This window comes from Tenrec ecaudatus, chromosome 4 (genome assembly GCF_050624435.1).
Source record: "Tenrec ecaudatus isolate mTenEca1 chromosome 4, mTenEca1.hap1, whole genome shotgun sequence".
NCBI lineage: Eukaryota > Metazoa > Chordata > Mammalia > Afrosoricida > Tenrecidae > Tenrec > Tenrec ecaudatus.
Window position 1 is genome coordinate 91752521 of NC_134533.1, and position 144179 is coordinate 91896699.

The 144179-nt window shown below is 45.1% G+C and overlaps 1 protein-coding gene and 2 pseudogenes across 1 annotated transcript; all 3 read left to right on the forward strand.

Annotated features, from left to right (window-relative positions):
- Nucleotides 1–16084: 16084 nt before the first annotated feature.
- LOC142445961 (protein yippee-like 5 pseudogene) lies at nucleotides 16085–17332 on the forward strand (annotated as a pseudogene).
- A 9696-nt stretch (nucleotides 17333–27028) lies between these two features.
- On the forward strand, nucleotides 27029–91162 carry PIWIL4 (piwi like RNA-mediated gene silencing 4). The gene is made up of 20 exons (XM_075548722.1): nucleotides 27029–27118; nucleotides 28297–28390; nucleotides 29160–29276; nucleotides 32958–33172; nucleotides 39164–39285; nucleotides 41536–41616; nucleotides 43456–43653; nucleotides 50392–50503; nucleotides 60063–60186; nucleotides 61378–61495; nucleotides 63506–63617; nucleotides 66675–66859; nucleotides 68889–68961; nucleotides 73129–73329; nucleotides 74380–74483; nucleotides 79812–79882; nucleotides 81269–81422; nucleotides 89149–89274; nucleotides 89972–90119; nucleotides 91046–91162. Exons 1-20 carry the CDS (start codon nucleotides 27029–27031, stop codon nucleotides 91160–91162), a joined length of 2562 nt encoding a protein of 853 aa, XP_075404837.1.
- LOC142446997 (26S proteasome non-ATPase regulatory subunit 13 pseudogene) lies at nucleotides 85737–86875 on the forward strand (annotated as a pseudogene).
- Nucleotides 91163–144179: the final 53017 nt, after the last annotated feature.

Here is a 144179-nt window from a genome sequence, read left to right on the forward strand (position 1 = left end):
GATTGTTCCAATGTTACATATTCGGCTGCTAACCACAAGGTCAACGATTTGAAAACATCAGTCGCTGCTCCATGGGAGAAAGATGAGACTTTCTACTCCCGGAAAGAGTTAGAGTCTTGGAAACCCACAAGGACAGTTCTAACCCGTCCTACAGGGTTACCATTGACTCAAAGGCACGAAGTTTGTTTTGTTTCGTCTTCTGCAAGGCTGATGGGTGGGTCTAAACTGGGAACCCTTAGGTTAGAAGCGGATCGCAAGCCATTTGTGCCACACAGGAAATTATAGGGTGGACATGGCATTGAGTCCATTTCCAGTTGTTTGTGGCTGTGTCTCTGGGACTTTCGTGTCACACATTCTTACCCAAAAAATCATACTTTGATGTATGCATGTTGAACTTAGTTTGACACAGTGATTAAAGTAATGAGGTGGGAAACGACCATGTTCCTAATGTTATGACCCGCACACACTGTGATCAACCATGGCAGGTGGGGCTTTTCTTGGTCAGGAAACAGCTTTTGTAAATTCGTTACTTAAGACTGATGACAGGGAACTGACGGTTTTCCCTCTCCAGAGGTGTGCCAGGTTCGATTCATGCACATCATCTCCTGACTCTTGCTTGCCTGTTTCCTTCACCCTAAGCTGAGGATTCATCTCCAAGGGCATAAGTAGTACCGGATTTATATGCAAATAACACATGCTTTTGTTTGCCAACGGTCTCTTCCCTCGGGAGGTACTGATATACATACTGCTGTGCTAGTGTTTTGTGGTTGTTGTTTTTTAAAACAGGTTGCTGTAGAAAAAAGAAGTTAATTGAGTGCTTACAAAAACACCTCTTTGGGAGAGGGAGTGGTTGGCCAACAAATGCAGAAGGGCGTGTTATTTGCATAAACGTATGGTACATGCTTTCTGCTCACTTTATCTTCTTTCACTCAGTGCCCTTCCTGCGCACTAAAGTTAAGTAGCACCTTTAAAAGCCGATTGCCGCTGGAAACACGCTGTCAGGGAGAGAGCCCAGGAGTTACACTTTCTTTTCAACAGCAGATGCCTGAATTATTTGGAAGTGGAAAATAAGGAAGGGGCTTCAAAATTTGGTGGAAAACTTGATGGAAGAGGTCATGGGATTTCCCCACAAACTTTTGGAAGGCCTTTGCATTCCTAACTTGCTCTCCCTCCATGCACACTGACAAGCCTGTCGAAGGAGGACTTTGGAGAGTGACAAAGGCCAGCCGGGGGACAGAAGCTGAGTGACCAGGAAAAGAGGGTTCAATAATACATGAGGACACACAAAAGCACATTCTGTGGTACAACAGGTGCTGAGCATCTATGGGGTCTGAAGGAGAGAAAGGGAAGACAGGGCAAAGGAGTAAGAAGATGAGAAAGTGAGGATCACAGAAACGGGAGGGGGACAATGGGGAAAGATAAGGGTTAAATGCCAACAAAAGACACGGGACAAAGGAGGAACATCTGCAGAGAGCACGGGAGACTGTAAAATCCTCCCATTCAGAGCCACTTTTCTGAAAGGGAACCTTTGTTTTGGCTTGAAATGCAGCATCTGTTAGCCAATGTGGAGAGAAATCAAGACATCTGTCAGGGAGAGTCAGGAACTGAACCAGGAAATAAACTAATGTGCCAGCGGAAAAATTAAACCGTCTCGCAGGCCCTTGAACTCTTATGAATGCATCTCATTCATCTGAGAAAAATCACACTCGTGACAGCATTTTAAAAACCACTCCAAGCTAGCATACTTCAACTCCACTCAATGTCCACTTTTAGAGATTTTAAATATACATAGCCGAGACCGTCAATTGGCTCTTCGAGCAGAGACCTGTTTTAATATATGTAGGTACATTTAGCTTCCCTTATTACCTTCCTGTGGCACTCTTTGAAAAACACTATTCACATAAGATTTGCTTTTAAAAAAAGTTTTTTCAAAGTGGATTTATTGGGGATGTTGCCCCACTTGACTCAGGATGCGACCAGGGCTGCTTCATGGAGCCTTGCTCTCCCCTTCAGACAGAGAGGGGACAGTGGAGCATCCCACACAGAGCTGCCTGCTGGATCCCACAGAGACAGCGGTGAGTGTATAAGATTCTGGGCACTTCCCAGCCGTGAAGTAGGAACTGGGGCTCTGCGCCACTCAATTGTTCTTGTATGTCCTCTCCCAGAAAGAGATGTTGGAAAAGGTGTGCTCTTAATGGGAACTTATCATCTCCAGAAAGGCTTAAATAAATCCGAAAGAATCGGTTGTTCTATGACTGATAATTTTGACATTTCTCAACTGCTTTTAAGGAAATAACAATCTCATCTAAGTAAACGAAAAAAGAATACTGTCTTAGGCATGCTGGTGCAGGGGTTTTGTGTGGCGTTGTTCACCACAAAGTCAGCTGGCTGGGAGCAAGATGAGGCGGTGTACCCCCGTGAAGAGTGCAGTCCGGGAAACCCGCAGGGACAGCGCTACTCTGACCTGTAAGGTTGCTAGGAATTGGAATTGACTCGATGGCACAAGGTTTTATTAGGTCATGGGTGCTGGGCATCTTACCTAATCTCCATTGTGGTTCAAAGGGAGGGGAGTTGGCTACTTAACAGCATTGAGTAAACACGTCTGGAATGACTCCTATTTCCAGGCACTGTGCTAGGACTTGAAGATTTAAAAGAAAAAGAGGCAAGGACTTTGTCTTGGGAGGAGAAACAGGCATATTGACAAATAATGCCAACACATGACAACTGTTTTCATGATACAAGTATGTTGTAGGATGGTGTACTAGATCATGAGCAGAATCTCAGTATTTAAAATAAAGTTTTTTAATAGGAGCCTCAGAGGAAGCAGGGGTTACATTTTAGGAAACTACAAATTTCCTTTACCACAGCTAAGCTTTTTAAAGTTCTTTCCAAAAAAACACTGGGCTTCAGCCTCTCATCTGGTCTACCTTATTTCTTCCACTAGTATTAAAGTTAAGATAAGCTATGACACACCCCCTTATTATTAAGGTCATTAATAGGCATCAGCCTCTGGATGACGAATCCCTATGGGGCTTTGCTCCCCTAGCAGTGAGGAACACTGCCCTACACCCTGTGATGTTTCTTGGTTGCACAATGCGAAGAGGACTTTTGAGAAATGTTACTTCCACTGACTGAAGCTTAAGTCTCAAATGCAATTAAGCAGCACAACCATTCTGGTGATGTAAAACCTCGAGATAGGAGCGAGACTGCCTTTTAGTTTATCTAGTCTCCTGTGGGGTAGGTGTACATATATATATGTGGCTTTATACATATATGTGGCTTTATATATGTGGCTTTACCAGAAGTAATATGTGTTACTTATTAAACTTCTACCATATCCTGATGGCTCCTTATAGCGAGTTATGCATTGGGGTGCTAACTTTGAGGTCAACAGTTAGAACCCACCAGCTTTCCCAGGGAGAAAGATGAGGCTTTCTGCTCCTGTAAATATGTACAAACCCACAGGGGCAGTTCTACCTGTGAGTCAGAATTGATTGTCTATCTATCTATCTATCTATCTATCTATCTATCTATCTATCTATCTATCTATCTATCTATCTATCTATTTATCTACTATCTATCTACTTACCTGGAGCATGGTAGTGCAGTGGTTATGTGTTGGGCTGCTAACTGGAAGATCAGCAGTTTGAAACCACCAGATGCTCCTTGGGAGAAAGATAGGGCTTTCTACTCCCATAAAGAGCTACAGTCTTAGAAACTCACGGGGGGGGGGGGGGGAGTTCTACCCTGTCCTTTAGGGGTGCTATGAGATGGCACTGAGCTTGGGTTGATTTTGGAATGAATAGAATATGGTAGATTACTTTCTGATACTAGGTAATAAAAAGCCAGGCTTTTCTTGAGTACTGTGATCAGTTAAAATATATACCTCTAAAGATTACTCCGGATAGGGGTCCAGTTTATACATGCACAGGTTTCTATTAAACAAAACACATTTAAACATGTCTCTGTGATCTGTGGGAGGCTGAAGACAAATTCTCTCATCAATACGTTTATCTTAGTCTTGTTAGGGTATCTTTCAAAAAAGAAGGGAGATATTTTATATGCCAAGGGAAAAATAATATTGAAACTAGGACTAGTACCATATTTTTTGTTGTTGTTGCTGCTGCTTTCTTTCTTTAAAAAAATCATTTTATTGGAGGTTCATACAACTCTCATCACAATCCATATATATATACATTGTGTCAAGCACATTTATACATTTGTGCTCAAAACATTTTCTTTCTACTTGAGTCCTTGTTATCAGCTCCTCATTTCCCCTCTCCCTCCCGACCCCTTCCCTCCCCAACCCTTGATAATTTATTATTGTGTCATGTCTTACACTCTCCAACATCTCCCTTCACCCACTTTTCTGTTGTCCGTCCCCCAGGGATGGGGTTATATGTAGATCATTGTGATCAGTTCCTCCTAGTATGGCTACTCTCATTATTGGTCCTGAGGGGTTTATCTATCCTGGATTCCATGTGTTTCTGGCTTTTATCTGTACCAGTGTACATCCTCTTGTCTAGCTGGATTTGTAAGGTAGAATTGGGCTCATGATAGTGAGGGGTGGGGGTGAAGGAAGCATTAAAGAACTAGAGGAAAGTTGTATGTCAATCACTGTTACACTGCCTTCTGACTAGCTTGTCTCTTTCTTGTGGCCCTTCTGTAAGGAGATGTCCAGTTGCTTACAGATGGGCTTTGGGTCGCTACTCTGCACTCCCCCTTATTCACAATGATGTGGTTTTGTTCTTTGATGCCTGATACCTGATCCCACTGACACCTCATGTTCACACAGGTTGGTGTGCTTCTTCCATGTGGGCTTTGTTACTTCTGAGTTGGTGGCCACTTGTTTATCTTCAAGCCTTTAAGACCCCAGATGCTATAGCTTTTGATAGCCGGGCACCATCAGTTTTCTTCACCACATTTGCTTATGCACTTGCTTTGTCTTCAGCGATCGTGCCAGGAAGGTGATCGTCATGGAATGCCAGTTTAATAGAACAAAGTGTTATTGCATTGAGTGAGTACTTGAGTAGAGGCCCAATGTCCATCTACTACCTTAATACTAAACCTAGAAATATATGCACAGAGATTTATTTCCCTGCTATCCTATATAAATATATTTATATATTTACATGCCTGTATTTAGACTTCTATAAATACCCCTTGCCTCCTAGCTCTTTCCTCTACTTCCTTTTACTTTCCTCTTGCCCCCCTATCATGCTCAGCCTTCATTTGGGGTTAAGCAATTCCTCACAGTTACATTGCCCTTGTTCAAGTCAGCACTCCTACACCCTTTTGGCCATGGATTTTGGATCACTTGTTGTTCCCTGTTCCTGGGTTTGCTAACACCCACTTCCTTTCCCCCGCTCCCCCTCTCCCACATCTCCGGAACTGTCGATCTGATTGTTTCTCCTCCAGATTGTTCATCCCAGAATCCTATTTTTAACAGAATTCAAGAGGACCCCTTCCCAATCATGGAAGCTTTGCCACAGGTTTCTGGGAATGTGGCCACACATAAAACAGCAGGTTTTCTTTCTTTCTTTTAACTGTTTTACTGGCATACCCTATAGTTCACTGATTTAAATTTAAAGAGTTGGGGTAACCATCACTGCAATTTTAGAACACATTCTTCGTTCTCAGACCAATTATTGTTAGCTCCCTGTTGCCTCCCAAACGTCCTTGCCATAACCTTAAGGAGTTATTAGTCTAGTTATTGTCTATGGATTCCCTAGCCCAGATTTCATATATAGAAAATCATACAATAAAACCCTAACAATGACAACAAATAAAACACAAAGCAACCTCAACTCAAAAGAAAGCAGAAGAAAATAGAAAGTAGAACAAATTAAAAATGGGTCAAAAGGGAAAACAAATCATAATATGTTAACTTTTACCCTAATTATATCTGCAGCAATGCACTCTATCTGAGGGCAAGACTATTCACATTTCTGGTCAATGGTGAGAGGGAATTCAATGGATGCTTAATCTGCATAAGGACTCTGCAGATGGATTTTGGGCTTTCACTGTCATCCACTGCCTTCTGCAAACCAGGTGCTCAGATTTTAAGCTCTGATACAATTCCCTCTGAGCTTGGATTTTATTATTTACAATCCTTAGATTATGCGAGCTGATGTCCTCCTCCCACGTGGATTTATCTGACACCTCACATAGATGGCTGCTTGTTTTGAGACAAGCCTCGAAGACCCTAGACACGATTCTTTCTGCTAGCCAGGCACCATCTGATTTCGTCACCACACTTTGCTATAGCACTCATATCCTCAGTGCAGTGAGCACTCATGAGGGCCAGCATTGGGCAGGGCTGGATTGTAAGAATAAATTGCTCTTAGATTAGTCCCCTTTGGAATAGGATTTGTGACTGAGTGTGAGCTCTAAATTCCATATGTGTATTTAAAGTTTACAGCTACCCCTGGTCTACTTTAGAGGCAGCGTTTTCAGCTTATTGAGAAATAATTCAAGTACCCTCCATGAAACATTTGGTGGTTCTATTAATAATACCATTGATCTAGCCTGTGGTTTAGATTTTAAAAGGACTATTAAGAAAAGGGAAAAATATGTATATATATATATATGAACATTTTTTAGACTAAAATTCATGGGTGTTAAATTATACAGGTTAAAAACATAAGTAATTGAACCAATAAAACAACAGTTTTAAATGAATCAAGCACTTTAAGCACTGGAAGATCTCAAGGATGAATTTAAGGCAGAAAGGTCCGTTTGGAATGTTATGGAGACTACTTTGGGGGACTCCAGAGGGTTAACCTGGGTAGATTTTTCTTGAAGGATGATCATGGGGGCTTCTTAGGGAGACGCTTTAAGAAAATGGAAAACTGTATGGGTGAGAAAATGGTTAGGAAAGCTGAGCCCAGGAAAACGTGGCCACCATGACACCACTGCCAATTCTTTTAGAATAATCAGGGCTGTCCTGTGGGACTTCACTGGGTAGCTTTACCACCCCCTCCCTACATTCCTGATCGGATCCCTTCAGATGAATCTTTGTTCCTTAAGTTGAAAACACATTTCAAAGAAAGATGATGTGAATCGGTCATTTTTGACTTGGTATAAAGTGTAAATTCCTAACTCTTTGGGGAAGAGAAGTGAACACACTGGAAGCATGTAGTCCTAGCTAGAGGGCACGTCGAGAAGCGTTTTGGTATAATAAAGGCTTACATGATTTTGTAGCAATACTTTTTTGACTTACTCTAGCAGATGAGACCAAATGACCACTAGTTACTCTAAAGTGTGGCTGGGGGGGGGGGGGGCGGGGGCGGGTGCACCACAGGAATGGAAATGCTGAGAATGTTGACAGAATGGAAGCAGGTGATTGAAGATTATGTGTAGAAATGGCTGAAAGGAAGCCCATTCTACTATATATCCTTTCACACCAAATCCAACATACATTTTAAAGTTGGGATTTCTTCTTTCTTTTCTCTAGTTTGCTAGTTTTGAGAGGAGCCTACCACTGATAGGGCTTGAGCTGCCCTGTGGCAGATACTAAGGGAAGTCTCCAGCAAACAACTGGTACGGAACAGAACCAGGGTTCAGCCCAACCGCTCTTGAGAAACTAAATCCTGCCAACCAAGTGAGTGAGCTTAGAAATGGCGGCACCTAAAGTGACCCTGCACATCAGACCCAGGCCTGGCCAACATCGTAACTGCACTTCATGGGCCCTTTGGAGACAAAAGCTTCCAGCTGAGCGATGTGTGACCCACAGAAACGATGTCATGGTAATTGTTGCTTGAAGTCCTATGGCTTGGGGTAATTTGTTGTGCAGCTCTAGAAAGCAAATGTAAGCATCACCTCTGGTTTAGAGGGAAGGAAACCGATCAACAGACTTAGGAGCTTGCCCACAGTCCTGGAGATAGTGACAGAGCTTGACCCCTATGTCCTTGTTCTTTCATGACAGTGTTCTGTATCTCAGTAAGACTGAGCTTTGCTGTAACTGTGATGTATGCCACCCATGACCTAGTTGATACATTTCACTTGTCCTTAGCTACTTACTATGAGTGATTTTCTTCACCACTCTGAATTTGGGTTGGTCATCTATACAATATTGGGGCATGAATCTCAATTTCTGGACACGTGAACGAAGGAAGGGCCAAGATTGAGCAAGGTTTAGACAAAGTGTGTTGACTCCAGGCTTTACCTTCCTACAGGTGGTTGCCAGCAGCTTTTATCATAGCTACAAGACCCCAGGGACCTTGCACAGGACTGTCATCACATGAAAAGCATGTGCTCTTGTGAGAAAAGTACAATCGTCTGCAAGTGGAGGTGACTTGGGGCCAGCTGGGTAGCCACCTGTGGATTCAGATGGTGTGTTAGGGTAGACTAGAGAAACAAATTCAGGGAGACTCATATGTATGAAAGAGAGAACTTTCTATCAAAGAGTAATTGTGTATTAATAAAACATCCCAGTCCAGTCCAGATCAAGTCCATAGTCCAATATTAGCCCATATATCTGATACCAGTCTATAAATTCCTCTTCAGACTCATGCAACACATGCAATGACACCGAATGCAGGAAGGTCACAGGTCTGTGGCTGGAAAGTCTCATGGATTCAATGGTGGTGGAAGCATCTCAGCACCCACATGGGTTTCCACATGACTCCTCCAGCTCCAGGGTTCTGGCTCCATCAGGGTAGCTCCATGTGGCTTATCAACAGGAATGTGTTGCAGAGAGAGGGAGTGTGTCTGGCCTCCAGTGAGCTATTTATCTCCGTTGTGCCTCCAAATGAGGTCATCAAGCTGTGACCTGACTGACAGGCTAGAGTCCATCCCTTTGCTAGTTGACAGATTATGTAAATTCCACAGAGGACCAGGCCATGTGGTTTGGAACAGGATCATAGCTACTTGCAAGGAGTATCGCAAATAGGTTTCAGTCCCCAGGAAGATGAGGTTGGCAAGAGTCATCAAGGATTCTGGGTTAGTCTCTAAGCAGTTCTGGGAAAATCTGCCTCGCAGACGCAAATGCTTGTGTGCAGTGAGCCGTCTGGTACCGGGGTTCCTCGTCATCTCACGAGCTCCCAGCATCTCTGCATTCTCAGTGATGAAGGGACTGGGACAGTGCTGGCTCCAGAGTGTGATGGAGCCAAGGCCATCTTAGATATACTTTAGAATTATGCTGCTATTATTAATAGGTTTTATTATGTAAGCTACAAGCAAACAGATAGCTGGGGGCTGCCATGCAATTTGAACAATTCAGGTGCCCGCTTACTGCAGCCAAGGTCCTGGATGTTGTCAATTCCCCCAATTAAGGATTCTTTGAAACTGTGCAGATTTCCCATTTTAGGGTTTGAGAAACAGTACTGTAGCTTTGATGTAAGGGGTAAGCCATCTGTGGTGTGTGCCCCATTGCCTATTTACACGACATCTGCTTTGGCTTAGACCAAATAGAGAGGGGAGGCGTGTGCATATGCGCAGTTGAGCTGGTCACTCGGGGCTTCTAAGTTTTTCTTTGTTTTTGGTTTTATAGTATCAAAAGTTGTTGTTTCTGGTTTTATAGAACCAGAAGTTTAGAGATCAGAATACGTTTGTCATATCCAGGAGATGTTGGCTTGGATTTAATCTGAGAGATTGAAAGAATTTTTTTTTAAAAAAGCATTGTCAAGGAATTTTGTAGCTACGAATAAGCTATAAATAAGCACTTTAATCTAAGCATTATTACTGTAGCATGGATTTAGGGTCTTCTTCTTGCAAGGGCTTCTAAACCTGGGACACTAGAATTCATAGTGTCATCCTGGAATTAGCTTCATATCTAAGACATCTTTGCTTTAGAATTCTTCTTCTATTATTGTAGAATAGGTTTATATTATGTAAACGACATAATAGGTTTATTATAATCATTTATAATATATAACATATATGATAGTTTATAACAATATAAGCTACATCTATGGTAATACAATATAAATGGCATTACTATATTATGTAGCATAAACATAATAGGTTCATATTATATAAACTACAGGCAAACAGATTAGAGGATGCCATACAATTTGAGAAATAGTCATAAAAATGATCAGAACTCAAAATGATGACACTGATTTTTTAATACTATTTTAATAAGAACAGGCTGCTAATTGGTTGGTTTTCTTCTCATGCTGTATTAGGTGCCTATTGGTATTTATTTATATGACTTGAATTTTATATTATGCCAAGTTATTAAATGGAAAAGATATTTGATGTATTAGTTCACGCTGACTAGAGAAACAAATCCAGAGACACTCATACGTGTGTAAGAGAGAACTATATATCAAAGAGTAATTGTACATTAAGAAAACATCCCATCCCAGTCCATATCAAGGCCATAATAAGTCTGATATTTGCCCATATGTCTGATACTAGTCCACAAATTCCTTTTTGACGCATGCAGCTATGCAACGGTGCTGAATGCAGGACACTCACAGGCTGGTGGTAGAAAGCCCTGTGGATCCAATGGCAGTGGATCCATTTCCAGGGCTCTGGCTGCCATCAGCGTAGCTCCATGTGGCTCTCCAACAGGAAGGTCAAGCAGAGAGGCGCTGTGTCCTGCCTCCAGGGAGGAAGAAATGAAGTTCCCAGAACCCACATGAGAAGCTCATGCCCACCAGGAGGCACCATCAGGCTGTGACCTGAATGACAGGCTAAACTCCACCCCTTCACTCTATTTATCAAGTTGACATGAAATTGTGTAACTATCACATTTGGAAAGAACCATTTTTAAAATGTCAAAAGTATATATTAAAGTACTTTAAGAAATAAAATAAAGTATTTTTATTTTTAAGTTGCTCCCTCGTGTGTAGTCAATGATTTATTTATATTTCTCTCACTCATCTCAACCTATCCCTGTCTCTAACCAATTATCTAAGTGACATGCGTTCCCCGCCTCCTCCCTTTTTAACTCCCACCCCCTTCTTCAGTGCCCTCAATGTAGAGAGGGCAGGAGAATAATTATTGTTCGGTTATTCGACGTTATACTTGAGATTAAATCTGCATCTATAGAACCACAATTGGATTGGACCAGTATATAGTAACACTGGCAGTCTCATTTTCCTGGTCACCTTGCTACTGCCATATAGTTGGTACAAGGCCAATCAATGCCAAATAAATGAGCCTCTTTAACCTGGTATCTATCCTGCTTCCTTAAACACATACAGCTACCAACCCAATAGAGGATCGAGATGAGTTGGAATCAACTTGATGACATTGGTTCAATTTGGAGTTTTTAGCTGTTGGAGTCACGGGCATGAACTTGGCGAAAGTTCATAGGGGTGATTGGATCTGGTAAATTAGAGAAACTGCATGTCATTCTAGACTACAGGGCAAGGGTGAACTGACATAGGAGGGGGGTGTTGTTGGAGGTCTGGAGGGCAAGAGATGATCCTGGAAACAAAGGCAGATTCTGATCAGGAAGAATCTTTTAATCCAGGCTCAGAGCTGGCTTTTAAAAGGTCAAGAGGAATTGAACTTCATGAACCAATGGAGACTTGAAGAATCCCCAAGATTATTGCCCTAAAATACCCCTTGAACTTGACCTGAAGCCACTCCCGGAGTCATCTTTCACCTAAATAGTAGACTAGCTTATAAAATAGACAAAATCACCTGCAAGTTATGTACGTGCTTTCTTAACCTCCCTGGCGGTCTAATTATGTCAGTAATTTTGTACCCAAAGTGGTACATTGTTTTGCATAAAATTTGTTGTTTTATATTGTAGGCCTGTAATTCTTAAGAAATTACTCATTTTATTCTATTCTAGTAGCCATTCCAGGTATGATAAACTTTAATACACAAAATCATAAATTATAATATAGTAAACATTAAAATAATATAATTTTAAATAATGTAATCAATGTATCGTTCAATTCTGCGAGTAATTCTAAGTCACTGTCGCTGTCATTTATCTGGTCTAAAACCCCTTTTGTGCTAAAGTGCCACTTTTTTGATGCCATGGACAAAAAATTTCCAGGCAAAAAAATTTCCAAATGACAGTAAAAGGGCAGGCAGGGCACTGGACACTGATCTAGGGACAAATCTGAGGTGATTTTCTTTGATACAATGTAATGGAGACTGATCTAGGGACCAATCTGAGGTGATTTGCTTTGATACAATGTAATCCTCACTGTTTTTTTTTTGTGTGTGTATGTCTCTTTTAGACTTGCAGTTTTGAATTTCCCGCCCAGTTCGGTCCTGATGCTGCGATGCTGCACGCGGAGAACTGAACAGAACATAAGGAGGAAGTCAGATCGCTCTGCGATCACAGGGGAGGTCACCGCTGGATCGGGTAGCAGGGAAACAATCACCTGGGCGAGACCAGATAGTCCCCCCTAACCCCAGAGCAGAGCGGTGCAGGGAAGCTCCACCAAGGGCCAAAGGACAAACACATTGGAAATCAGGAGAATGGCGACACATTGTGACAATTGCCCGTGACCTCGTGGAGCAGCCTGTACAAAAATTGTTAACTGGGAACCTAATTTGCTTTGTACATTTTTACCTAAAACACAATAAAATATTATTTAAAAATTAAAAGTCTGGGAAACCCTATAAGAACTCCACTTTCCTTGTCTGAAAGAAATAGCCTCCTCACTGCCCCCTCTTCAGACAACCATTCATTTGTTCTCCATGTTGCTGGGTTCTTAAAAGAAGTTTTCTTGATATAATATTCACATATCATATTCTAGAAAGAGTTGTATGTACATCATGACAATCAACGCTACTGTTCCCCCCTCCCACATCCACAGAGGGCTCCCCAATCTCCCCCCGCCACCTACAAATTCTTCATGAGCACAATGAACATTCTTCTCAGTGTTACCCACCATTTTCTTATAATTAGACCGTGTAGGTTTCCAAATAGGGCCGTGTGGTTCCAATTTAGCCTTACTTTAATGCAAGAGGTGCCTTGTTACAGTGCTTGCCCGCTAACCCACTGGTTGGGCTCCATGGGAAAATGACGTAGCAATCTACTGTCAAGTTGAGAGCCTAGTAGACCTGGGGCAGTTCCACTCTACCTTGGTCTGAATTGACTGGAAGGCAGTGGATTTGTTTTTGGTTTGTTTAGCATGGGAAATAGCGGGAAGCCTTTTTAATGATTTTTAAAGGTGAATGTGCAGCAAACGAAGGTGATGGAGATGGAGATGGAGAATTTGTTGTGGGAAGTGGTCAAGTTTGGTTTAGGGAGTCCTGGTATCGTAATGTGCTGCATCTAGGATCGCTAACCCCAAAGTTGCAGTTCAAATCCACTAGCTACTCTGCAAGGAAAGATGAGGCTTTTCCTGCTCTGGGAAAGATTGACAGCCCAGAAACCCACGAGGGGCAGTTTCACTCTATCCTTAGGGTCCCCACGAGTCAGAATTGACTCAATAACAGTGCGTTGTGGGGTTTTTTTTGGAGTGATGGGTTCAATCAAAATGATGGAAAATTGACATAACATTAAACGACTGGTAAAAGTTGTCAATAAACCTGATGTTCATAACCTGGGGCTCACTGTCCACGTTCTTGATCAGATATGTGTTTTGCAGATATTTTCTTTAGCAGGTGACTTGTTTGCATTCTCTTAGCAGTGTCGTTCACAGAGCAGAGTCTTAATTTTTATAAAATCCAAGTTATCAGTGATTTAGTTTACGGATTGTGTCTTTAGAACTATATCTAAAAATTTCTCTCCAAGCCCAAGGTCTTGGAGCTTTTTGCTAATCTTTTGGGGGGATTTTTGCGTCAATATTCAGGAAGGATACTGGTGTGTAGTTTGTGGCTTTTGTTTGGTTGGTCCCTGTTTTCTTTTTTGCAATGCCTGTGCCTGAGTCTGGTAAGGCTTACTCTGGTAGAAAGGTAGGAAGGCTTACTCTATTCTTTTCTGTAAGAGTTTGGGTAGGACCAGTATTCTTTCTTCCTTATATGTTTGACTTTGGTTTTAGTGAGAAATTCAATGTACTCGAGGGAGAGTTTGCTTACTTAAGTTATTCCTTAAATCTTGCAACTTAACCAGAAAAACAGTATTCTCCCAAGAAATAAAAAAGAAATGATGATTTTATTGTTGCGTTTAATGGAGAGACCAATTCCTCTTGGCTCTTTAAAGACCTGGCCGTACTACCATTGTCCTGGATGTACTAGAAAGAAAATGGTTCAGTACATTCTGAACCAAGAGACCGAAGTGGCTGATACACTAACAATTTGGCGTGTTGGCGTGGTGTCCTAATGAGAGTAGTGATTCCATGAGGGTAGGGGGAAGGTGAGGGGAGAAGGTGGAGAAAGATGTAACAATGACAGTGATTGACATACACCACCACCCCGCCCCCAGGGGATGAACAATGGAAACGTGGGTGAAGGGAAACAGTGGATGATGTAAAATCTGAAAATAAAATAATTTATAAATTATCAAGGGTTCATGAGGGCGAAGGGGGGGGCAAGGGAGGGGACAAAAGAGGAGCTGATACCAAGGGCCCAAGTAGAAAGCAAATGTTTTGAGAATGATGATGGCAACAAATGTACAAATGTGCTTGACACAATGGATGTATGTATGGATAAGAGTTGTATGTTGTGGTAAGAGTTGTATGAGCCCCCAATAAAATGATTTAAAAAAAACAACAAAGAGTAATAGTCCTGTAAATTATTGCTGACAAATGAGCTGGCTCATTTTCCAGATTAAAGAAGACCAAAGAGACATGATAACCAGATGCAATGCATTATGCTGATCTAATTCTTCTGAACCAGATTTTTAAATTTTTTGCTTTAAAAAACATTTGGGGGAAATTAGAAAATATAACTATGAATCAATTATAGAAAGTTAGCCTGGTGATGTAGTGGGTTACAATTAGGCTGTAAACAGCTAGGCCAGGGGTTTGAAACCACCAGCCACTGGGCAGCAGAAAGATGATGGCAATAAAGACGAATAGTCTTGGAAACCCACAGGGGGCAGTTTATTCTGTCTTACGGGGTCAAAATGAATCAGAATGGACTTGATGGTCATCATTTTTTGAAATCCATGTTAAACCTCCTGATTTTGATCATTGTATTATGTTATGTCAGAGCATGGAACATGCTTTTGTTCTTAAAGACATATTTACAAGAGAAGGGGTAGAACATGCACAGAATCCTTGCAAATGATTCAGAAAAAATATATACAGAAAAAATTTTTAATAAAGCAAATATGCTCAAATGCTTACTGGTAAAACTTGGTCACAGGTTTGCACAAGTTCTTTGTCCTATCTTTCAAGGGATGATGTGTTTTGAAGTAAAAAAATTTAATAAAAATAAATTAATTTGTTAAGTATGGTTGAAATAACTCCCAAAGATGAGAACACCATTAGTGCACTAATTAGACAGGTGTTTCAACCATCTACTCCCATACCTGGGGAATTAATTTGGTACAAGTAGGCACCATGGATACGGAACAAAACAAATTAGTGGATGTGAGCATGTCTGTGCTTGTAGGTTTCCCCAATAAAAGTAATTAAAATCAAGCAGCAGCCAGAGAGAAGAATAACTCAAAAAGTGACATGTAGGGTGAGTCTGGATAAGCTTGAAATTATTTTTCCTCATTGATAAAATTCATATAGCAATGCTTTGACCCATCAGAAAACCAAACCAAACTCACTGCTAACCAGTGCATTCTGACTCATGGTGAGCCTAGGGGACAGGATAAAATTGCCCAGGGAGTTTCTGAGATGGTAGCTCCTTATGGGAGTAGAAAACCCTGTCTTTCTTCTGAGGAGCGGTTGGTGGTTTTGAACTGCTGACTTTGCAGTTAGCAGCCAGATTTCTAACCATGATGCCACAAGGGCTCCTCATTTTGGCCTACAGTAGGTTTGAAATGTGTTTCGGTTGAGTAAAAAGTCTATTATCTTACTGAGTTATGCTAGCTTACTTTCCCCCCAAATAGAGCCTGAGATAAAGGTCTGTAGTTGGTAGTTTATTCTGGGAAGTGAATGGGAAGAACAGGAGAGAAAAACTGGGAAGAGAGAGAGAGAGAAGAATGGGCGTCAACCCAAGGATGATGAAACCAATAGTTACCGTGGCAGCTGGTATTTGATCCCATCAGGGATCCTCTGCAAAGCCATAAAGTGTCCCACACAAGTGTCTACTTGCCACAACAATGATTGGAGTTAAAAGGTGGGCTGAGAAAGAGAGGGCTATGACTACCATTCTGGAGGCTTGGTGATGGATGAGTGGTTTCACATTGGGCTGCAAATAGCAAGTCCCTCCGAGCCACCCCTTGGAAGAAAGATGCGTCTTTTCACTCAGTCAAGACTGACACGCTCAGAAACTCACAGGGCCAGTGCTACCTGGTCTTGCAGAGTTGCTATTAATGAAGTGGATTCAACTTGATGGCTGCAAGTTGTTGTAACTGACATTATTTCAAGCCAGTAGTGAGTTGATACAAATTAGAAAGTATGAAACATGGCTAAATTATATTGAGTGGAATTCATTTTTATAGAAGGTGTCAATCACACATTGTTATGCTAGTAATAGCTAAGTATTCCATTTTTATTACAAACAGACACTACACTACACTAAGCATCCTTTTATGGATTCATTTAATTCTCAGAACGTATCTTACTAGGTCTCAACCAGAGGCAACATCACACTCCCCTTTAGCAAAGCCGAGACATTTGGGGTTGGTATAACAAGAGGGAAAGCTACCGAGCAGAGGCCAGGGATCCAGCTACCCATGCTACAGTGCACAAGAAAGCCCCCCACAGCAGGAAATGACCTGTCCCCAAATCACTTTAGCAGGGAACAGCCCTGGTATATCTTTATCTCTCCCATTCTATAGAAATAGAGAGTAACTGGGAGTAATGAACTTCAGAAAGTTTTCTTGGGTCAAAAAGTTAAGTGGCAGGGGCTTCCTCCCAGCTGAGCGCTGAAACAAGAGAACAGTGGGTCTCGCAGCGTCTCCCGTCTCCCGTGGTTAGAGCATTCCCTACCCAAAAAGGCAGAATTTTTCTGGACCCTATCAGGGGCACCTGTGTCTTTTCCCTGTGCAGACTGCAATCTGATCTTAACTGCCCACTCACAACACATTTCCATTCGTTTCGCAGGTGCCTCTGGCTGAGTATTTCTTTCTAAAAGGAAAGTGAACCTGCAGTACAGTGAAGTTCAAGACAAGGTCATGTTCACTGACTGCCATAAGGTGTTGGACGTAAGCTGCAAAGCCTCAGTAGCAACCTCGCATGGATGTGTGCGTTGGCCACTGCAGACAGCCAGCATTATCGGAAAGGCCGTGTGATTGATCCTGGAGCGTGCTCTCGTTTGAGAGAGCGAGGGCTTTGAGGAGCATGTCCCATCTGAGAACTCTTGGAGAAGAGGTAGATGCCATCTTGTCCCAGCTCCCCGTCACTGAAAACAAAATCTCCTCACACACATCGTCCGTCACTTTAGCATCAGCGTCGGATTCACAAAATGTGGGACTCTAAGATGCAACCTTCCTTTTCCTCTTTAAAACATTTCCATCTAATACTAGTGTCTGGAAAGAATATGCATGCAGATGCTGTTGACTTGTTTTATTTCCCACTATGCTTACATCTCGAGGCAGACTAGTCTGACCTGGAGTTACACAGTAGGCTAAGTCAAAGGGGGCAAAAAAAGATTGACAAAGTGTGTTTTATGTAACTTTCGAAAGGAAAATAATGTCAGGTGCATGGTTTTGAAATTTTGGGGCTTCATTTTAAGTTAAACACCTCCTCAAAAAAAACACCTAAGTTATTTCATTTGATTTGCTAGCATCTGAGAAGAATCTGAGTCTGTGGCCAGTGCTGAAGGTCCAGTGTAGTGTGGCCTGTGCTGGCCACTGTGCCGTATCATAGTCTTGTTGGAGATGAACCAGCACCTAGAGCCCATTCTCCCTTCTCAGTCTTGACCCCAAGAAGTCACCATTCCTAGTTACCTGTCACCACGTAGCTGGTATTGACAGGACTGGAGAATGTTCCTGAAAGAGGGCGGAGCGGCTTATTCTTGTTTCCATGAAACTTAAGCAGTGAAAGGTGCTGGATGTGAAAAGAAAGAAGTGATAGATGTTTTTGGCCCTGGGTGGCCAGTTTAACGGTACTTTTTAGTAGAAGGGAGTATTGGGTGAGTAATTTAATTACTTATTTGTTGTTGCTGCCGCTGTGAGGGGCCACCGCTTCGGTTCCGCCAACCCATAGCAACCACACGCACAACGGCACGGACCCTGCCCAGGTTGCTCCAGTCTCACAATCGCCCCTGTTCTTGAACCCATGGTCGCAGCCATGGTGTTGAGCTCTTTCAATATTCCTTATTGAAGTAATTGTGCTTATTATTAATGTGTCTTTTCCTTTCTGTGTGCAATCTACTATGTATAAAATATGACTCCTTTTTTGTTTTTTAAATTTATCACCATATGGTCATCATCATTATTTTTAAAAATCATTTTATTGGGGTTCATACAACGCTTATCACAATCCATACATCCATCCGTTGTGGAAAGCACATTTGTACAATGACCATTTAAAAAATCATTTTCTTCAGAAAATATTACTCTTATAAGAAGGGGGAAATGAAGCAGCTGATCTAAAAATGCTGCTTTATGAAACAGGTAAGCCTCGCCCACCTCTGTTTTATACTGATTTTGACAAGCGTGTAGAACGTCATGCTTTTCATCAAAAGACTACTTCTCTTATTAGCACTAGAATGATCGTCCAGATCTCAGAAGTTTACTTATTGAAATTTAAACTGGACTCGGTCCTCTCAGGTAGAAAAGGCTCAAATTTACCTCAAGTGGCTATTTTAGTCCCAAAGGTATGACATTCTGAAGAGTGTAAATGTTTCTTTATCTAAGCTACTACAAATTCTGGTGTTTGCTTCGGGACGAATAAATGGCATCAAAATGGCCTAATTATTTAAATAAATGGATGTGTGAGTGCTAAAACAATTAAAGAGCTGTTACATGATACAGTTCGGACAAAACCCTAATCTTTGCAATTCTAAAGGCCACCTACACCTACAGCCATGCCAGACTGCTTTCTATTAACCGAAAAAGTATAAGCTCATTCTAGAAGTCCTTTGTGAAGAGCCCAATGGGGCTTTGTAATTGGCCCAATGGGCCTGTTATTATAGCAATCATATAAGAGAGCTGACAAATGCAAATATTGATTGGAAATAATCTACACCTGTTTGTACTGGGCGGAGTCAGTATCTGGGAAATTGAAAGCAGGTTCTCATCTGTCTCATCATGCTGGAATTCCATCACTTAGTAATGTAACACATGTGACAAGGACGACAGGATCAGGATGAGGTGAATTTGTAAAGTGTGGAGTTAGATGCTTTTTCTTATATTCAGAAACACAGCTCACCTTTTCAAAAATTCTTAGTTCACATTCTTCGTTTTCCACCTGCCCCTCTGTTTAATGTAGCAATTAACCACAACATCTAGACTCACTCATGTCCAAAGAAAGGCATTATTGCTCATTAGAACAGCTTCATTGAATCAAGTCTAAGACTGTCCATCTCTGCCTGGGGCTATCACTGCTTCTCATACTAGCCAGCCTTTTGCATGAATGGTTTTCCAAGAAAGTCTCAAAAGGGTGCTCTGGAAAGGACTAAGTGGAAGGCAGGGCATGGCAGATTGCACAAGATTTGGCAGATTCAGACATTTTCTTCTAGTGAGGTCTGTCTCAAAGTAAGACAGATAACCTGCTTGGGGGGAGAGGAAAAGGAAGCCGAGAGGCAAGGAGTCCACACAGTGTAGGCTTTCCAGATAGACATTCCTGGTTTGGAATCCCAGTTCTCTTAGGTTTACTAAGCTTCAATTTCCCCATTTATGGAAAAAGGAGAAAGATGAGGCTGTCAACAGGGTTGCTAATAAGTCAGAATTGACTCAATGGCAATGGGCTTAAAAGGGGGGCAATATTATGAGGTGTCAATGGGATCAGGTTAGGCATCAGAAGACCCAAAACAAACAGCCATTTAGTTGCAAATGAGGGGGGTGGGAGTAGAGCCCCAAAGTCCATCTGTAGATAAGTGGACATCCCCTCACAGAAAAGTTGCAAGGGAAGAGATGTGCCAGCCAACGTGCAGTGTACAACACACAACATCCCTTTCGTTCTTTAATGCTTCCTCCCTGCCAGTATCAAGACCACAGTTCTTTCTTACAAATTTGGCAAGACCAGAGCACGTACACTGGTACAGATAAGAGGTCTCAACACACAGAATCCAGGACAGATAAATCCCTCAGGACCAATATGGGAGTAGCAATACTCTCGTGAGCGTAGGGGGAATGTAGTGGAAGAAAGAGGGAACCAATCACAATGATCAACGTTCAACATCCCACCCCTCCAGGGGACAAACAACAGAACCGTGGTGGAAGAAGACAGCAGATGGTGTATAATGTGAAAATGAAAATAACTTACAAATTATCAAGGGTTCACAAGCTGGGAGGGGGGACGACAAAAAGAGGGGCTGATACCAAAGGCCCAAGTAGAAAGAAAATGTTTTGGAAAAGATGATGGCAACATATGTACAAATGTGCTGTTAGGATTGATGTATAGATTGTTATAAAAGCTGTAAGAGCCCCCAATAAAAATGATTTATTTAAAAATTTTTTTGATTTATTTAAATTTTTAAAAAGAATTAGAGGAATAATAAAAAATGGGGGTAATAATGCCTTCCTTGGAGTCTGGCCTACTGTATACGTTAGCAGCTATAATTATTAGGGCTGCAAAGTTAGCACGTAGGTTGAACTAGCCATTCATTGTTCAAGATCCTCATGGTGTCGTCATTCTCTGTTGTGCTGCATTTTGCTTTCCCCTTCGCTCGCTTGCGGTGCCACTCCTGCCCTCCCTCCTGCCCTCCCTCACTCTGTAGCCCGACCATAGAACGAAACAAATTACATATCCGTACACATGTGTCCGTACTGTTTTAAAATTGATGTGATTTTGGTCACAGCATAGATCTCCATCTGTTTCTTATTTTTTCTTTAACCCAGTGCCATGCGGTGTGCGATATATACACCATCTGCCGTCTCCCTCCAGCCATGTTTCCGTTGTTCGTCCCCTGGGGGGAGGAGCATGTTCTGTGGGGTCCTGGTTTACAATTGCCAGCACCAGCCTCATGACAGGCTGTATGAAACCAAAGTCTGGGGCAGGCCTATGTTTCAGTTTCAGATTCCTGGTCACTGAGGCAACTCTGTCAGATGAGGCATCCCCTGTTCCAGACTGACCAGTAGAGTGCAGCGCCTGAGCATAACCTACTCAGTGAAATTCAAGCAACAACCCACCGCCGATTGACCAGCCGAGGAGGTACGTGCCAAACTGCTCACCAACCACCACTGGACAACGCTGGTGCCAGAAGTTTTCTCCAATAAGTTTAAAGAACAGCAACACTGGACTGCCCCCTGGTCCCTAGCCCCATAAAAGCCCAGGGAACAAAGAACTCAGGGCTGATTCCCTTTTGGACACTGGGTCCCCGCTGCACTGGGCAGTGGAGGGAGGCAAGCCCTAGTTCCAGCTAGCAAATAAACTCCTTTTGCTGCGTTTGCATCTCAGCTGGTTGTAATTCTTCTGTGCGCCCAAGGTGAGCTCGCGTTCCCTTCCCAAATCTAACAGTTGTATGTCGATCATTGTGATTGGTTCCTCCTTTCTTCCACTTCCTGACTGTTGGTTCACTCTAGACATCTGCTATGTATCTATCTATTCTTCTGATGGACACACAGGCTCCTTCCAACTACCTGCCAGCACGCTGATATGTGTGTCTCTATGACCTTCTTGTGTCTTCAGGTAGATTCCTGTTTCTCTATAGGGTTTCTAAGGCTGTAATCTGTATGGAAGGAGCCTCAGTAGTGCAATGGTTAAGTGATAGCTCACTGGAAGGTCAGCAGTTCAAACCCACATCTAATGTTTCAAATAAGTTTTGACAATTAGGAATAATGAGGAGTTTTCTTAAAGCTATCGAGGCTAGAAACCAGATATTTATAGCCATTATCATCCAAAACGGAGCCATTCCACAGGTGGCTCCCTTAAAGCCAGAAAAGACAAGAATGCCAGGCCTTACAATACCTGTAATATTGTGCTACAAAATCTGACCAACACGACAAGATATGAAAACTAAAGACAAGAAAGGATGAGACAAATGGTCATGATTTAAAAATAGTCTCATCACATGCTTGTAAACACCGGGAGGTTTCACTCTATTGTACAAAAGGTTGGGACCGACTCACAGGCACCAACCAACAACACATAAGCTTAGCAAAACCTTAAAAACAATTGGAATCAAGGACTTTAACAAGCTTTTGGAATAATGTCAACTTACAGAAATCATTACCATGTGTCTACACCATTAACAAGCAAATAGGAAGTAGAGTGAAAGCAAGGTGTGCTTCAGAATAACAAGGAAAGCTGTACACGTCCCAGAAATTGACTTTGAAATGCACAGGACAGGACTGAATCAATTAAAAACTCAAGAGACCCCAAAACAAGCCTGAGTAAATGGAGATATCGAACTCTATAAAGACGATGGCTTCTTTCAAGTTAATTCATATGCAGGATACAGAACCGACTGAAATTTAAGTAGAATTTTAAAAAAAGAATTTAAGCTTATTTTAGGGATATAAGCGCATTTAAAAATTTTTGTGGAAGCAAGTTTGTGAGTGAATAAATAAGTCAATGGGGGAGGGGAGGATTAGAGAGGGAACACTCGTGTCATTAGGCTTAAAAAACAACTTCTAGACATCTTATTGCTGAAAGTCTGAAAACACCTACATCAAAATTGATGACTAATATTTGAAGCAAAAAACAGCCCCGAAGGGTCTGTTATCACATGATTGAAACTGTATGTAACAGCTGAATTATAAATACAATCTGAGCTACGAATGATAACATGTATACAAGAAAAACATTAGCAATAGTCAAACAGAAATATGTAAAACAATTTTGGTCCTTTTGGAAAAAACATATGTTAGCTTTTTTTTTTTTAGCATGGCTCCAGGCACATACACCCCCCCCCCCCCAAATAGAGGATGATGTATATGCTGACTGTAGAACTCTTAGTGGTTACTCTCCTCCTTCTCTAAATGTCACCAGACACAGTGGCAATAAGCTCCTCTTGACTTATGTCTCTATCACTCTCTTTATCCAGTTCCTCTATCATGGCCCCAAGTCCTTCATCACTCATGTTTAACAACATGAGTTGTTAACCTCAATTCTCAGGCAACACGTTATAAATTCTTCCAATTTATTTTACTTGAATTTATTTTACATTGTAAATTCTTCCAACTTATTTTACTTCCAATTTATTTATTTTACTTCCAATTTATTTTACTTATCATCATCTAGCACTTTACATGCCGTCAATCTTTTCAATGTAGTTCGCTTTCCAAAACCCAGTCTGTGACAACTTCATTACAATCTTCAAGGTGATTTCCCCCCCTATGGGGTCTCTTTCATAATCTTTTGCTGGGGGAGACCAGCCCCTAACACCTATCACAGATTGATAGGCCCAACTGTACAGTTATAATATATAAAGATTATAGTAAAGTCATAAAAGATAGGAGTTGATAGCACAGAGAGTAAAATAAAGGACTCGGACACATTTCATTGTAGCATGCTCACCTCAGCCCCTCTTGATGGGAGGAAGTGGGCAGGAGAGAGAGAGAGAGAGAGAGAGAGAGAGAGAGAGAGAGAGAGAGAGAGAGATTGATTTATTCCTAACCAAGGCTTATATATCTTTGGGGGTGTACAAGCCCTCTGATTACAGGTAAAGACCTACATCAGGAGAAGGGGTAATACCATAGGCAATACAGACATGGAAAGGGGACGATCTAGGGCTGTCCATGCTATAGAAAGAGGAGGGATTAAGGGTACACATGTGACAAGATGGGTGGATCCTAGATTCATGATGGCAGCCTGACCTTGATTGTCCTTGAGCTGGTGGTTTGATTTCTTCTGAGGCCTTCAGGGCAAGCAATCCACTGTCCTCACAGCAGGGACTGAGCCCCACCTACAGTGGACCGGGCAGTAGTCTGATTGCTCTAGATGGCTAATGCCTTCGGGGAGATAACTTGACAATCATTTACCATTAGTTGCAGCAGTGTCCCAGGTCCCACATATATTTAGGGGAGACAAGCTGGGGAAAAGCCTTTTTCTATCCCACAATCTTTAAGAAAAATTTTTTTAACATCAAACCCCAAGGCTCTCATTGTCACCTTTAATTTATGATAATCTATTGCTTTATCTTTGTATCATATACTTCAAAAACATTTTTTAAAAATCTGGTTTTTTTGGTTTCTGTTTCTGAAACAGTTCTCTTCTCTCCCCACATGCCTATCCCCCACACCCTGGTTTGTCTACTACTACTAATTTCTCAGAGTTAAACTAATTTTCTCTTTGAATGGAGCTATTCCGCTGTAGACTGAGCTTAATCCCTACCCCATCCTACTATATTTTACGAATACTACAAAGACATAATAATAAAGAATGTCAAAGTACAGGTGCTGGACTGACACAGAAAAATGGGATAGAAATGGCAGGTATAGAAACTAGATCTAGGAATATGTGGCAATTTGTCATTTGTTGAATGTGGCTCCAGAAACCATAAGAGAAAGTTTCGATAGTCTAAGAGACCAGGTTAAGGTAAAGCTAGATCCCCATTCCAAGCACCACATATAGATTAACTCCTGGAAGACTTCAGGTATTAAATCTGAATGATAAGTCCACAAAAAAAATGCCATATGTCTATTAATGTAAGAGAAAGAAAATGTTCTTTTAAAAACACCTGAAAAGGTTTGATAAGTAGTTTAAATTGTTGAGTCCAAAATCAATGATCTGAAATGCAACCCCACCAACTAATTGACAATTATATATATAAACACCCCCAAAATATAAACACTAAAATAGAATATGAGTGCATTTGGCTACATCAAAATCAAGGATTTTGGTTCAATAAAGTACTGTCTAGTCAAAATTTACAGGCACTAGACTGAGGGAATCTATTTGTAGTGTTAAAACAAAACAAAAATACATATAGAAGTCTTGTAAATAACCAAGGAAAATGTAGGAGGTGATAAAAGCATGTATTTCAGAGAATTGTAAGCCCCAAAAGTGTCACTTAAAAGAAAAGTTCATTTAACACTAGTAAGAAGATACCAATGAGAAAAGCAATAATGTGGGCTGATCCTGTACAGAATAAGATTGGCGAAAACTGTAAAATAGGATAATTTCAAATTTTTAGATGGTGTAAGGAAATGAGACTCCCAGCACACTGTCTGCTGTGTGAACTGCATAGTTCAGGCGGTGCCTAAGTGTTTACCCTCCGACCTAGAGACCCCATGCTTGGTAACATGTCCTAGATTAGTGGTATATGGCATCTTTATGAAATACATGTGTACATAGCATAAATGATATTGATCACATACATAAAGTGATCTAGGATGCTCAGAGTGGCAGGGTGCCATTCAATGCCTCTCTTCCCTGTCCATTTTACAGCCACATTTCAGAGGTAGAGGTACCCTGACAGAGTTTCTCTGAATTTAGCAATAACATACATGGAAAGAACCTAAGTAGGGTTCAATAATTGTTAATTTCATGTATCGAATTGCGCTCCTTAAAAATATGCATCAGTCTGACTGATTCTCTGTGGCTTGGCTGTTAGGCAATGATGGAATCATCTTTCAGGATATGACCCTCCCATCAGTTGCAACACCCTTTCTTGAGTCACAGTCCTGACCTCACGTGAGGGAGGGTCTCTGCATCTCCTTTTATCTTCCAAGAAATAAAAAGAGAGTCCATTGAGTAGAGACATGTGGATCCTATTATCACCAAGAAGAAGGAGAAAAACACATCCTCTGGAGCTCGGGGCTCTGTGCTGGAACATTGCGGATTAGTGTTTCCCACAGTGGGAGATTCTGCCCCCCTGGGAGCACTGGGACACCTGCGTGGCTGCAAAAGCAGATACCTACACCTGGTTCTGGCTATAGTACACATGCTTTTAATTGCCAAGAGGGCACTTCTTTCTTGTTTGAGAGAAATTTGAGAACCTGTATTCTAGAGACACAGGCATGCTGGGCCTGCAGATACCTCAGACAAGGATCTCCCCCACAGCACCCCCAGCACCAACAGAACGAGAAAGGGTTCTAGAGCTGCCTGCTCCACTGGGAGGCTAACTTTGGTCTCCTTGTTGGGTCCATTTCTTGTGGTATTTCTCTCATAGCTGCACTGGATGCTAGGACAGGAACTGCCCTCGGTTCTCTCTCCATTCAAGGCCACTTGTAATGCCCATTTTCCGCTTTCAGCAGGATTAAAATTTGTATGGGTTGGGAACTTGGCCCTCAGTGTGTTTTGCCCGGGTCCAACGTTTTAATTTTATCCTGCGTGCTTGTCTGCTCACAGCATACTATTTTAAAAAACAAAAATGCTCTTTGAAGGTGACATTGAAGACAGAAAAACAAGCCTTCTTCCCATCCTTTACGCAGGTCAATCTAGACCTCCCAGAGTCTCGTTTCACTGTTGCTCTCTATCTGGTCTCTCACTGCCAGGGGGTCGATGCCCACTCACTGCGACCCTACAGGGCAGGGTAGAACTGCCCCTGCGACTTCAGGAGACTGTTGTCTATTTCCCGCAGGGCAGCTGGTGGTTTTGAATCCCCCTGTGAGATTAGCGGCCCAAGGCCAAGGCGTAACCACACTGCGTGTCAGAAGCCCAGTTAACCTGTCTGATTCTGTCCCTGGGGCACACGGAAGAGATGGGGTGCCTTTCCCAGATGGCACTGGGAGAGTAGCTGGTTCTTGGCCTGCGTCTGAAACACTGCACTGGGTGGGGGTGGGATGAGTGGGGTGGGTAGGGGAGCACGCTAAGGGGGCTCCCGGTCCTGCTAGGCTTCCAGGGCCCCAGCGGGCATGCGCACCCCAGGATCGGGGCCCCGCAGCCAGCGCATTCCCACGCAGGGAACCCCGCGGCACGTCCGCCCCCGCGCAGACCGCGAGAGAGCCTGGGAGCCAGCACGTCTCCTCGGACCCTCGCCACGCCACGCTGCATTGGTGCCCTATTTGAGACTTCACCGCCCTTGAGGCCACTCGGAACACCTTGGGGACATGAGTGGACGGGCCCGCGTGAGAGCACGTGGCATCTGCGTCCGCAGCCAGCACGCCCTGGAAGTCGGTCGCCCCCAGGCCTTCCCAACGGTGTGTAGAAACGCTTAGGAGACTTCCTGGGCTTTGCCTACCCCGCCACCATCTGCCGTCCCCCACCCCTCTTCCCCCCTCCCCCCTCCCCTCCCGGGGACAGACCTGCCTCCTTTGCTTGCTTCTTCCACTGTCTGTGGTAGCGCGCCACCTTCTCTCTCAACATCGAACCTTTCCAAGATTTTTCAGTCTTTTCTCTGAAAGTTCATGTCTGAGTCAGATATGAACGCGGATTAACCAACGAAGAGGATACAATGCGGAAGGCAAATGTACCCTTGTCTGGTACGCTCTGAGTTTTACTGAGTTGGTTTTAAGTTGCCAGGTAAAAATGATGTACCGTCCAGAAGTACCGTTGCATAGCATGTGATTTAGCTATCCTCTAAAAACAGGTCATGTGAAGCACAGGCATGGTTTCTGTTCCACCCTGTTTCTGTAGCAGCCGTCGTGGTCGAGGCTGCAGGGTGGATGTGGGCAGCTGGTTTGCACCGACCTGTAAAACTGACCCAGTTTGAGGAATGTACGTGGGTACTTGCAACAGCCTCTGACCAGAAAGGAATCTAGTGGAGTCGCTGTTACACATTTCCTCAAAAAAGTAGTCTTCTCAGGACCTCATGCATCATATGGCAGGCCACAGTACAACAATACCTGGAACAAAGAGTAGTTAATGGGGGGGGGGGAGATAAGATGACTGGTTCTCCCAGGAGACCTAACTGAGCTCCCCTGGATTTCAGAAGGGTCATCGTGTGAACAGCTGGCCCAGATTCTCTGGCCTCTGCTTATGTTCTTGTTTCAGACTTTAATTTTTATTTTGTTTGCTGTTCAGCTATGGACATCCCTATGTCCACCGATCTCAAAGCTTGAAAGTTCATGCCCATTAGTACCATAAGCTAGCAGGGTGAACGACGCCGGCTCCTCGTCTTGACACCTTTGGGAACTAAGTCTTTGTCTGGTCGGAGCTGGTCCGAAAACCCTAAAGTATGAGTGAGGGAATGGCGATTGGCTCCCAGCCTTTTCTTCTAGAATTAGCAGTCTTGGTTGCTCCTCAAAGGGGTTTGCGCATGCTTGTTTCCTTTCCCTGGTTCATGGACATCTTCCGATGCGATACTGTTCTTACCTAGTGACTGAACGTCGGTCATCTAAACAACAAAAATATTTATTTGTGTTTTGCCCATTTGTAGTCTACATCGGCTGATCTTTCTGACAGTGACACACCCTCTAGCCGTGGCTCCGTGGGAACAAGTAGGGCTTCACGGAAAAGTAAGAGCGACCGTCGTGTTCCATCTGGTACTGTTCAACCTGGGCTGAGACTACCCCCTTCAGCTGCAGGTCCCTCGCTGAGTATCCCACCGTCCGTTCCTTGGACGGCCCTCCTCCCTTGCTGTTTCTTTTGGGACTCTCTAGCGCAAAGTCTCCTGCTGAGTGTCCTGACAGTGCTTGGCAGATGGGAATCTACAGACATTAAGAAGCCAATTTTCAGGTTCTTTCAGTTAACGCCCTTATGTGTTTCTGAGGTTGTACATCTTTATGAAAGTAGAAAGACTCATCTTTCTCTTGTGGAGTGGTTGGTGGTTTTGAACTGCTGACCTTGTGTTTAGCAGCCCAATACATAACCCGCTACACCAGCTACCAGGGCTTCTTAGGCTGTGGCTATGCTATAGAAATGCCAAATGCTATGCAGGATGTTGAGAAGGGACAGTTGCCCTCCATCACTGGGGGTGGAGCAGGTCACAGGGACCAAGAACTTTCTCTATAGCCAAGATGGGAATCAGATCAGTCCTGACTTCAGTTAAATAAGTCTAACTCGGGATCTGTGATTCTTAGCAAAATATTTCATGCTTCCTTCACATTTTTGATTGTTAGTGTGAACATATCTGTAAAGTCTTGTCTTTCAGTAATGTGTGCAAGTTTTAATGAAAACCATAAAAATCTTAGCTTTGCTTGCAGGTGTATTTGGATGTCATATTTGTCAGTCCTATCAGTAGAGTGAGAGATGAGATGTTACCGAGCTGTCTTGCTGTATTAGGTGAAGATGACAACACAGCTGCTGCTGCTGCTGGCTGTACCCTCCTGGGAAGAGATGGGAGACTCAGGCGGGACCTTGTGGACGCGAGTGTTTGTACCAGAGAGAAACTAACGCATGTGAGAGACTGCAAAACAGGTATCTAGCCTCTATGGTGCTTACTTTCTGAATGTGACCAGATCTGGCTTAAGAAATGTTGCGTTATAGATCTAAGATAAATCAGTACATGGCTCAATTAAGAGATACTTATTGAACATCTGCTACATCGAAGGCATTGGCTAGACACTTTGGCTTCTTTGGCTTTTATTGATTTATTTTAACAGTTTTGTTGACAAATAGGAGTGCTGGTGGCATAGTGACCAACCTTATGTTCCTAAAGGTTTGAAACCATCAGCTGCTTTGAGAGAGAGAGATGGAGCTTCCTACTCCTGTAAAGAGTTACAGTCTCTGAAACCCACAGGGGTAACTCTACCCAGTGCTATAGGGTCACTGTGAGTTGGAATCGACTCAATGTCTGAGTTTGGTTTTTGTTGTTGTTTTTTTTTTAGTTTGACTTTATTGACACATAATTTTCACACCACACAATTCAGTGGTTAAATGTTAGCACATTTTCTTTGTTTCTTTATTCAGTATTATTAGCTTCTCAGGTTTCTTTGGCTTTAAGATTATCTCTTATGAACACAAAAAGTAACATTTACCCCAAAGCCACATCTCACTTGCTGAAAGGACTTTGTCCTGATACCTGGTGTGAGGATTAAAAAGGTGCTTCACGTCTGTCTTTGTCCTTTTCTTGTATGGGGAATGTTAATAACTTCTCTCAGCTTCAGCTGCAGAAAGAAAGACGGGCCTAACTCAGGAATTCTTTACCAGGAGTTCAGACCTGTCCTGAAATGATGCACAGAATTGTGGGTACCCCGTTTTCTCTCCGGACAGTGGACAAGTTATTTTTATCGGATCCTCAGCAGAAAGCTTTGCGGTTCCCTCTCAAAAGTTAACCTCAGGGATGCAGATCAGTCTTTCCCAAGCTTTTTCTTTAAACCATGCAGCACAATACGAAATTGTTACAGAAATGGGCTCAAAAAGTCTGTGGAAAATGGAATTAAAAGATAACTTTTTGAAGCTCCCACTTATGATCATCTATTGTAATAGAATACCAATAGTTATTATTACTATTAGCATGCACACACATGCACCCACAACAAAAGCATTTAACTTTACTAACGGGAGTCATTCTGATCCAGTCTGTTAAATTCTAGTGTTTCATAAACAATGCTGGTTCCACTAACCTAACTTCCTAACCACCCCATGAACATGTCACAGCTGCAGTTTGAAAGCACTTCCATGGACGATCTCTCAGGGTCATGGCCTGCTCTGCTGTTGTGGGTGGTTCATTAGTGTGAACAAGTAGAGAAAATGTTCCTCAGGATGTGGACACGTAAAAGAAAACTTGGTTAATTAGCACAGCATTGTGATTCCTTCCACCTGCCAAGTCAAGTCTGCAGGGAACACCGAGGCCTACATGTTACATTTTCCCCTCACCACCCCAAGGGCTCGTGTTTCATTTCTTCCGTGAGGGGAACAAAATGGCACCCGGTTGAGACGATTCTTTCCTATAAGATCATTTCCTGAAGGATCCTCTACAGCAGTGGTCCCCAAGCTTCCTAATGCCGCGACCCTTTAATACAGTTCCTCATGTTGTGGCGATCCCCCCGGACTATACATTTTTCGTTGCTACTTCATCACTGTAATTTTGTTACTGTTATGAATCGGGCGACCCCTGTGAAAAGGGTCGTTCGATCTCCAGGTTGAGAATCACTGCTCTGCAGGGACAGGCAACAAGTCCCTTGCCTGTGTGCTCCGCAGTTCTTTGAAGACGTGAATAAAAGATGGAATTCCTGGAAGCACACATGCCTCCCAGAGGACACTCTGTCTGCACATCGGAACGTAGGCTAGTGCCTCCTCACTGCCGTCAGGACCACTGCCCGTGGACTCGATGCTGACCCGCGTTCTCCCTGTTGGACAGAGTGGACGCAACTACGTACTCTGCTGGGTGTCTTCTCGCCCCACCTCTCGTCCGTGGAGCAGCGGGCGCGTCCGAACTGTTGATCTTTCGGTTCACAGCCCACACAGAGGCAGGGCTCCTCCTGCTCTCCTCGGCCCTCCTCAAGCGCCGAAGGCCTCTTCTCCGCATAGGTAGTAGTCTAGCCACTGAGGTGAAGACTTCTTTTTCATCCAAAAGAGCTTTTCAGAAGTTTGCCAAACCTCTTTTCTTTCTTTATTGCGGTGGTGTGTGCGTGGTTGTCGTCGGTAGGTGCCACAGAGTCAGCCCCACAGAACGAGGCACGGCCCAGTCCGGTGCTGTCCAAACACCCGTCCTGGTGCCTGAGCCCTTTGGAGCAAGCGCACGCAGACACACACGAGGGGCTTCAAAAGCTTGTGGGAAAATGGGATCAACAAGGAGTGGAATTTTTTCCGGTGATCATCTTGAAGCCTCCTCATCTGGATGCACTACTGTCCCGTTGAGTACCCCGTCCCGCAGCCCGATGGGACCGAGCCGCAATGCTCCGCAGGGTCTCCTTGCAGAGAGCAGACCGTCTCATCTTCCTCCTTCCGAGTGGCTGACGGGCGCAAACTGTGGACCTTCCCGTTAGCAGCCCAACACTTAAGCCTCTGTGCCACCAGGGCTCCATCTGTGTATGAGGCGACTTCAGGAAGTTTGGGGGAAAATGGAAGTCAGAGAGAGTGGCGTTTTTTCCCATAGAAGATTTGAGATCGATAGGTATATCTATATCACACCACATTTGGCATTTTAATCCACTTTATATGCACAGGTCAGTGGCCCGAATTACATGTCCCACGATCTGCAACCATGACTGCTCGCTGCCCCCAGTCTTCCATCATTCTTCACAGAAACGCACCACGGTGCACTTGTTTTGCTTTGTTTAAGCTGCTTTTCGCTTTGTTCTTGAGGACGTGCACAGCAAACAGAAGCCAGTTCAGGACTGTCCTCCCGTAGAGTCCAGGACGCGGATGACACTCTTCAGACGGTGTGAAGTTCTCACCCTCCTTCTGCGTCCACATTGGCCCACCCCACTCACGTGGGCTCCCAGCTCCCTGATCTTCCCAGCTAATCTCTCCAGTTGCCCTTGTCAATTTGATCTCACGTGGGCAGTGCTTATGAGAACATCCTGCTAAAGGCAGACCTGCTTTATACTAAAGCTCAATTAAGGTTTCTTTTCAAAGGGGCTTCACAGGATATTTTTGCTTTAAGGTTTAAAGATTATCTCTGGGTGCTGGTCCAGAGGTTGCCCCAACCTCAGTGACTCCAAACTTGGGGCCATGGGGTCAATTCTGTAAAGATTTACAACCAATAACTCCTGAAGGCCTGAAGTCATAGGATGGCTAACTTTTGTTTATCTTTTGTACAATCAGGAGCTTGATACGGCATTCGCTGTAAGAACTAGACAGTTTCTTTCTAGCCACCTGAGCGTATTTCTCAAGTTGATTTGAATTGCCGAGAATCAGAGCTAGAAGGAACATTCGAGATGGAGTTCTGGGCCTGCTGGAGTTGGAAATATTTCTTCTCCCAGCGATAAGAACGCCTGTGTCTGCTCTGATTTCTTATGAGCCTGCTTTATACAAGACTCCCCTTCACGGTCCGCCCTACGTCTCCCTAAGTGTGAGGCATAAATGTATAGGATTGTTTCTATGTTGTGGAATAAGCATTCTGACTGTACTGGAACTACTGTTATCTTTCTTAATGATGCAATTAATAATAGTATGGTGTGATGAAAAATTATTTTTATTTATCTTTTTCAGGGTCTAGCGGAATACCTGTGAAACTGGTCACCAATCTCTTTACTATCGATTTGCCCCAGGACTGGCAGCTCTACCAGTACAATGTGACTTACACTCCAAATTTGGAATCTAGAAAACTGAGAACTGCCTTGCTTTACGGTCATCGTGAACTTTCCAACAAAGCAAAAGTATTCGATGGTGCCATCCTTTTTCTATCACAAAAGCTAGAAGAAGAGGTATCGTATAATTAAGTTTTCACTGTATTCCTGTCTACGCATGTGTGTGTGTGGGAAATATATGAGTTTCAAAAGAGATCGAGGAAAAATGGAATGGAAAGATCTTGGAGTTTTTCCACAAAATCTTTGAACCGCCTTGATGTATTGTGTCATGAATATGTGTTATTTATATATTTCACATGTCTAGATGCACATCTTTTATAAGGTTACCTATATATGGATGTGTGTGTATAGATTTATAAACACATACAGAGAGAATGTGTGTGTGTGCACTTGATAACCCTGGTTGTGTTTCACTACTAACTGAAGGGTCAGTGGTTTGAATCCCCCACCTCTCTCATGGAAGGAAGATGTGGTAGGAGGAAAGAAGACGGCTCTGTAAAGATTGTAGCCTTAGCAACCTCATGGGGCAGTTCCACCGTGTTTTATAAGGTCCCCGTGAGGCGGAATTGACTTGATGCCAATGGGTAGATGTGATATGTGTGCTCCGTCAAGTCAGCAAGCACTCCTGGGGACTTCTTGTACAACAGGACGAAACGGCCTAGTTCCATGCCCTTTGCATGCTTGCTGGCATGCCGGAGGCCAGTCAGACACTGTTCTGATCTCTAGGGGTTTCACTGGTTAATTTCAGAACTCGTTAGCCAGGTCTTCCTTCCTAATCTGTCTTCGTCTGAAAACTGCTGAAACCTGTCCACCATGATGAACCTGCTGATGATTTGAATACCAGGAGTATAGTTTCCAGTATCACAGCAGCACAAAAGCCACCATTGTGGGACAGGCTGACATACAAGTGGTGGACACACACACACACACACACACACGTGCTATGCACACACACATACGTAATGGATTCATGTGACAGAATGCATGTGACTCATTCTTTTCTTCTTTCCTATCCTCTTGCTGAGAGCTAGATGTCTTCCTAATTAAGACCTAGTCAATAATTTATCTTTTAATTTAGAAGCTCACTGTCTTGCATTTTAAAATAAGGCCCTTTATACAAACACTATGTTTTCGGTGACTTTTATTTAAGGCACAGTGTCCTAGTTTCCTAAAATAAACCAGACTTCAAGAAAGGCCATTTAGCCGGCAGCTTTAGAGCTTCAAACTGGCTTGCTTGACTCGCTCCTGCCGAGGGGCACCTCTGCTTCCAAACAACTTGACATCAGCCACTGATCCCCAGATTGCCACTTCTTTCATGGCTTGTTTCATCTTCATGTACTCTAGTTTAGGAAGTGCGAGTTACCGATATCATGCTTTAGAGTGTTTTTAAAATGGTGCAGCCATGAGAGTTAAGGCATTGTAAGTTAGATATTGCGTTGTTAACCCCAACTTGATGGTTCAAGCCCAGCAGTCACTCCATCGGAGCGAGCTGAGACTGTCCACACCTATAAAGATCTAGTCCCAGAAACCGCACATAGGGTCGCTGTAAACTAGGATTGACTCGATGGATGTGAATTGATGGTCCATTCGATTAGTGATTGAGTGTTTTATATTCATTTATTCATTTTTAATACTTTTAACATTTCTAAGCCTGAAATAGAGATGTGAGAGTTTACTATTTAGTTACTTGATTTGTCCTGAAGGAAACTGAAGACTACAAGGAGCAAAAGAATCAATTTCTATCAGAAAATGAGAACAGCGCATGGTATTAACACCTCGGCTTCCTTCTGTCCTTGGAAAGCTTAATCCTTCAGGACAGCAGTTTGAACAGGATGACACCATGGTCGCAAATGTGAACTTCTGCAGTCTAGGCCTATCTGTGCATTTCTATCTTCTAGGCCTAGCTTTGTGAAATTCTTCAGAAATATCTTTGTGAAATATGCTTCTGAGCATTCTCAGAGCCAGGTGTTGGGGCATTAGTTCTTTTAGTAGATCTGAGACTTACAGGCACTACTTGAGTTCATTCCATTTGGACATGGAACTTTAAAATCAAACCATCTGGTTCACTGTAACTGAATATATGGACCTGTACTTTTAGACACATTTTTATTCACCGTTAGTCTTTATTGATTCCTTAATATTTCATCACGTGACTCCCCCAACATTAATAACATGCCTCTCATCTTCAGTGACATAGGAGGGGGTGCCCCTCCCCCGTAAAATGAAATTGTGCTGGGCAGAGGAGAGCTTTCAGAGTACACATTTTTCCCACTAGGCGAGCATTGAGCAACTCACTCTGAGTTAGTGCACCCAGTGGCTCCTCCTGGGAAGGTTCTGGTCACAGTGAATTTTTTCATAAAATCAGTTTCACTCAAAATTTGCTTTTTGTGATGGCCGATTTAAGAGAACAGTGTGCACCTGTGAAATTTTGTTTCCTGCTTGGGAGAAATGTCACAGAAACGATTGTGATGTTGAACACAACTTACAGGACAGCACTCGAGTGTACAAGTGGTTTTCTCATATCAAAAAAGGTGAAATATTGATTGGTGACAAACCTCCTTCTGAACATCTGTCAACTTCAAGAACAGACAAAAATGCCCACGTGTAGTGCATTTGCAGTTCATTCCACCAGGTCAGACTATTGATCAAGCTTTCTATTTAGAGGTTTTGAAAAGATTGCATCATAATGTGTGACAAAAAGGCCTGGTTTGTGGCAGAAAGGGGACTGGGTGTTTTGCCTCCAAAACAATGCACCTGCTTACGCAGCCATCTCGGAGTGCCAATTTTTGGTAATAAAACAGCATGTTTTTCCTGCTCCATGCACCTTACTCACTTGATCTTGCTCCATGTGACTTCCTTTTGTTTCCGTGAATGCAGAGGGACATGAAAGGACAGTGATTTGATGACATAGAAGATATGAATAAAAAAAACCAAGGGAGGTGCTGTCAGCCATCCAAATAGATGAGTTTGAAAAATGCTTCCAAGAACGGAATCGCAGATTTGACAAATGTATGAGGTGGAATGGAGAGTACTTTGAAAGTGATAAAGTTGTTTTGTTAAGAAAATTTAAATTCATAACTTTGTGGGGGAAAGTCCCTCTTTTTGGACCCCTTCCTATTCCTGCTTCATAGTCTGTTCTTCATTGGGAAGCAGCGCTGAAACCCTGTGGGTGATCCTGCTGGTGTTTGAAATAGCAGTGACATCGCTTTCAGTGTCACAGTAGCACACAGGCCACCACAGCGTGACCAATTGACAGACATTTCAGAGGGCAACTACTCGGCCAACTAAGTGGAGGAGATCCATGTTTGTACCTCTTCCAAAGAAAGGTGGCCTAAGAGAGTGCAAAAATTACAGAACAAGATCACTGATATCACATGCCAGTAAGATTTGGCTGAAGTCATTCAACAACCGCTGTAGCAGTACATTTGCAGGGAGCTGCCAGAGGTTCTGGCCAGACTTAGAAAAGAATATGTAACAAGGGAGATATTATTGTTTAGGTCAAATGGATATTGGCTCAGATCAGGGGATACCAGAAAGTTGTTTACTTGTTTGATGGACTATGCAAGGGCCCTTGGCCATATGGATCATGACAAATGATGTATAGTCTTAAGAAGAATGGGAAGTCCAGAACGCTTTACTGTGCTAACGCGGAACCTGTACCCGGATCAAGAGGCGGTTGTGTGAACAGAAAAGGCACTACTGCATTGGTTAAAATCAGGACAGGTGTGTGCCAGCCTTGCATCCTCTCACCATGCTTACTCAGTTTGTATACTGCGCAAATAATCAGAGAAACCGGATTATATGAAGAAGACTATAGTATCAGGATTGGAGGAAGGCTTATTAACCACCTGCAGATATGCAAATGATACAACCATGCTTGCTGAAAGCGCGGAGGACTTGAAACACTTGCTGATGAAGATCAAGGATTGCAGCCTTCAATATGGATTGCAACTCAATGTAAAGAAAACCAAAATCCTCATAACTGGACCAATAGGTAACATCATGATAAGCAGAAAAGCTTGAAGTTGTTAAGGATTTCAACTCATTTGGATTTATAATCAATGCTCCGGGAAGCAGCAGTAAAAGATCAAATGATGTATTGCGTTAGGCAAATCTGCTGCACAAGACCTTTTTAACATGTTGAAAAATAAGGAGTTTCCTTAGAGGACTAAAACATGCCTGAACCAAGCCGTGGTATTTTCAGTTGCCCCATATGCATGTGAAAGCTGGAAGCTGAATAAGGAAGACTGAAGAAGAATCGCTGCCTTAGCGGTAGGATGCTGGCGAAGACTATTGAGAACCACGGACCGCCAAAAGGACAAGCACGTCTGTCTTGGAGAAAGCACAGCCAGAGTGCTCCTGAGAGGCCAGGGCGGTGAGACTGTGCCTCACATCCTTTGGACACATTGCGCAGTCTCTGGAAAGGACATCCTGATTGTTAAAATGGAGGGACAGGGAAAAGGAGGAAGCCCGCGACAAGATGGTCTGACACAGTGACTGCAGCAATGGGCTCAACTATAAGAACAATTGTCAGGAAGGCACGGGACCGTGCAGTGTTTCGTTCTCTTGAACACAGGGTCACTATGGGTCGGAACCAACTCAATAGCACCTAACAACAATGCCCTGGAAGGGAGTCCCTGGGCGGTGCAGATGTGCTGAACTGTGAACCCAAGGTTGGAGGCACCTTGGAAGTAGTGTCTGGCACGCACCTCCCCCCAAAATGAGCCATTGAAAATCCTTTGGAACACAGTCTACCCTGATACACATAGCAAGGGGCACTCGAATGGTGCAGCGTACTTGTATTTAATCCTTTTACGGTATAGATGTCAGAAATTAGTCTATTCATTTCCCTCTAACTGTATCCAAGAACGTATTATGTGGCAGGCACCCTCTTGTTGCTGAAGATGGAGGCCGATGGACAAGTAGACCATTAATACTTGGTGTGACAGAGAATTTTTTGTATCAGCATATTACTTGCCACCCAATGAAAATGATGAAGTAGATAGTATCCTAAGAGAACTATTGCTTTTCTACCTTTTTAAAATTCTGACCCTAATATTTGCCTTCGGCTTAATTTGCTCTGTACAGCCTCAGAAATCCCAAGGAGTCGTTTTACTCTGCCATCTAGGGTCACTGTAAGTCACAGTGAACTCAGTGGCAGAGGGTTTGGTTTGGCTATACCCAGTGACATGCAGCAGACTCACTCCCACTTTAGAGAAGAGAAAGGTCTTAAAGGGTTTAAGTAACTTGCTCTGGATCACGCAGGGTAAAAGAGGCCGCAGTCTGTTCCCAAAGGTTGTGCTCTTGAGCAAAGAGGTAAGTATTGGTGTGAAAGCTCACTCACCGCCATCAAGTTCATTCTGACTGTCGAACTGCCCCATGGGTTTCTGAGACTGCCCATCTACTTGAGTTGAACCCTTCGTCTTTCTACTGCAGGGCAGCTTGGGTGAAGGCTTACACAGAAGATCCGTTTTCCTTTCAACAAGTCATACACATTTTGTTTCATCACATTCATTGCAACCCCCAAGATGTAGCACGGCATATCCCACTTCCTCGCTGTGCCTCCTGTTTCCCTTCCTTCCTCTCTCCTAATCATTCGGAACTTTGTGCCTTTTTATCTGAAAAGGCTGGTCAGTCCAAGGTATGCACAACTCACGAGTGTTATTGTCCCTTCCATGGCCTTGCCTGTTGCTTGAATGAAAATTGCACCATGGGGATGAGCTCATTTCTAGACTTAAAGGATGACTCAGGACCACAATCTCTAGGCTTCCACTTGTCTCTGACCGGTAAGCTTGATTTGTTTTTGTTTTTTAAATAATTACTTGAGCTTTGTTCCACACTGTTCCTGGAATTCTCTTAGGAAGGAATCTTTAAGCAGGAGTCTGGCTCTCATCTTTCCTTAAGGAGCCAGCAGCAGGGACATCTGTTGATTTTCTGGGAAAAGAAGAAATCCCATAAACACAATCCAATGATTAGATGAGTTTTCATACCAACACCTGCAGTTTGCTTTTGGTTAATGTGTTATTAAACTGTGATGATTTTATAATATGCTCTTCTGCACACGTGGAGATGATCTGTACTGTGCATATGGAATGCTTCTTCTCCCAGGTGACCGAATTGTCCAGTGAGACTCACAGAGGCGAGGCTGTGAAGATGACTCTCACGCTGACGGGGGCACTGCCGTCGAGTTCCCCCATGTGCACCCAGGTTTTCAGCATCATCTTCAAAAAGTAAGCTACTTTAGATGTGAATTTAATTTAGACTCATGAGACCTGTAAGCATCAAGCCTGGTTATTAAAGTCATCAACCGTCTTACAGACATTGGGCCAGCACAGTGGCCTCTTTAGGGCTTTTGCCAGGCTAGAACATCCGTGGACTCACACAAGGAAGTGCCGCTCAGCCCAGCACAGTTGTGAACACCATCGTTAGTCAGTATTGTCCAAGTGGATGCAAAAAAACCTCCAGGGATTTTCTCTCACTGGAATTAAACAGGGTGCCTTTTTTCACGGTTCTCTTCTTCCTATACCCTCAACCCAGCCCCAGACTTAAAGTTCAGTGGTGTAGTGGATTACGCATTGGCTGTGAAACTCAAGGTCAAGCGTTCAAAACCACTGACCTTTCTGTGAGAAAAATGAGGCTTTTTACTCCCATAAAGAGTTACTTTTACAGTCTGGAAATCCACAGGGGAAGGCTACTTTGTCCTCCAGGGCTGCTATGAGTCAGAATCGACTCGACGGCAGGGAGGTGTTTGAGTTATGATTGGGGAGCAGTGGTCATTCCGTGGCAGAATTCTTCCTTCCCTGCAGGAAACCTGAGTTCCAGTCCTGGCCAATGCATCGCCTATGTGGGCAGCAGACAGGAATTTCTTTTCCTCCTATCTCACTTAAATTGGATGTGAAAAGACACCACCGCTTTCCCGCTGCCCTCCTCCCACCCTAGCTTCCTCCCATTTCTGCACTGGTGGGCGTGGGGCACAGAGGGAGGCTCTCCGTAAGTATCCCAGTGTGTCCGTGACTGCTCCCAGAATCCTTGGCTTTAGAGTCCTCCTGAGGGGATTGGAGTCAGCGCTCCTCACAGTGACCACGCAGGACAGAGCAGAAATGCTCCCCAGGGTTGCTGAGGCTGGACATCGTGACAGACACAGACTGCCTCAGCTTCTCCTGCAGGCCAACTGGTAGAATCAACTCGGGATGCCACCAGGACCCCTTTTGACCAGACCTTGAATTTCAGGGCTGGAGCCTGGGCGGTTCCATTTTCAGCAGGTGTCCCAGGTGACAACTGAGGACTCGGGGGTCCAGAACGTTTGTATGTTACCACAGCAAAGGATTAAGGCGAACTACTCAAAACTTTAGATGAGCCCTTTGCTAAAGGGGCCCCCAGAGAAGACGGGGGTTTGCCGAAGAGCACACACCCAGGAACATCCCCCTACACAAACAGGCAGCTCCCTAACCCTGGCCAGACATCTTTTGGTCATACCCGGGTCTCTCTCGGTGCTGCGCGCCGGCTGCTGCGTGCTGGCTTCGGAGGCCAGTCTCACACAAGCCCACCCAGAGCAGCGGTTCTCAACCTGTGGGTCGCGACCTCTTTGGGGGGGGTGTGTCGAACGACCCTTTCACAGGGGTCGCCTGATTCATAACATTAGCAAACTGACAGTGATGAAGTAGCAACGAAAATAATGTTATGGTTGGGGGGCACCACCACATGAGCACCTGTATGAAAGGGTCGCGGCGTTAGGAAGGTGGAGACCCGCTGGCCCAGAGAAAGCGCTGTTGGAAATGGGCAGCCAGCGCATGGAGGCAGGGTTCATGACCTGGCCCTTTCCCTTAGGCCTCTCCCAAGAGCCCAAGAGTCAGGTACTATCATAAGCCGGGCGAGGAAGCCGAGGCTCAGCGATGGTACCCACAGGGATGGTTCCAAAGTTGGGGTTCCCATTTCAGGACTTGAAGCTTCCTCCCTTTTCCCATGCCTTGGCGGCCTTGTGTTCGTGATGCTTCTGATTCCGAAGCTGGCCAAGATGCGCCGCTGCAGGGGCAGCCATGGTGCTTGGTGGCACCTGGAGAGTCCTGGTAGCTGTTAGCAGCAGACTCCTCAGTTCAGAGAAGCTGACAGAGGTGGCTGACGAGCCGTCTAACCTGACCCATCCAGCCTGACCAGCTGGTCACGTCCACAGCTCTTACAGGGCACGCCACCACCCACCTCAGATGCAGACAGTCTGGCAGCATTTCCGTGAAACCGTTCTCAGATATGAAAAGCAATAGTCTTACAAAGGGTCCTTCAAAATGCTCATGGAAATGGAACGATAAGGGGGTTTCCCCAGGAGCTTTTGAAGGCCTCTCCTGTATGTCTTCATGTGTATCCGTGCTATCAGGGTTGCGGTTCGGTACTTCCCCTGTACGTTTATCACGATGTTCAGCACTTGTATAACCTTGCCTTCTGACGTTGACTGCTACTGACCGATGCTTCTTAAAACATACTTGCAGGATCCTAAAAAAGCTATCCATGTACCAAATTGGACGGAACTACTTTGATCCTAAAGAGCCGGTGGAGATCCCCCAGCACAAGTGGGTTTGTTTATGTTTTCTGTTACTCTGACATTATTGTAACATGAGTAGCATCATTTGCACCGCACGGCTGTACGGTTTTGCCGCCTACGGGAGACTCCATGTGTGAAATGTAATGGGCTTTTTATAATTTGCAGGGTTTCCCCTAGAATGGTAACTATGAGATTGGCAGATTTTTTGGCTCCGTATATATGCATACACACATATCAGAATAGTGTGTGCTCAACAGAATGTTTGTTATTTCATGTCATCTCTTACTGTCATCATCACGAGTTCTTGAAGAAACTCAGAAATGAAATTTTCTGTGTGTGCCGCATAATAATGAAACTAAACTGCACATTATCTTATAATGTACAGTTTTTCTCATTTCTTGTTGAACGGGAATTAGCACAGGCAGGACGGTGAATAAGAAATCTTCCGTCAAGCCGAGGTCAAGCGGAGGAGCTTCCCTCCCCTAGTGAAAGGGAGACCCATTAGAAACAGAATTTTGATGCTACCTGGGGAACAGGTGCGCTGGGGAAAGTAGTCAGATCCATCTTAAATAGGTTATTCAACTCTCCAAGCTAAAGGCGAAGAAATAACTGCTCCCTCAAAGGCAAACAGAAACCGAGAGACCAAGATAAACACGGTGGGTGGTCTTTGTCCTGCCAGATGGAGCAAAAGCGAACTGGCTTCAGGGTCGAATTCAAAGTGTCAGGTTTTGTGCATGAATGCACCCTTCACGTGTCTCTCCACCTGGACAGCCAGCCGTAGGTGGAGGCCCAGCGGTGGTCTGTGCTCAGTGAGGGTGACTGTGCTTGGTCAGTCCGTCAGGTCCACAGGACTGTGAGATGGAATCTTCGGTTCTTCCATGCCATTTCCTATTCAGCGCTTTTTGGCCCGTGGCCTTTAGAAAGGTGGGGAGGAGACGGTTTTCGTGTCGCATTGTGTATTCGCACCTTGTATCTCAGTCTTTTCTCGAGCCCATCTTCCTCTCCCCCGGGAGTGCACTTCTCGGAGTGCAGAGGTTTTCCTGTGGGGACAGATCAGTCTACAATGGCAGTCCTACAGCTGTGGGTCCCAGCCAGGAGTGATGTGGCCCTAGAGGGAACATCTGACAGACATTAGGAGACATTTTTCATTGCCACAGTAGAAGGGTGCGACTGGTATTTAATGGAAATCAGAGATGGTGCTAAAGTTCCTTCATTGTACAGGACAGCCCTGTGCACAGAATTACCCATCCCGACCATCAGTTGTGTCGAGACTGAGGAGCTCTGTTCAAAGGAGCCCTGGTGACCTTGTCAGGTAAGCCTTGGGCTGCTAACCACAAGGTCATTGGATCAAACCTACCAGGAGAAAGACAAGGAGACTCGTTGCTCCTGTAAAGATTTTCAGCGACAAACCCCCACATAGGGACACTGCGTTGGAATCGACTCAGTAGCAGTGGGCTTGGTTCTACAGGAATGTTTTAATCCTGAATATATGTGTAAAAGACACTGAAAAAAATCCCCTAAATTTACTGCCATTGAGTCATTTCCAACTCATAGTGACCCCATAAGATAGGGTCCGACTGCCCTTGTGGGTTTCTGAGTGAGACTGTCACTGTTTACAGGAGCAGAAAGCCCTGTCGTTCTCCAGCGGGGCCGTTGGTGGTTTGGAACTGCTGAGTTTGCGGATCGCAGCCCAACATGTAACTACTACCCCACCAGCACTCCTACAACTAAAAATATAACCAGAAAGAAATCAGACTAAAGAAAATTCTGGCCAAATCCTGAGAGTTCAAAAGCATGTAGTCACTATTGTTTTAAGTGTACTGTTTTTCTGGTAGGAAATTACCTTATTTTATTTTATTATTTTAAGATTGTCCCTTTGGCCTGGGCTGGCCATCTCGGTGTCCCACTTCGAGAGCAGGCTGCTGTTCAGTGCCGACGTACGCTACAAAGTCCTGCGGAATGAGACTGTTCTGGAATTCATGACTTCCCTCCACCACAGCACCGGGGCGGCCGCCTTTCCCCAGGCATGTGAGAAAGCGCTGTTGGGCCTCGTTGTCCTCACACGGTAAGAAGCCTGCATTTGAATACAGTTTTCTTCCGAGGGTAAATTATGTGGGGGCTGTGGGACTCAGAATAGCGTCAGGGCATGGCCGCGCTTTGCACGGACCTCATCAGTGTGTGCACTGGTCTGGAAGGCCTGGCTGTTCTCCCTTGGGTAGAGTTGAGTCCTGGCATCCAGGACTGCGCACAGTTGGGCACGTGCCACCGTTTATCTGGTCTCTCGCCCTGCACCAACATTCTCCGCCCACACACTTCTTGTTCTCACTTTCAGTCTTCGTCCTTGGATACTTTGGTACCTCTGTCTGAAACTTCCTCCCAATTAAAATAAAAACCCCAAACTTCATTGTGATAAAATAGGATTAACAAAAGACATCCCGTTTTAACCACACCTGAACGCAGTGACGTGTTCACTACATTCTCTGTGTGTGCAGCCGCATCCCTACTCAGTCCCCAATGCTTATCCCACTCCAGACGGACACCTGGCTCCTCTTGAGTCAGCCCTTTCCCTCTGCTCCCTCTCGCCCGTTAGTCACGGATAGTCACACACACACACACACACACACACACACTTTTTATTGTGAGTGGGCTGAAGGTTTACAGAACAGATTCAATTGCCACCCAGTAACTTATATACATTTGGCATCATGTCACTGATTGCAATCCCCATCACCAGGTAGCTTCACTTCTCCCACTTCCTCCCCGTTTCCTGTTTCCATTCCTCCTTTCCCGATCCTTCCGAATGTCGTCCTGGGGTAAATGCTGCCCCTGTGACCTCAAATCGTGGGTTATTCTGACCAGTCAGCGGGGTATTTTTTATGACTTTGAATTCCATTCCACCATCTCCCGCCGCCCCCTCTATATGATTCCTTTCAGAGCAGTTGGTGGCGGTCGTCAGGTACCATCTCGTATGTAGATTCTAGCTCTTCTGGTGTCCAAGTCATGGAGAGAGACGCTCCCATAATTCATGCTCACCTAAGTCCAGCTGTGGGCTAATTGGCCTCTGTCTCGCTGCGTTTACCTGCTGTAGGACCCCATACCAGTGGGGCCGTTCATTTTTTGTTATTTTCTTTTGTGTGACTGATTTATTTCACTTAGCATAATGTCTTCAATTCATCCATGTTGCAGTATGTCTTAGAACAGTCTTTTTCTTGATGGCGTAATCACAGTCCACTGTGTGTATAGATTACCTTGATTTTTCCCAAACCATTTTATTAGGACCCAGTCCAGACATCAGACCATCCCATAGTTCAATCATATCAAGTAGTGTTGTACAATCACGACCACAATTAGTTTCAAAACATTTTCTTCCTTCTTGTACTTCTTGTTATCAGCTCACCATTACCACCACCCCTCCCCTACCTAACCTGGAACCCTGATTCTAGTGATTGTCTATAGATTCATCTATCCTGGGGTTTGATATACTGAAAAACAGAAAAGTACATTACAGAGAGTCAAGAAGGCTACAATGATAACATACAATAGAGATAAACTTCAATATGAAAAAGAAAGACAGAAAATATTAAATCCAGATCAAGCACAAAGTGTATCAAAAGGGAGATCAAATGACGAGGTTTTAACCACTCAAGTCAGAGTTATCATTTTAATCTACATAGTTGTCACTAAAATACTCTCTGTCTGGTAACCAGGTTATTTCCATCCGTCGATTATAGTCAGGGGGGAGTTACCGGATCTCAGTGTAGATCCTGAAAGGTATTTTCGGTTTCCATTGTTATACATAGCCTTCTGCAGACAGAACCTCACAATTTAAACTCCATTGGAATTGGATTACATAATTTACAATCCTTTGATCATGGCTGTTGCTGTACTTCTTCCATGTGGGCTTAGTTGATGTCTCCATTAGATGGCTGCTTGTTTGAAAACAAGCCTTTAAAACCCCAGACACTATATCAAAGATGTCTCTAAAGTGAACCAGAGGCAGAAAGTAAACAGGAATGGATTTGGGCTTTCCCTTAATCCCAGCTCCGGTAGAAGAAAGGCTAGTTTAGACAACATGGTCCTGCTGGATACTCGCCCTCATGAAGGAAACATGGACGATATGGATGCTCTAGCCAGGTGTGGTGAAGAAAGTAGACTACCTTTTATGTATTATCATCTCAAATTTCAATAGACTTTATTGCTAGAGCAGTTTTAAGTGTACAGAAAAATGACTAACTAGAAGGTAGAGACATTCATTTCAGTGGGAGGGAGGCAGGAAGATCGGCAATGCAGTAGATAGCAAAGGAAGAAAGAAGGATGAAAATGAGAAACCTAGGGAGGAAGTGGGATGAGGAAAAACTACATCTTAGTGGGAGGGAATGTTCTCTTAAGCCTGTTCATTTGCCCCCATAACGTGGCAGTATGAACACGCCTCAGGGAAGAATGATACAATCATTCGCAAATCTAAGGTGGTCATCAACGCTGCAGTTTCAGTGTATATGAAGCTCCAGTGTACACAAAAGAAAAATCGCACAGAGGTGGCACCCTGCACCTTAGTTCTCATGTGCCTAATAAGTTATAGTTTTTACAATTGATGAGCCATTTTGATAGGTCATCATGAACAAAGTCCGGAGTTTACATCAGGACTTAGTCTGCGGTTCATTCCTGTGGGCATTGATGCATGCATAATGCCGTGTGTCCATCACAGCAGCCTGCAGAATAGTCTCACTGCTCTAAAAAATGTCTTGCGATCCACTCAGTCATCCCTTTTCCCTGCCCCCAGGCTCCTAGCAACCAGGGATTCTTTTACTGTCTTAAAGTCCCGGCTTACCCAGATGTCACAGAGTACGCGTCATACAGCATGCGACTCTTTAGGACTGGCTCTTTCACTTCCCAATATGCCTTTAGGGGTTCTCCATGTCCATGTGTGGCTTTTTACAGCGGAATAGGATTCCATTGTATGGATACACCATCATTTGCTGTTTCATTGACCAGTTGAGGTGCATCTTGGTCATTTCCAATATGAGGGGCCAGGTAAAAAGTGTTTTTCCCAAATCCTCAATACCTTTAGTAAAGGAAAATCAGAAAATGGGAAGCTTCTGTTTCCCAGTATAAGCTCCATCTCACTCTACCCACTCCTGAAGTTATGTGCCCATCTCTCAACTCCTCCCTGCAGAATTCTGCCCTCTTCAGCTGACACCACATCCGACACGCAGCTTGGGCGTCCTCAAAGGGCTCAGATGGAGTTCCTTGTAAATGTCCTTGGAGTTTGGGGATCACAAGTGTCCATCAGAGAAAGGTTCGGGCTCTAGAGTGGAGGGCGGACAGCTTCCCCAGGATCTGCTCACAGGCCAACCCTGGCTTCCATCAAATAACGAGCAGGTGCACTGTTGTGATGGGGAAAAATTACTTGGCACAACTTTCCTAACTTTTTGTTATGAATTCATTTTCTTAAAACTTCCTTGTCATAAAACCATGTCATCATTTTGTGTCCTTTGAAAATTTCCATCAAGATTACCCCTTTGGCTCCCCTCCACCCAAGAAAGGCACCATAACCTTCTGAGCTGACGCCTCTCCCTTGAACTTACTGGCCCAGCCTCTCTCCTTGGAAGCCATCGTTTTCATTGGCTGTCTTCTTTTTAAGGAGCTAAAGACAAGTGTATGACTGAGAGAACTTGCCTGTGCATCTGCTCACTGTTCACATGCTGTGTTTAACCAGGCTCTGTTTGAAATAAACCCGCACTTACATGGACTGAAATCCTAGTAATATATCTTTCTTTACTTGCCCTTGCATTTGACAATTACAGATAAAACTACTGTAAATATGCCCCATTGAGCTACTTCTTTGGGAAGGCCTAGCTCAAATGTCAAAGCTTCCACCGATCCACTCAATTGGAATAAGTAGAGAAGTTTCCGCCTCCACTCTACTCCCATAGCACTTGTGCTTATAGCGATTTTATGTTACCTGTCTCTTGACATCATTTCTCTATAAATGGGGTCTCCAAATGCCGGGAGTTCGCCTCCAGAGCACATGGAACTGAGTGCAACAGAGGTGCATCGCATGGCCTCCCGAGTAGAAAGTTCAGCTCAAGCGTATGCTTTTCCGCCTGGTGTGTTTTGGAGACCACAGCTGGGAGGTGAGCCTGACTGGATCCCATGCCACCTGGGCTGAGGAGGCTACCACCGTGGATTGATTTTCCACATACTTAGTCACTTTGTAAGGAACACAGAACTTTGGAGAAACCTGCGTTGGAGGTTTCCGTGAGCACCGCGAGGATCGTTTCACTCCACACAGTGCTGCGGGAGAAGCGAATTCCAGGTGCCATTGAGTCTGAGCCCTGGTGACTGGCTCCAGGCCTGTCACGTGGAACTGTGTTCCATAGGGTTTTCAGTGGCTGAGCCTGGGTAGCTTAGTGGTTCACAAGTTGGGATGTTAACCACAAGGTCAGCCATTCGAAACCACCAGCCACTCCGAGCGAGAAAGATGGGGCTTTCTCTTCTTGTAAAGAGTTACAGTACTTGTTACCCACAGGGGTAATCCTGCCCTGTTCTAGAGGGTCCCTATCATGGATCAAATGGATGGTAATGAGGTTTTCTTGGAGAATTTCTTTAGCAGTCGATCACTAACAATGTCCCTTCAAGTGCTTCTGGGTAGTCTCAAACCTCCACCCTTTGGATGTGGCAGAAGAAACTGAATCAACAATCAAATTAATATACTAGATGAGCTTTAGTCAGGCAGAAGATTCAGGAATCAGGTAGCACCAAACTACATGTGAAGAGGCACTCACTCTGTCAAGTAGCTGCAGTGACTGCCTGGCTATAGAAAACCCAGAAACAAACTTACTTCTGATTGACCTGTACAATTTCCTATTGAAAGGTTGTCGGGGTTTAATGGAACCCGATAAGCCTATAAGGGTGGAAGTCCTGTTGGAAACCCATTGGTCCAGGAGGATGGCTTGATTTTTCAGAAAGCTAGACTTCAGTTGCCATGATGTTGTAAGATTCGGGACACTATCCAGTCAGCCTCTAATTCTAGTTTCTCAAACACCTGATTCATTTTTGCTCCATTTAACAGTAGCCATCGTGTTAATCTTTGCACCAACCAGAAACACAGCTGAAAGGGAGAAGGAGCTTAGAATGAGAGCTCGGAAGGGTCGGCGCTGGCTTGCTCTGCTGTTTTGTTAAGACCCAGCCCTCACTGGGAGCGTCCTAGGGATACCAAATCGCCTCATTGATTGGCCTTCCCTTGATTATCTTTACCAGGAAAAAGTGGTCTGAAGCTCAGAACATTTGAGTGACATCAGAAGCGGAGGGGAAAGCTTTTGAGGATTGCTCTTTCCTCTGGACGCTTACGTACGCTTGACCTGATGTTATTCCTGGTTAGTGCCAGTGATCCCAGCCCTCAGCTGCCAAGGGACAGGTTTGAGGCCATCCAAAAGTGAGGCAGAAGAAAGACCTGGTGACCTTCTTCTGAGAAATCACCTATGTAGAATCCTGTGAGACCTACTCGGCTCTGACCTACTTGAGCCGCCTGAAGTGGGGGTTGGCTTGATGGCAACTATTTCACTGATTACCAATAAGAAGAGGAGATCACAGGGCATGATGTTCTCATCCGTTCTGTTGGTGCTTTCTACTCCCATAAAGAGTTAGTTTTAAGCACACCAGCCTGTGTGACCATGAGGTGTCTGAAGGGATCAGTTATCAGGCATCAAAGAACAAAAAAATCATATCATGGTGTGCTCACCTCCCTGATACAATCGCTGAAGACAAATGCGTGCATAAGCAAATGTGCAAAGAAAGCTGATGGTGCCTGCCCGGCTATCAAAAGACTTAGCATTGGGGTCTTAAAGACTTGAAGGTAAACAAGCAGCCATCTAGCTCAGAAGCAACAAAGCCCACATGGAAGAAGCACACCACCCTGTGTGATCATGAGGTGCCAAAGGGATCAGGTATCAAGCATCATCAGAACAAAAAATCATATCATTGTGAATGAACCCAAAGCCCATCTGTAGGTAATTAGACACCCCCTTACAGAAGGGTCTTGGGGAGGAGACGAGTCAGTCAGGGTACAATATAGCAACGATGAAACATACAACTTTCCTCTAGTTCCTAAATGCTTCCTCATCCGCCCTCCACCCCACACACACTATCATGATACCAATTCTGCCTTACAAATCTGGCTAGAGCAGAGGATGTACACTGGTACAGATAGGAACTGCAAACACAGGGAATCCAGGGCAGATATTCCCTTCAGGACCAGTGGTGAGAGTGGCGATACCAGGAGGATGGAGGAAGGGTAGGTTGGAAAGGGGGAACCGATTACAAGGATCTACCTATGACCTCCTCCCTGGGGGACGGACAACAGAAAAGCGGGTGGAGATGTCGGACAGTGCAAGATATGACAAAATAATGATGTATAAATTATCAAGGGTTCATGAGCAAGGGGGGAGGGGAGAGGTGGGAGGGAGGGGGAAAATAAGGAGCTGATGTTAGGGGCTTGAGTGGGAAGCAAATATTTTGAAAATGATGAGGGCAAGGAATGTACAAATGTGCTTTACACAATTGATGTATGTCTGGATTGTGATAAGAGTTGTACGAGCCCCTAATAAAATGATTTTTTAAAAAGTTACTGGTTCGGTAACTCACAGGGGACAGTGCCACCCTGTCCTACCAGGTCAGTGTGAGTCGCCATCGATGCAGCGGGAGTGAGTTTGGTTTTGAGACCCTTGGAACGAATAGTTGGTGCAATAGCAGTTGACCTTGTATGAGTTTGAGTATTAAAAGCAAATGTCACTCATTTTTCCAGATATAATAACAAAACCTATCGCATTGATGACATTGACTGGTCTGTGAAGCCCACACACACCTTTCAGAAGCGGGACGGCAGCGAGATCACTTACGTGGATTACTACCAGCAGGTAGGCGCAGTGAAAGCTGCCTGGCAGCTTGTCTGCTTAGCTCTCCCTCACAGCCACTGTGCGGTCTCTGAGAAGCAGGCACACGCAGTCCTGAGCGTAGCTGCGGGTTGGTGCCTGCCTGTCAGTGACTACGTACAGCGTGGCCTCACAAATCGCTAGACCTCTGTGTATGTCAGTTTCGTCATCTGAAGACCTGGACGATAGCAGTGTCATCCGGTATCTAAGGATGGAAGTGGAGGGACAGTGAGTGAGATGGACTGACACAATGACAACAGTGAGCTCCAGCAGAGGGGTGCCTGGGAGGCTGGGCTGTGCTTCTTCTGCTGTCATCGGGTGGTTATGAGATCGAGCCTGCTCGGTGGCACCTGACAACAACAGGGTGAAGTGAATTAATGTGTGTGAAGTCCACAGAGCAGCATCTGGTGACCAGTAAGTGCTATCATGTAACAAAAACATGACGGATTCACGTTTCTAGAATGCAAACTCCCGGCCCTGGAATTGGTCCCGACTCATAGCAACCTGATGTACAACCTGCAAAGTGGGATAACATTTTGACTTGAGAGTCCAAGAAGATTTTCCTACTCCAGTTTATTGCTGGGAAAGCCATTTAGGCCAGCAGGATTTCATGCAACCCTGTCTTGAAGAACACTTAAAATATTATTACTCATCATTCATAGTTCCCCCACTGCCTTGTGGCGTCTGTGTTTCTTGACACGGACTGCACACAGATCATTCTTAGAAGAGCTCAAGACTCACAGCAAAACACTCTTGACTAGTTACACGGTTGTTTGAGTTTTGACTTAAAGATGACGTCTTCGAGACGAGCATCTTCAGGGTTTGAGGTTCAAAGATCGTCTCAGGGTGGCCACTGGCGTGGGCCAGCTCCACCTCCACGGAACCCAGAACTCTGTACTTCATGAATGTGAAAACTGTGTTTCCAGCATTGTACATGTATATAAGCAGAGTTTACATTTCATATCGGGTGTTATGTCTTTTAAAGTGTGTCTGTGAGTGCCTGAACACACGCACGCACGCACGCACGCACGCACACACACACACACACACACACACACACACACCATGCGCTTTCTTTATCCCTAGTTTTTTCCTCAGCTCAAGAAGTCACTATCCTTCCTTCTCCAAGTGTAGTAAGTTCCCTGACCATGAGGCCGAGTCTTCTGCCTTCAGAATTCCTTGACTTGTCCCTTCCCTCCGGTCCCCAGCATTCCTTGCTTGTCTCCAGCACTCCATCTGGCACCTGTTGCCCTTCTTCCTGGAGTAAACTCCTAAAATCCTATCTGATAAGACCACTCCTCTGAAGTTTTTCCTTGACTCCCAGTAGCCTTAAGAACCATAGCGAAGCTCATGTATCAGGGTGTACAAGGCTCCTTAAGATTGGGCACTCCCTGCCTCTTGAGCCTTATCTCTTACCACTTCCTGGTTCCCTTCTTAAACTCTGCTAAACTTGGCATTCGGCAGTTCCTTGATTTAACTACTCCCCTATGTACTTTGCACACACACCACCACGTGGCTTCCTCTTTTTGGATCTCTCTTTGTAACCGGTCAAACACTAATCCCTCTTCAGTACTCTGCTCAGAGACTCTGCCTTTCTCCCTTGGGCGCCCTTCCCTGCATTGAGCGGCACCTGATGACCTTGGGGGATTTTCAAATGGTCAGAGCTCCTCCTGGGCCTTCAGCTTGAACCTTCAGCTCTTTCTTTCTGCATACCCAGTGCTAGAACCTTTCATCTAGGAAAAACTCAAATGTACTGCCATGGAGTTGGTTTCGACTCAGCGTAACCTCATAGGGCAGGGTAGAACTGCCCTCGTGGGTTCTGAGACTGTAACTTTTTGGGGCTAGTGGTTTCAAACAGCTGATCTTGTGGTTAGCAGCCCACACATAACCACCACACCACCAAGGCGCCTTTGCACCTGGTAGATACTCAATAAAAAGTAAATGTCTAGAAAAGAATGATGGCAACATATGTACAAATATGCTTGATACAATTGATGTATGGACTGTTATAAGAGTTAAAAGAGCCCCCAATAAAATGATCTTTTAATATAAAACGAAAGGAAGGAAAGCCATGTCCTGTTTCTGAAGGAGTGTAGCTACGTCCTTCAGAAGGTCACCTGCATCAGCACCAGGCCTCTCTTTACTCCCTCTTTTCTGAAGAATAAAAAAGAGCATTTCAGGAGGGAGTGCATGAGCAGAAAAACAACAACGAACAGCCGAAGGAAGACTTTAAAGCTGCACTGAAAATATTGGCCAAAAACAAGGTTCCAAGAATCGATAGAAAGTTCTCAGCACTGAACTATTTCAGCTAGCTGATGAAGCACTCGAAATACTCACTCACCGATGGCAGTAAATTTAGAAGACAGCTCCTTGGCCCACTGACAGGAAGAGATCCTTATTGGTACTCATTCCAAAGACTATAGGACAATATCACTTATATCGCATGCCAGTAAAATTTTACCACCGCTCATCTGACAATGGTTGTGGGAATATGCTGACAGGGAGCTGCTAGAGGTTCAGGCTGGATTCAGAAGAGGACGTGGAACGAGGGAGATCATTGCTGATGTCCGCTGAATTGTGGCTGAATACCAGAAAGATGTGTACTTGTGTTGGATTGACTATACCAAGGCATTTGACTGTGTGGAGCATAACAAAATATGGATAGCCTTGAGAAGAATGGAATTTCAGAACACTTCATGGTGCTCATGTAGAATCTGCACATGGATCAAGAGCTAGTTTAGCAAACAATACAAGGGAATAATACTACATGGTTTACCACCAGGAAAGGTGTACAACAGGGTTATATCCTCTCACCATACTAACTCACTTTGTATGCCGAACAAATAACGAGAGACCTTTCTTTTACATGAGGAAGACTGTGGTCTCGGGATCGGTGGATGGCTTATTAACACCCTGAGATATGCAGAGGACACAACCTGGCTTACTGAAATCCAAGAGGACTTGCAGCACTTGCTGATGACGATCAAGGATTGTAGCCTTCATGTGGATGACAACTCAATGTAAGAAAGATCAGAATCCTCACAACTGGACCAGTTAGCAACATTGGAAATAATTGAAGAAAAGGGTGACGTTGTCAAGGATTTTGTCTTGCTTGGATCCACAACCAATGTTCGTTTGATTCGAACACAGTCAATGTTCGGAAGCTGAGTAACGTAAATCTGCTACACATGACCTCATTAAAGTATTAAAAGGCGAGGATGTTATTTTGAGACTAAGGTGTGTCTGTCCGTGGTACTTTTCCATTGCTTCATATGCATAGGAAAGTTGGACATTGCCTAGAGAGGGTCAACGGAGAATCGATGTATTTGCGTTGTGGTGCTCGTGAAGAGTATTCAAAGTCCCAGGGACTGCTTAAAGGACAAACCAACTGATCTGCCTTGAGTGAAGGACGGCCAGAGTGCTCCTTGAGGCAAGGATGGGAGACTTTGTCTTACATACTTTGGACATGTTGTCAGGAGAGACCAGTCCGTGGAGAAAGCTAACCTGTCTGGTAAAGTTGAGGGACAGCGACAGCGAGGAAGATTCTTAAGGAGATGGACTGACACCATGGCTGCAGCGATGGGCTTGGCCTTGCTTTATAATATTTTGGGGAGGTCTTGTGCAGCATATTTAGGTTGCGGCGCACGCATTTTTGTCATGGCCTCAAGCACAGGAACAAGTGTGAGGATGGTGCAGTGCTGGGGAGTGTTTCCTTCTGGGGCGCAGGAGGTCGCTGGGGTCAGGACGGACTCCAGGGCACCCGACAGCAACAGCAGTCTGGGCTTCGACCCTGCTGCTCTAGAAATAACTATCGCAATCACAGCCTGCCACTGTTCTTCTCTTCAGGGACTGTGGCACCAGGGACCACCCCTGTCTCTCTGCACTGCTGTCCCCTAGACTCCTGTCGTGACACATCCCTGGTGGCTCTCCAATAGGCATCAGGTTGGCTTATCTCAGCCTCCTGGTGGCCTCGTGGCAATGTTCTGGCTGCTCACCCGCAAGATCAGCAGTCCAAAAGCACAAGCCCCTCCGAGGAAGGAAGATGAAATCTTTCTAAGAAACCCACAAGGCGGTTCTACCCCGCCCAAGAGGGTCTCTATGAGTGGGCGCTACCTGATGGCAGTGGCTGCTGCGCCTCCCCCCCCGCCCCTGTCCCCCCCTCCCCCCCCGCCCCACATCATCATGGTTCCCTCCTCTAAGAGTGCGGAGACCGCTCAAAGGGAGTGTTTTTGGCCTTGCCCTCATCCTTCCATTGCATTCTCATTGCTACCTTCACACCCTCTTTGCACCAATGTGAGATGCCCCGCAGACATCCAAACTAACATGATTCAAACGGAATTCATTGCCTCTCCCACTCCTGCTCCTCCTTCGGAATCCTGCATCCTGGCAAAGAAATCCTTTTGCTTCTTTCCTTTTGTTTTCTTTAACCTTGATCTCCCCATTCCGTGGTGATCAAGGCGAGTTCTGCTTCCTTTACCCTTGAATTGTTTCTGGAACCCACCTCCTCCTTATCCTGAGGACTGAGGAGGCCATTCATGGAGGACCTCACTGCTTCCTGCCTGGGCCACGGCGGTCACCTCTTAGGGTCTTCTCGCCCCACTGTAAATTGTCATCCTCACTGCCACCAGAGAGCTCTCTCGGAAACTTACACTAAAGTGTGTTGACCCTGGTGTAAGGTGATCCTGGCACTAGCGGCCACGTAGCCTTAGACTTATCACTCTAAACCTGGCACATCATCTGTGTAGTGTCTGCGTGGCACAAGCAGTTAAGCACTTAAGTACTAAAAAGGGCACCTGTAAGTAAGGCCTGGCAATCTGTTTCCTTAAGTCACACCCACAGAGCAGTTCTGCTCTGCACACATGAGGTCCCCACGAATCAGGAACAACTCAGTGGCAGCTAAAAACGACAACGCTAATGACTCACAGTGAGTCCGAGCAGGCTCAATGGCGAAGAATTGGTGAGCACTGTGGGAGAGGATGCCTACAGAGCGTTTAGCTAGGTGCCTGCCCATTGTGAGCCCTGGGGAAACAGCAGAAACCCGCCCCGTGCTCCTCTGTCTTCCCCTGTGCATCTCTGGAATCACCCAGTCTGATGCCAGTGTATCTTGGCAGCCTCCTCTCCTGAAGCATTCCTGTTACACACCTTGAACTGCTTTTCCCCTAGTTCACTCCCTCATCACTAGACACTCCTTCACCTTTGCTCATGTGCACTCGAAGTCTGTCTCCTGGCTTCAAGGTCAAACATCACAGCACTCTGAAGCCCTGTCTGAGCTTGCTTCCTGCCTGTGTTAGGTCGGTGGACCAGAGAAACACATCTAGTACCACTCATACATGTATGAGAAAGCGCTTTATGTCAAGAAGCAATCATATATCAAGAAAACAGCCCAGCCCAGTCCAACTCAAGTCCATAAGTCCTTCTTCAGAGTCACGCAGCCACATGCAATGATGCAGAAGGCAGGAAGATTACAGACTGGTGGGTGCAAAGTCATGTGGATCCAATGGAGGTGAAAGCATCAGGTCTCTGGCAGCAGCCAGGGGCTGCCAGCAGGAAGGTGAAGGTAAAGAGAGAAGGGGAGTTCCCAGGACCTTCCTTATGAGAAGGCCACGCCCACAAGGAGGCACCATCAGGTGACTACCAGCCCTACAGTTTTACATAGCTGCAAGATGGCATGAAATGATGTGACCGCCACACTGTCACAACCACTGAAGACTTGGCTGTTCACCTCTGTAAGCACCCGTGCCACGCATCACATCTGTTTCAAGAACACTCATTCCCTGTACAGCAGGGGTGAAGGCTGGCTATCCTGGCCCATCGTGCTTAGCAAAGCATTTGTGCATATAATGTGCTCCACAAATGTCTGCTTATTAGGCCCAAAGCTTATTAAACATATAGACTAGTTTCCTGCATAATTGGAATGTTCTTTTCTGAACAGATGAACTTTGGGTCATATTGCATTCTGGGAAGGGAATCGTGAGAAAAGTCCAGTAACTTTATGGTATTGAGTTGTGGTTCACTGCATGCATACTCTAATGAAGAGAAATCCTAAGTCGTGCCAATTTCTTGAGCGGCCTTCTCTCTGTTCCCAGAAAAAGAGCATTAAGTTTCTCTGTGACCCAGTTTTCAAGTGGAAGACAGCCCATCATGACCTTTATATCTCTTTATCATGTCATGAAAAATATTTTCGAGTGCCAGGAAGATTGGGCCAAAGGGGGTGGTACAATGCCCTTAGGGCTGTGGTGACAGTGGTGTGTGGGCTAGAGTTCTTGGCTGGGCTCCAGCTAAACAGAGGATGCGCCCTCTTCCTTGAGCTGCTTCTGGGCCTTAAAACCCTCTCCTGTTCTGTGTCCATCTTTTCTTGAAGGTCCCCGTTTGAAAGCTTCCCAAGTTCATGAAGCCTTCCTTGACAGCTGTTGTTGTTGTTAGTTGCCATTGAGTCCGTTCTGACTTGTCCCTGACTACCTAGGCATAGATTGCTTCACTGGACCAGCCAGCCCGGGGTCCAGTCCTGAATGATTGAATAGGCAGAGGTCCCCGTGCCTTAGGGGATGAATCCTAGCCATGTTGTTGTTGTGAGGGGCTGTTAAGTCACAGCGACATATGATGGAACGAAACTCTGCCGGGGCCTGCGCCTCCTCACAGCTGTTGCTATGGGTGAGTCTATTGTTGCTGTCTGCGCCCGTCGGCGAAGGCCTTCCTCCGCTTCACCAATCACGATGTCCTTCTGCAGGGGCCGTCTCTCCTGAGAACATGTCCAAAGGACATGAGACACATTTTCACCATTCTTGCCTCTTAGGAACATTCTGACGGGCTGTACTTTTGTCAAGCAGCTTTGTTTGTTCTTTTTTTCAGTCCATGGTATTTTCAATATTCTTCGCCAGCACCTTAATTCAAATGTATCAATTCTTCATCAGTCTTCCTCCCCACTCCCCCAATTTTATTTATTTATTCATTCATTCAGTCATTTATCTATTTATTTATTCATTCATTCATTTATTTAATTAATTTTAAGCAGCAAAAGGAGTTTATTTGCTAGCTTGAGCTAGGGCTTCCTCCCTCTGCTGCCCAGCTCAGCGGGGACCCAGCGCCCAAAGGGAATCAGCCCCAACTCTTTATTCCCCGGGCTTTTATAGGGCCTGGGACAAGGGTCCTTATTTTATTTATTTTAAAAGCAATTTTATCGGGACAGAATCCACTTATCATACAATTCAATAGTTCAATCTTATCCAGAAGAGTTGAACAACCATTACCACCATCAATTTCAGAACATTTTCTTTTTTAAACTCCTTGTTATTATTGTCCCTGGTGTTGTATATTCAGTGTTAATTTCCACTTATGCCTGTGTGTATGTGTGGCAGTCACATAATCTGTCAACGTGCGGAGGGGTGGAGTCTAGCCTGTCAATCAGATTGCAGCTTGATACCTCGTTTGGTGGTGTTACGGAAATAAATAGCTCAATGGAGGCCAAACTCACATAGACTCTCTGCTTTGTCTCCCTGTGAGACATTCCTGTTGACAAGCCACATGGAGCTATGCTGATGGAGCCAGCGCCCTGGAACTGGAGGAATCATGTGGAGACCCACCCAGTGCTGAGATGCTTCTACCACCACTAGATTCACAAGACTTTCTTCTCACTGGCCCACAAAAAGGGATCAATCAGGCTGTGACCTGATTGACAGGCTAGACCCCACCTCTTTATTCTTTTTATCAAGTTGACATGGAATTGTGTAACTACTTCAGACCACCCCTTGTCAACTTGATACCTTTACACAACTCTGTAGCCATACATAATTTTTCAACAAAACAGTAATAAAATCATATCTGTATTTAACAGGATAAAACTAAATGCATGAAATTCAAAATGTGCCAGCCTCATTTAAGCATAATATGCTATAAGTGAACTAAACAACAATATCCTATGCTTAACAAGTGCAGTTATATCAGCTACTTCAGCCTTTTTACACCCAATTTTGGGTATCCAGTTTCTATACTGCCCACTTACATCAACCCAGTGTTGTGAGGAGGCAAGCATATTCTTTGATGTGAAGAATCTTCATTCCAGTTGGAACCTTGTGAGTTGGCATTCATTAGCAAAGTCAAATCAGGACAGTCCGTAAAGTCAGCAGCAATATGCACCAGTTCACAGACTCAGAAATCTTCTCTTATTTGGTTGAATTCTGGAGAACTCAATGTCGGCTGCCTCACTTAGCTTCACCAGGATGCCCATTGGGCACCTCACCTTGAGACCGTGGGCCCCATCACAAATTCTCAACAACCCTAGCCCCCTTGGGCTAGATCATGAACTTCAAACCAGCCAACCTGCTCTCCTCTTCTCTAGTCCCTGTGAACCCGGTCTGTAGGTGTTAGTGGCTGGTTTCAACCCATCTCTCTATTGCTGATTTTCCCCCACTTCCACTCAACAAGTGGATCCAGGTAGTCACCTAGCCCGCATTTCAGGCTCCCTGCAGGATCCCTTTGAAGTTCAGCATAAAGTGGAGCATTCCTTCTTGGCTCCAAATTTTTCCAGCTTCAGGCACAAGCCACTAGTTCAAAATCCAAAGGGCCAAAGGGCTCCTTTTTTCTTCTTCTTCATTCTTCAGTCTGTCAACAGTCCCCTAGGGAAGTCTCTTGAATGCAGGTGTCCTGAGCACTCCAAAGCACTGGGTGTGGCTTATCTTTTCAGAGTCTCCTTTGCAGGAGTGCCCTAACCCATTTAAAGATTCAAATTGATGGCTGAAACAGTGAACTTACAAACTATTTATACTTCCCAATAATCATTTCTACCAATCATTATATCAAAAACAATAGACAGTAGAAAACTGTATAAACCTAGTGGAGCCAGATCCTAGACTCAATGTTAACACAAGTCGAGCTACCTTATCTATCTGATCTTAATCCTTATTTAAGTTGTTCCATTGGCATGCATTGTACTACCATTAGCTTCATTGCATCGATGGGGAGCGTTGAGTCTAGGTGAATTTAAGTAACTTCTCCCGGGTCACAGTCCAGGGAACCAAATTCACATTCACTAGGCTTCATGGCTGCTTTCCTGTATCATTCAATTATCGTGGAAGTCCAATGTTTTGAGAAATTCAAGGTGGATTCGGTATAACCTTGTCTCCAATTGTGCTCAGATATTATCACAGTGACAGCAGACACTTAGAGCCAGGCAAGCAGGTGGCACTCTGCCCCGGCAACCAATGGAGAAAATGCTGGCCAGCCCTCATGGGATCAACATCATATGTATGGCGCCAGCTGGAGGCTATCCTGAATCTGAAGAGTGAATCAGAAGAGAGCAGGGAACTATTTTATTATTTCTAAAAAGGTAGATGGTGTTGCATTATAAAAGATGCTCATTGTAATGACGAAACTGAGCCTAGGAAATAACAGACAAGTCTTGGGAAGGAAGTAAAAGTTACCATGGGTTTATCTTTCATCATTGAAGAGATTGGTTTATGTCATACCGTCGCTTACTGGTAATAAGCCAGGATGCTCCATGTGCAATGTTTCCATATTAACGTATCCTCATTCATCTTGGACTTTGCAGCAATATGATATTGCTTTATCTGACCTAAATCAGCCTGTGCTCGTTAGTCTGCTGAAAAGCACGAGGAATCACAATACTGAAGCTCGGATGGTCCACCTGATACCAGAACTCTGCTTTCTAACAGGTACTGGTTATGTTCTGTAACTCTGATGATCAGACTCTTGATCACACAATATGCTTCGCAGTGGATGGAGCCTGTTGAAGTTAGCGAAGTGCCAGAGAATGACATTACCGCTGGGAAGATCGGATCTTTAAGTAGCTGATCTGACTCAAGAACAAGGGGGAGGATAGAATGCCCTTTGGAAACCGATTGGCGTATTAAAGTTATCTGTCTTCTTCTTCTCCTGCACTCGGGCCCCCAGATATTTCCCTAAAACCAAGCTGCTCCGTGCCACTTGTTGAGCTTCACCAGTCTGGGAAGCGATGTGTGACTGCTTGTCTCCAGCTCAGTAATTATCCCCCTTCAGGAGTGTCACATCGATCCTCATTCTCTTTGTGCGTGAACTCTCAGAGGGTAGCTGTCACCATGCAGTAGCATCTAATCATTGTCTGGAGAACTTTTCAGCAGTGTTTCATAGATCCACGAGAGGGGGAGGTGGCTTAAGAAGGGAGGGCTTTCTGCATTTCAGAGCTTCATATGGGTTGACTTGATCATGATATGTATTTATTTTTCCACTCCAAATTCACTGCCACCATGTCGATTCTGACTCATAGCGACCCCAGAGGACAGAGTGGAACTGGCTTTGTGGGTTTCTGAGATTGAAACTCTTTATAGGAGTAGAAAAGCCACCGCCCCCCCCCCCGGAATGTCTGGGAGTTTCAATCTGCTGGTTTTACACCTGGAAACCTTAATAAGGATGTAATCCTTGAGGGGAAGGTGCTTTCTTAGTGGTAAGTCTAATATTCTGTGTTGACACAGTTCTGCATCTTGGGAAGTGTGTCACTGAAGGGTGGAATGAGATATCGAGTCAATTTTGAAGACTGTTGAAAACAAAAGGAAACTACTAGATTCATACATTTTAAATACTGAGCGTATGTTGAAATAAGAGTATTTTGGATACACGAGGGGAAAATGAGCATATTTTAAATAATTTTACCCATTTTCTTCTTGTTTTGAGCTTTTTCAGCATGGCTACAGGGAAATTTAAAGTGGCATTTCTTTACAAGGAGCTGCTTTTTTTTGGTTGGCACCGGGCTCCCCAGATGGCGTGGGTCAGACTGAGCCTGAGCAAACACCTTGCATGGTGCCTGAGATGGGCAGGGCGTGGAGTCGACCGTCCATTTTCATAGCGTTGCCTTTGTTTTTGTTTCACAGGGTTGACTAGGCAGGCAGTCTCTGATTTCCAGCTGATGAAGGCTGTGTCTGAGGTGACGCGTCTCAGCCCTTTGAGCAGGCAGCAGCGGCTGGCCCGGCTTGCCGACGATATTCAAAGGTACTGTGGTGGGAGAAAGATGAGTCTTTCTATTCCTGCAGAGTTCCCGTCTGGGAACCCCCTAGGTGCAGTTCTGCCTTGTGCTACAGGGTCCCTGTGAGTCGGAATGGACTGAATGGCAGTAAGTTTGGTGTGTTTTCCCTCTTTCTGGGGTTGGCATGTACATCAGCGAGGGCCCGGGTGAAAGAACGATGTGTTCTACGAGGCGACTTCAAAAAGCTCATGGAAGCATGGCCTTAAAAGATAATGGGGGATTGTTGAAGTCCCTTCATAGATAGCAAGCCCTGGTGAAAGCACTAGGTACTAACTAACCTACAGGTGGTCTGTTCTAACACGACTGCCACTTGGTGGGAGAAAGCTGCGGCCCCCCGCTCATGTAAAGATTCCGTCCTGGGAGATTTCTTTAGGCGGTTCTGCTCCCTGAGGAGTACAACTTAAGGGTGAACATACTCAGTTGCTAAAAGAAAGGTTTGAGGTTTGAGTCCACCCAAAGGTGCCTTGGAAGAAAGGCCTGGCCGTCCACTTCTGTCAACCCAGCCATCGGAAACCCTGGGGTGCAGTCACACGCTGCAGCTCCCGGGGTCCCCTGGGTCCTGCCGCTCCCGGGGTCCCCTGGTGGCAGTGTTGTGCAGGCACGCTCTCACTGTGTCCCGCATGGGACCCTCTCGGCTCGCTGACCCAGAGCGAGGGGTGTTTGAGCAGTGTTTCACTCGGGGCTAGTGGGTGGAGGGTAGGCGGTCAGGCGGCTTAGGGTACCCCTCTCGACACAGCTCTCCCGTCATCTGCGTACTATGGCATTGACGTTCTGGAGAATATTTTGAATGGAGAAAAAGATAGTAGAACAAAAGACTACAACAACAAACATCGCAGTTCCCTCGTGCCCAGAATCAGGAATGCTGTCTTAACTTAAGCTGGTGTCCTCAGCACCCTGGACGGTAGGAAAACCTCACTCTGCATATGGTACATTTCACAGGGGCCTTGTGCTCTTGCGCGTCAGCCTGTCTGGTTCTCAGACTGTGCCACTGGCCTCCCTGTGCTACCCAGCCCTTTGTCCAGCTGTGGTGGGAGACTGGAGCTCCCCGGGTCTGACAGAACTGCGGGGCCCAGTCCTGTGGCTGTTTGTCTCAAATGGCTATCAGGTACATGGAATATGGCTCGTGCCACACGTTGGCATGGTAATACTTTGGATCTTCATATGCAGAAGCTTTAAGATCCTCTTTATCTCAACACGTTCATTAACAGGGGAGACAAGCTCACTCGCTGATTGAGCACTTTGTACTCTATGCACCGTGACAACCCCTCGTATTTTGTCATTCAGCGAACCCTTTGAGGTAACTGCTTTTACTGTCCTTACATTTTTTTTCACCCACAGAGAACTAAGGCTTAAAAAGATTCGTTATTTTGCTCAGTGTCACACCCGTATTAAATGTTAAAGATAAGACATAAATCCAGTTCGCTTCGTTTCTGTGATCCATTTTTGTAACCATGTCGCGTGGCCACCTTTTCCCATTCTTGCAATGGTCTGATTGGGCGCCATCTTCCCATGATCCTTTTGAGCACCATATTGTCCTATTCACAAAAGATATGGCGCAAAAAACAATGGGGAACTGCTTTATGGGTGTGCTGAAGAACAGGAAAATAAGGGGAAGAAATAGAAGCCAGGAACTTGGGGGTGGGGGCAGGGAGAAAAAGAATAATCCCTACGTAATTTAGTAATGTACAATTTAGAGAGGAGCCCTGGTGGAGTAATGGTTACACGTTGAGCTGAGATCTGCAAGGTCAGCAGTTCAAAACCACAAACGGCTCTGTGGGAGAGAGATGCAGCTTTCTATCCCTGTAAGGAGTGACAGTGTGAGAAACCCACAGGGGGCAGGGCTACCCTGTCCGAGAGGTTGACTCTGAGTCAGACTTACCTCGGTGCAGTGGGCTTGTGTTCGTCTAATTGGATCTCTAATGATTCCAACTCTACAGTCAGCACATTAACGATTCACCGCTCACCTCTCTCAACAGAAACAGGGACGCACGCTTCGAGCTGGAGACCTGGGGGCTGCGCTTCGGACACCAGATGTCTCTCACGGGCCGCGTGGCGCCTTCAGAAAAAGTGCTCTTGCAAGACCAAGTCGTAAGTGCCCAGTGGAAGGCTGTGTGAGCTTAGGTGGTTTCCGCGGGCTGTCACGTTCACTCCAGCTCACAGAGATCCCGGCTGACTGAGTAGCACTGCCCCCATAGACATTTCCTAGGCTGACATCTTCTGCCATGTTCTGTAAGAGCCACGGGACACGAGAATGTTCTATCAGCTAGTGGAGGCCCCTACTTGAGCGTGTTTCTCCATACCAGCCTTGGTTTTTCAGTTTCAGCGTCTGTTAATCTTTCATATGCCAAGTGCTGCTCAGTTGGCATAAAACGATGACATTCACACAAAACTTACCCCAGACATAGCACTTGTAGAAATAGGCTTGCTAAAACCCAAGGCCTGGCCTCTTGCCAGCTCCAGGTGAAGAAATGGGCCCATTTTGTGGGAGAGGTAGGCGTTGCTCTGCTGCTTGTCGCTTGCGCTACCTGCCTCTGCAGCCAGCAAGGCTTTATGTCGTTAATGGGCGCGCTCTCCTTGCCTTTAGTTGGTGTAGCAGACGAAGCCGGTTCGAGTGAACACACCCGAATGACAAATGCTTCCTAGTGACAGAATAGGAATTTCCCCATCTTTTCTTTTTGATAGTTGAAGTAACAAAAACCCGGATTAGAGAACTGGCAGAAAACTACTTTCGGGAAAAACAAACAAACAAACAAACTTTTTAAGTGCTAAAAATAGACCCCTCTTAGGCTCTTGGTCAGAGGTTCACTAAAAGGAGCTCCATTAAGACGTGGGCCTTGACATTGTTAAAACTACCTGCTTCATTTTCTCTGTAAGTGAATTATATTTGTCAGTGTTTTGGCTGCCCTTTTTTGTGGGGTGCAGGTTGAAACAAGTCTCATATTGAAAAAGCTCAAACTTACTGCCTTCAAGCCAATTCTGACACAGAGCAACCTGCTGGGACAGAGGTGAAGGCCCCTGTAGATTTCTGAGGCTGTATACCTTAAGGGGGTAGCAAGGCTCAGCTTTCTCCCTCAGAGAGGTTGGTTGGTTTGAACTGCTGACCTTGTGGTTAGCAACCTAACTTGTAGCCCACTACACCATCGGGCTACTCTCAAAAGGCAGGGGCATTAACATGGGAGAACAGAATAGCAGAAATGTGGGTGAGGGGAGACAATGGACAGCGTAAGATACAAATATTAATAACAATATATAATTGATCAAGGATTCACAGGGTTGGGAGGAGGCAAAGAGGAGCTTATACCAAATATAAAATGTTTTGGAAATGATGATGGCAACATATGTACAAATATGCATGATCCAGTCGATGTATGGAATTTTATAAGAGTGGTAAGAGTCCCCAGTAAGATGCTTTTTTAAAAAATGGGAGAGTATGTCCCTAGAGGCAGTGGTGACCACGTCATTCACTTCTTGGCCACCTCTGCTTTTCTGGATCCTAGGATTGTGCAAACTGCAGAGTCATGGACCTCAGGGTATCCTCGAGACATTGTCCTGAATCTCCCGCTGTCCCAGAAATGAGAGAGCTGTGACTCTCCTCCTACTGGCTATAATGGAAAGGAAAGGTCCTGAGCCTCAGACGGTCCTCTGTATGGAGGGCTACCCCCACCCCACCTGTGTTCTCAGGCTCAGGCCCCCTCCCAGCCAGACCACCCCAAGGGCAGGCATCAAGAGGGTAGGCGGCAAGGGCAGGGCAGAGCACTGGGTGGAAGTGGCTGCGCTGTCAGACCAGCATTCGGAGCCCGTGACTGTCCCTGACCTCTCTCAGCCACAGGCCCCGAGCCAGGGAAACAAAAGGACTGGGATGCTTTTTAAATACAAATCCACCCGGGCATTTGTCTGAGATGGGGCTCAGGAGTCTGCATTTCTCACAAACTTCTGCGCATGCTCATGGGTCCGTGGGCTCCTGGGGTCCACAGACAGCAGTTTGAGTAGCGATAGATGGAGACTGCAGTGTGATACCCTTAATTCTAACAGTGGCTCTTCCTGGCGTGCCCCAAAAAGACATTTTTCTTTGTTTCTAACCCATGAGCAGCAGCTGATGCCATGTGCAAAAGCTCCCAGCCCTTTCTTCAGTGCAGGGAACTTGCTTTTGTGTTTTCTTCTGCACCAAAGACCATCCAAGAATGAGAAAGGAACCCGAGTCTTGGCTTCATCTCTCCTCCTCGACATAGCCACTCTGACCTAACATCTAAGGCTGCTTTAAAAACTGTGTGGAAAAATGACATAAAATTAGATCATGGAATTACCCCCAACTCTCTTTGGAGTCCCTCCGTATGTTCTTAACTGTCTTGTAGGGTTATTACTGATACCTGGAGTATCAAAAATATGCATTTTCTACTTGAGGTACCTGGATGTCCTGGTGGCATGTGGGTGACATGTTGGACTGCCAACTTTAAAGTCAGCGTTTCACCACCACCAGCCACTCTGTGGCTGTGGGAGAAAGTGAGGCTTCCTACTCCTGTAGAGTTAGTATCAGAAACCCACAGCGGCATATCCACCCTATCCTGTATGGTCACTGCGAGTCAGCATTCACTCAGTGGCAGTAAGTTTGGGTTTTTGGCGTGGCTTATGTCCTAGAGGATCAACTAAACGGCAGTGAGATGCCTACATTAAAGAGATGCAAAGAGCTATTCTTAAGAGACCAGATTGTGCAGTATGCTTGTCTGAGCCACACATGGTGGAAGTCCTCGGTTCTTAGTGCTGGACGGGAACCTCAGAGATCCTCCAGCTAGACACCATTCATCGCACACATTAGAGGTCCATGATGTAAAGGGGCTTCCCCGAGGCAATGCACCCAGCAAGAATATGCATTTTGTCCAGATGTGCAGCGCCTGTGTCTGAGTGACCTGGGATGAGCTACTTCACATTTGGCCTCACCCCTCATACGTACAGTGAGGACTGAATTGCTCTGAAAGTCACGAGACCCTATGATGTTCAACAATGGCAGTTTGAAATCTACGAGTAGCAAACCGTACTCAATACCCGTACTTCTCTTATTGTGGCACCCTTAGGCCATCTGCATGTTTCTAGGACTTACTTCCTCTTTCAATAATGTAATCAATCATTTATGATCATTATACTTTTCAGTGTCAACCAGGGTCTGCTGCTGATTGGTCCAAGGATATTCGAACGTGCAAGGTTTTGAGCGCACCGTCTTTGACTCAGTGGCTGCTTATCTACAGTGGCAGAGAGGAAACTATCAACGAGAGCTTTCTGAGCTGCTTGAGAAGAGCTGGAAGCTCCATGGGGTTTAATGTGAACCAGCCCAAAATGTGAGCATGCGCTGAAAGTCGTCCCCCTTTTCGTCTTCAACATCTTAATTTGGTTTTGTGTCTCACCAGCAGCCAATCAATTCTGACTCATAAAACAAAACAAAAAGCCTCACCACAATCACTGTCAACTCCGAATGACCCAATAGAACAGAGTAAATTTAAGAACTTACCGCCATTGAGTCGATTCTGACTCAGAAAAGAGCCCAGGACCCTCGGGGGCATAGGGGACTGTGCATTGAGTTGCTGGTCACGAGGTCAGCAGTTAATCCTGCCAGGTGCTCCTCAGGACAAAGATGAGGCTCTGTTCCCATAAAGATTTGTAAAGATTTGGAAACCCAAGAGGGCAATTTTACTCTGTCCTGTGGGGTCGCAATGAATCAGAATCGACTTGATGGCAGTGAGGAGTAGTCATAAGATGTGCTAGAGACCAGGGCAATTTCTGGGCATGATGAAAAGAAGTAAGTTGCTTTCACTCTAGTAAGGGGTCCAGACATAAGCACAGTCAAACTTCAATCTTGTTTTGCTTTAGAGTAGCTACAAAGTTGTCCAGTCTTCCCTTTGTTGAATTCAACACGATGCGAAAGGAGAGACCACATCATCACCTTCTTCTTCTTCCTTTCAGGAGAGCCACCCATGCCGATTATTAGGGCAGAAAGTTATTCTTTATCGTCTGGTTACGAATTCATTACACTGGGCGCACACGCATTTTGAAAACCACCGATATTCCGCAAGTCTCGGTTTACACATGTAGTTTAGAATTCTCCTCTTATCAAATCTGTTAACGAATCTCCTGGTTGGAGTTACACCTGCTCTCGTTTCCCTTCATGCGTCAGCTGATAAAGCAGACACGTGAAAGAAGGCAGTCAGCAGGGCCTCTCCGTCGCCTCGGGTCCACGAGGGAGCCAGGGCCTGGGTGTTGTTCTTGACCCCTTTCACTTGAAAACCCACATTCTAATCCATGTTTCCTTTTTCATGAAGTATCTGTTTGCCCATTAAGTTTACATATGTAGTGCCTCTTAGCTTAAAAACAAACAAACAAAAAAGAAAGCCTGGCGGTGTGAGGAACCCACACGCAAGGGACTGGATCGGAAAAGCCAGAATCACTCAGGTGTTCATTTATTTATACAAATGTTCTCTTCGTAAATTAAGTGGGGGTTTACATTTCATCAACTTTGCAGTCAACACCTAATCAAATGCCCCAATAGTTTACCCTTCATCCAACCCTTAGTTCCTCTCCTCTCTTTCATTTCACCCGTCACCAGGCTCGCCCTGCTGCGGGCCGGGCACACGTGCCTGTAAGGAGCGTATGTGTACATCTTCAGGGAGGCGGTGCACACGTTTCTCCCACTCAGCGGCTGGTGGGCAATCCGCTGACCCTCTGGTTTGCTGCCGAGCTCCATCTCCAGGGCTCCTTCATCAGGAGACGAGGCTCGTGTGTCTATTCTTGTGCGCAGGGTGATAGACTAGACAATAAAGTTTTGCTGCCTAGATGGATGAAGGAGTGGAGCCCCACCCTCCAGAGAAGCTGACAAAATAAGTGTATGTTGTCTGAATCATACTGCTTAGCCTGTTGCGTTAGACTGAGTGCTCTCGGTACCATGATGACGGTTGCATTTTATTTAAAATCCCCATGCTGGTTCCATATTCATGAAGTCGTAACCCTGGCTGAACCCAGACTTGGTTCCAGGCACTTGATATCATGAGACTTTGAATTTCACAAGTTCACTTTCAGCCCCCGTTTTAAAATATAATATTACGAATAGAGCTCTGTACAATTGAGAAAAATTGCATTTTCTACCAATTTCTATTTCTTATGCTAGTGAATATATGATTTAAAAGTAATTTTCAGCATATCTTCTAGTAGGAAAATAATTTTGGATCCCAAAGTTTAAGTTTTTTCTCTAATGACTTATTCCTAAAATGACTCATCTGGTGGGAAAATCCATCTGTGTTATTTCTAATGCCACATGATTATGTTCTACAAGGAATGGGATGGCTACAGCTCCTAAATTAATCTTTCTTTATGTAGCATAAAAGTACCAGCAAACCCCGCTGCGTTTCTAAGAGCCATCCAGCAACACGTGCATCCGGATGTTCAGCTGGTAAGTGTGGGGGGATTTTTTGTTTGTTTTTATATATAATTTTTCGTTCATCTAAGTTTTGAAAAGAGTCTCTCACAAGATATCTTTGTAAAATACTGTGCATTTTCCCAAAGAATGAAAGAGTTCATCATAGCATTTTCATCAATCATAATTTTAATGGCCTTTCCTATTTCTGATGTTAATTTTAAACTACTATTTCCCCTATGTTAGCCTCGTGGCTGTCTGCATACTTTCCAACTTATTGGGGGTCTTCTTTTAACTTAAGACTTAGGGGATCATGGCCCCTACTATTGCAGGCAATTTGTAGAGGGTTGAGGTTGCCCAGAGTCACCGAGAGCAGCAAAGATCTACTTCCTCTGAATTCTTGCTTTCCTTGTTGTGATTCATCGTTCTTGGTGCTATTTCCCCTACACTGTACCTCCCGGTGGGAAACCCCTAACTGCTCACTTCCCAAAGTGCTGTGTGTGGGTGTGTGAGAGACACAGAGAGAGATAGCAGAGAGATTGACAGACTGACTTGGCTGAGCGTTTAAGATCTGAGCCCTAATGATTTCATTCCACCAATCATTTCAAGTTGAATCGTGCCTCCCAGTTCTGAAGTTTCTCTCCGCCCTCTCTCTTCCACCCCCGTTTCTTGGCATTGTTCTGCACCTCTCCAAGACCTCAGCCTCCCATTCCATCGCAGGCCTTTTCCTCTCCGTTCCATCACTGATCCCACTTGCCTTTTGTCCCCCTCCCACCCTAGAGTCATCTGAGAACAAGTTACAGATGTACTCATTAACCTTGACTATTTTACTGTCCATTACTTACAAACCAGGTTGTTCTCAGACATAACCACAGAGCAGGATCAAAATCACCCAACAGTGAAACTGGCCCCTGTACAGACCCCACTGGGGTGCTTCCACCTGTCCCCACAACTTCCAGTAGAGTAAGGTAATTGAAGCTTGTGGTTTGTTGCCCTGTTTTCTTTTCTTTTTTTCCCCCCGGTTTCTTTTTCAGTCTGGAATGGCTCCTCAGGTTTTCTTTGACCTTGAAGACTTTGCAGTGTTGATTCGTACCGACTAGTTATTCTGTTCAAAGTTCCTCCATTCAGATTCGCCGTGCTTCTAATGGCGAAGTTCAGATTGTGGACACTTGGCAGGGGTAGCATAGTTAGCATGCTGTGCCCTGAGGACATCCTGCCAGGTGGAGCCCAGTGCCCACCTCCTTACTGGTGCGCCCCCTGAATACAGGGGCATTGGCCACGTTTCTCCGTTATGACATTTACTCTTGCCCTCTTTGTCATGAATAAGTATATTTGAAGGAGAGGTGCTTGGGAACAGTGTAAGTATCTTGTTCCTCGTCAAACTTTTACCCACCTGCTTTAGCATCCATGGTTCTTGCCTAAACTAACGAGTTTTCTAACTGGCATTTTTTTCTACATTTATTAGGTGAGAAGGATTTAAGAAAAGCACAGTTTGGCAATCACAGTAATCCCTAGTCTTAGTAATAATTGCTCAACACTGAAAAGCGCCTCCTCTTCTCATTTGGTTGTCATTTATTTCTATCCATATGAACTTGTGAGTCCTTACTCTAATCGGTGGGTCACAGTCCATTTCTAGGATGACTATTGTCTCTGATTTCCCCAGTGGAAGCCTCCTTGCTGCTGGTTTCTGGGCTTTGGGACATATCCCCATTTCTCTGGGATCACTTTTCTTACTTCCTTGCACAATAAACTTAAAAAAATCATTTTATTAGGGGCTCATACACCTCTTATCACAATATATACACACATCAATTGTGTAAAGCACATATGTACATTCATTGCCCTCATCATTCTCAAAATATTTGCTCTCCACTTAAGCCCCTGGCATCAGGTTCTCATTTTTTCCCCTCCCTCCCCGCTCTCCCCTCCCTCATGAGCCCTTGATAATTTATAAATTATTATTATTTTGTCTTATCTTTCCCTGTCTGATGTCTCCCTTCACCCACTTTTCTGTTATCCGAGTGCCCCGTCTCTAGCACAATAAACTTTTGTAAGTTTGTCTTGTGGTTTTGCTGCGTAGCTCTGGAATCTGTTATCTTCCCATGATCTGATTCCTTTTTACAGGAAATGGTATGTGAAACAAGATCTGCGCCCTGGGTGTATTTATTTGCTACTGGAAGATTGCTGCCCCCAGGTGTTCTAAGTGGGCAGAACGAGGAACTACTGCTATGTGGGGGTCTATTTACACACACACACACACACACACGGGAGCTTTAAGAAGTTCATTGAAAAAAATCCATTATCATTCAATTCCACATTTCCATTAGCTTAAAAAATCATTTTATAGGGGGCTCGTACAACTCTTATCACAATCCTTACATAAATCCATTGTGTCAAGCACATTTGTACATTTTTTGCCCTCATCATTCTCAAAACATTTAATTTCTACTCGAACCCTTGGTATCAGCTCATTTTTCCCCTCCCTCCCTGCACCTCCCTCCCTCATGAACCCTTGATAATTTATAAATTATTATTTTGTCATATCTTGCACTGTCCGACATCTCTCTTCATCCACTTTTCTGTTGTACACCCCCCAGGGAGGAGGTTATATGTAGATCCTTGTAATCGGTTCCCCCTTTCTACCCCACCTTCCCTCCACCATCCTGGTATCGCTATTCTTACCACTGGTCCTGAAGGGATCATCTGTCCTGGATTCCCTGTGTTTCCAGTTCCTGTGTGTACCAGTGTACATCCTCTGGTCTAGCCAGTTTTGTAAGGTAGAATTGGGATCATGATAGTGGAGGGGGGAGGAAGCATTCAGAAACTAGAGGAAAATTGTATGTTTCATTGTTGCTACCTGGCACCCTGACTGGCTTGTCTCCTCCCCGTGACCCTTCTATAAGGGGATGTCCAGTTGCCTACAAATGGGCTTTGGGTCTACACTCCACACTGCCCCTCATTCTCAATGATATGATTTTTTTGTTCTGTGATGCCTAATACCCGATCCTTTCAACATCTCGTGATCACACAGGCTAGTATGCTTCCCTGTGGGCTTTGTTGCTTCTGAGCTAGAATGCTGCTTGTTTACCTTTAAGTCTTTAAGACCACAGACACTATATCTTTTGATAGCCAGGCACCATCAGCTTTCTTCATCACATTTGCTTATGCACCTGCTTTGTCTTCAGTGATCATGTCAGGGAAGATGAGCATCACGGAATGCCAGGCTATTAGAACAAAGTGTTCTTGCATTGAGAGAGTACTTGAGTGGTGGCCCAATGTCCATCTATGACCATAATACTAAACTTATAAATATGTGCACATAGATCTATTTCCCCATCATCATGTATAAGTGTATTTATAATCTACATGCCTGTATTTAGATCTATATAAATGTCCTTTACCTTCTAGTTCTTTCTTCTATTTCCTCTTGTCCCACTATCATGTTCAACCTTCATTATGGTTTCAGTAACTCCTCTCGGTTACATTGCCCTTGATCAAGCCCTACCAGGCCTCTTACACCCTCCTCTCCACCGACTTTGGATTACTTGTTGTTCCCTTCTATTAACTTTTTGACTCCTTTGCCTGGGCACAACTACGACTACAGGGTGCTTAGTGGGCTAGGCATTGGGCGGCTAATTGCAAAGTCAGCGATTCGAAACCCCAAGCTGAGAGATAGATGAGGCTTTCTACTCCCATAAGGAGTCACAGCCTCAGAAACCCACCTGGGCAGCCCTCCCCATCCCCACATGTCCCCTGTGAGTGGGCATCGACTTGATGGCAGTGAGAAGAGAGTGTGAGGTAGGTATTTGTAGATACTGAAAATGTGCTCGGATTTTCATTCCCAAATCGCATGTTCCCCCCTTTTCAGATGTGCGCCTCCCTTCTGAGGCAGACAGAGACTCCGGCCCCCGTGGCCTCCTTATCTTTGCTTGGTTGCTCCCACCCCTAGTGGATAACCATCCTCTCTTGGCTGGGTCACTGCTTTGTCTGCCACCCACCGCAGGCTCCAAAACCACAGGGGGGAAAAGAAGAAAGACCCCACATGAGAACTTGGGGGACACAAAACATGTTTTCCTTCCCTACTGTTCTTGGGAACTTAGAAGCAAAACCTGTTTGGAGAACGCATGTATTCGTCATCATCATGATAAGTAAATGGATTTCCTCTCTGGCTGTGGTGTGTGTGTGTGTGTTGTTGTTTTTTAGGTGATGTGCATTCTGTCGTCTAATCAGACGAGCTACTATGATGTCATTAAGAAGTACTTGACCTCGGAGTGCCCGGTGCCGAGCCAGTGTGTGCTCACACGGACGCTGAATAAGCAGGGGATAATGCTGAGTCTGGCCACCAAGATTGCCATGCAAGTCACCTGCAAACTGGGAGGCGAGCTGTGGGCCGTGGAGATACCTGTGAGGCTTCTCCCACCCTTTCCTGCTTCATCAATCAATCCTTTAAAATAGGAAAAAGAAATGTCAAAGTAGGAGATTTTCATGTGACCCCAGCATTATTTGTTTTGCTCCTTTGTGGTGTGTCTGCTGGATTGTGCAAACCACTGTGGGGACAGGGGATCCAGAAGAAGGGGAAGGACAGCCTTGTTGGGTAGACACTCGGAAGGACGTGATCTGGGCCCTTCCAGCCACTGCTTTAAAGTCTGAGCCCGTGGCCTCCACCTGTGCCCACTGTCAGCCTGCTAGTGCTCGTTGTCAGTGCAGCCCTGCAACCTGGGTGGGGCCTCCCAGAGACTGGGGTGCTGGCATAGCTTATGGTCTGAACGGCCAAACTGAGGGGGGAGCTGAGTAAATCCTCATCTACCTCCTGGAGTGTAGCCACGGTGGCTTGAAAGGAGTGGGAAATGAGGTGACCCCGGGGAGTGAGTGTGCACCCCATGGGCCTGGCAAGAATTCCTCAGCCATCAGTGGAAGTCCTTGTCAGATTCCTTCAGTCCAAAGGCAAGGATACATGGGCTAGCCATTGTCCCAACTTCTCTTTAGCCCTGTGTCCCTCGTCCAGCCCCACAAAGGATGATGATTATTTGGGCCCAGTAAGTCTCTTAAGTAATTAATGCTTCCCTCAGTCTTTAAGTGTTTCTGGTTTTGGATGAAATAATTTGCCTGATCTAGACTGCGATCTCCTATGATACATCCAAAATCCCAACCTCACTGCCCCTTGGCTGATTCCAACTCAGAGTGGCCCTGCAGGACAGGGTAGAACTGCCCCTGTGGGTTTCCCAGACTGAAACGCTTCCTTTCTTTCTCTTGGGGAGCAGCTGGTGGATTTGAACTATCAATCTTGTGGTTTAGTGCAACATGTAACCCACTACATGATCAAGGTTCCCTGATACCTAGCTTCACTTAAATAATTTATTATCTAGGGACAGTTTTTGGAAAACTGAACATGAAATCATTGTTTGAAGAAATGCTACCTTATCCCATTAAATTATGAACCATTAAATGTTACAGTTAAAATCCCTGATGGTGGTCGGCATTGATGTCTGTAAGGATGCTCAGAACAAAGGGACAGCGGTGGTTGGATTCGTGGCCAGCGTTAACCCCAGAATTACCAGGTAGGATGAAAATCGTCCTGACTCGTTCTTCAATTATTGAGACTGTTAATTGTGCCTTTACTAGTCATTTCAAATACCACACTTCAGGTCATAAATGACTATAAAAGCATTTTTATAATACTGGGATATATGTAACCTCATTGAAAACTTTTCTTACACAGTCATTAGAACAAGCTATTGATCCTATACCTATCGTGTTTTTGATACTGTTGTTTGGTGGCGTTGAGTCAGCTCGTCACAGTGACCCCAATGCACAAAAGAACGAACCACTGCCTCCCACCACCCTCACCATTGCTCGTATATGCTTGAGCCCACTGCTGTAGCCACTGTGTCCGTCCATTGCATCAGGGTCTTCCTCAATGCAATATAATGGGTGTGTGGAAATTCTTACACATTTATCTATCTATCTATCTATCTATCTATCTATCTACCTATTTGTTTGTTTTCGGAGGGGCTGCACTGCAGGGCATACTTTGTATCCATTGTTTCAAGCAGTTGAGTTTTGCAATTAAATTGCCTGGATGTGTATTGTTATATGCCACTTAATTTATCCTGTAACGGGGCAGGTATTTTCCTTACTGTGCCTCTGCGTAGGGTCCCCGATGGTGCTGTCAGGGATCTGCTCAGCATAAGGTCAGCAGTTCAAACCCAGCAAGGGAGAAAGAGGAGACTGTCAGGTCCTGTAATACATCAATTCAGTTCTGACCCATAGCGACCGATGCACAACAAAACAAAGTACTACGTGGTTCTGCGCCATCCTCACAATGGTTCCTGTGCCTGAGCCCATTGCTGCAGCCACGGTGTCGGTCCATCTCATTGAGGGCCTTCCTCTCTCTCACCACCTTTCGACCGTACACACCATGGTCTGGGAAACCCACAGCCGGTGTTCTGTCCTAGAGGTCGCTGTGAGCTGCAATTAGCTTGATGACATTGCATTTACGGTGGTTTGAGGTTGTAGAAGTTGTTTGCAAAATGTTTTCTTCCCACACTTAAGCTGTTTCCATAAACTGCTGTGGCCAATCAAGTATCTACCTGGGATTGTGGGACTGAAACTTTATATCTATCCCTAAAATGAAAGCCAACCATAGAAAGAATGGCTCCAGTGATGAGTCACCGACTGTCAGGTAGAGACCCACTCCCGTGGTATCCAGACTCTGCCAGTCCAGTTTCTGCCGGAAGCACGAGTGTAGTGGAAGCACCGACTTGACTCTGAAAGCCTGTAGAGGCAAGCATCCACTGGCTGATGGGTTTCAGCATGCCGCTGATCACATCAGCGTGTTTCTAATGCTGCAGCAGCCCGGGCAGGCTTATTAGGCAGGCCGGTAGGTCGAGAGTTAGATCTGCATCTCTGCCTCTAGCTTCGGAGGAAGGGTTCCTCAGCCGCTGAGCAATCTGGAATGAAAGACCAGCCTGCGGGCACTTTCTTTCAGCCTGTTAGCTTCCCTCACATGACAAGCCTAGATTACCCAACTCACCTGAGCTCTCTCTTAGGTGTACGCCAGTCCCGCAATCAAACGAGCGAAGGACTCGCAATTTGTGAGCGTTCCTAACCCTGCCGCTATTGTTGTAAATATTTAGAGGGTTGTAATAATGCTTAGAATCCAATCAGTACAATTACTATTCAACTTTATGCACCAACCACACAAGCTAGTGATGAAGAAATTGAAGAATTGTGCCAACCAATGACTTCAGTCAGAAATTGATAAAAAAAATGCAATCAAGATCCATTAACAGTTACTGGAGACTGGAATGCTAAAGTTGGAACAAACAGGAAGGAACAGTAGTTGGCAAATATGGACTTGGTGATAGAAATGAAGCTGGAGCGAATTTTGCAAAACCAACGACTTGTTCAAATGCTCTCTCTCTCTCTCTTTTTTTTTTTTACCAACAACAGAAAAGACACTTAAACAAATGGATGATACAAATGGATTTCCGTGTCTGTGGAAAGACACAAGGGAGAAGCTCAATGTCAGCAGTTAAAACCAGACCAGGGACCGACTGTGGAACAGGCCATCAGCTACTTCTATGTAAGTTCAAGATAAAGCTGAAGAAAATGGAAACAAGTCCTCAGGAGTCAAAATACGGCCTTGAATCTATCCCACCTGAATTTAGAGAACAGATTTAATGCATTGAACACTAAGGACAGAAGACCTGATGAGCTGTGGGAGAATATCAATACCATCATTCATAAGGAAAGCAAAAGGTCGTTAAAAAGACAGGAAAGAAAGAAAACATCAGAGTGGATGTCAGAAGAGACTCTGAAACTTGCTGTCAATCGGAGTAGAAATGATGGCGTGAAGGGGGTGAATAGGACATTTCAAAGGGCAGCTCGAGAAGGCAAAGCCGAATACTATACCAAAATGCACCGGATCTAGAAATAGAAAACCAAAAGGGAAGAGCATGCTCGGCATATCTGAAACGGAAAGAACACAAGGAAAAATTCAAGCCTCGAATTACAATTTTGAAAGATTCTGTAGGCACAGTATTGAATGATGCAGGACGCATCAAAAGAAGAGGGAGAGAACACAGAGTCAGTGAGCAGAAAGAGCCTGTCGACATCCCCCCATTTTAGGTGGTAGCATTTGAATAAGAGCCAATGGTACTAAAGGACGAAGGTCAAACTGTACCGAGTGCATTAGCCAAAAACCAGACTCCAGGAATCGACAGAATGCCCATTGAAAGGGTTAATAAGCTGAAGCAGCACCAGAAGCACTCACTCGTCGATGCCAGGCACGTGGGAAGAGAGCTACCTGGCAGGAAGAGATCTGAATTGGTGCCCCTTCCCCAAAAGGTGACCTAAGAGAATTCTCAAAAACTATAAAATGGTATCATTGATATCACACACAAATAAAATTTTGCCAACAACGGTTGCAGTAGTGCATTGACAGGGAGCGGCCAGAAGCTCAGGCCAGATGCAGCAGAGGACGTGGAAAGAGGGATATCACTGCTTGAACAAGGGCTATATCGGACAGATCCTGGCTCAAAACAGAGACTACCAGGAAGATGTTTACATGTGTCTCACTGACTGTACAAAAGCATTCAACTGTGTGGAACACAATCAGCTGTGAGTGGCCTTGAGAAGAATGGGAACTGCGGGACACTGCGCTGTGCTCATTTGGAACATGTACACGGAGCAAGAGGCAGTTGTGTGGATAGAACAAGGAAATCCTGCGTGGATTACAATCAAGAAAGGTCGGCTTCAGGGGCGTAGCCTGTCACCATACATGTTCTGCATGTATGCTAAAGAGCAAATCACCAGAGAATAAAATTATATGAAGAAGAGTAGGGCATCAGGAGTGAAGGATGGCTTATCAGGAACCCGTGGTATGCAGATGACACAGTCTTGTTTGCTGGAAGTGAGGAGGACTTGAAGCACTTGCTGACGAAGATCAAGGATCACAGCCTCCAGTATGGATGACCACTCATTGTAAGGAAGACCTCACAACTGGACCAACATCATGATAAATGGAGAAAAGATTGAAGTTGTCAAGGATTTTGTCTGGCTTGGATCCACAATCAGTGCTCATGGAAGCAGCAGTCAAGAGATCAAAAGATGTATCTTTTTTTTCCTTCAAAAGATGAATTTATTTTACTAGGTAAATCTGATGCACAAATTCGCTTTAGACTGCAGTGGTTCTCAACCTGGGGGTTGCGACCCCTTTGGGGGTCCAACGACCCTTGCACAGAGGTCACCTGATTCATAACAGTAGCAAAATTACAGTTATGAAGTAACAAAGAAAATAATTTTATGGTTGGGGGGGGGGTCACCACAACATGAGGAACTGTATTAAAGGGTCGCAGCATTAGGAAGGTTGAGAACCACTGCTTTAGAGTATTGAAAAGCAAGGATGATACTTTGAAGACTAAAGTGCTCTTAACCCAAGCCATGCTACTCTCCATTGCATTTATGCATGTGAAAACTGGACATTGAATAAGGAAGACCAAGGAAGAATCGGTGCATTTGAATTGCGATGCTGGAGAAAAATATTGAAAATACCATGGACTGCTAAAAGGACAAGCTTATCTGTCTTGGAAGAAGTAAGGCCAGACATAGTGCTCCTTAGAGGCAAGGATGGCAAGACTGTCTCACATACTTTGGACATGTTGTCAGAAGAGCTCAATCTCCGGAAAAGGGCATCATGATTGATAAAGTGGAGGGGGAGTGAAGAAGAGGAAGGCCGTTGACGAGATGGAGTGACACAGTGGCTACATCAATGGGCTCTGGCACAGGACAACTGTGAGGATGGAGCAGACCATGCCATGTCCATCGGGTCACTCGGCGTGGAAGCCGACTTGGTGGCACCTGACAGCAACATGATATTGCTGACCACTAAATCACGGGCTGCGTTTTCCAAATGCTTTAAGTGTCTTTGCTTTATTTTGTTGTTGAGAATATACACAGCACAATAGACATCCAATCAACTCAGTAATTTCCACATGTACATTCCAGCGACATTGATGCCGGAAAGGTTATGTAGCCATTCTCCCCTTAAACACTTTTCATTATGTGATGACTTTTAGAAAGACAGCTTGTTTCTGAACTCAAAAATACATGAATTATGCTACATTTCCAGCTAATAGGCTCAGGAATGGAGATGGAGATTGGTGCTTTAATATTTTGAGACTGGAAGATCAATGGCTACACTAGTATCTTTTTTGATATCACTCTAGTGGTCTTCATGAGTCCTTTCTCCATGCTACAGGTGCCCTGGTGGCACAGCGGGTTACCCACGGAGCTGCTTACCACCGGCACTCTGAGTCCACTAGCTGCTTCGAAGGAAGCGCTAAGGCTTTCTATTTACACATGTTATTTCTATCTTGTCAATCTCCCTGTTATTTGATGAGGAATCTGAGGCTTAACTTCACATAGCAACGTCACATAAGATGGAAACTCATCGCTGTGGAATTGATTCCGACCCTCCAGGACAGAGTGGCACTGCCATCTGAGGTTCCAACACTGTCACCCCCACAGCAGTGGAGTGCCACGCCTTTCTCCTCTCACAGCTATTGGTGCGATGGGTTCGGACTAGACCTTTTTTGGGTCAGCAGTGAGGGTGTCTCCAAGAGATCCTTGCCAAGTCCTGTAGCTGATGACTAGACCAGCCAGCATTTGACTGCAGATATCTAAGGCCAACCGTATGCTTTAGCTGTGCTTTTTAATACATTTTCCTTTTTTAGGAGGATGGGGGGGTCTTTAAATTACAATTTTGTTCATATAGCATGTACAAAATCATGAATGTTCATTATGTACACAACGTCTATTTCTTCATTTAATGAGAGCCCACGTACCTGGTGTGGAAGTTTACTTTTGCCTTCTGCTTACTTTAGATGGTATTCCCGCTGTATCCTTCAGAGAACCACGACTGATGTTGCAGACTGCTTAAAAGTTTTCATGACCGGTACTGAAAATATAGCCAGTCCACAGGCTCCCAGGCCTCCGAAGTTCCACCCGTTTTCAGCAGACCCGACTGGTGGGAACAGGCTCCCCAAGCCTGACAGTGTCAGCCGCCAGCCAGTTGGAGAGTCTCAAAGCTTCGTGCCCACTCAGACCAGTAGTCGGGCTGTGTAGAATTTACATTTGTCTGTGTCTGATGTGAGGAGTGTGGTGGTTATGAGTTGGGCTGCTAACTGCAAGGCCAGCAGTTCAAAACCACCAGCTCCTCTTTGGGAGAAAGACAAGGCTTTCTACTCCCTTAAAGAGAGGGTCTGGGATCCCCACTCCGTAACCCCCACCAAGGACAGTTCTACTCTGTCCTATAGGGTTGCTATGAGTCAGAATGGACTCAATGGCAGTTTGTTTTGTTTTTTCTGGTATGTATATGATAATCTTCTAAGGAGCCCTGTTGGCATAACGGCTACGTGTTGGGCTGCTAACCACAAGATCAACGGTGCCAAATCACCAGCTGCCCCACAGGAGAGAGATGGGGCTTTCTCCTCCCATAAAAAGGTACAGGCTTGCAGAGTCACAGGGGCGGCTCTGCCTTGTCCTGAGTCAGCATCGCCTATGGCAGGGACTTTGGTTTGGCTTGCTAACTAAATGGTTAGCGCTATCTAACTAAAATGAATGTCTTGGACTGATAGTGCTTTTAAAACGATTGTGCAATACGACACTCTAAAAGAGTTATTGCACACTACTCTCGTTCTTTTATTTCAAAATGTGGTTCTGAGATTTGTTGGCTCTTTTTGCTTTTTGAGCAGTTGTTATTAAACATTTCTGTTGGGTAGGAGTGGCTGTCTGGTACCTGCTTCTTCAGCAATTTGAGCTTGAGTGGGTGGAAATGTTTTCAGCATTGGCATCATCGGTGAGGGTTGGCATCTTGGTGGGTGAGTCAGTAGGAAGAGATGTTTTCAGAGGAACAGCCGGGCTGTTTTCATATCTGTGCTCATTAGGGAAGATGACAGAACATTATCCAGGCTCTATCTGCTGAGCCGATGTAGAGACTTGAAGCAACTAAATTAGTACTAATTTGGTTTGAGACATTTTTATGTCTACTGCCTGAATTAAATTTTAATGCATTGTTTCAATATAAAATTTTACTAAGGACGTGCTAAATTTAAGAATACATCACGCTATGGAAACCTTGCTTCCCCAACTAGTGGAGATGAACAAATGCTCCCTAAAGTTACTCGATTTCATACGATCGAAGATAAGCCCAGATTAGATACCCATCTGCTTTACCATGGTCCTTACTCACCAACTCGTTTATATGCTGAAATAGATGGGGATTCATTTTGCGTCGGCATCAAATGAGTCATCCTCCTTTTACCGACACCAAATTCTGCAGGTGCGCTCAACAAGTGGTACAAGCACAACCATGAGGTGCCGGCACGGATCATTGTGTACCGCGACGGGGTCGGGGATGGACAGCTACAAACACTGATTGACTATGAAGTCCCCCAGCTGCTGAGCAGTGTGACCGAATCTAGCACCAATGCCAGGTATTACATCTTCCTCTTTCCAAAACCTTTTCCAGGATAGCACATTCAGCTGTACCTGATCAATGCAAGTACGCAAATATCTCTCCCTCTCTAAAAAGTACGGGCAAATAAGTTGTGCTTTTTCTGTCTCACGGGAGCACACCTAGTTAGATTTCCTCTGGATTGGAGAGAGTCAAGGTACAACCCGCAAACCAAACCGGTTGCCGGGAGTCCCTTCCAGTCCCTCGTGGGCCCCTCTGTGCTGACTTCCAGAGGCTTGTCGGTGGCTAATTTTCTGGCAGTAGACTTCCATGTCTTTCTTCTGAGGCACCTCTGACCTCTAGGTGATGCATCAAGGAGCCCATGTGGTTGGGATGTTGTGTGCTGTCAAGTTGGCTTCCACTCCTAGTGACCCTGTAGGATAGAGTCGACTGCCGCAGGGTTTCCTCGGCTGCCATCAGTCATGGAAAAGGCCACCTCTTTGTTCCTAGGGGCACCTGGCGCTTCAAGTGTGGAGCCAGTGTACCAGCAGGGATCCTTGCAGTCTGAACAGCGTGAAATAGCCAGCCTGGTGCCTCACCGATGGTGCCCAATCTGCGAGGCCAGGGTGGGTTCCCTCGAAAGAGGCGGTGGTCCTGATGGATAGCTGAAACAGACTCAGCCCGAGGCTCCCAGGACTGTATTATTCATACAGAATATTAGATCACGGGGGAAAAAACAAGCCGTCCAGCGAGCACACGGGACAAAGCCCCTGCATCGCAGTCGCAGGTGTGCAGTGACCACCCGGCTGCCATGAAGTCAGCTCAAGGCGACTTCCTGGGTGGGAGCAGAGCGGTGTCCCCTAGGGCTTGCAGGGATGGAATGATTTGGAGACAGTTTTCCAGGACTTTCTCTCAAGGCCATGCTGGGTACAATGGAGCCTCTAACCTTTCAATTTACCTACCAGCCGAGCAGGGGAAGTGCTTTGCCCCAGCTGGGGACCCTCGTGTGTGGGTGGGTCAGTGTAAGTGCTGAAAAGCTGGTGTGTGAAGGCGGAGACAGGTGGGGATCCGACGATGTCACACACCTGGCACTGCGCTGCTCCCTTGTCACGTGTCCTAACAGCGACATACTCTGAAGTGACGGCGGGGAGCAGTATTAGAAATGGAAAATGGCAGAGAATTATCATCTAAAGTCTGGACCGTAACGTATTTAGAAGCATTTTGTTCCAAGCAGGCACACAGTTCTGCCTGTAGGATGGTGCCGCCATCCAGCAAAGCATCCCAGGGAGGAGCCACGGGGGCGCCAAGGCTGAGCCTCCGTCGTGGCTCGTCGAGAGGAGTGAGTGTCCAATAAGCCGAAAACCAAGCTCACGGCCGTCACGTTGATGCTGACTCAGAGCAACCCTCTAGGACAGGGTAGACCTGCCCCTGTGCGTTTCTGAGGCTGTGACTCTGTAGGGGAGTAGAAGCCCCATTCTTTCTCCCACAGAGCAGCTGGTGGTTTCAAACAGTTGACCTCGCAGTTAGCAGCCCCACGTGTAAGCACTACACCATCAGGGCTTCCACAAGAGTCTAATAGTGGTAAACACACACTGTCCATTGATCTCAGGTGACTGCGCTTTCAGCAGGAGGCGTGAGGACGAGTCACTCCTCTTGCACTCTGTGAGTAGTGTCAGTGGGTCGTTTCAGCTCCGAGGGACCCAGGTGACATAATAGGTTTGTCCCGTGAGGTTTTTCTGGGCTGTGATCGTTATGGAAGGCATTGCCTTGTCTTTTTCCCTCAGAGCCCCTGGGTGGTTTGAATCACCAGCCTTTCAATTAGCAGCTGTTTGTACCACCAGTTCTCTTAGGTTTACTTTGTTCTGTTTTTAGGACTATAATATCAAAGTTAAGAGGTTTTTTCCCCCCAATATTAGAAACATTAGTGATAATTTTTAATTCAAAAATGTTTCAAGTAAATTTTCAGTGATCATTGCATTCTCAAAGTTCCTTATATGGTGGCAGATAAAAAGGGTATTCAAATTAGTTCATGGAAAAATTCCATTATCTCTTTGAACAGTTCCATTGGTATAGAATGCATGTACCATACAATTAAATGGTTTAAATATATTCAAAAGAGTTTGCAGTCACTACCACAATGAATTTTAGAACATTTTCTTCATTCTTGTACCCATTATTTTTAGCTCCCCGTTTCATCCTAACCTCCCCTGCAGTGACCCGTAAGGAACTATTAATCTCATTCCCGTTGCTATGGAGTACCTATCCTAGATCTCACATAAAGAAAACCATTACACACACACCAATAAACCCCAGAAAACCAATAATGACGACAAAATTAAGCACAGGGAAAAGCAAATCCAAAAGAAAGCAGATGTTAATAGAAAGTATAACAAATTAAAAACAGGTTAATGGGGGAAAAGAATGCTAATCTGTTACATTTTGACCCAACTGTATCTATCGTAATCCACTTGCAATGCACTTTCTGAGCGCAAACTATTCACATTCCTAGCCAATGGTCTGACGCAGTTCACTGGAGACTTAATGTATAAGGGCTCTGCAAGTGGACTCTGGGCTTTCACTACCATCCGTAGCCTTCTGCAGACTGGGTGCTCAGAATATAAACTCTCATCTAATTCCCTCCTCCGATCTTGGATTTTATTATTACAATCCTTGGATCACATGGGCTGGAGTGCTCCCTTTTTGGACTTACTTAGCTGACACCTTACTTCAATGGCTGCATGTTTTAAGACTAGCCTTTAAGACCCTGGATGTTTGTTATTCTTCTGGTAGCTAGGCACCATCTGACTTTTTATCACACTTGGCAATAGCACCCATATCTCCAGGGACCTCTCCATGGGGGCAGACATTGAGGAGGGCCACATTGTAAGAAGTCTGGGGAGAAAAACGAGATGTGCAACAGAGCAGCAAGGGAAGCAAAGCAATGAAGTCCCCGGGGAATACCAAAAATAGACTTTGGGGCCAGGGCATGGCCCCCATCAGACTTGAAAGAAAAACACTCCTAAAGGTCAACAAACAGATCTGAAACTATTCATAGGCTTTTCTTTTCTTTTTTTTCTTTTTGGCATTTTTTGTTGTTGTTTTGCTCTGTCTAGTTTTTCTGCTTAGTATTATCTCTGCATGTCTATCTAGGTAACATAGGTTGAATAAACAATTTGGAGAAGCAATGGGACCAACAGTTTTGGGGTGGAGCGGGGGTGGAGGGAAAGGAAGAGGCAGGGGAAAGGTAGGGGTGTGTCACCAAACCCAGGGACAAGGGAAGAAGTGATCTAAAGTCAATGGCAAGGAGGGCATAGGATGCCTGGTGGGGTTTGATTAAGGACAGTGTAGCTGAGAGGAATTACTGAAACCCGAATGAAGGCTGAACATGATAGAGGGACTGGAGGAAAGTAAAAGGAAATAGAGGAAAGAACTAGGAGGCAAAGGGCATTTATACAGGTCTAAATACAAGTATATACATATGTAAACATATATAATAATAGGGAAATATATCTGTATTTATTTGTTGAGTATTATGGCAGCAGATGGACATGGGGCCTCTGCTCAAGTACTCCCTCAATGCAAGAACATTTTGTTCTAATAACCTGGCATTCTGTGATGCTCACCTTTCCTGACAAGATCACTGAAGACAAAATGAGTACATAGCAAATGAGGTGAAGAAAGCTGATGGTACCTGGCTATCAAAAGATATAGCATCTGTGGTTTTAAAGGCTTCAAGATAAACAAACGGGCCACCTAGCTGAGAAGCAACAAAACCCACATGGAAGAAGCACAGCAGCCTGTGTGATCATGAGGTGTCGATGGGATCAGGTATCAGGCATCAAAGACCCAGAACAAAAAAAATCTTACCAATGTTAATGAGGGGGAGTGTGGAGTGGAGACCCAGCCCCCATCTGTAGACAATTAGATCTCCCCTTACAGAAGGATCGCAAGGAATAAACGAGCCAGTCAGGGTGCAGTATAGCACCAACGAAACATACAACTTTCCTCTAGTTCTTGAATGCTTCCTTTCATCACTAACATGACCCCAGTTCTACCTTACAATCCGGCTAGCCCAGAGCATGTACCCTGGTACAGATAAGAGCTGGAAACACAGGGAATTCAGGACAGATAACCCCTCAGGACCAGTGGTGAGAGCAACCATATCAGGAGGGTATGGGTAAAGTGGGGGGAGAAGGGAGGAGCCTATCACAATGATCTACATATAACCCCCTCCCGGGGGGGCAGATAACAGAAAAGTGGGTGAAGGGAGACAGCTGTTGGTGAAACACATGAAAAAAATTTTAAATAAATTATCAAGGATTCGGTGTCACTGACCTCGCTTCTTGCTGCCACCATGAAGGACGTACCGGGCTTCCTACAGCAGAGCCAGAGCTGCAGACCTGGCCAGGCCGCCATGTGGCACCGTTTGGAGGAGCTCTATACAAAGAAGTTGTGGCATCAGCTGACACTTCAAGTGCTTGACTTTGTTCAGGACCCCTGCTTTGCCCAAGGAGATGGCCTCATTGAGCTTTCCGAAAACTTCATCAGTGAGTTTGAACACAGAGTGGACCCTCTGTCCCTCCGGGAGCTCCTCCTCCATGTTGTCTGGCAGATGACAGACCCTAACGTGACTCATCTCTCTGGAAAAGACCCGTGAGAAGGTGAAAGCAGCGACGAGGCAGTGATCCGGTGTACGACGGCCACTGGAGCACTGAAGTTAAACACCGGGACCTGCAGGTAACAAAGGAGACCCTTGAGGATGTAGAAGAGATGCTCAACAACCTGCCTGGCCTGACATCCGTGCACAGCCGCTTCTGCCACCCGTCCAGCAAGTACAACCAGACCATCGGGAACCACACGGCCTTCTACAAGGACGCCCTGTGCTTTCTGAGCTGCATTGACATTGAGGACCTGCCAGTCTTGGAGCAGCAGGAGCGGGCCTTCCCACTGGGCCTTGCGGGGGGTGGGGGTGGGGCTGCTCAGTGAAGGCGCCTTCAACTTTGAGAGCTGCTCGTGCACCTTGTGCTGGAGTCGCTGGGGGGCACAGAGCGGCAGTGGCTCATGGACACCCAGTACGCCTTCAACAGCGGTCACGTGGAGAAGTTCCAGGCCCGGAAAACCACCTGGGACCAACAGCCCAACTTGGCAGCCAAAGAAGCTCAGCTGCTGAGAAAGCTCCAGCTGCTCTGCCTCATGGAGATGACTTTCACACGGCCCGCCAATCACCGACAGCTCACTTTTGAAGAGATCATCCAGAGTGCCCAGATCCTCGTGAACGAGGTGGAGCTGTGGGTGATTAAGGCGCTGTTGGTGGGGCTGGTGAGGGGCAGCACCGATGTGGTGGATCGGCGCATCCACAAGACCTGGGTGCAGCCCCGGGTGTTGGACCTGCAGCAGATCAAGGGCATGAAAGGCTGCCTGGAGGTGTGGTGCACAGATGTGCGGAGCATGGAGACGCTGGTGGGACAGCAGGCCTATGACATCCTCACCTAGGGGCCCTGTGGCTGTGACCGTCCCTCATGCCTCGGGGCGGGGCCCCTGAACCCAGTGTGGGAGCACCTTCCAGGGCCCCTCAGTAAACGCCTCTGCCTTGTTTAAAAAAAAAATTATCAAGGGTTCATGAGGGAGGGAGGGTGGGGGAAGGGGGAAATGAGCTGATACCAAGGGCTCAGGTAGAAATAAAATGTTTTGAAAATGATGATGGCAACAAATGTACAAATGTGCTTGGCATAATGGATATATGTATGGATTGTGATAAGAGCTGTAAGAGTCCCCAATAAAATTATTTTTTTAAAAAGAAGTAATGGTTCTTAGGTTAGGGCTCATGATTTTAAGAGAGAGATCAAAATCCATTTGTATAACTAAAGTTTATACCTATGCCATAGAGTCGATGCTGATTCATGGCGCACACACACACCCCTGTGGGTTTGGGAGGCAATAACTGATTATGAGTAGAAAGCCCAGTCTTTCAACCCCAAAGCTGCTGGTGGTTTTGAACTGCCGACCATGAGGATCCAGCCCAACACGTGACCACTGTGTCACCAGAGCTTCCTCCAGGCGTTTTAGGTCACGTCCTGTCACTTTCCGCAGTGCTTGTGCATGTCTGCAGGCCCAACCACCTGCATGGTAGGTAGCAGGGTTCCAACCTCTCTGTAGTCTTCCCGCCCTTTCTTGTTTTCTGGGGGCTTTGTTTGTTTGTTTTATTTAAGTTGTCATTGTAGGTAAACTGGCATCTTATCATTGTTTTGATTTAAATCTTCAGGGTGACTGGTGAGCAGAAGTCTTTTTATTCATGTGCTTGTTAGCCATTTGAATGTCACCTTTGGTGAGCTATCTGTTCATAGCTTATGCCCATTTTTAATTGGATTATAGTTTTTGTCTTAGTGAGGTGTTGCAGTATTTTATAGATTTCTGAGAGCATTCTCGTATCCATTGTGTTGTTGCTAAAACTTTTGTCCAGTCTGTGGGCTCACTTTTTACTTTTTTTTTTTACATTTTATTAGGGGCTCATACAACTCTTATCACCATCCATACATATACATACATCAATTGCATAAAGCACATCTGCACATTCTTTGCCCTAATCAATTTCAAAGCATTTGCTCTCCACTTAAGCCCTTTACATCAGGTCCTCTTTTTTTTTTTACCCCCTTCCTCCCCGCACCCCCCTCCCTCATGAGCCCTTGATAATTTATAGATTGTTATTTTGTCATATCTTGCCCTATCCGGAGTCTCCCTCCCCCCCTTCTCTGCCGTCCATCTCCCAGGGAGGAGGTCACATGTGGATCCTTTTAATGCACACAGGAGGCTTATTTTTCGTCGACTTTGTCCCCTGCGTGCATTTCCTTGCTTGCATGGGATAGTATGTCTCTGCCCTGCAAAAGGGCCCTTAAGTTTCTCCCCATTTTTTCCATTGATCTTTATGCTGCTAGGATTTGCATGGAGGTCTTTGACCCATCTTCAAGTGGTTTTGTATGTGAGGCGGGCAAGGTATGGGTCCTGTTTCATTCTTCTCCTGGAGACCCAGTTTCGCCAGCACCTTTTGTTGAAGAGACTTGCTCTTTCCAATTTAGTGTTTCTTTGCCCTTTGTTGAAGATCAGTTGCCTGTAAGTGGATGTACCTATTTCTGGGTTTCTGTTCCGTTACATTGGCTTATCTTTCATTTCTATATGTTTACCAGCTTCTTGAAGCCCTCTTGGCATTGACTTTGGCCATGACTTTTCCAAATGCTAACTTGTCATACCGGGTGACTCATCACTTAGCCAAAGTGTACATTTGGTCCATTCATTCAGCCAGCCAGGCAAGTTTTGCGTGATTCAAGAGGGAGGATTTGAGAAGTCAGGGAAAGTAGTGATTCTTCTGCCACTCCCAGAAGTAAAGTTGAAAGGAAAAATGAAAGTGGAAATGGAGTGGCTATCCTAATGGCAAACGAAACAAAACTTCTCCGTGGTTAACTGTGGAAAATCTCTTCAGAAGTACTCATGGAAGTCCATTAACTGCCTCTCATCTCCCCCATTCAAATGAAACAAACAGGCCCACGATGGTGTCAAATCTTTCCTAACAAATGAGGAAAATCCCTAAATTAAAAAATTCCATGTATGTCTTGGAGAAGAAGAATTATGAGTAAATTTTCATTTTTATTTTACAGGATTTAAAAAATTTTCTATTTCATTAAAGTGCTTACTAAAAGCACTGATAACTAGAAAGTGGCAGGATGTGGTGTGGCTTCTAATCCTATGTGCGGCTTGGCTTCTTCTTCCCCAAGCTCCAGACTCTCGGTGGTCGTGGTGAGGAAGAAGTGCATACCACGGTTCTTTACAGAGAGGAACCACACGTTGCAGAACCCGCCACTAGGCACCGTCGTGGATTCAGAAGCAACCCGTCCTGCTTGGCAAGTACTATTAGAAAATGAGTTCAAGTTTAGAAGGGTCACAAGGAAGAGGCGAACCAGTCAGGGTGCAGTGCAGCACCGATGAAACATACATCTTTCCTCTAGTTCTTTAATGCTTCCTCCCCACCCCCACCACCACTATCATGATCTCAGTTCTACCTTACAAATCCGGCTAGAGCAGAGGATGTACACTGGTACAGATAGGAACTGGAAACACAGGGAATCCAGGACAGATAAACCCCTCAGGACCAATAATGAGAGAAGTGATACCAGGAGAGGAAGGGAAAGGTGGGGTGGGAGTAGAAAGGGGGAACCAATCACAAGGATCTACCTATAACCCCGTCCCAGGGGGAAGGACAGCAGAAAAGTGGGTGAAGGGAGACATAGGTTAGTGTGAGACATGAAAAAAAAATTATCAAAGGTTTATGAGGGAGGGAGGGGGAGGGGGAGATGACCTGATACCAAGGGCTTAAGTAGAAAGAAAATGTTTTGAAAATGATGAGGGCAACATATGTCCAAATGTACTTGACACAATGGATGCATGGATGGATTGTGATAAGAGCTGTGAGAGCCCCCAATGAAATGCTTTGAAAGAAAAGAGAATGAGTTCACAGTGATGTGCTCAGGTGAGCCTTGAACTTATTCTGTGTGCCTTCTTTCCTCCATCCCCTGCTCTCCTCCTCCCCCACCCCACCAGGTATGACTTCTACTTGATCAGCCAGGTGGCCCATCAGGGAACTGTCAATCCCACCTACTATAATGTCATTTATGATGACAACGGCCTGAAGCCAGACCATATGCAGAGACTTACATTCAAGCTGTGCCACCTGTACTATAATTGGCCAGTAAGTGCAAGCCGTTTCATGCTGTCACCCCACTTCTCACCCCACTCTCCTCTGCATCCTGGGCCCAGCCCCAGCCTGGCTATTCACCAGGGAGAATCGAGAGCGAATGAATGACCCCGTGAGCTGCAAGGGTTCCATCCATGATGGATACGAAATAGCAATAGCTATGGTCATCTATGTAGATCTGTTCATATGTCATCATTTCCAGTGGACTTGGAGTATAGTACAGAAGGTTGAGTGCCTGGCTCTGGTCAAAAGTTAGAGCATCTTCACCTCCCCCAGGATGGTGATCTGCTTCTGAAAGTCAGTGCCTTGGCAGCCCCGGGGAGCAGCTCCACTCTGCACAGGGGGTTGTCAATAGCTGGAATCTACTTGACAGCAAGGAACAGCAGCAGCACAGGACTTTTACATGCATGATCTTATGCAAGTCTGGCGGGAACTCGGTGCAGTGAGTAGTATTCCATGCTGCAGACGGGGAAGTGGAAGCCAAGTTGGATGCTGTATGAGGTCACAAAACACTAACCAGCATGGGTTGGTTTTGTGTCTGCTAAACCAGATCAGGACCTCGTGTCAAAGTCCAAGGCCCCAAGTGTGGTGACTTCCAGCATGATGGAGCCAGACTGGCCCCCTACACCACCCCGTCTTATCCAAACAAAAACCCCCAAACTCACGCCATCGAGTGGATGTCAACGCATAATGATCCCACAGGAAAGGGGAGAACTGCCCCTGGGAGGCAACAAGATTCTTGCTGGGGAGCGAGTTTAGAGTTTCAGTGGTGGAGGGGGTTACCTCTTTTGTTGGGTTTAATTACTGTCTATTCATTCCCTGTTGTACTTCATTCTGAATTGAGAAACAAAAAATATGAGTTCACTTGTCTGAAGGCCCAATCATCCTTGTAATTTTTCTCAATACCGCTTCCTCCCCAGGGCTTAATCAGCATCCCAGCCCCTTGCCAGTATGCCCACAAGTTGACCTTTCTGGTGGCACAAAGCATTCATAAAGAACCAAGTCTGGAACTGGCCCATTCCCTCTTCTACCTGTGAGGGGAAGAACCACTGGTATCCCAGGATGAAGACTTCCAAGGACTAGTTGGGGTGGTTTGTACAAATCTGCCAGAAGCTCGAGGCTGTGCCTGGGCAGGGTTTGAGTTTTGTTTTACTTTCTGAAAACCCCCCCACCCCCACACAGCTCCACACAGAGCGGATCCAAAACAAAGATATTACGTTGTTTTGAAGACTTGGGTACGTGGGGTACGTTCTCAGTGTGGTATGTGGAGTGGGCTTGTTTACCTGACGTTTTGATGGCAGATAAGAGGCCCCAGGCCCTGCCCCAAGTTCTGAAAATGTCCATGTTGTAGAGCATTCTGTCGTGTCGTTTCATTGTTGGAAAATAAAGATCAGGGCGAGCGCCGCCCGTGTGTTTCTTGTTCTTTGGATTCTTAGCGAGCGATGTTGTACCGCATCCTCAGTGTTTAATAACCTTGCATTTGAGGACGCACGCTCACTGGAGCACATCCCCCTGCCCCCTATCCAATAGCTTTAAAAAGGAACCTGCCACTGCTCTCTGGATGGGCCTTGAGTTCACATCTCATAGCAACCACCTTCAGCGAGGACGAGCGTGCTGCCTGCTGTCTGGGAAAGCGGAAGACATCTGAGGAGAACGTAGCAGGCTCCCACTCTGTGTCCCCACCGTGGGGCATCTGTGTCCAGGGACCCTTTCCCTGCTCTGTGCTCCTCTTTGGGGGTCACTACAGTCCGTGCCATGGTGACCCAAATGGTTACCACACAGCTCCTCACTCCAAAGCGGGAGATTCCAGCCCACTTGGGTGCCTTAGCAAAAAGATCTTGTGATCTACTTCGGGGGGAAATCAGCCACTGAAAACTGTGAAGCACAATTCTACTCAAGCATAGACAGAGGTTACCATGCATCAGAGGAGACTCGATGGCGTGTGTGTATGCGTGCACGCGTGTGTGTTTCACGTGTAGGGAACCCCATCCCTCTGAGCCGGGAGGTGGTTGCCCTACCCTGGTCATGCTCCCTTCTCCTTTCTGTACCATCAGTTTGTGGTTTTTTCTTATAGGCTTGTTCCCACCTGCATTACAGATACTCTCCCCATTTTGCTGCTAATGTCTACACTCTTTAAAAAAAAATCCCCTTTGAGCTACCTGCTGATTTCTCTGCATTCCTTGCCACAGCATTTCTCAAAAGACGAGTCTATGTTGATGTGTCCCGGGCTCACTCCAAGCCGAATTTCACCCCCCTCCCACCTTAACAGCGCTGTTGTGGACGCCATCCGCGAGACCTGCATGTTGCTAAGGCTGACAGCTGCCCCTCCTTTGACCCAATTGAATGTTTCTTCCATCCTGAAACACCTTGTTAAAAAAATGAAAAATTTATTAAGGGCTTCTTTTATTAAATCATTTTATTGGGGGCTCATACAACTATTATCGCAATCCATACATCCATTGTGTCAAGCACATTTGTACATTTGTTGCCATCATCATTCTCAAAACATTTGCTTTCTACTTGAGCCCTTGGTGTCCGCTCCTCATTTTTCCCTCCTCCCCTGCCCCCTCTTCCTCATGAACCCTTGATAATTTATAAATTATCATTTATTCATGTCTTACACTGTCCGACGTCTCCCTTCACCCACTTTTCTGTTGTCACTCCCCCAGGGAGGGGGTTATATGTAGATCCTTGTAATTGGTTCCCCCTTTCTACCCCACCTTAATTCTTCTACGCAATTTTCTTTTTTTCAAACCATCTTCCGCTCCCACCACAGGTAGCCAACAAAGAATGTTTCTTTTAGCATGAACATCTTTTCTTGACTCTTAATAACTGGTGTTACACAATATTTGCTCTTTGGTGATTGATCAGTTCTTCACTCAGCATAAAGCCGTCCGGGCTCATCCATGTCTTACGGTATCTCACCGATGTGTCCCTATGTAGTCTTGGTGCGCGTATGTATGAAGCATCACTTGTTGATGCGCCCTGCCGGTGATGGGTATGTAGAGCATGTCCATTGTTTTGCCAAGGTCAATAGTGCTGTGATGAATGTGGGCACACCTACATCTGTTGGGTCACGGCTCTTATTTCTCTTGGGACATCTACCGAAGGCAGGGATTGCCAGGGCACTTGGTATTTCCCTCTCCATCCTTTAAGCGAGCGCCACACTGTTCCCCACCTTGAAACAGCCTTTCCTTGGCCCCTGGGTTAACACATTTCCCTGTTGGTTTCTCTCCTGTCGCCCTGACTGATCATCCTCAGCCTCCTTTGTTGGTTCTTCTTCATAGCCTCCTCCTCTTCACACTGGAATGTCAAGAGAATGGCTACATCTAAAAGAATTTAGAGGGGGCTGGGGGGCGGCTGGGGGGCTGGGGAGGGTGAAAATATACCCAACCAGACAGACACCAATTCAAGGAGTTTCTACATGTACAATTCAGGGACCCGGAGTACCGTTTTCAACTTGTGCAGCCGTCCTTACCCTGAGCCATTCCTTCACCGTTAACATAAACCCACGGGCTCCCAGGCGCCTCATCCCACCCTCCAGAGATGCTGTGCACATGCCCATCCTGTGCACATAGTGCTTCTCAGTACAGTGCTCACGACAAACATTTGTTTGCTGCTGAACCCAAACTCTCATTTGGTTTAAAGCAGACATTAGGGTTTGGTTTGGTTTTCGTGTGAAGGTTTAAAGAGTATCCAGAGACAAGTGGTTCCAGGGACTTCTCCAGCATCCATGGCTCCAGAAAGTCTGGCTTCCATGATCACTTGGACCTCTTTTCCACATAAAAGATTGTCAGAGGATGACAAAATCAGGGTTCCTAATGCTTCCTACAGAGGCAAGGTCCCAGGGTGGGCTCCAGTGAGAGACCGTGGGCGGCCGGGAAAGACAGAAATAAGCACATACAAGGTGAAGAGACGCCCACCCCCAGGCCCAACACCAGTGAAGGGTGAAAGGGTGCAGAAAACACTTTTCCTACTGGTGAGTTTGGTCTGGGTGCTGGTGGCCTTGGACTCACCATGGGCCAGTTGTAGACAGGAGGGCTAGGTGGTGGTGGCTCATTCTGGGCACCACCCCAAGCACTGTACACACAGGAGCATCATTGATCTGCACAACGACTGATGACTTGTTGCTTCTTGTTAGGTGCCGTCCTGTCGGCTCTGCCCATAGTGACCCTTGACGAACTAGGCAGTGTAATTGCCGTGTCTAGGCGATACCATCATGAATTTCAGGTTCTACCAAATCTCATGAGATCAATAAATTGTGGAGCTGGAGCTTGTCCTCCAGTTTTCCTACTAACAAATCCTGACACACCCCTCTTATCTGAGTTCTTATTTGTAGCAAGCCTTTGGAGGCAAGGCCCTGCGTGCATCCTGGTTTGGGGTTTTGCTTCTGCACTGATGTTGCTGTTGGTGTTTATTTCCTGCAACGTACACGACGCTGCAGAGCCCCACCACCAGACCAGCGGGTGTGCATAAAGCCACAGACAGTGCCCCCCATAGACCAGACGGGTCTGTACCGCCCCGCCTCCCTCGCTTACCTAGTAACTACTGTCCAAGGCTCTACTATTTTATCCCACCAGGGGGCACACAGGGACCATGGCATAGAGAGAGCCTGTTGCCTCTCAACCAGCAGCAGTGTGCTCCGGAGCACTGAGATTGGGTCTCCTCTTCCCCACCACTGAGAATGTGTGCATTTCCACCCCAGATATCCCCAACCAGTAAAGATCGCAGGTTATGAAACCCTGTGGGGAAGTTCTAGTCTGCGCTAGGGGTTCCCTTTGAGTTTGGAATGGACTCTCCGGCACACAAGAGCGATATCACATTAGAAATGGAATAATAACGTGACCTCAGGTAGTCAGCACATGTTCATGGCCGTCAAATATTTTCTTTAGGTATGAGCAATCTACCACCTGCTGCGTTCAGAAAGTACTGTTGTTTGGAAGGGGGAGGGGGGAATAGACAGGAAGGAAGTATCCACTTTTATGACAGCCATGGGGGTAAGTCAGCCAGGTCTCTCCAGAGACTCTTCTGCATGGAGCACAGAAGGCTGACAGCCTCTAGACCTGACACGTCCAAGACTGTGTGGGAAACTAGGAGCCTCTATCTCCATGCGGCTCCTAGCCACTGAAGGCATGAGCTCTTCTGTTATTGTGGTGGCTAGTTCCCCTGGAGTCTGTTCCAGCTCCTGGTGGCCCAGGTACCACGGAAGAAGACACTGCCCACTCTTGTACCACCATCCCCATGATCGTTGGCACGTTCCAGTCCACTGTTGGGACCAGTGCTCTGGTGGTGGTCATCAGGTGCTATTTCAACCCATAGGAACCCCATGCACAGCCGAACAAAACTGCTTGATCCTTCACCACCCTCCCACATGTTCCTGTGCTTCAGCCCATTGTTCAGGACTGTGTCCATCCATCTTGTTTGGGCCAGGTCCGAACTAGGCAGTCCTGTTTGGACTAAGCTGAAACAGGTCAGGGCCCGGCACGTGCTTCCCTGCACATCCCAAAGGTCAGTAGCAGAGGGCGCCCAATAAGATAACTGCCAGATAAGATAACCAGTGAAACCAGATGCTCTGGGTTCGGAGAAAGCCGCAAGGAGTTGACAAACAATTCTCGGAGTGTCCAGACCCCATATGCTAATTGCCATAATTGCCATACACCACCCCTTTAAAAACCCGAGCTTCCCCCCTCCCTGGCTGCTGAGCACAACTTCCCTGACCTGTTGGCCTAGGTCACGGAACCTGACTGGGAGCTCCCCCCAATAAAGCTATTTCTGTTTCTGCACTCCCCTGCCCTGTCAGTTATGTCTGTCTGTCTCCCTGTACCTCAGTTTCACCTTTACCTTTGGTGAAACTAGGGACATGGGCTCCGTGCTGGTCTTGCTTCGGCTGGGACAGAGCCCACCCCTCCTCTTCTCTCAAACCTCTGGAGCCTGTCTTAACAAGTGTCTTGTTTGTCACTCTGGACACCGAGGACCAGCAAACTCATATGGGAATATAGGGTCCACGGGAGGCTAACTAGTGGAAAGCCCTGAAAAGCAAGTACACTTGGAAGCTGAGCATGGCACCGCTGCAGGGGTTTATTCTGCAACCCTGGTGCCTAGAGGAGCTGGAAAGAACTGCCTTTCCCTGAAAGGGGTGCACTGATAAGGCCAGTTTCTCGTGTCCATCTTTCTCTGTGTCTGTCTTCTCTCATGTGGCTCCAGCCTTTTGTCTCTGTGTTTACTTCCTGGGACTCCTTCTGACAACAGGACTCCAAGCACTAGGCCGAGCAGTCAGTGCACCTTCAGAGGGTGTGTCTGAGCCCTTTCTACTTGTTTGTGTATTTTGCGTTTGTGGCTCTGCAGTGCTTTCTCTAAAATATTCTGCTTCCCCTTCCTCTCACCCTGAACAAAGGCCTGACCAACTTCCATTTTTACCAGCCATAAAGCCAGGTCCCCCTCCCCCTTCTTGGCTTCCATTGTGTCTCTTTCTGATCCACTGTCTGCTAAACAAAATCTGCAGATCTGTGCCAGAGAACCTTCCTGTTCTGGAGAGTCCAGGACTCTCCCACTGGGCCCCTAGCTCTGGCAGGGATGCCTCTCAGGGATACCAGGTTGTTAGGTAGCTAGCATAGGGACTTGGGCATCCATTATGCATGCTCAGAGGTTTGAGCTTCTGGCCAGGAAGGGATGGTACACTTAAGTGGGTGTTACACCTGTATTAGCCCATCTAAGTCAGGTGAATTTGATTTAGCTAATGGAGTTGACCAGTATTGTAGACCACACTTCCCAATGGGGCCCCTGAAAAGGCCAGAGGTGTTGCTCTGGACGCTCTTTCCCAGCGGTTGCTACACGATGTAGTACAGCCGGGCTGCGGTCCCGCAACTGTGCCGCGGTCTCTGTCTGGCTTGTGTTCCACTTACTGTAGAACCTGAGACCGCTTCTGTTCTCTGTAAACCCACTGGGATCACAAACCAGGCTTTGGCACAAATTCTTTCTCTTGCAGAGTCAAGGACCAAGGAATATCTCTCCCCTGAGAGATCTAACAGGGCACCTCCTGACTGGCAGGTGCCAGCAGGGACCAGGGAATGCCCTTTTCCTCTGTCCGTACCCCCTGCAGTTTGAGACACAATGGGAAGTCCTTTGGCCCAGCCCCCTAAGAACAGTCCTTTGGGGTGCCTACCGCCAACCTTACTGAATTGGGTTTGGCTCCTGATCACCCTAAGTGCTTGGTCTTTTTCTGTAACCAAGTTTGACCTCACTACAAATTGGGCAATGAGTTACGCTAGCCAGAAAATAGCACTTTCGATTTTTAACATTCTCTGCAACCTCAACAATTTTTGTCAACGAACACAAATAATCAGAAGTTCTATATGTTCAGGTCTTTTTCTTTCTTCACTCCTGTCCCTCTCTACTGCCTGTCACCCTGCTCTCAGTTAAACACTCCTTAGTCAGGCCCCTGACAGTACTCCCCTTCTGTCTTTCTCCAACCCCTTGACTCCTTGTCTGCGTCCCCCGTAAGGCCTCCTCCACATTCTGGGTGTCCCTCACCATCACCTCCATTTGCTACCCCCTCAACTCCCAAAGGCTGAGGTGACTGCCCCCGACACCCATCCCTCCCCAGAGCCAGACCCCTCAGACTCCCTGGAGTCTCTGCATCTGTCTCTGTTTCTCCCCTCCCCGGCTCCCTCCTGCTCAGCCTCCTCTGAGCCAACACCCACAGCCTTTAACAGACCTCTCCCAGATTGGGAAGCTGCACAAATCCTTGGTTGCCACTCTGAGACCGGCAGGAGGGAGGGGTCAGAAAGTTCTGGGAAGTAAACAACTTTAGTCGCCTGCCACACTTTTGATTTCAATGTGCTCCGAAATCTCGACAATTTCTGCCAGTGAACCCTCAAGTAGTCTGAGAATCTGTACATCCGGGCCGCCTTTCCTCTGTGCTCCCAACCCTTTCTCTGTACTTCCTGCTCCGCTTCCCAAGTCCTCTTGACTAAAGAAAATTCTTCCTCTCCTCCTGCTTCTGCACTCCCTCTGGTGTCTACCTTTTCAGACCTGCCTGAACACCTTGTCTCTCCTCCTACTCACCCCTCTACTCTGGCCACACCCGGAGCCCCCCACGTCCTCTTCTCCCGATCTACCTGCCTCCTGCACTCACTGTGCCAGGTAGCAAGCACACGTGATGGCATAACCCTCCTTGTCCTTTGTCTGCTCAGGAAAGTGGTGGGACAGAGAGTGGTCCGGTTCATGTTCCCTTCTCTCTCACCGATATATCTCAGATTAAAAAGCATTCAGGCTCATTTTTAATGATCCCATCACCTACATTAAGGGATTTCGATATTTAAATCAAGCTTATAATTTGTCTGGCATGATATTTTTGTCATCCTCCCTCTACCCTGACCGCAGATAAGAGGGAACGCATTTTCCTCACTGCTCAGCAGCAGTCCGGCCAGGTTCATTTGACCGACCCTGATCTAAGCGGTTCCCAGGCGAAAACCTGGTCAGAGTTATCAAATTAACAATCAAGCAGTTAGGGACAGACATGCCCACCGTGATAAAATGCTTCAGTGTGTCCTGGCTGGGCTTCAGGCCATCTCCCATATAGGAGTCAATTTTAATAAACTTAAGATCATTCAAAAGCCTGACAAAAGTCCAGCTTCCTTTTTAGGCCGCTTTAACTAATGCTTTAGCTGGAAAAGCCCTCAAACCCCGGTCCGAGATTTAGTGAATATGGCATTTTTAAGGTTTTTAACAGCTGTGAGGAGCAGGCAGAGTCAGCCTGTGAAGCCTGGTTCCGGCAGAAGGTAAATTTCAAATCCAAGCCTTAGTAGCTGCCCTGCAGCCGGCGATCCCCCGAGGCCTCAGAAGGGCAGTGTGGGGCAAGGGTGGATGGGAACAACAACCGCCACCTGGCGCCTGCTTCAAGTGCGGAGAAGGGCACTGGTCACAGAAGTGCCCCAGACCTGGAGCTCCAACCAAACCCTGCCTGGCGTGTGGTCAAAGCGAACACTGGAAGTCCGACTGTCCTTGGAAAATCGACAGGCCCTTTGCGTCTCCACGTGGGGGTGGGTGAGGGGGCTGTCCTTCCAATTCCTGACCCACCGTTGGCCCTACTGGGATTGGCCGAAATCTGAGGAGACCCTGACTTGACCCCCTCATCACCTTCACCAAGCCCGGGGTATTGCTCAAGGTATTGGGTGAGTAAATGTCCTTCTTACACAGAAGCTATCTTTTCTGACCTGCCCTCATTTTCAGGGCTACGCAGTCCTTCCTCAAACTTGGTCATGGATATTGATGGCAAGCCTACCTGCCCCAGGTGTACCAGCCCTTTACTCATTCCTCCCTTATAATCCCTTCCTGCCCAGTCCCTCTGTTGGGAAGAGACATTTTAAATCAGGAGCCTCCTTACACCTTACTTTTGGTCTCACAGCACCTCTGCTCCGTTCCCTTTTTTCATCCGACCTGGAAGAGCTGGCCCTACAGACCTCATTGCTTCCCGATGTTAACCCATCACACAATGCCTTCTTTCTAACAACCTCGTTACTCCTACCCACTCTCCCCGCAACACTCCAATCCTACCAGTAAGAAACCAAATGGTACTGATCGCTTGGTCCAGGACCTGCGGGTCATTAACGAGGCTGTTATCCCCATACACCCGGTTGTTTCTGACCCCCAGACTCTTATTCCCCATTCCCCCTTCCACTATACCTTTTTCACCATCCCTCTTAACCCAGCTTGTCAGCATTCGTTTGCCTTTACCCGCAGCCCCTCCTGAAACAGTTCTAAAGTAGACACAGCCCAACTCCCTTAACTTCTCTCTCCCCCAAGACACACTTATCTCATTCAGCTGCTGTTTAAGCCTGTGCCCCACCCCCACCACGCAGAGTTTAACTCTATATAAACACGAAGTCATAAAGAACCTCTGGCCACTGACTTTGAGTGAACAAATACTTTACATTAGGTCCCCAATTTATCCCTTATAACCAAACCATTACACTCCCCGAGATGGCTGCAGCAGCCTTGATGCAATGCAGCAGCAGCGACTCCCAGCAGACCTTTAACCCTTTGCTGTGCTGACAGTTAATACAATTTTCATTTCAGTGAATGTTTAAGTCTAGATGGAAACAGTACGTTTCAGAAGGTCAGAGTAAGTTGCAAATAACCAGAAAAGGAGTTGGATAACTTATTATAGAATGTCTGGCTGTGCCAGGATGTGAAGAAATTTGAAAGTTACAGAAAGCTGTTTGCAGAGAAGTTAATGAGAAAGAAGTGAATGTGTTCATGATAAGAAAGATTACAGTATGAGAAATGTAACAGACAGAGCAGATAAGTTCGCCTGCAGCCTAACTAATTCAAATTAGCCTCTCCCATCCCCTCCTTGTCACTGCCCAATGCCCAACCACAGCTAATCTGTTACTTCACAAATCCGGATGAGGATGACTTTTCTTTGCATGGAGTTTGCAGACTGTTAATCCCACTCACATTCATTGGTGCAAACTGGCTCACTTGCGTCTTATGTCCACATGCTCACGTGGGCACACTCACCCATTAGGGCACAGCATACTCCAAACGCAGAACTTTAACATCTCCAGCTGGTCATAAGCTCCACCTCGGAGTCTCTCACCTCCTCCAGCAATAACTTACATCCCTGGCACAGGTAGCCCTTCAAAACCATCATGCATTAAATCCGTTAACAGCTGACAAAAAGGTACACACACTATATCAATAAGTAAGCACTCCACAACATGGCCAAGGAAATCAGAAAATGTCAGTGGGGCACCACCAGCCCTTCCTTGTGGTTTCAAAGTCCTGTCATGACCTGGAACATGCACCTCGTAAGACCTCTGATAATAATCTCTGTACTATTACTTTTAGCTCAGTGTGTATTTAAATTTTTGCAGGAACAAATGAAAAATATCTCCAACCTGACCTTCAATCAGTTTCTTCTCCACTCTTACAGTCCGCTGCCGATGGACCCAGCCTGAACCTTCCAAATCTTTATCACCCCCTTCTTTGCCCTATCTCAGCAGGAAGTAGTTAAGACACAACATGGCACCCATTACCACTATTAAGAAGTTTGGAATGTTTGGGCTGGGTCCAAACTAGGCAGCCCTGTTTGGACTAAGCTGAAGCAGGTCCGGGCCCTGCACATGCTTCCCTGCACATCCCAAAGGTCAGCAGCAGAAGGCACCTGGTAAGATAACTGCCAGATAAGATAACCAGTGAAACCAGATGCTCCAGGTTTGAAGAAAGCCACAAGGCTTTTCCAGCAATTCTCAGTGTCCCAATCCTATATGCTAATTGCCATACATTCCTCACCACCCCTTTAAAAACCCAAGCCCCAGCTGCTGAGCAGACTTCCCTGACCTGTTGGCCTAGGTCACAGAACCTCATCCCCCAATAAAGCTTTTTCTGTTTCTGCTCTCTCTTGTCCTGTCAGTAATGTCTGTCCATCTCCCTGTACCTCAGTTTACGTTGACACATCTCACTGAGGGCCTCCCTCTTTTTTTGCTGCCCCTCTACTTTACCAAACAGTTAGGTACTTTCACTATAGTCCTTTAGCTGTGTATAGCCCTCTGTCTAATATATATATATATATAGCTTTTCACGAGATTATGGCAGTCACATTTTTATTTCATTAAAATTTTGTTGTAGGCATATTTTCTGATGGTTGCATATTATTTTTTTGACAGATGTAACAATTTATTGTATGTCTAAACCTCTTTCCAACTTTGTTATAAAAGCAGAACATAAAATCTTTTGGCTTTCTTTTTGTGTTTGCAATTATTCTTTGGGTTACATACCTCCAAGTGAAGTTACTTGGTTTTAGTGTTAATTTTCTTGAAAATAATTTTCTAAAAATCTACCCAGGCTATATTTTTGTGTGATATGAGGAGCTAGACGATTTTTCCCCCTAAATAATTTTATTGGTAGAAATACTAACAATGAAGACGAGAAGAACAGAAATAAAACTACTACTAGATTTGTTTGACAGCAGGCTAAAAATAGATTAGCAGAGTAGTAATATATTGGAAGGCACAGGTCAGGAAGTCACTTAATATGCAGCTTAATGACAGAGCCGTGGGCTGTCAAGTGAAGCACACTGTCACACGTTTGGCAGTCTCCAGAAAGAGGAACTACTATAGAGAAGGTGAGGCAATTTTCATATATAATGCCTGAGAATATTCCCAAACATAAACATGCATACTTAGAGTGAAAAAAGAAATCAAAAGGAGAATGAATGTGGTGGTTAGATTTTATGTCAACTTGAACCTAGGTGACAAAGGTGAAAGGGTGGGGGTGGAGTCCAATCTGTCAATCGAGTGGTAGCCTAGTAATGCATCCTGGGGGGTGTGGCCTTTGTATAAAAGAGTGCGTGAGAACTTATCTCTCTGCCCTTTCACCTCCCCTGCTTGCTGAGATTCTGTGTCTGCCTCCAGGGGTGACTTCCACGGGTGATCCCCAGTGGAATGCTGACCTTGGAAGTCAACTTGGGAGCTGCCAGTGCCCTGCCGTGTTTCCACGGAAGGATGGAAGGGAAACCACACTCACTGGCCTGAGCTGTGCCTGCTTCCTGCTCCACCTTTCTGCATCGTTGTCCTGCAGCTACGTGAATCTGAAAAGGGTCTGGCCAGCATCAGACCCATGGACTTGCATCGGACTGAGCTGAGACACCTTCTTGATATAAAATTCTTAAAAAGAAAAAGAAAAAGCCTATTGGAATGTAATTCACCTGTCAAACAATTCAATCATTCAATCATACTGAGAGGAGTTGTGCAATCATCACTACAATCAATTTCATAATATTTCCTTCTCATATTCTTTGTTGCTAGCTCCCCATTTCCCCCCAGCCTCCACTGCCACCCTCCTAAGTAATTATTAATCTAGTTACTGTCTTTCTACATTTCTTTATCCTGGATTTCATACGCAGAAAATCACACAAAACACAAACAGGAAGCAAGCAAACAATTAAAAAGAAAAACCTCAATAGAAGCGAAAGCAGAAAACATTAGAAATTGGAACAACTTTAAATAAGATTAAAGGGGATGTCAAATGACAGGGTAGTTTACACTTTAACCTAACTACCACAGCCATAGTCAACTTTGCAGAGCTCTCTGTGTATCGCAAAGCTATTTCTACTTTTAGGCGATGGTCAGAGGGATTCACCAGAGACTTAATCCACATGGTGACCCTGCAAATGAATTTTTGGGTTACAAAGTCAGGCATGGCTTTCTGAAAATCAAGTGTTCAGAATTTAAGCTCTGATACGGTCCCCTCCTTCCAATTCGTATTTTATTATTTACAATCCTTGGATCACACAGTCTGGTGGGTTTCTTCCATGTGGATTTAGTTGATGCCTCACTTAGATGTAAAATTACTTTTTGATATAAAGTTAATATCTATACATATATGACTGTCACTGGTCTTGTTTCTCTAGACAACCTAGCTTAACATAATAGTAAAGTTTCATACATTGTACTTTAAAATAAAATTGTAGGCCATCAAATATAAAAAGAAAAAATATTTTTAATGTACTGAAAATGTATGTCACTAAAAACTCTCAACTCCTGTTATACTTTTTCTCCTTTATTAATTTTTTTTTTTTTTGCCACTCAGACCAATATATGACAGGCAAGGAATCTGGAGGGATTTTTGTTCCTATTTTTAAAAATCTTAAAGGACTACAGAGTAAAAACACAAATACTCAGAATCTCTATGAAGAAACAATTACATGGTCTCTATATGGGTTTTATATGTTGAGATAGTTAAAGTTTATTTTACCAACCTGGCTGATAAACACATGTGGGGTTAATTGAAGGGCAGAGGGATAAATGGCTCAGTGAGCCTCACGTTTCTAGTTCTCAGGTCTCTTGCTTTGTGATGGTCGGACCAGGGTACAGCTGCCTTAGTCAGTGCCCTGCTTCAGCTGGCAAGGCTGACTTCCTTCAAGACATTCCTGAGGAGAAACCCCATGGACATACCCCGATGCAGCCCTGGGTGCTGGAGCAGCCATGTGGAGACCCCTGCCAGCACTGAGATGCTTACACGTTCACTGACTCAACTGTCCTCAGTCAGTGTTATAGTGTTTGTTTTGTGAGATGGAGGAGGAATTTGTGGATTGGTGTCAGACATATGGATTGAAGTTGGACTTGTGGGCTTGGGCAGCCCTAGGTTGGGATGTTTTCTTGACGTGCACTTAACCTTTATGTAAACTCTCTCTTATACATAAGTTTCTGTTGATTTGTTTCTCTAAAGTACCCAGACTAACACATATGTAAAAGGAAAGAAAATCCAAACAAGCTGTAGTACAGTATCCAGAGCACAGATTCTACAGCCCGGCTGCCAGGATTGTGGTTTAGCTCTGCCTCTTACTGTGTAAATTAGAACCCCGACCTAAGTCCCTCTTCGCTGCAGTTTTCACTTGTGTAGGTTAGGGCGACTAAACTAGTGAATTGTTTAAAAGAGCCTCAGTTGTTGAAATGTTTAGACCAGAATAGGACCTGGCACATAGTAAGACTAGGTGCCACCTACTACTTATATGGTATTAATAAAAAAGCAGGAGATTGCATCTGTAGTCAAAAATGCCCTCACTAAAAAGGAAACAGAGTCAGGAAGGTTGGCAGCTGGGTTTTACCATGGTGAAAGAACAGACAATTTATGGAGAAAGAACAGACAATCCCATCTTACACGATTCTCAAAAACAGAGACAGTGCATCAGGCATGCAGCTTACTTTTATGAGACAATATAATTTGATTCCAGATTAAAAAAACTTATAAGAAAGGAAAAAAATACAGACTAGTTTCTTTTGTAAACATAGTTATAGGAAATATATATATAAAGACTGGACAAAAATAGTGAAAAGATACAACCCCGATGCGCATTTTTCTTGATTTAAAATTGTTTAGTATCCTTTTTTTATTCAAATGATTACCTCTTGGTCTATATACAGATTCAGGTTGAGCGCAATTACGTTTATGAAATGACCACTCTTTGCAGTGTTAATAATTTGATATGATGCACAAAGTCAAATGTTTTGTATAGTCAATAAAACCCCAGTAAACACCTTTCTGACTGTTGTTTGTGTTGGTGCCAGGTGCCACAGAATCAGTTCCAACTCACCGCTACCCTATGTGAGACAGGGGAAGTCACTGCCCAGCCCTGGGCCAGCCTCGCAATTGTCCTCCGTGGCCCCAGCGTTGCAGCCACTGTGTTCGTGCATCTCGCTTGAGGGCCGTCCTGTTTTCCGCTGCCCTTCTACTTTACCAAGTATGAAGTCCTTCGGGGACTCGTCTCTCCTGACAACATGTCCAAAGTACATGGGCATCTTTCTGATATTTTCTTCCTTTGGGCCAACATCCATCTGATATCAAAGATGTTTCTCATTCTACTTCCTCTGCTGAATTCAGCTTGAATTTCTAGCAGCTCCCTGTCAATGTACTGCTGCAATATTTTTGGAATTATCTTCAGCTAAATTTTACTTGCATGTGATATTAATAATATTATTGTATAATTTCTGCATTCTGTTGGGTTACCTTTCTTTGGAATTGGCATAAATACGAATCTCTTCAGGTAACTATCTTCCAAATTTCTTGGCATCAAATAATGAGTGCTTTTAGTGCTTTTGCAGATTGTTGAAACATTTCCATTGATATTCCATCAGTTCTTGGAGCCTAGTATTTAGCTCACCAATGCTTTTAATACAGCTTCATGGGTATCCTTCCTTCAGAACCATTGGTTTCTAATGAAATGGTTGAATGTCAATCAACTCTTTGGGGTACATCATCCCTTGATGCTTTCTGCCTCATTCAGTATTTTGCCTATCGATTTTTTCAATATTTACACTGTAACTTGGATTTTTTTCTTTAGTTCTTTCAGTTTGAGAAATACTGAGTGTTTTTCCCTTCTGGTTGTCTAACTCCAAGCCTGCACATTTCATTATAATACTTTACTGTCTTTTTGAGCTACTCATTGACATTTTCTCTTCAGCTCTTTTTTAAAGTTATTTTTTTACACCATTGTTCAGCTCTTTTACTGCATCATTTCTTCCAGTTGTGTTATGTACTCATTGTTCAAGAGCAAGTTTTGGCATCTCATCTGACATCCCTTTTGTCTTCGAAACAATGTTTCTTCACGTGGGATGTTCTGGATGTCATCTGCACCACCTCTGAGCTTTTATCATGACTGCTCGATGTGTCGAATATACTCTTGAGACGGTTTCTAAATTCACATGAAATACATTCAAGGTTGTGTTTTTGGTTCCTGTGGATTTGTTTTAATTTTCATCACCTTGAGCCTGAACGAAGGAGCCCCAGTGGTTGTATTAGGTTGGGTATTGGGCTGCTAACTGCAAGATCAGCAGTTGGAAACACACAAAGACAGTTCTACTCTGTCCCATGAGGTCACTGTAAGTCAGAATGGACTTGATGGCAGTGGGGGTATTTTTTTGTTTCTGTTTTGAGTAAATCTGAGCTTGCATGTGAGCAATTGGTAGTCTGTCCCATAGTTAACCCTTACATTTGCTTTGGCTGCTGACATTGGGCTTCTCCATCGTCTCTTTCCACAGATGTCGTTGATCTGATTCCTGTGTGCATTTCGTTTGGTAATGACCACATGCATCGTCACTGTTGATGTTGTTGAAAACAGGTATTTGAATGAGGACATCATTGGTCTTGCCAAATTGAATCATGTTCTCTCTAGCTTCATCATTTCTATGACCAATACCATATTTCCCAACTACCTGTTATTTTTTCAACTTTCACATTCCAATCATCAGTAACTATCAATGCATTTTAATTACACATTTGATAAATTTCAGACTGAAGAAGTTGGTAGAATTCTTCAATGTTTTTGTCTCTGGCCTTAGTAGTTGGTATGTAAATTTGAGTAATAGTCATGGTAACTGGTCTTCCTTGTAGGCATGCAGATCAGAGACAGCATGGCACTTCAAGATAAGTCTTGAAAAGTTCTTTTTAATGATGAGTGTGATGGCATTCTTCTTTAATTTATCATTTACAGCAAAGTAAACTATATGATTGTTGGATGGCCAAAATGGCCAAAAATGGCCAAAGCCAATATCAATCCACTTAAGTTTACTAATGCATAGACTATAAATCCTTATGGGTTCTGTTTTTGATCGGTGAAATAGGTATTAAGAAAATTCAGTAAAATTGAATAACTCCTTTTTTATTAAAAAAAATCATAGCAATGCAGAAATAGGAGGACATTGGAAATTCCTCGGCCTGAAGAGGAGCATCCAACAGAAATCTGCAGTATGTCATAAGGATTCTCGTTATGTATCGTGGTACATGTTTATAAACCTTTTCATTAAAGTCAGGAACAAGACAAAGCTGTCCATTACCATAGCTATTATCTGTACTGCCATAGTGGCTCTAGCTGAAGAAGCAGTATAAGAGAGAGAAAGACAAAATTATCTTTAGTTCTGAATAGTGTGGTTGTCAATTTAGAAAATCCAAACGATTCTATGGAACTAATTACATAATTCAACAAGGTAAATGAATTTTTTAAAAAAAACTGCCTTAAAAAACAGTGACATTCCTATTGGTCAGCATCTACACAGAGTAATGTAAAAGAAAGCTCTTTTAGAAGTTTTAAAAAAATTATACCTAAGGATACGTAAAACAAAGGTTCATAAACCTTTTTTTTGCTAAGACAATTTTTAAAATGTATCGAGGAACATATTAAAAAGGCCTTCATAAATGGGCAGATAAAATGTACTCCTGAATATAGAAGATTCCATCTGATAACGATGGCAAGCCTCCCCCAAACAAATCTGTAATTTCAATGAAATACTAACAAAAAGCTTATGGAAAACATGGTTTTCCATACAACTTTATAATAGTGTATCTTAAAATTGATGGAGCAGAGTAAAGTCCCAAAATACCCAATATCATTCTATAGAGGAAGGTAAGATAAAGTCTTTCTCTTCCCAAGTATCAGAGTTTACTATAAGTCTAGGTAAATAAAATAGTTGGTTTGGCTCAGCCTCAGACAAAAGATCAGTTGACTAGATTAGAAACCCCAGGAATAGGTCGATGCACATAGGCACACATACAGCTTAAAGGAACATTACCCAATATGAGGTCTAAGGTTCACAGTTTAATCATGGGTGAGGGGGGTGAGAGAAAGGAGAAAGGGGAGATAGCAATTTTGACAGCAGATGTGTGATGGGACTCCACAGGACTGATTGAGTAGATGGCACTGAACAGTACCCCTGAAGGATGCCGAAGTGGCAAATATGTCACCAATCTACTTAGAAAATAACAGCACAAGTACGCTGAGATGACTGAGCTTCATAGAGCAAAATACACAAATAAATAGAGATCCCTACCCCATGAATATTCATGTGTAATCTAACACTCATCTGAAATTAAAAAACCAAAAACAATCCCTAACAAGGCAGAAATAGGAAGGCACAGAAATGCTGCGTGCATTCTTCCTGGTTTTCTACCTCCAGGTCTTTGCACAGTTCGTTCTGATACTCTGTCTTCTCATGCTGTCCTTTGAAAATCTCTGTGCAGTCTTTTCCTTTATCATTTCTTCTGTGTGCTGAAGTGGAAGGGGCATCTAACATGTATCACGATACATCACAATATAGATCATGCAACCAACGCTTTGATATTTTCCCTTAAAGTCAGGAACAAGACAAGGCTATCCATTATCACAGTTAGTATCATTCCTGTAGGAGAAGCTCTAGCTGAAGAAGCAGCATGCTATAAGAATGAAAAAAGAAGAGCCCAGATTACCATTCGTTCTGAGTGATATGGTTTTCTGTTTAGAAAATCCAAGAGAATGTACAGAACTAATAAAATTATCCGATAAGATAAGTGGATAAACAACCTTATAAAAACAATGACATTCCTACAAGTCAGTTCTATATAGGTCTTCTTATAGATAATCTTGAGTGAAAAAAAATCCATTTATAGAATTGTGCATATATGATACCATAAAAAAACCCTCAATTCTCCATTGAGAATGTGTGGATATTTGTCATTTTATTCTTTGTTCTTTTCTGCAATGAAGAATTTTTCCCAACATTTAAAATTAAAAGTGATGATCCCAGTCTCATTGTGAGACAAACTTGTCAGATAAATCCCCATTCTGGGATGTTCTACCAAATGGCTGACCGATCTTCAAAAGTGTCAATGCCATGACACACAGGGGACATTTGGGTAAACATCTCAACCAAAAGGAGTCTAAGGAAATGACTTACCATAGAAAAAGAACTAAGGAAATCTGAATACAGTGTAGACTTTAGTTGCTAACAGTGCATCAATCTCAATTTATTAATTGTGAAAGAGTGTCATATTTGTCTAAAGGAAGATGCTAATAGGCCAAACTCTGTATCAGCTGTACAGAGACATTCTATCATTGTCTCGATTTTTCTTTAGATCTGAAATTACTCTAAAAGAAAAAGTTCATTAAAAATCAGATAGGTACAGTATTATTCCAATTTCATGCATGTATTTATGAAGAAAAAGAGCAGAATATTTGACAAAATATCAGACAATGATTAAGTCTGGAGCATGGAAGTATGGGTAGTCATTACTCTTTCATACGGCTATTTTTATTTGGCACATTTCTAATTAATTTTGTACTGGGGAAATGCATGTGGTTTAAACTCTTGCCATCTGGGATAAGGCAGGCACACTTACTTGATACTTGTCAGGTTTCAAAACCAGAAGCAAGAACTTGACATGGTTCTGTTTGGTACCTGGGAATTCTTTGGCACCATCTTCCTAGTCCCCCTGTTCCCTATATCTTCTTGGAATACAAGCTCCAACTGCGAACCTCTCAGCTAAGTGCCAGAAATTTCCAGAGAAGAGACTTATTTTTAAAAAGTGTTCCAGGTGATTTCTCAAAAATAACTTAGTTTTGCTGTTACTGTTGAAAACATACACACAGAGCACGCATCAACTCAACAGTTAGGACATGTACAATTCAGTAATAGGGACGACAGTCTTTAAGATGTGCAACCACGCTCACCCTCTGCTATTCTTAGGTTGTGTGTCGTTTGTCTGGGCCAAGGTTCTTAGAAGTTTGGCAACCAAGACCTGGTACTTTGGGGTACAAAAAGACTATTCCCCAGCTCTACTCCCCCAAATATATACGTTAGAGTTAGGACACTGCCTGAAACTAATGGTAAATGATTGTCAAGTTATCTCCGGAAGACTCCAGCCATCCAGAGCAAGCAGACACCATTGTTTCTCCCACAATAGGTAGGGATCACTCTGGCTGTTAGGGACAGTGGATTGCTTCCCCTGAAAGCTTAGGCTAAATAGAGTCTCCAGCTCTAGGGCAACCAATCAAGGATCCGCCCATCTTGTATACCCTTAATCCCGCCTCTTCCTATGGCAAGTATACCCCTAGATTGACCCCCTGCCATTACTGTATTACCTATAGTACAACCCTTTCCTGTGACGTAGGTCTTTACCTGTAAATAGGGGGTCGAGCCTTAGTTAGCAATAAATCTCTCTCTCTCTCCTGCTCTGTACCACCAAGAAGAGCTGAGGTGAACATGCTACCATGAAATGTGTCTGACTCCGTTATTTCAATGTCTCTTCCATCTCTCTTATTCTCTATGACTACTATAATCTTTACTTATTATCACCATACAATTGCACCTACCGGCCCCGTGATGGTTGGGTAGGGGCTGGCTCCCCTGGCATGGTACTCCCCCATGACGTGGCCACACAGTGGGATAGCGTCCATAATGACTCTACTATCGCTTGTTAGAAGGTATGGTAGGATGAAACACCCTTCCTCACTTCACAGCTCTGATCCAATCAATTAAAAGGGAAATTTCCTAGGAAGTGTGATCTACTTCCTATATAAATGGACCATGTGGATAAACTTACTTGCCTTTGTCTGGGTCTGGAACCTACACCAGGCTCATGGGATTTCCGGTTCTTTGAATTTGAGCCTGCCATATTGCCTGATGCTGATGGGGTCATTCCTTGACCTGCCGACCTGGGATGTAGTCACCTCTGAGCCACAAGCATGCCATCTGCCTGTCCATCTTGCATTCATCACTCCCCACAGCTACACAAGTCAGGCAAAGCCAGCAGCCAAACATCTGACCAGGGACTTGGAATCTGGTTGGCTTTGTATTTGCTCACTTCTACAACTGTGTGAGACATTGTTTTGAAATAAAAGTCTCTCTTTCCCTCTCTCTCTCTCTCTCTCTCTCCACACACACACACACACACACACACACACACACACACACACACACACACACACTGCACCAGCTTTACTTCTTTAGAGATCCTGGCCTATGACACCTTCCTTTTCTGAATTATCCTCTTTCATCAACATAGCTCACCATGTAACTCTATCCACCAGCCTGTGATCTGGTTTCTTTTTTGGCATCATTGGCTTGTAGCTATGTGGATCTAAAAAGGGCTCTGCTTAGCATCGGACCCATGGACTTGAGTTGGACTGGGCTGGGATGTTTTCTTGATATGAAATAACTTTGTGATATAAATTGCTCTCTTGTACATATCTGGGTGTCACTGGTGTAGTTTCTCTCGATAGCCCAGCCTAATTCATCAATAGACCTGAAGAACTAGATGGTGCCTGACTACCATTATTGAACATTTTCTGTTTTTAACCAAACATTTTATTACAGACTTTTTTGTAAAAGAATTCTGATCAAAATGAGAACAAATTAGAACAGAATCTCAAATGATCGTGGCACCTAGAGTTTCTGCAGCTATCAAAGCTGAATGAGTCCCTGAAACTACTGTCCTGTGATAATCTTAAACTTTAAGTCTCAAACCAAAATAGCCCCTGAAGTCTTCTTCAAACAAACAGCTGTTTGATGTTGTTAGGCGCCATCAATCCAGTTCCAACACATAGCAGCTCTGAGTACAGCAGAATGAAGCACTGCCTATGCCAGTGCATCTTTTTTAATCATTCTATTAGGGGCTCATACAAATCTTATCACAATTCATACCTACATCAATTGTGTAAAGCACATTTGTAAATTCATTGCCCTCATCATTCTCAAAACATTTGCTCTCCACCTAAGCCCCTAGCATCAGTTCCTCATTTTTTCCCTTGTTCCCACTCCCCCTCCCTCATGAACCCTTGATAATTTATAAATTATTATTTTGTCATATCTTGCACTGTCTGAAGTCTCCATATGCCCACTCTTCTGTTGTCCTTCTCCCAGGGAGGAGGTTATATGTAGATCCTTGTAATCGGTTCCCCCTTTCCAACCCACCCTCCCTCTACCCTCCAGTATCACCACTCCCACCACTGATCCTGAAGTGATCATGCTCCCTGGATTCCCTGTGTTTCCAGTTTCTATCTGTACCAGTGTATATCCTCTGGTCTAGTCATACTTGCAAGGTAGCACGGTGCCATAATTTAGTCCGAAGGGACCTTGACCACCTGTCTATTCCACAAAAATGTCACACTGGTCCATTATATTGATGACATTATGCTGATTGGACCCACTAAGGAGGATGTATCAAAGACTCTAGATTCATTGGTACAATATCTGCATACAAGGGGTTGGGAAATTAACCTAACAAAGATTCAGGCACCCAGAGAGAACAACATGGCTGGCCCCACTATGAGACATGATGCCCCTCAGTGACTAAGGGCGATACAGGGGACAGCACCGGAGACACAGTGTGGGAATTGCACCTGACCTGATCCCACCACACCGAGGCAAATCACTGGAGGAGTGCAGCGGAACAGCAAGGGAATGGAGTGGCAAGGTCCCTAGGGAATGCTGAAAGTGGACTTCGGGGCCAGGGTGTGGTGCCCCAACAGACTGGACTGGAAAACGCTCCTAAGGGCCAGCAAACGATCCCTGAACTAACTACAAGCTTTTCTCTTGTGAACTGTTTTATTCTGTTCTTTGTCAGTGGTTTGTTTTTGTTGTTTTGTTGTCTGGTTGTATACTGTTGCTTTGTTTTCCTCTGTCTAGTTTTCGTGCATGTTAGTGACTCCACAGGTCTGTCTGAATAGGACAGGCTGGATGAACTATCTGGAGGAAAAACAACGGGACCGACAGTTTTGGGGGGACTTGGGGTGGGGGGGGTAGGGGGGGTAAGGAAGTGGTGTTAACAAACCCAGGGACAAGGGAAAAACATGGGACCCCAAATGGTAGAGAAGTGGGAGTGGCAGGCCTGGTGGGAAATGATCAAGGGTAAGGTTGCTTAGAGAAGAGGTATACTCTAGCCCAGGTGGCGATGAAGCATGGTAGTAGGGCAGGAGGAAAGTCAAGGGAGATGGAGGAAAGAGCTAGGAGTCAAAGGGCATTCATGGAGGTCTAGACAAAGACATGTACATGCAAACATATATAGGAGGATGGGGAAATAGATCTATGTGTCTATACTTATAGGTCAAGTATTAAGGTGGCGGAAGGACCTTGGGCCTCTACTCAAACACTCCCTCAATGCATGAATACCTTCTTTTATTAAATTGGAACTCTATGATGCTCACTCTCCCGACACAACGGCTGGAGCCAAAGTGTGTGAACAAGTAAATGTGGTGAAGAAAGCTGATGGTGCCCGGCTATCAAAAGAGATAGTGACTGGGGTCTTAAAGGCTTGAAGATAAACAAGCGGCCATCTAGCTCAGAAGCAACAAAGTCCACATGGAAGAACACACCAGCCTGAGTGAGCGAGTGGTCCCAAAGGGATCAGTTACCAGGCATCAAAGAACAAAAAATCATATCATTGACTGCACACCTCCATGATAGGATCGCTGAAGACAAATGGGTGCATAAGCAAATGTGGTGAAGAAAGCTGATGGTGCCCGGCTATCAAAAGAGATAGTGTCTGGGGTCTTAAAGGCTTGAAGGTGAACAAGCGGCCATCTAGCTCAGAAGCAAATAAGCCCACATGGAAGAAGCACACCGGCCAGGGCGATCACGAGGTGCCCAAGGGACCAGGTATAAGGCATCATGCAAAAAAAAAAAGATATAAGTGTGTGTATGTATGTGTATATATGTGTATATGTATATATGTATGTATATATATGTATATATATATCATATTAAATGAAGGGGGAAGTGCAGAGTGGAGACCCAAGGCCCAAGTGTCGACCAATGGAGATCCCCTCATAGAGGGGTTTAGGAGAGGAGATGGGTTAATTAGGGTGTGAGGTAGTATCGATGAAGAACACAGCTTTCCCCCGGATCCTGGATGCTTCCTCCCCCCAACTACCATGATCCGAATTCTACCTTGCAGGGCTGGATAGGACAGAGGCTGTACACTGGTGCATATGAGGGTTGGAGGTACAGGGAATCCAGGGTGGATGATACCTTTAGGACCAAGGGTGTGAGGGACGATGCTGGGAGAGTGGAGGGTGAGTGGGTTGGAAAGGGGGAACTGATTACAAGGATCCACATGTGACCTCTTCCCTGGGATAGGGACAGCAGAGAAGGGGGGAAGGGAGACTCCGGATAGGGCAAGATATGACAAAACAACGATGTATAAATTACCAAGGGCATATGAGGGAGGGGGGAATGGGGAGGGAGGAGGGGAAAAAAAAGAGGACCTGATGCAAGGGGCTTAAGTGGAGAGCAAATGCCTTGAGAATGATTGGGGCAGGGAATGTATGGATGTGCTTTATACAATTGATGTATGTATATGTATGGATTGTGGTAAGAGTTGTATGAGTCCCTAATAAAATGTAAAAGAAGAAAAGAGAAAAAAATGATTATGGCAAAGACTGTACAGATGTGCTTTATACAATTGATGTATGTATATATATGAACTGTGAAAAGAATTGTATGAGCCCCAATAAATTGTTAAAATTAAAAAAAAAAAAGATTCAGGCACCCTCCACATCATTAAAATTTCTAGGGGTCCAGTGGTGTGGGGCATGTCGAGATATTCCTACTAAAGTGAAGGATAAGCTATTACATTTAGCTCCCCCAACGACTAAAAAAGAGGCACAACCCCTAGTGGGGGTTCATGATTGTGTGTGTGTGTGTATTGAGGGGTGCTTATTTCCCTTCAAACCTTTAAGACCTCAGATGCTATATCTTTTAATAGCCAGGTACCATCAGCTTTCTTAGCCACATTTGCTTATGCACCCATTTGTCTGCAGCGGTCGTATCAGGGAGATGAGCACACAGTCCTATAATTTTTTGTTCTTTGATGCCTGATAACTGATCCCTTCATCACCTTTTGATCGTGCAAGCTGGTGTGCTTCTTCCATGTGGGCTTGGTTGCTTCTGAGCTAGATGGCCGCCTGTTTACCTTCAAGCCTTTAAGACACCAGATGTTGTATCTTTTTTTTGGTCTGTTGATTATTTTTTTTAAAAACATTTTATTAGGGGCTCATACAACTCTTATCACAATCCATACATATACATACATCAATTGCATAAAGCACATCTGTACATTGTTTTCCCTAATCATTTTCAAAGCATTTGCTCTCCACTTAAGCCCTTTGCATCAGGTCCTCTTTTTTTATCCCCTCCCTCCCCGCTCCCCCCTCCCTCATGAGCCCTTGATAATTTATAGATTGTTATTTTGTCATATCTTGTCCTATCCGGTGTCTCCCTTCACCCCTTCTCTGTTGTCCATCTCCCAAGGAGGAGGTCACATGTGGATCCTTGTAATCGGTTCCCACGCTATATCTTTTGATAGCCAGGCACCATCAGCTTTCTTCACCACATTTACTTGTTCACCCACTTTGTCTTCAGCGATCGTGTCAGAAAGGTGAGCATCCTAGAATGTCAGTTTATTATTTTTCTTTTCTTTCTTTTTAACTTCTTTTTCTTTTTTGAAAAATGTTTTATTAGGGTCTCATACAACTCTTATCACAATCCATACATACATTAATAGTGTAAAGCACCTCTGTACATTCATTGCCCAGAATGACAGTTTAATAGAACAAAGTATTCTTACATTGAGGGTGTACTTGACTGGAGGCCCAATGTCCTTCTGCTACCTTAATACAAAACCTGTAAATATATGCACATAGATCTATTTCCCCATCCTCATATATAAATTTATTTACATATGTACATACCTTTATTTAGACCTCTATAAATGCCCTGTGCCTCCTAACTCTTTCCTCTGTTTCTCTTGACTTTCCTCTTGTTCCACTATCATGTTCAGTCTTCATTTGGGTTTCAGTAATTCCTCTTGGTTACATTACCCTTGATCATATCCTACCAGGCTTCCTACACCCTCCTCACCACCAATTTGGATCACTTGTTGTTTCCTTGTCCCTGGATTTGTTAACACCACTACCTTTCCCCACCTATCCCCCTCTCCCATGTCCCCCCAGAACTGCCGGTCCCATTGTTTTCTCCTCCAGATTGTTCATCTAACCTATATTGTTTAGACAGACCCGCAGAGATAATAACATGCACAAAAAGAAGACAGAGAAAACTGCCTGATCTTGGCACAAGGGACTCCATTTTGAGTTAGGTGCCTCCACCTTAGCTCTCAGAACTCACCCCTCTCTGGCCTCCCCTCCCCTCACTGAAAACCGCAAGTTCTGAGAACCAAACATCCCAGAGCCAGGACGTTCTTTGAAGATATGGTCACTCCCCCTGTCCTTGACATATAGATAAGATTAACGACCTTCTCCCTTCTGAAGCACCTCTGTGCGCAGATCCTCCCCAGCTTTGATCGTCCCCAGCTGTGCCTGCCAGCAGTGGGCATTAAAACGCTGCCAGGATTTTTCCCGGCAGGGCTTCAATAGCTCAATACCCTGAGTTGCTGAACCCGCCCACAAGCTTCTCAATAAAGCCTGCTTCTAAAACTTTGCCAATTGGATCTTTGGTTCTATTTTGCACCCCAATAAACCTTACAAAAACCAAGCAACAAAATAAAATAAACAACACAAACCAATGACAAACAAAACAAAACAGAACACAACAAGAAAGAAAAGCTTTTAGTTAGTTCAATGCCTGTTTGTTGGCCTTTAGGAGTGTTTTCCAGTCAAGTCTACTGGGGCGCCAAGCCTGGGCCCCACAGTCTATTTTTGGTATTCCCTGCGGACTTCGTTGCTCTGTCCCTTGCTGTTCTGTTGCACGCCCTTACTGTTTTGTCTCGGTGTGGTGGGATCAGGTCGGGCGGAATTCCCACACTGTGTCTCCGGTGTTGGTCCCCTGAGACATGTGTTCTCTTAAGGAACCATCTATAGAGAGTCAAACTGACAACAGTAATGCAAAGGTTAGGCAGGAATCACCTGACTGATAGGCTGGACTCCATGTTTATCCTTCTACACAGCTTCAAGTTGACAGAACATCTAACTGCCACAAGGGGAAAAGGAGACCATTTCTCCAGGAGGGAATTAGTCATACATTAAATTTTCTCCTTTGACTCTCCTTTTCCTTCTGTGACTCCAGATGAAGAGAGGTCAGTTGTTGTACCATGGTGGATGTTTGCAAGCTTTTCAGACCCTAGAAACCACACAATAAACTAGGTAGAGTGGAACCACTAAGTATAAGAGGCCAATTAACTGGGATGTCCCATGAAACCATAACTCAAACCTCCCAGACAAATCCCATGAGGTGTTTCATTGTAGAAAAACAGCCTCAGCATCTACACTCATTTATTGAATTTTGCTGCTGCAAACATATATATATATATATATATATATATATATATATATATATATATATATATATATCATGCAATATTTACCAATTCAACTTTTTTAAAGTGTACAAATTATTGATATAAATTACATTAATCAACTATTCAACTTTTCCCCTTAATAACCTAAATTTTCCATGACTTCATAAATAATAATTCCCCTCTCCCTCCTGCTCTGGTAGAGATGAATAAACCTTAGTCTCTATATTCCATATTCACATCTTTTTATAGAAACGTGTGTGAGGGAGGGTGTGTGGGGTGGCTATTGTTCAGACAAAATTAAGAAATTGATTCAGCTAATTCTCAACCAAGAGTTAGCTCAGCATCAGCTTAAACTTTCTCTGCCCAATAGTATTAGGCCGGGTTGACTAGAGAAAAAAAATCCAGAAACATTCCTATAAATGTAAGAAAGAGCTTTATATCAAGAAGTAATTGTATATCAAGAGAATACCTTAACTCAGTGCAACTCTAGTCCATAAGTCCCTCTTCAGAATCAGGAAACCACAGGCTGGTGGGGGCAAAGTCCTGTGGATAAGGGGCCAGCCTCTTGAGAGCCATCCATCTGGGTCACACCTCCAGAGGAGCTCATCAGGCTGTGACCTGACTGACAGGCTAAACTCCACCCTTATCTTCTTACAGGTGCCATGTTGGAAAAAACAAACAAAACCAACTATCACACCATCTCAGGAGCTCCCTTTTCTGCATGCTCACATCACCCACACAATTCCATCATTGTGCTTATGATAATGACTCATAATTGCTGTTCATATGTTCATCCTTTGGACTGTTTTGCATTTTTTTGTGATCTCAGTGAAAAAGATAACACCTGGAAATATTATGTTTGTGATAGGTGTTATTTGGATAAATGCATGGAAGGATAGGTGCAAGAATATTCTGTTTTTAAATATACTAGATAATGCTGAGAAATTCGCTAACATTTTCAAAACCATTATGGTAATTGTCATTTGAATCCATGAGGCATTCCTCAAGAGAAAGAAGTGACATTCTACTCCCATGAAGATTCATAACCTCAGAGCCCCCTGGGCACAGTTCTACTTTGTGCTGTCATGTGGCTGGGAGTGAGACTCTATCCCATGGTAGAGAGGAATGAGAGACATTTGAGTTGTCTCAACTAGTGTGTGTGCACTTGCATCCTACTGGCATGTCGTGGGTAGAGGTCATTGCAACACTGTTAAACAGGCAACTACTGGGCCTCTACTCAATGTGTCCCTCAATGCAAGAACACTTTGTTCTAATAACCTGGCATTCTGTGATGCTCACCTTCCTGACACAATTGCTGAAGACAAAAATGGGTGCATAGCAAATGTGGTGAAGAAAGATGATGGTGTCCGGCTATCAAAAGATTTAGCTGAGAAGCAACAAAGCTCACATGGAAGAAACACACCAGTCTGTGTGATCATGAGGTGTCAATAGGATCAGGTATCATATATGAAAGACCCAGAACTAAAAACCATATCATTGTGAATGAGGGGGAGTTCGGAGTGGAGACCTAAAGTCCATCTGTAGACAATTGAACAACCCCTTACAGAAGGGTCACAAGGAAGAGATGATCCAGTCAGGGTGCAGTCTAGCACCGATGAAACATACAACTTTCCTCTAGTTCCTAAATGTTTCCTTCCCCCACCCCCACTACCGTGATCCCAATTTTACCTTACAAATCTGGCTAGACCAGAATATGTACACTGGTATAGAAAGGAACTGGAAACACAGGGAATCTAGGATGGATAATCCCTTCAGGACCAGTGGTGAGAGTGGAAAGACCAGGAGGGTGGAGGGAAAGTGGGGTAGAATGGGGGAACCGATTACAGGGATCTACATATAACCTCCTCCCTGGGGGATGGACAACAGGAAAGTGGGTGAAGGGATACACTGGACAGCGTAAAATATGACAAAATAATAATTTATAAATTATCAAGGGTTCATGAGGGAGTGGGGAGGGAGGGAAAAAAACGAGGAGCTGATGCTAGGGGCTTAAGTGGAGAGCAAATGTTTTGAGAATGATGAGGGCAATGAATGTACAAATGTGTTTTACACAATTGATGTATATATGGATTGTGATAAGAGTTGTATGAGCCTCCAATAAAATGATTTAAAAAATAATAATAAATGAAAAAAGAAACATACAACTTTCATCTAGTTCTTTAATGCTTCCTCCTCCCAGTATCATGACCCCAATTGTACGTTACAAATCCAGCTAGAACAGGGCATGTACACTGGTACAGATAAGAAACACAGGGAATCCAGGACAGATAACCCCTCAGGACCAATAATGAGAGTAGCAATATCAGGAGGGGAAGGGGAAGGGGGGGGGAGAAAGGAGGTACCAATCACAATTACAACCCCCTCCCAGGGGGATGGACAACAGGAAAGTGGGTGAAGGGAGACACTGAACAGTGTAAGACATGACAAAATAATAAAAATTTATAAATTATCAAAGATTCATGATGAACGGAGGGAGGGGGGAAATGAGGAGCTGTTACTAAGAGCTCAAGTAGAAAGAAAATGTTTTGAGAATGATGGTGGAAACAAATGTACAAATGTGCTTGACACTAATGGATGGACGTATGGATTGTGATAAGATTTGTACAAGCCCTCAAAAAATGATTTAAAAAAAAAGAAAGGAGACACTGCTAAACATCTTACAGTGCATAGAACAGACCGGCACATAGCCATTGTCTCTGGCCCCACATGCAATAATGCGGAGGCTGAGAACTCAGGGAGGGAGAGGCAGGAGCAAATTGTGTCGACATCACGAGAGAAGCGACAAGAAGGATGATGTGCAAAGGCGACAAGAAGGATGATGTGGGGTTGGAGCTAGAAGCGCTGGATGTTTACAGCTCTCCCCTTGTCTGTGATCCCATAACACTTTGCATAATTCTCTTGACAGCACCCGATGTGTTTCAGCCATTAATTTACAATTACTTCTTGTGGGAAACTGAGGAATGAGAAGAGAGTGTATGAGGACAAATTCTTGATTCTCATATTTAAGAGTCCTAGGAGGTCAGGGTTCTGAGTGGAGGGAGACCTTCACACTTGTGAGTTAGAGATGAGTCTCAATCACATTTTTATAATTAAGATTAATCCCCACAATATCCTCCCATAATAGTGCTGCATTCAAGTTACCTCTTCCAAGCACATGCTCATTGCAATCTGGCCAAAAGCTTTATCTATAGGTGCAAACATGTTGCAATTGCTCTACCTGCTAAGGGGACTGTCACTCCCCCATACCTGCCCCAAGCACTGGTGTTAGGTTATGCCCCCAATGAACTCAGGAACCTCTAGGGTTAAGGCACAGCCCACTTTGTGTGGTTACCAGTATTTAATGGGGCTTGCATGTCCCAAGACTAGATAAGTTGATATAAGAATACATTTCCTCTCCCCAAGATGGTTCCCGATATCATGGAGGAGATGAGCACCCCAAAACTTTTGTCTGCTTCTTAGTTTCTTCCCTTCAATTACACAACTGTCCTTTAGGACCCATCTGTCCTAAAGTTGTGGATCCCACAACTCCCCTCCCTACTGGGCTGTGAATTCTCCAAGCGCAGTGCTCTGCGCACCTCATTCCCATGTGCCCAGGTCTTTGTGCAGTGGCTGGACCGACCACATTGTAGAAACTCAACAATGTTTGCTTGGGTGACCAGATTATCGGGGGAAATACAATCTCTCTCATCTCTCCCCACACAGATGTGTCATCTGTGACTTACTCTGCCTCCCATAGAACCATTTTCTACACACACACACACACACACACACACACACACACACACACACACACACACGGTGGAATATTCTGTCAGGCTGAGTGAAATTCGTCACCAGAGCTCATGTCCCTATCCTCAGGCAGTTGTTCCTGAGAGAGGAATTGAGGGATATCTTAGTAGCTTAAAGTGCCCCGCATATCTATCTTCCTGACAGCATCAATTCATCATACAATACTCAAGTCAGAAACACCATCACTGAAAGATAACACGATTCCCTCACACAGTGCACTTGATGCCCTGGAATGAGGGGCAGCCACTCTGGGGAAACATGTCAAGTCCTAATTTGATGTAGCTGTTCCCTGTGAATTACGTGCCTTACCTGCTATGCTCCGGTGCTTGGGGCTGGAGAGAGGCCTGGCTTTTGTTGGCCTATTCCCTTCCCTTGAGGGAGTTTGTTTCTGTTAGGCTCTTGGTTAAGCTATTTACAAAACCTCATTCTGAACCAGTTAGCACAACCTTGGGTGGCAAACCCCACTGCAGACAAAGGTGTAAAGTCCAGCATACACAGAGACTTAAAACCCAGAAAGGAAAAGGGAAGCAATTCCATGAAAGGGTAGGTGTGGTAGTTACATAATCTGGTGTCAATTGCGAAGGGGTGGAAGCTATCCTGTCAATCAGGTCGCAGCTTGATGACCTCATTTGGAGGTGTTAAGGAGATAAATAGCTCACTGGAGGTGGGACATGCTCATTCCCTGTTAGTTTATTGTGCCAACCTGGCCGATAAACACATGTGGGGTTAATTGAAGGGTGGAGGGATAAATGGCTCAGTGAGCCTCGCCTTTCTAGTTCTCAGGTCTCATGCTTCCTGATGGTCAGACCAGGGTGCAGTTGCCTTAGCCAGTTCCCTGCTTCGGCTGGCAAGGCTCACTTCCTGCAAGACATCCCTAAGGCGAAGACACATGGACCTACCCAGATACAACCCTTGCTGCTGGAGACCCCTGCCAGCGCTGAGATGCTTACACGTTCACTGATATGGCTTTCCTCCTGCAGTGGGCATCATAGTGTGTGTTTTGTGAGATGGAGGAGGACTTTGTAGATTGGTATCAGACATATGGAGTAATGGGTTAATGTTGGACTTGTGGGCTTGGGCAGCACTGGGTTAGGAAGTTTTCTTGATGTGCACTTTCCCTTTATATAAAACTCTCTCTGATACATGAGTTGCTGTGGATTTGTTTCTCTAAAGTACCCAGACTAACACACCCTGAGAGACATTACTATGAGCTTGATGGAGCCACGCAGATGCAGCCAGAGCCCTGGAACTGAGGAGCCACGTGGAGACCCCTGCCAGTGCTAAGATGCTTTTACTACCACTGGATCCACAAGACTTTCCACCCACTGGCCTGTGGTCTTCCTGCACTTGGCATCATTGCATGTGTTTCGTGAGTCTGGTGAGGAATTTATAGGTTGGTATCCAACATTTGGACTGGATCTGGACTGGGCTGGGATGTTTTCTCAATATTTAATTGCTCTTGTATATAAAGCTCTTTCTTCCATACCTATGTGTGTTTGTGAATTTGTTTCTCTAGTCTACCCGGCCGGACTAACATAGTAGGCAGAGGATATCACCAAACAATTCAGAGAAGAGGAAACCCACGTGACCAGTAAGTATCTCACAAAGGTGCTCATGTTCTCTACAGATCGTTGGGTACACCGATGAGAAAAGCCCAGGGCTATCTATCGTTCCACACCCAGGGGCAGGCAGACACTACACTACCAGGGCTCATTACTGTGTATCATATAAGCAACAACAACCAAAAAGGCTAACATTTGTTCATCCACATGGAATTGCTTTCCCACCCTCTGGCTCTCGTTCAGGTTCCTCCATCATGGAACGTCATGGGACAGGTGCAGAAGTTGGGCAGGACAGAAGTCTGGGTATTTGCACCCCCAGATCCCCCTCTGAGGATGTGCAGGCTCCTGGCAGAAGGCCTCCTCTCCACACAGTTCTCTCTATTTGGTCATAGTTCCCTCCTCTTGCCCTCTTAGGGAGGTAAAGTTCCCCCCTCCTTGCAGTAAAGCATTATCCTTCCGGCTTTCCCACACCTTGGAATACTCCTTTGCCATATATTCCTGTCAGGACTCTACCTGGTTCAAGGGTAAAAAGATGTTTCTGATCGAGTTCTATGGCTATCTAGTAATATGAAAGTGTACACCAACGGGGGCAGGAGAAAGTCAGAAATAAAAGTATTAAAGAAGCAAAAAGTTGAGACAAACGAAGCGGAAAAGTCTGAAAGCCTTCTCAGTAAACCTGCATTGCCCTGAGGAATCGGACATTCGCTACAGATTAGCACCCTTGTGTTGGCATCTCATGGGGCTCTGCCCCCTACTGCAGATGTGTCCCACAGCATTCTCCCCTTCCCTCACCGGTGACAGGCCACAGGAGATGCTGCTACGAGCTAGCAATTCACTCTATCAACCACTGAGTGGACAGCAGGATCTGCCCCTGCGTTCCTTTTCTTTTGTTGTTAAAACATTTTATTAGGGACTCATACAACTCTTATCACAATCCATACATACATCAATTGTGTAAAGCACATCTGTACATTCTTTACCCTCATCATTTTCAAGGCATCTGCTCTCCACTTAAGCCCTTGCATCAGGTCCTCTTTTTTCCCCCTCCCTCCCCGCTCCCCCCTCCCTTCTGAGCCCTTGATAATTTATAAATTATTATTTTGTCATATCTTGCCCTGTTTGACGTCTCTCTTCACCCCTTTTCTGTTGTCCGTCCCCCAGGGAGGTGGTCACATGTAGATCCTTGTAATCGGTTCCCTCTTTCCAACCCACTCACCCTCTACCCTCCCAGTATCGCCCCTCACACCCCTGGTCCTGAAGGTATCATACGCCCTGGCTTCCCTGTGCCTCCAGCTCCTGTATGCACCATTGTACATCCTCTGCTCTATCCAGACTTGCAAGGTAGAATTCGGATCATGATAGTTGGGGGGGAGAGGGGGGAGAGAAGCATTTAGGAACTGGAGGAAAGCTGTATTCTTCATCGGTGCTACATCACACCCTGACTGACTCATCTCCTCTCCTAAACCCCTCTGTGAGGGGGTCTCCAGTTCTGCCCCTGCGTTCAAGAGCTTTATTGCATGAGAGCAGGACGAATTTGGAAAGAGGCCATTCTGATATAAAGCAGTAGCTGACACAAGTTCACTGGAACCAGGGGACACAGAGATAAACATCAAAATTCAAAGAAGGCTTCTGTGCAGAAATAAAAGTGAGGCTGAGATTTACCAGGAGGAATGAACCCATTAGTGCATTCAAGAGCTATCTGACGACACGGAGCCTCTTGAAGAGTCTATGAGGAGGAGGAGGATTTTCTGTGTGGTAACAACTGACCACATGGGGTTCTTGAATACTCGAAATGCAGCTGGTGTGACCAAGGGATTGGATTTTTTATCTGATTACATTTAAACAACTTTAAAAGCTTCTACGGGTGGTGAATGGTGACAGCATCACTCCAGTGTCTCACAACCTAGCGAGGAGAGACGCAGATTATAAGAATGCATGTGCAGTTCTTCATTCAGGAAACTTTTGCTTTTTAGGTTCGACTACAGACCATGCTGCAAAGGGCAGCCCTTTCACTATGAGACTCCCAATCCAGCGGCGCTCTAACACCGGCCAGGTCAAACACCCTCTCTTGACAATGCTTTTGTACCCGTAGAACGCCAGGCATCAACATGCTTCGCTGGAACCAGATCTTTAAGGACATGGGGCTGAGGAGCATTTGTGTAGTGTGGTGCGCTCTGACCTGAGAATCTAGCCGCAATCATCAGGAGAGACCACCTGGTCCGAGTATTCATGTTTGTCAATGTTGGAAAGATCCTTTGGCGCTGAACCACGTGGAGACCGCAATTCTTGCTGGTAATGCACTACTGTTCTGGGCTGAGAATCTTAAAAGGCTGTATCCATCCTTATTATCTACGAGGAGTTTTCAAATGTTCCTGGAACAATTCCATTGCCTTTCCATTTCGTTTGTCTACAAACTTTTCAAAGCCGCCTCATACGTGTATAAATCAGCTCTAAGATGCTTCGGGGACTCTGATGCCCCAGCTTCTTGTACGTCAGAATTGACCACACCTCTCTAAAAACCAAGGCTGAGGTTAAAGTCGTGGTCTGAGCTGAGTGGCCTCTTGCACATCTCTCTTTGTTCTCATGGGAACAAGAGCAGTACAGCCTGTGCTGGAATGTCCCCTCCTCCTTGAGGACACATTCTCACAGGCAAGAAGATCTTCTTTGCTTTCTGCATTTGCTCAGAGCTATGCTTTACCGGCCATTTCCAGGAAAGGGTTTGTAAGACGCTGCCATGGCTCTGGCTTTTAAATTGAGCCCTGTGCAAACGAACCTGCATTCTCTGTAGCTGCTGCCTTCTTTCTGTGAGACTTACCTTCTTCTCAGTGCTGTGGTGTGGAAAAGGAGCTTTCAACGACTGTGGGTCGGAAGAGTCATTAACTGAAAATGAACCCCTGGTTTATGTAACACATGTTTACCTGTGTGTGCTAGTCTGGGTATTTTAGAGAAACAAATCAGAAAATCATATGTATAAGAGAGAGTTTTATATAAAGGGTAAATGCACATCAAGAAAACATCCCAACCCAGTGCTGCCCAAGCCCACAAGTGCAACATTAACCCATATGTCCGACACTGATCCACAAAGCCCTCCTCCCTATCACAAAACACATGCAATGATGCCGACTGCAGGAGGAAAGCCGAATCAGTGCATGTGTAAGCATCTCAGTGCTGGCAGGGGTCTCCACACGGCTGCTCCAGCACCCAGGGCTGCACTGGGGTAGGTCCATGCAGCTTCTCCTCGGGGATGTCTCTCAGGAAGTGAGCCTTGCCAGCTGAAGCAGGGAACTGGCTAAGGCAGCTGCATCCTAGTACGACCATCACAAAGCAAGAGACCCAAAAATTAGAAAGGCGAGGCTCACCAAGCCATTCAACACCTCATGATCGCACAGGCTGGTGCACTTCTTCCATGTGGGCTTTGTTGCTTCTGAGTTAGATGGTCGCTTGTTTACCTTCAAGCCTTTAAGACCCCAGACACTATATATGTTTTGATAGCTGGGCACCATCAGCTTTCTTCACCACATTTGCTATGCATCCATTTGTCTTCAGCAATCATATCAGAGAGGTGAGCACACAATTATATGATTTTTTGTTCTTTGATGCCTGAGAACTTATCCCTTCGGCACCTCATGATCACGCAGGCTGGTGTGCTTCTTCCATGTAGACTTGGTTGCTTCTGAGCTAAATGGCCACTTGTTTACCTTCAAGCCTTTAAGACCCCAGATGCTATATATCTTTTGATAGCCAGGCACCATCAGCTTTCTTCACCACTTTGCTTATTCACACGCTTTGTCTTCAGCGATTTTTTTGTGGTAGAAAGGTGAGCATCATAGAATGGCAGTTTAATAGAACAAAATATTCTTGCATTGAGGGAGTACTTGAGTGGAGTGCCTTTGAGTGGAGACCCATTGAGTACTTGGGTGGAGGCCCCATGTCCATCTGCTACCTTAATACTAAACCTATAAATATATGCACATAGATCTATTTCCCCATCCTCATATATAAATATATTTGCATATGTGCATGTCTTTATCTAGACCTCTATAAATGCCCTTTGCCTCACAGCTCTTTCCTCTATTTCCTTTGACTTTCTTCCTGTCCCACTATCATGCTGAGTCCCCACCAGGGTTTCAGCAATTCCTCTTAGTTACATTACCCTTCATCATGCCCTACCAGGTCTCCCACACCCTCCTCACCACCGATTTGGATCACTTGTTGTTCCCTTGTCCCTTGTTAATACCATTACCTTTCCCTCCACCTCTCCCTCTCCCATGTCCCCCCAGAACTGTCGCTCCCATTGGTTTCTCCTCCAGATTGTTCATCCAGCCTACCTTATTTAGACGGACCTGCAGAGATAATAACATGTACAAAAACAAGACAGAGCAAAACCAAGAAACAAAATAAAACAAACCAAAACAACAATAACAAACTAATGACAAAACACAACAAGAAAGAAGAGCTTGTAGTTAGTTCAAGGACTCTTTGTTGGTCTTTAGGAGTGTTTTCCAGTCCAGTCTGTTGGGCTGGCAAGCCCTGGCCCAAAAGTCTATTTTTGGTAGTCGCTGGAGACTTCATTGCTCTGTTCCCTTGCTATTCTGTTTCACACCTTTAATGTTTTGCTCGGTGTGGTGGGATCAGATCGGTTGAATTTCCACACTGGGCCTCCAGTGTTGCCCCTTAGGGCTATGGGTCAATGAAGGATGTCATCACTCATAGTGGGGACGGCCATATAGTCTTCTCTATGGATTGACTGCTCTGAGTGGGAATATGGTCCTCAAGGCTTGATGGGCCAGGCTGTGCTCCATTCCTCTTCCTCCCCCTTCATTTGCTCCCTATGCTCTGATCAGACATGTCCTTCTCCCGGAGCTGCAGATTCAGTACTGTCCTCTGAAATAAATTCTTCAGGGGGCGGGAGGGTGAGGGGCAGGTGTCCATGTATTTGGGATTGGGGGGAGGAAAGTGTATTACTAGTGAATAATATTGAAAATTTTCCTGATTTTCAATCAAGGTCAAAGGTTCAAATCCACCAACAGCTCCGAGGTAGAAAGGTGAGGCTTTCTGCTCTCATAAATAACTACAGTCTCAGAAACCCTATATGAGTTGGAACAGACTCAGTGGGAGTGCACTTGGTTTGGGTTGATGTGCTAATCATTTTATTGGGGTGAGGCAGGAGCCCTAAAGAATCATCAGAACACATCCTGGCCCACCAGGCCTTGAGGACAATGACCCCAATTAGAGCAGCCCGTCCACAGAGAGGACCACATGGCCAGCCCCACCATGAGACATGACATCCCTCACTGACCCATGACCCTGCGGGGGACAGCACCAGAGACACAGGGTGGGAATTGCGCCAGACCTGATCCCGCCACACTGAGGCAAAGCACTGGGGGAGTGCAGTGGAACAGCAAGGGAATGGAGCGGCAAGGTTCCCAGGGAATGCTGAAGGTGGTCTTTGGGGCCAGGGCATGGTGTCCCAACAGACTGGACTGGAAAACACTCCTAAATGCCAACAAACGATCCTTGAACTAGCTTTAAAAAATTAAATAATTAAAAAAAAAAGAATCATCAGAACACGAGCGTTCAGATTACCGGGTAAGACAGCAAGTGGGGATCTCAAAATGTAGCTCGGTTAGTTCCAGGTTGGCTAGAGCGCAGGTGAGCATGGCAGAGGGTGGGGAGGCTGAGAAGCTAGCATTCCTGTCTGGCAGGGGTGGCCTGCCTGGAACCACCAATGAGAGGAGAGTCTTAGCAATGAGACTAATGGTCCCCATGTCAGAATGCAGGCCCCGATTTCTCATTCAGGGTGAAATAAAATAAGGAAGAGCATTTTCAGAGCAATTAAGAAATGGGTCAGAATAAAATACGGCAGCTCCGCAGATGTAGGATTCCTGCTCTGACATTTACTTACAAAGCTCGAGTCATTTACCCTTTAGCTAAAAAATGGATAATTCAAGTTTTCAGCAACAGCAAAAATTCTGCATTGGAAATGTCTGTCTGAGAAATCTCAGCTTAAACATCAGTTTAAATCTCTCCATGGGAGAGCTGAGGGCTCCCTCGTATTTTCAATTCAATTCAATGAGTCTTTGTTGAACATCTATTCTGTGCCAGGCCTATGAGATGTGGCTCTGTGTCGGAGATCTTGAGAGCAGATGGAGGAGACTGGCAAGAGAACAAATGAATTATGAGCCAGTGTGTAGAGTTCTACAGTAGAAATGTGTTCTAGATTCAGAGATTGGACCCTGGAATTAGGGAAACAGGGAGAAAATGTCTGAACAGGGGTCTGAAGGTAGAGCAATAGGATTCAACAGAACGGTGTGTGTGTGTGTGTGTGTGTGTGTGTGTGTGTGTGTGTATAAAACAGTGATGAACAACCCTTTCCAAAAACAAGAAAAGTGTGCTTCAGGGTTGTATCCTTCCACCCTACTTATTCAATCAGTGGGGTGAACAAATAATCCCAGAATCTGGACTATGTGAAGAAGAACATAGGACCAGAACTGGAGCAAAAGTATATTCCTAAGGAATCATATTGAAATTTTCCCTGATTTTCAATCACTCAGAATTACATTGTTCTTTTCTAATGGTGTCTATTGGTCCATGTGCAGGCTACACCTGAGCACAACGAAATGTTTTGGAATCCACTTTCTTCTCAAGGATATTCATAGTTAATAGAATTCACAGAGTCAAATGTCTTTCTGAGTCAATTAAAACACAAGTAAACAATTTTCCGGTATTCTCTGCTTTCATCCAAGATTCATATGACTTTAGCAATGCTGTCTCTTGTGTCATATCCCCTTGTGAATCCTGCCTTGGATTTTTGGCAGCTGCGTCGAGAGAATGCTGCGACCATTATTGGACTAGTTTAAGCAAAACTTACTTGGTATTGATCGATAATCGCCTTTCTTTGTAATGGGTCAAAATATGTCTGGCACCATCAGTGCAGAAGAGAAAGTTCCTCCGCAAGATAGCATGGCCCAGTGGCACAAACAGAGCAGTAAGTGTGAGGACGGTGCTGGGCCAGACGGTATTTGATGCAGGTTAGGGTCCACAAGTTGGACCCTAACACCATCAGCAACGATGAAACAGCAACCTGGAAACACTGTCCAGCACATGGGAATCAGCCCTCCACAATAAAAAGGCACACCAAAGAAAAAACAAACCCTGCCACCACGTCGATTCCCACTCCCACGGACCGCATATAGGGTGGCCGAGATGGAAAATCTTCACAGGGACCCTGAAAGAAGCCTCCTCTTTCTCCCGTGGGGCAGCTGGTGGGTTTGAGCCACTGGGATTGCATTCAGCTGCCCAGCGCTTGGCCGGTAGGCCCATCAGAGAAACAGTGTGACCGTCAAGCCAGCTCCCACTGGTGGTGGCAGCATGTGTGTCTGGGTAGAACTGCACTCCACTGAGTTTACAATGGCTGACTTTTCAGACGTGGATCACCAGGCCTTTCTTCTGAGGTGTTTCTGGGTGGACTTGAACTTCTACTCTTTCAATTAGCAGCTGAGCCCATTAACTATCTACAATACCCCGGACTATGAAGGAACGATAAGCAACTGGGCCCTTAAAACAGGCTTTATTCACCTCAGGACCCATACACAGCGATGGATTTCCCAATCAGCGAGGTATGAATGTATCTTCAGAGGCGTCTTCACACCAATGTGTAGGGCACAATTTCTCCAGTGCCATATCAGGTCGAAGATGTGAAATTACTCACCACAGACTAGCAAGTCAACACACTCCTGCCTGTGAATACTTTGTTCTATGCAAGCTGGCAAAGACCGCGCTTACTGACTCGTGTGCACCTGCCCACACAGCCCCGAGGGGTAGAAAGCCAAGGCCAGTCTTTCGCGGCCTCTGACTTACCGAGCACAGAATTGCTTCAATCGCACGAAATCCCTCCCCATTATCCAGTCGTTCTATGTTTACCTTCAACTTTGATCCTTGTTCAAAAACCGGCATGTGTTTCAGCTAACAACTGCTCATTTACACTTGAGTGAGAACGGGCTCCTTGTGCTTTATCTAGAGAACGTTCTGGATATTTAAGAATATCCAGAGTCCTCAGGGAGGAAGCTCAGTTATGTTAGTTCCCCCCTCTACCTCGGGTCCAGGGTCCACTGGCTTCAAAAGCCCTGCTCAGAACTGTCGTCGGTTGTGGTAGGCGCCGTTGCTAGAGCCCAGCACAGTGATCCTGCTCATAATGGAACGAAGCCCGCACCGTCCTCACCATTGTCATGTTTTAGCTACTGTGAAAGAAAGGACTACTAACGACTTATGAGATGGACCGAGTCACTGGCTCTTCCACGGTGGTAACGGTGCCGTCAGGAAAGGTGTGAACTGGAAGTGTACCCTCCATCATACGTATTCACTTTGTGTGCTGAGCAAGTGCTCCGAGATCCCGAACTACGTGAGGAAGAATGCCGCGGCAGCATGGGAAGAAGTCGGATTCGTAACCGGTGAGAGGCCGAGGACACAGCTCTGCTGGCAGTGAGGAGAACGTGAAGCACATCGACCATCGGTATGGATTGCAAGTCACTGTACAGGAAGCTAAAGCCTCACAGCTGTGCTCACAGGTCACATCACAATAGATTAAAGCTGCCAGACTTCATGCTGCTTGGATCCAGAGTCAATGCGCGTGGAAGCAGCGGTCCAGGAATCACACGACACCTTGCATTGGGCAAATCTGCCACACAAGACGTCTTTAAAGTGTCGAAGAGCACGGATGTCACTTTGAGGACTAGTGTGCACTGGACCCAAACCATGTTATTGCCCATCATCTCATCTGTATGTGAAACCTGGACACCAAATAAGGAAGACACATAGAAAGGGAGATCAATAAAGAAGAACACGAATTGGTGCATTTGGATTATGGGGCTGGTGAGGAATATTGAAAGTAGTATCGACTATCAGAAGAACACATAAATCTATCGTGGAAGAAGCATAGCCAGAGTGCCCGTTAGAGCCCAGGCTGGCAAGACTTTGTCTCACGTGTCTTGGTCATGTTATAAGGAGAGACCAGTCCCTGGGAAAGGACATCATGCTTGGCAGAGGGGCTGTGGAAAGAGGAAGCCCTCCACAAGCTGGACTGACACAGTGGCAGCAACAACGGGCTCAAACATAAGAACAATTGTCAGGGTGGCACAGAACTGGGCGGGGTTGCTTTCTATTGTACAGCGTCACTGTGTTGGAACCAACCTGATAGCATCTAGCATCAATAACAACTTTGCCATCCTTGTCTTCATTTTATTTTCTAGAACCCATTAGTAGGATCCTCTGGCAAATATCAAAGTGAGTCAGCTAATCTTATCATCAGCCAGAAGTTGGCCTTTAGGAATAACCTTTCTTCCTTTCAGATAAAGCATTCTGAGAAAAACAGGCTGAGAAAAATCCTGTCTTTCTACCCTCCCTCCTTTTCCTATCAATTAAACATACCCGGAAAGGCACACACTGAACTCCCATTCCTCCTGTGAGCTGCACAGATCCTCGGAGAAGACTGTCTGACTCTGCTAATTGCTGCCATCACTGTGTGGCTTCTCGAGCCCCTCTCCCGTGATGCAAACACACGTTTTGCGGCCTGATAGCCAGGTATAATGTGTGATTATTCTGGGAAAAATACTTTATTCCATTCCACTCCTGCCTAAAGACAGAAGAAGGTCCCTACAAGTCCCTTCGGTGATTTGATTATGCCACACAATTACGGAAGGCCTTAGGAATTGAAAAAGCATGAAATGGAGGTGGGTAGATAGCTGCTGGCAAGTAGATGGCTCCAACTCATGGTAGCCTTGTGGAAAAGAGAGCAAAATGGTACCCAGCCCCTCCACACCCTCACAGTCACCGGCATTGTGAGCCTGATGTGCCAACCTGCCTCACTCAAGATCTCCTTTGCTCTTGCTGGCTCTGTCCTTCACAAAGCATGATGTTTTCCTCCAGCGATTGGTCCCTCCTCATGAAGTATCCCAACTACAAGAGTTGGGCAATGTTCTTGTGATCCATAAACTATTCATTGGCTAATTTTTCGAAGCTGATCATCAAACCTTTCTTTGTGGTCTGTCTCAGTTTGGACACTCTGCTAGAATCTATTCATCATTGGTGACCCAGCGAGCGTTTGCAATCCCAGTGGCATGGTTTCCAATACCACAGCAAAGTGAAAGCCACCACTGTGCAGCAGACTGACAGCCAAGTGGTGAGAGATCAAAGAAGCAATTCCATAATTGGAAAAATGCTTAATCAAGGAAGCACTTCTACAAAATATGAGGGGCAGCCCCTATACTAAAACTCTAGGGAGGAAAGTGGAATGCCCCAATGCACAGTACGTTCACCTATGTTCACGAAGAAGCCATTGGAAATATTGCCCCTGTAGGTAGGATCTAAGAGCAGGGTCAGGAAGTGCATTGGCTTTAGGCCTCTCTGGAGAAGAGCATGTATTTATCTAAGAGTCAGAACACACCTGAGATTTGATGTGAAGAGGATGGGGGTAAGACAGAAGGGAATTGGTTTTTTAAAAACAACAAAACTATGTTTTGTGAATTGAGTGAAAGTTTACAGAGCAGATTATCAATTTTACATTCAACAATCCATGCACATTCTGCATCAATGTACCTCGAAGATACCATCCCTTATCCTACTTCCTCTCTGGATTTCCTATCTCCATTCTTCCTTCTTCCTTAACCTTTTGAACTTTGTCCTCAGCCAAGAGCTTCCCATTTGATCTCAGCTGGTTAATTATTCTAAGGAGTGACTTGTTCTTGTTGTTAGGTACCATCAAGTCGGTTCTAACCCCTAGTGACCCTATGCATGACACCACTGTGTTAACCTGGGTAGACCAGAGAAACAAATTCATGGACACTCATATGTGTAAGAAAGAGCTTTGTATACAAGAGCAGTTGAATACAAAGAAAACATCCCTGCCCAGTCCAGATCAAGTCCAATATTAGCCCATATATCTGAAACCAGTCTATAAAGTTCTCTTCAGACTCACGAAACACATGCAATGACACCTGTGGTAGACATATAATCGATTTGAGGATTAAGATTATAGGGGTGGAGTCTAGTTTATCAATCAGATCATAGCCAATGAGGTCTCTGTGTGGGCTTGGTCTTCTCCTGAGGATTCTGGGAAATCTGGTACTTCCTCCTTGGTAGTGGGAGACTCTGCTCATTCCCTGGGAGACATAGCAGCTGACAAGACACATGGAACCACCCTGATGCAGCCCTCAGTGCTGGAGATGCCATGCAAAGACCCCTGCCAGTGCTGAGATGTTTCCAATGACACTGGATCCAAAGACTTTATACTCACTGGCATGTGCTCTTCTACATTCAGCATCACTACATGTGTTTCATGAGTCTGAAGAGGACTTTATAGATCGGTATCGGACATATGGGCTAATATCGGACTTATGGGCTTGATGTGGACTGGGCTGGGATGTTTTCTCAATGTTCAATTGCTTTTGTATATAAATCTCTTTCTTATATATATATGTGTGTCCATGGATTTGTTTCTCTAGTCTACCCAGACTAACTAACACAACACTGAATGCAGGACATCACAGGCTGGTGGGTAGAAAGTTTTGTGGATCCAGTAGCAGTAGAAGCATCTCAGCACTGGCGTGGGTCTCTGTGAGGCTCCTCCAGCTCCCAGGGCTCTGGCTCCATCAGTGGAGCTCCACCAGGCTCATCATCATAATGTCTCGCAAGGAGTGAGCATGTGTCCCACCTCCAATGAGCTTTTTGTTTCCTTAGCACCTCCAAATCAGGTCATCAAGCTGCAACCTGATGAACAGGCTAAACTCCACCCCATTCACCCTTAAGTCTCAAATTGACAAACAGGTTATGTAACTACCACCACCACAAAATACTGCCGGTCCTGCATCATCCTCACAACTGTTCCTATGCCTGAGCCCATTGCTGCAGCCACTGTGCCAATCTATTTAATCAAGGCCCTTCCTCTTTTTCACTGCCCCTCTACTTTACCGAACATGACGTCCTTCTCCAGAGCCTTCCCTTCCCTAAAAGATCTGACATATTCGCAAGTACTGGGTGCTTAAGAGCATTTGCTGAATGTTACCTTGGAACCTTGTTGAAACCCATCCATAGAGTATGTGACCCTGTACCTCTATTCTCTCTCTCTCTCTCTCTCTCTCTCTCTCTCATGCCCTCATGGAAGAAGGTAAGGCACAAGTTACTATAGGGAATAAATTAAGGGCCATCTAACTCACAGGTATTTGCTTGTGATATTGGTTTCTCAAATGGAACATTCATTCTTAATGAAATCTTTTATTCAAATGCAATGCTTTCTAAATTAGCCATAGCATACAAGCCAGTCCAATGCCCAGTACATGGCCAAATGCCAATACAAAGGCAGCAGTCTGCTGCTTTGACTAGAACTGCTAGTTGGTAATTGTCTGGGCTCATGTGGGACTAGGATTAGCTGGTAATGAGAAGATATTGCCCATCTCTCAGCAAGACTCTTGATGGAAAATGGTCTACATTTATTATGCGCTAAGTGAAAATTTCAAAACTATCCCCCCTCCCACTAAAAATCAGAATCTGATTCTTCTATACAGAGCTTTAGAGTGGAGCACAGGCAGAGGTAAATATTGTATTACATACTAGCTAGATCCCCAACAAGCTGCAAAACATAAATTCAATAGTGTGAAATGCACAAGGGAAGCTTTCTCTTTATTTTTCCTTTTAAAAATAACCTAGTTTATTTCCTGTCGTTGTTGAGCATATGCACAGCACAGCGTACACCAATTTAACAATGTCTATGTGGTGCTGGTGAGGAATACGGAAACTACCACAGTCTCCCAGAAGAACAAACCTCTGTCTTGGAAGGAGTGCAGGCAGGATGCTCCTTAGAGGTGCGGATGGCGAGCCTGTCTCATGTGTCTTACAGGGACTAGTTGCTGGAGAAGAGCATCATGCTTGGTAAGAAAAAGAGGGAGGCTCTCTTAGAGATGTCAAGCTGCATCGACAGGTGGCTGCAACAATGGGCTCCGATGTAGCAGCCATGGTGAGGTGAGGCTGGCACAGCTTTCCTTTCTGTTGTACGTCAGGCCAATGTGAGTCGGAACGGACTTGATGGCACCTAATGGCAACAGCACCTGCGTGATTCAGGGGCATTAATTACACTCAAGTTGCATAGCCAGTCTAACCCTCCTCTTCCGGATTCCTCCTCCACCAGGAGCCCAACTGCCCTGCTCTAAGCGCCGCTCTCATCTGAGCGTCCAGCGGCTGCTGAGAGTGCTCGCTCTTGGTCTCTCGGTACTTTGGGTGAAAATTTACAGAAAATCTTTAGTTTCCTCTTCCACAATTTATCCCGTTTGTTTCGTGACATTAGTTGCGATCATCTCACTGTAGCAATACTCTTTCCATCTCTCCCCAGGCTCCCATTTCCTTTTCCCTGTCTCTCTTGCACCTCTAGCCTCTGAATGCTGTATTACGGGGGGTGGGGTGGGGCAGGGACGGGGAGGGCTGCTTCGAGCTGATTCCTATTCATATCTGCAATATACAGAATTTCTAAGGCTTTAAATCTTTACAAGAGCAGATTGTCTCATCTTTCTCCCTTAGAACTGTTGGTGGGTTTGAACTGCTGACCTTGTGATTAGAAGTCCCACATTTACCTGACAATACCAGGGTTCTTTACTATTACAGAGGAGCAATTAAATTTTAATACTACTCACAGACAGACATTGGACATTGCTTTATATTTTGAAAATCCAATGTATTGATTTTCTCAGATAAGCATCTTAACAACCTTGCGAGTTACATGCTATTGGAATATTTTACTGAAGAAATGAGATGCCTTTCCAGAAGGTAGGAGACCCCTCAGGTGGTTCACTCAGGCCCACCAGACTCCAGGGGTTCCCTCTTTCACCCAAACCAGCCCCCAGGGCACTCTCACACCCTTCAAACCTGGAACTGAACCCAACCCCAGAGATCACCTTTCAGCCAAATAGTAGACAGATCTACACAGTGCGTGATTAACCTTTCAGGAGGATGTGCTCCCAGACAACCAACCAAAGAAGACCCGCAGGTCAGTGTTTGCCCAAACGCAGCATTCAGAGCTAGAGCGAGACGGAATAGAACAGCTGATTGGTCCACACAGCAGTACAGAGGGCTCAGTTCAACCCACTTTCACGGAACAGTTAATATACTGAAGGTCCTTCACCTCACTCAGGCTGCCAGTCCAAGGTCAAGGAAGCGGACAACGGAGTCTGCCCTCAGGCAAGACAGGCAGAGTCAGCCCCTCAGGCAGCAGAAGGCAGGGTGGGTCAGCAACAGTCGTAGCACTGGGAGCTTAGGAAACAGGCTCCCGTGGGATCTCAAACTCAAGCAATGTAAGCACAGTGCCAGGATCCACCAGCCTCGAGCTCAAGCGATGTACGCACCAGCAGTGCTGCAAAGCAGGTCTCGAAGGAGCCTTAAGCTCTAGCTACACAACCCATTGTGCAGCACAAGCCGTGAGCTTGCTTGGCTATAAACCTAAAGGTGCACTGAGGCCACCCAATAGGACTGAGGAATAAAGGTCTGGCAATTTGCTTCAGTCAAATTCATAGCCAAGAGAAGTCGACGTCCTACATTGGTACTCTGTTCACATGGAATCACCATTGTGATTTAACGGCAACAGGTTCTTGTTCTCAAAGCAATGATCAATTCAGTGATCAGTTGAGCCTCACCTTTTCTCGGTAGTCCTTCCTCCACATGGCAGTCAAAATGAGCCTTCCATGTGTAAATTGGAGTATTCGGCTGCTTTAAACCCTCTGTTGCAGGGATTGGAAAACTATAATTGGCAAGTCCACTATCTGCCTGGGCTGTTGTTGTTGTTGTTGTTGTTAGGGGCCATACAGTCAGTTCCAACTTTAGCAATCCTATGCACAACAGAATAAAACACTGCCCGATCCTTCACAATTATGCTTGAGCCCCATGTTGCAGCCGCTGTGTCAGTCCATCTTGTCGAGGGCCTTCCACGTGTTCTCTACCCCTCTACTTGATCCAACATGATGTCCTTCTCCGGGGACTGGTATCTCCTGACAAGATGAAGTCTTGCCATCTTTGCCTCCAAGGAGCACTCTAGCTGTACTTTCTCCCAAGACAGACTTATGTATCCTTTTGGCGGTCCCTGGCACTTTCAACCTTCTCCCCCAGCATCCCCCTTCTAATGCATTGATTCTTCTTCCGTCTTCTTTATTCAATGTCCAACTTTCACATGCACATGAGGAGATTGAAAATACCGTGACTGGACCAGGCTACTAAAGTCTTATTGGAACACGGAGGGCCCGCATGTTTACACGTGGCTACTTTGGAGTCACTGTGTGGTGGAAATGGCAAACATACTAGGGTGCTAACTAACAGACTGAAGTTTCACCTGCATTCAGAGGCTCCAGGCCAAGAACCCCAGCTAAGGTCCAGGCAACACAATAAAGCACTGACAATCTAGTCCGCAAACAATTTGGTGCGGTTCCACCCAGGTGTTGGTGTCTCATATGTCTTGGTTATATATGGTAACTTAACAACCCACCCCCAAACTTAGTAATGGCAAGGCTTCAATAATCTTAAAACTACAATAATCTTTTATTATTTTCATAAATCTACATATCATCTACAAAATCTTTAACAACTTCAGCATTTTCTCACATTGATCATTTCTTGATCCAATTGTGAGGATTGAGTCTTCCTTACATTGAGTTGCAATGCATACTGAAGTCTACGATCCTTGATCTTCATCAGCAAGTGCTTCAAGTCCTCCTCGCGTTCAGCAAACAAGGTTGTCTCATTGGCATTCCACGGGTTCTTAATAAGCCGTCGTCCAATCCTGATGCCACACTTTTCTTCATACAATCCAACTTCTCGGATGATTTGCTCAGCATATAGCCTGAACAAGCTGCTGAGAGGACGCAGCCCTGACACACACCTCAGTCACTCTGTATTCCCTTGTTCTGTTCACACAACTGCCTCTTGATTCACGCACTAGTTCTGAATGAGCACAGTGCAGGGTACCGGAATTCCCATTCTTCTGAAGGTGAACCACCGTTTGTTATGATCCACACAGTCTAACGCCTTTGCATAGTCAATGAAACAAAAGTCAACATCTTTCTGTTATTCTCTGTTTTGAACCAGGATCCATCTGACATCACCAGTGATACCCCTTGTTGCACATCCTCTTCGGAATCTGGCAGGAACTCCTGGCAGTTTGCTGTCAATGTGCTGCTGTAAATATTCATGGCATTTACATAATCTCCTGTCAATTGTGAAGGGGTAGAGTCTAGCCTGTCAATCAGGCAATAGCCAATGAGGCCTCCATGTGAGCATGGCCTTCTCCTGAGGATTCTGGGAACTCCTGCATTCCTCCCTAGAGGTGGGGCACACTCTCTGCTTCATCTTCCTGGTGACAAGACACATGGAGATATGCTAGAGCCCTGGAGCTGGAGGAGCCACATGGAGACCCCTACCAGTGCTGAGCTACTTCCACTGGATTCACAAGTCTTTCCACCCAGTGGCCTGTGATCTTCCTGCATTTGACATTATTGCATGTGTTGGGTGAGTCTGAAGAGGAATTTATAGATTGGTATCAGACATATGGGCTAATATTGGACTTGATCTGGACTGGACCTGGTTGTTTTCTTAATGTACAATTACTTTTTATATAAACCTCTTTTTTAAAAATTTCAGTTTGGAAGTAATATTTTTATTTTAACAAATTATTTTGTTGGGGACTCGTACAACTCTTATCACAATCCATCCATCCATCAAGCACAATCCATCCATTGTGTCAAGCACATTTGTACATTTGTTGCCATCATCATTTTCAAAACATTTTCTTTCTACTTGAGCCCTTGGTATCAGCTCTTCATTTTTTCCCTGCCTCCCCCACCTCCCTCCCTCATGAACTCTTGATGATTTATAAATTATTATTAGTTTTCATGTCTTACACTGACTGATGGCTACCTTCACCCACTTTCCTGTTGTTCATCCCCCTGGGAGGGAGTTATAGATAGACCATTGTGATTGGTTCCCCATATTTCCCCCACCTTCCCCTTACCCTCCTGGTATGGCTATTCTCAATATTGGTCCTGAGGGGTTTATCTGTCCAGGATTCCTTGTGTTGTGAGTTCTTATCTGTAGCAGTGTACATGCTCTGGTCTAATCAGATTTGTAGGGTAGAATTGGGGTCATGATGGGGCGGGGGGCAAGGAGCAAGCATTACAGAACTAGAGGAAAGTTGTATGTTTCATCGGTGCTATACTGCACCCTGACTAGCTCTTCTCCTCCCCATGACCCTTCTATAAGGGCATGTCCAATTGCCTACAGATGGGCCTGTACCCCCCTCATTCTATACCCCCCTCATTCACAATTATATGATTTTTTTCTGGGTCTTTGATGCCTGTTACCTGATCCCATAGACACCTCATGATCACACAGGCTGGTGTGCTTCTTCCATGTGGGCTTCGTGGCTTCTCAGCTAGATGGCCGCTTGTTAATCTTCAAGCCTTTAAGACCCCAGATGCTATATCTTTGATAGCCGGACACCATCGCTTTCTTCATCACATTTGCTATGTACCTGTTTTGTTTTTGGCAATTGTGCATTTGGACAAATCTTCATAGGAATAGCATCCCTGCTGCATGTGGGCTCAGCTTGGACAGCTTGACAGGGCTTAAAGACCCACTTGTAACATGGCTCACTCACACAGCTGCAATGTTGATGTTGACTGGGGCTTGAAGTTGACTAAGGCTTAGGGCCTCAGTTACTTTTCATGTGGGCCTTTTTTTTTAATTTCCCCAGGGAATGGGAACTGGGCTCCACAAGGGTGTGTTCTAAGACACAGGAAGTGAAGCTGCAGGTCTCTCAAGACTTGTGCTCAGGTACAGCCCATGCCATCACTATGTGGTGGCACTCACTGCGGTCACTAACTGAGGGTTGAGTCACCCCCTAGGGACCTCCTCCTGTACCACACCATACTAAGTCCTTCGTGTCTTGTCAATTTTAGTCATAGAATACTATGTGATTAATAGAGTTGTAAATTGCTCAAGTAGAATATTTCTCAGATTACATAAATTGTAACAACACTATTAGTTATAATATTATTAGTAATTGAACAGAAGTCTTTACAGTTTGTGTTAGCCTGGGTTGACTAGAGAAACAAATCGGGAGACACTCATATGTGTGTAAGAGAGAGTTTTATATCCAAGAGTAATTGCATATTATGAAAACATCCGACCCAGTCCAGATCAAGTCCATAAGTTTGATATTAGCCCATATGTCTGATACTAGTCCATAAATTCTTCTACAGGCACACACAGCACATGCAATGATGTTGAATGCAGAAAGATCACAGGCCGGTGGGTGCAAGTCTTGTGGAAGCGTCTCAGCACTGGCATGACTCTCCATGTGGCTCCTCCAGCTCCAGGGCTCAGGCTGCCATCAGCATAGCTTCACATGGCTTGTCAACAGAATCTGAAGCAGAAAAAGGGTGTGTCCCCCCTTTCCAGGGAAGAAGACCGGAATTCCTAGAATCCTCAGGAGAAGGCCATGCCACACAGAGACATCCTTGGCTATGACCTGATTGTCAGGCTAGACTCCACCCCTTTGCAATTTGACAGATTATGTAACTGCCACACAGATTTTTCTTCTTTTCTTTTAATTACTGCTTCATTCTCAATAACTCTATTGAAAAAGTTATTGATATAGATTCACAAGTAATGCTTACTACAGTCTTGTAGTTAAAGCAAAAGAAAGTGGGACTAAGTCAGTGGCCACAGAAACACTGGCAGCAGGGGAAACAATAGCACTTGCTTCTAGGGTGTGGAGACAAAACCACTGCTGTTGTTGGGTAACAATGACAGCTCTGACCTCAGCACTTTCCTCCTCACATTCACTGTGATGGGAGAGGGCAGAGTAGAACTGCTCCTTTGGGCTTCTGGGACTGTAAATCTCTATGGGAGCAGATAATCCCATCTCTCTCATGCAGTGCGACTGGTGAGTTTGACCCACCGACTTTTCCCGAATCACTCCAACCCCTAACCCATTGCCCCACTCTGGCTCCTAGACACACATTAGAAGGCCCAAAAAGGTAAATTAGCACCGAGTTTTAGCATTGTAGGTATGTGGGTACATGCAAAGCTGGACCCAGGACAAATGCTTTTGTTATTCAACTAAACTCTATGGATGTTTTTATAAAAAAATGAATGGAGGGGGCGATGGAGGGTGATGTAAGATATGAAAATATAATCTATAACTTATCAAGGGTTCATGGGGGGAGGGAGGGGAAGAATGGGGAACTGATATCAGGGACTCAAGTGGGAAAAGAATGCTTTGAAAATGATGGTGTCAGCATATATGCAAATGTGCTTGACACACTGGATGAATGTTTGGATTGTGATAAGAAATGTAAGAGCTCCCAATAAAACTATTTTAAAATAAAAATAACAATGTCTGCTGAAGCCCTACACACATGTTTTACGACAATTATTTTAGGGCCACTCCCTGTGACAGTGTCACCAGAGTGAACTGCACCCCCACTCCCATCGTGACACCTAGGAGATGCAGTGTAGCATCTGCTGAATTCTGTTTGTCAACCAGTCACAGAGTCTGCGCAGGTTCCCGGGCAGGCGGCAAAGACTCCCCCTCCCTTCTTGATCTTATTAGGGGGCTTCAAAAAGTTTGTGGAAAAAAGGGCATTGAAAGAAAATGGAATTTTCCCATGAGTTGTGGAAGCCCCTTGTACATGGACTAAAAACCATGGCTTCCCTGGATAAACCTTCCTGGCCTTCCCTGCAGACCCTCCGGCTTCCATGCTGCCCCTGGGACAGCGTAGAGGCTGCAGCTTGTGCTTTGTCTTGACTCTTCCCGAGCCCCTTCTCCTTACTCCAGTCTCTCTGTTGTCAACCCTCGCAGTGCCCTAGTGCTGCTGTCGCAGGTATAGGAAAACGGGCTGTTCAGAAGAGAAGCTGTTTCCTCACCGCGTAGGAGACAAGAAGTCTGAATTCAAAGCACCGCCTCTAAGGGAAGCTCTCTCTCTGTGGGCCCCCAGGGGAAGGTGGTTGTCTCTTTCAGCTTCTGCAGTCCTGGGATTCCTTGGTTCCTTGGCGACTTTCAAGAGGCAAAAATGCTGCTCCCTGATTACTCAGAGGTGGTTAGCTTTGAGGATACACTCCACAGTGGTCTAGTTCAGCAGTTTAGCCTAGGGAATTGGGAAGTCCATTTACGCATGCCCAGGAGAGCCAGCAAAGGACAAAGCTGGATTTTCCCGCCGGTGGGCACAGATGGGCGTTACACCTGGAGCAGCCCACCTGGGCCAGGTGACTGCAATTCAGCCAATGGGATCGACCTGGGGTCGTTCACCACGCCTCCCCCGGGAACCCTTAAAAAGGCAGGAACCGAGAGGAAGAGGGTCTTGCTTGGCTTGTTTTGTCTGGTCGTCTTCGTGGGAGGAGAGAGATCCTTCCGTGACCTGGGGCAGTCTCTGCCAGGCCGCATGGTCAGAGGAATCCTATGGGTGCCGCGTAAAACCTGAAGCTTCTTTTAACTCTCATTAAATTCACTAGGATCATGAGCCTGGCTTTGGCGTGAAATCTTTCTCTCCGTAGAGCCAAGGACTGAGGCTGAAATCTAGCCAGGAGAGAGAGACCTAACCGTCTGTCCTCATTAAAATAACAAAGACATTCCATTCTCACACAAGATTACCTCCACAGATGCAGGGGTTGGCAGCCCTGTACCTAATGAGGACCCTGAGGCTCCTACAGGGGTGAGTCCCTGTCCTTTGCAGCTAGTACAGAGCCCATTGCAAACCGACTCCAACTGGAGGTGACCTTGGGTGTGTCGGAGTAGACCTCTTCTCTAGAGGTGCGTTCATTATTTCAATAACGCTTCATTATCTTTATCACCCTTTTGATTTTGGTGAAAATGTACACAGATGCCTAGGTTCCCATGTAACAACTACTACACAGATGGTTCTGTGATACTGGCTTCATTTCCCACAATGTGTCAACGTTGGCATTCATTCCTTTCTGGATTTCCAGTCATTTGGCTTCCCTGTCCCCTTACTCTTTGATCTTTTCTTTGGAGTAATTGTCGACCAGTTGGTCTCATGTGGATGATTATTCTAAGATGTGCAGTACTCACAGATGA

Bases quoted from the DNA above. Each gene is read 5' to 3' on its own strand.
- PIWIL4 (XM_075548722.1), top strand. From the start codon at position 27,029: ATGAGTGGACGGGCCCGCGTGAGAGCACGTGGCATCTGCGTCCGCAGC. The intron at 27,119-28,296 runs GTGTGTAGAAAC...GCCCATTTGTAG, and splicing joins GCCCCCAGGCCTTCCCAACG to TCTACATCGGCTGATCTTTC. The intron at 73,330-74,379 runs GTGAGGCTTCTC...TAAATGTTACAG, and splicing joins TGTGGGCCGTGGAGATACCT to TTAAAATCCCTGATGGTGGT.